This window comes from Rattus norvegicus, chromosome 4, assembly GCF_036323735.1.
Source record: "Rattus norvegicus strain BN/NHsdMcwi chromosome 4, GRCr8, whole genome shotgun sequence".
Classification (NCBI taxonomy): Eukaryota; Metazoa; Chordata; class Mammalia; order Rodentia; family Muridae; genus Rattus; species Rattus norvegicus.
Window position 1 is genome coordinate 183,252,766 of NC_086022.1, and position 121,896 is coordinate 183,374,661.

General features: G+C 42.2%; 2 long non-coding RNA genes and 1 pseudogene across 16 annotated transcripts; 2 read left to right on the plus strand and 1 right to left on the minus strand.

The window, feature by feature from the left end:
• Positions 1-30,790: 30,790 nt before the first annotated feature.
• Sall4-ps1 (spalt-like transcription factor 4, pseudogene 1) lies at positions 30,791-31,889 on the plus strand (annotated as a pseudogene).
• A 43,838-nt stretch (positions 31,890-75,727) lies between these two features.
• LOC120102440 (uncharacterized) lies at positions 75,728-118,969 on the minus strand. 15 transcript variants are annotated; one of them, XR_010066003.1, is made up of 6 exons: positions 106,521-110,168; positions 105,992-106,139; positions 96,927-97,151; positions 82,664-83,864; positions 82,432-82,498; positions 75,728-80,463 (listed from the first exon to the last, which is right to left on the minus strand). It is a non-coding gene; the product is annotated as an uncharacterized LOC120102440 (long non-coding RNA). The 15 variants fall into 15 exon arrangements; XR_005504086.2 differs by adding an exon at positions 81,779-81,872 and having other exon boundaries at positions 82,432-83,864; XR_005504079.2 differs by lacking the exon at positions 75,728-80,463 and having other exon boundaries at positions 81,497-82,498; positions 82,664-82,722; positions 83,761-83,864.
• Positions 106,802-110,457, plus strand: LOC102555276 (uncharacterized). The gene is made up of 5 exons (XR_005504088.2): positions 106,802-106,931; positions 107,041-107,192; positions 107,719-108,026; positions 109,138-109,278; positions 109,898-110,457. It is a non-coding gene; the product is annotated as an uncharacterized LOC102555276 (long non-coding RNA).
• Positions 118,970-121,896: the final 2,927 nt, after the last annotated feature.

Here is a 121,896-nt window from a genome sequence, read left to right on the forward strand (position 1 = left end):
TGGAAGAAGTGGGTCACTGGGGGCGGTCCTTGAGGTTTTATAGTCAACCTTCGCTTTCTGTTAGCCCCTAGCTTCCTGACCGTGGTTGCAATTCGAGGAGCCACCCACACTCCTGCTGCCTTGACTTCCTCCTTGTGATGGGCTGTATCCTTAAACTATGAACCACAATAAGCCCTTTCTCCCTGAAGTGTTCTCGTCAGATGTCTGGTCACAACAGTGAAAACAGTCACTAGTGTGTTACATCTGAGTCAGTAAGCTAAGTGGTACACGATCTACCCCACCAGTGTGAGTGGGCACCATCAACCCATAGAGAGCCTGGGCAGAACAAAAGAGCAGAGGGAGGAAAAGCCACTCGGAGCCTGGATATGAGTCGCATCTTGTACTGCCTCTGCACATCCTTGTTTCTGGTTCACTGAGGGCTTTGAACTCTAGAGCTTACAGCAGCCCTGAGTGCTCTCAGTCCTTAAGGCTAGGGCTGAGTTACAGCCCTGGAGTTCCTGTTCTCTAACTTACAGGCAGCATTTTGAAGGACTTCTCAGCCTCCTGAATTATGTGAGGAAACACCCACAATAAATCTCTTCTATCTCCCTCCCTTCACTTTATCTTTATCTCACTCTTCTCTCTGTCCTCATATACATATACTGCACACACATATTTATACACATGCACTTATATATGCATGCAGACACACATACACACAGAGACAGAGACACAAAGAGACAGACAGACAGACAGACAGACAGACAGACACACACACACACACACACACACACACACACACACTCCCTGCTAATTCTTTGTGCTCTGTAGGGTACTATTGAATGCAGAAGACAATTGGAATCACTCCAGAAAGCTCATTGCATGCTAGAATCTATCTGAGCCGTAATCAGCAACTCAAGTATTTTGTTTTAACCATTGACTATGAATTACATCAAACTAATCATCTTGCTTATTTCTGCTAAAATTTTAGAAATGAGGTGATCAGCTTAAAATTTCTGCCTGGCTAGCATTCTAGCATTTGTCCTCTCTCTCTCTCTCTCTCTCTCTCTCTCTCTCTCTCTCTCTCTCAAAAAAAAAAGAGCAATTATCTAGTATAAATCTTGCTCATGGGAGAAAAGTCATTAAAACATCTTGTCCACAAAACAGACTATACAGCAAAAACAAGCCATAAGTTAAGCTTAAAGATTTTAGTCATGCATTTCCACTGGGTAGCCAAAGAAAAGTGAAGAGACTCATAACAAAGACTCATGAAAAAGAAAGGGAAAATGAGGGTGCAGAGAAGCCAGCATTCATCAACTGGCACTTAATTAAATTGCCTGGCCCTTTAAATTTGAATCATTTTTTAATCAAGAAATTAAAATTTCTTTAAGTTCCAGAATGCATTAAGTTCAAATGGGAAATTGGAGCTCTGTAGTTTTGCCTTTGAGAAAACTTCAGTGAAGAAATAAGAGGAGCCTAAAATGCATCCTTGTCTTAAGAACATGTCTCTGATGAGTGTTCTGAGCACAGAACACACACAGGATACAGGCGGCAGCTGCTGAACATGGGAGAGCGGTGCTGATACTAATCAAAGGCTCTCCCTGATTGTTAGACATTCTGGAGATCTGATGAAGGAAATAGTCTTACATTTAGAACTTGTAATGTATTTTTAAAAAAAGCTCTTTGATTTTATAAAGATGTGGCAAATCAATGTTTCTTCGGATGCCTCTTTGTTGGGAAAAAGCATTTCATATTTTGTCAAGAATCCAAACTCAATATAGGCTTGCTGTCAGACCAGCATATCAGGCTAGGGGGATGGCTCAGGTAAAGTGCTTGCTTTGCAAGTACAAAGACCTAAAGTTTCATCCCCAGAGTCCCGTTTAAAAAAAAAAAAGCTAGTCTGGAGCCTAGAAAGATGGCTCATCAGTTAGAGGCACGGAATGCTTCTCCAAAGGACCTGGTTTTTATTCCCAGAGCTCATATGGCAGCTCACACACCTGTCTGTAACTCCAGTTCCACAGAACCCATAGGCCTCTTTTGGTCTCTGCAGGCATGTGGTGCACAGACTCGCATGTAGGCAAAACAACCATGCACATAAAATAAATTTAAAAAAATAAATTTTAAAAGCCAGGCGTGGTGGCTCTTGTTTTTAATTGAGGCAATGGGAGGGCAGAGTTAGATACAATCTTTGAGACCACTGAACGATGGCTTTTAAGTGGTGATACCTGTGATCTGCCTCTAGCCTCACATGCAGTTGAACATATATTAAACACATACGTACATGTATGGACGCATATACCCCAGCATGTATTTATTGTCTCACACAACCCTGCAGCTTCTGTTCTATTCACGGACGGTGAACAGTCAGGCACACCTATCTAGGCTGCACCTACTTTTGCTCCTATCACTCTAGACTTAGCACAGATGCTTCAAAGAGCCTCCAGCTCTTACCTAGCCTGGGCTACAGCAGGCCAATGAGAGTGTTACCTTACAAACAAACTCAACATGGAGGTCCCATCAGTATTTCTCTTCATAAACAATATCCAGTACAGAAGAAGATTCTGTCCCTGACCTCAAGGCTTAGAATCAGCATGGATGTGCACACACATACACACACACACACACACACACACACACACACACACACACACACGAGAGAGAGAAGAGAGAGACTATGAATGCACACATGCATGCACACAGCATGGTTGAATGGCTTGCGTGTCATCAAATGTCAGTAGAATTCAGGAAAATGGGGGATAATGAGGGCTATGGCAGTGAGTACCGGACACCTACAAGTAAGAAGGAATAACTGGGAAAAACTGGAAGGAGGAGAGGTCCCAACCTGGCAGTGGTCACTGAACTAAAACTATTTTTTAAAGATATTTTTAAAATTTATTATATATAAGTCCACTATAGCTGTCTCCAGACACAGTAGAAGAGGGCATCAGGTCTCAGTACAGATGGTTGTGAGCCACCACGTGGTTGCTGGAATTTGAACTCAGGGACTTGGAAGAGGAGTCAGTGCTCTTAACCACTGAGCCAACTCTCCAGCCCGAATTAAGACTATTAAAAATTGGTATTTTTGAGTTCAATAAAATTACAGCTGATGCAGCGTACTAGAGAAAAGAATTTGGGAGATACAGTTGGAGAGGTGGCCATTTCTAGCAAGCCACGGAGAGCCTTAAATCCCAAGTGGTATAATAAAACCTGTTTCCACAGTTTTCTGTGAATTCTAACAGAAGAGAGGCCTCTGAAAAATAGTCAGTGAGCTATGAATCCTGATGTGGAAATAATGATGATCACCTGGTGCTGGGAGAGACAGTGGCAACAGAAAGAACGGAAACAGGAAAATGACCCCAAAGGCAAAACAAAACCAGCGTTCTGAACTAACAGACAAGGAAAGGACTTGTCAGAAACAACCCTGCCTCTCACGCAGGTGAGACCTGGACAAATAGAGTGCAGGGGAAGGAAATTCAACTTGCTTATTGGCAAGCTGAGTTGGGGGTAATAGAAGGAAACTTCTCTAGACTGTAGGTGATTGGGTGAACCCCAGCATAATGCCATGTGCTTGGCCTTTGGTTAAGTTAGAGAAGTATTTTTCCTGACCATCTTGGGTGTTTGGATCACTTTAGGAGGGAAACAGACCAGGGTCACATTCTAGTTAGGTACATCCTCTGGAGTTTAAGCTCTGGCAGACATGGAATATGGCACCAGTTGGGTAGAACCCTTCTTCAAACAAGAGGATTCAGTCTCACTCTTGACCCTTTAGGGGTTTGTATCTGGTGTCTTTGTGCCAGCTAGCATGACCTCTACCCATGCACCCATGTGCTAGCATGACTTCTATCCATGTACCCATGTGCCACACAGACACCATCATACATAGTGAAGTGACTAACAGCCACCACTTTTGTTCAATTCTACTTTTCAGAAGAAAATAATTCAATATGAAGTAGCGTTTTACATGCACGAGGACATTTATTCTAATGGATTCAACAGACTGATACCTAAAGGCTTCCACTAGGAAATAATGTCGCTCCAATTCAGACCCCTAGTAACTTCCTAAAGGTCTGCAGCTATAGTAAGGACAGCGGGGTCTGCCGACAAAAGTTGATCTAATTCATATGAAGTCACAGAAGATTCCAGCAAGAGTTCAGCAGGCATCAAGACCGTGGATTTGGATCATGGTATTTGGAAAGTACTGGAAGCAATGATAAATCTAGTTAAGGAAAATGGCGCAAACCCATAGTTGAGCCCACTGAGGCCTGCTTGAATCCATGAATAGCAAACCAATCAATAGAACAAAGGATGTTGCTTGTACATAATTTGTCCCCGGAGAGGAACAGAAAAGTCTTAGGAACAGAATAGAAGGTACCAGCAAAAGATGGACCCATGGGCATTTTAGGGTCATCTCTCATGAGGAGCCCAGAGCACATTGCTCCAGTGCCTAGGAAGCCTATGGTCTCTGACACAGAAAGCAATGGAGAGTCATTAAGTCTAGTTTAACCAAAGATTAGGCTGGTTTGAGTACAGAGAAATTTCACAGACAAAAAGGGCATGAAATAGTGGTAAGACCAGGCATCTTAGGAATGTGATTGAGTGGCCACCAGCCACTGGCAATGAGACAGCCTCTGCCTGGGCCTCTTTTCCCCTCTCCTGCTTCACTTGTTCAAACTGAGGCTTGAGCACTGTCTTTCCTTGGCTCTCTATTACATAGGGGTCACTTCACAGCCCGTTGCCTCGTCTTTAGGTCTTCGTCCCCCAAAGCAGCACCTAGCTAACCTCGTCTTCCAGAATCGAATCCTATAGGCCAATGTCCCCAACGCCTCCCGTCCTTCATGTCTGATGTACATGTCGCTTCGCTCTATAGCCCTCCTTTCCTTTGTCCCACGCCCTCCCCAGGCCAAGCTGCAGACCCACAGCACCAAGGTTTTAGTATATTACCCTAAGCCTGCCCAAGAAGAACATATGTGTCCTCTCACTAAAACAGGGAGCTCCCAGAGACAGGGCCCATGTCCCTGTGTAATCATCTCCCTGCGCCCAGCTCTTTAAATAAATGAACTTGAATCCAAGGGGTTTGAATAACCAGCCTTATATTAAACACCTTAAACTGTGGAAATGTTTCACACCTGTGATCCTTGCTTGTTTAAGAGCATCCACCTTTCTGTGCCTGCACTTGCCCATCCTCCCAGTACTTAGCTAAGAACACAATCTTAGGTAATAAAGATCAGCTAGCGAGAATGCAGTCCCCTCTGAAAGCCACAGAAATGCAAATGCATAAAGTTACACCAGATTCCTATTTCACACTGAATATTAATGTGGCTTGGAGGAGATTTTTCTTACCCTGGATAAATATACAGTAAATTTTAAATGCCATTTTGACTCTGAATTTTCTGACACAGTGCCAGTGGTTAGTATCTTAGAATCAGATATAGATTCACAAGATAAAACAGTAAATTTCTAGACATCCAAGCAATCAGAAAACATGGTGAGCACTTGTAAATATCACCCTTGGTTCATTTTTTACTTATAGTCAAGCTCTGCATTGCACCTAGACTTTAAACCAACACTGTTCCTTTCTCTAACCTCTTTCTCTAAGTTCTTATACATGATGACACATTGGTTACATTCTGCTCCAGGTACAGGTTTCCAGACTTCAAAACATGAACTGTACTAATGAGCACGCTAACCATTCCAAAAGTTTCAGGTAAGAATCACCAGGTGCCAACAAATCTCAATTCCATAGGGAGGAGACATCTAGGAGGGCTCTGATTCTCTCACTGTCACTCCTAACACACAGCAGGCACCTGTGAGACAGTGACTTCTGTGTCCCCATCCACTGCCCTCCCCAGTGCCATTACTGTTATATTACCATAAAGAGGCTAAACACAGGAATGTACCAAGTTTGATATAGACTCCAGGAAGTTCCTCTGTAGACTGGGATTTTGGTTTAGCCTAGCAGCTCAGGTGAACTCAGGCTTCCTCATGACTGAATTAAGTTAACAGATGTTTACAGTCTAGGACCCCTTATGTAGCACAGTCATCAGATGATCACACTGCAGAGCACTTGTGTTAGAACCACAGTTGGCAGGGAACAAAAATTTTAAATTAAAGGTTTTGCATGGTGTGCACTACAGCCTGGTATTTTTGTCATTATAAAAAATGATTTTAGTCATTATGTTCCAATTTTTCAAGAGAAGGATTGTTCCCTTAACTTTTATCAGGTTTATAGCAATTGAAGATTTTAATAGAAACATAATATGTGGAATCATGCCATTTTCTTCAAGAGGTAAAAAGCCAATTACATTCTATCAGTATTTTCCAGCTGGGTAAAAGAAGGATGGTAAAGAAGAAACCTGAGATTTAGTGAGGCGAGCACAAACGTTCCAGAGGAAGTGGATTTATAGACATGAATCATTCACTCAATACATTTTATTGTAAGTCTTCCTCTGCTAGGGACACAGAAGAAAGCATGATACGGACGAGATAAACAATGAGACAGAAGTAAAGGCAGGTTTCCAGAGCATCTAATGTATCCAAGATACCAGATGAGAACATTCAGGCTATAAGTCCTAGGAGCAATAGAGAAACATTGTTGCTAAGGAGAAGGTAACATAGAGGAAATGCCTGAAAAGCCTTCAGACCGGTGGAGCTTGGTATGAAAGTGGAGGCACTTAGGATGGACAGTGCCTACTACTAAATTGGAAGAGAAAGGACTGGATCCGTGAGGCTAAGATCACAATGGGGCCTTGCGGAGAGCTGTCACCCAACATTAATGTTAGAACTGCAGGCTTGACTGGGATGGCTGAAGGAGACAATGCAGTCAGCATGACTGCAGAGTAGTTCAGCCTGGACAAGTCATAAACCAATTGTTTTAGTTTGCCTTCTGTTGCTATGATAAAAACCATGTATGACCAAAAGCAACTTGCAGATAAAGGGAGTTATTTCATTTTATACATTGCAGTCAATATTCATCTAGGAGCAAAGTCAAGGCAGGAACTTAGAGTAGAAACCATGGAGAAAACCTGCTTACTGCTCAGGTAGCTTTCTTAGACAACCCGGGTCCACCTGCCTAGGAATGGCACGATCCACAGAGATCGGGACCCTCCTACGTCAACTAACAATGTAACAACAACAATACAAAAAAAGTACCTTTTTGCAAATCTGATTGAGGCAATTTTTCAGTTGAGGCTCCTTCTTCCCAGGTGACTATAGGGTCAAACTGACAGCAGAAAGTAGCTCTGACAGGCATTGAGCCCTGGGGGTGTCTACAGGTGGAAGTCACTGGTGAAGGCTTGTACCTTCAGAGGTTGTCAATTCATAAGCCGCCCTTCCTTTTCACTTTAATAAAAATACAATGACTCCTTTACCCTTTAACTTTTAATTACAGCTCTCCACACAACTTGAAAGCAGGCACATTTACAATTCTATGTCACGCCGTAGGTCCATTGATTAGCACACTCTGTTCATCCCAGGTTGGAGATGTTATCGATCAGCCACAGAAATACTGACTGCTTTAGATAAAATAGAAAAGGTGAGAGAATACATGATTCTGGTCAGCAGCACATCCCCAAATAACTATCCCCAGTTAGTGAAAGCTCCTGCATGGTTTAACGAGACAACCAAAGAAAACTAAGTCAAGCTTTAAAAGTCATCTGAGGCTGGGGGACGTCATTTGGCTGTGCTGTGAACTCTTAGATACATGCCACAGGCTCTTACAAGCCACACCATGGGTGAGGAGTTCAGCATGCCTCAGGAAGCCAAATAGGTGCTGGACTCACAGGTTCAAAGACAGTCTTTTCTTTGAAACCTAAACATGAAACTACCACACAGCCACCTATCCCACTAAGTGTTTATACTCAGAAGCAAGGAAATAAGTAGTCAACAATTAAGACATGACATTAGCCAAGATGATTGTTGAAAGGTTTTGTTTTTGTTTTTGTTTTGTTTTTTAATATATTGGTTGGAGATGGCTTGGCAGTTAAGAGCACTGACTGCTCTTCCAGAGGACCTGGGTTCGATTCCCAGCACCCGTGTGACAGTTAACAACAGTTAGCTAACTCCAGCTCCAAGGAATCTGACATTTTCTGGCCTCTGAGGAGGACACCAGGCATGTACATATATACAGTCAAAACAGCCACATGTAGTGGGTTGGCCTGATATTGCTTGTATTCTAATGCTAATACTGGTTCCTCAAGACCTGGTTGCTCCAGCGCACATAGAGCTAAGTGACACTATGGGACCTAGCTCCCAAGTTATTTCTGATTGGTAAATAAAGATGCCAACAGTCGATAGCTGGGCAGAAGAGACACAGGCAGGCTTCAGAGTTTCCAGGCCTGGGGGTTTGTGGGAGAACCATGAGAGAGAGAAGAAAAAGGAGAGGAAGAGAGATGCCATGGGTTAAGAGTGAAGAAAACACAGCCCTGACAGCTGGCCAATTGGAGTTAAGAGCAGCCCAGATAGTAAGTAATAACTTAGGGTTATCAATAGGAAAGTAGATTCTAATAACATAGGGGGTAGATATCTGCCCAGCTTTTGTGCTGTCTAGGGCTTATTGTAAATAATAAAAGTTGTGTGTCTTTTATCTCTGGAACTAAATAGTTGAAGGTGAGGTAGAAACCCAGGATCAGAATTAAATAAGTTCTATAACACCCATACACACAAGATGAAGTGAAAAAAATTTAGGAGAATTATATATAACTTATATAGCATATAATATTAATATATAAATAATTATGTATTAATTAATATTATTTTCTATTTTATTATATATTAATATTTTCTTGTATATTATATTATTTATATGAATAATTATTAACATGTTAATAATTTATATATAAATTATATATATAGGCAAATACACACACAATATTATTTGTTTGTGAAAGAATGAATTGTTACCATTTGTTGCAACATGGGTGTGGAACTGGAAGACACTGTGTCTGATGAAGAAGTCAGGACAAAAAGACAATTCCATGTGTTCTCACTAGTACACAGCGGGAGGTTGCTCTCTTGGAAATGTAAAGTAGAAGGTTGGGTGCCAGAGTGCAGTTAGTGGGTTTAGAAAGATGCCTAGAAGAAGTAGTAACTTCTGAAGTCTACAGTAGCTATGGCTGACAGCCATTAATTATATATCTAAAAATAGCCAGTAGAGATAATTCTTAGTATTCCAAACACAAAGACATGACTGATGTCTGAGGTGATGGATATGTCAATTACCCAGATCTGATGGCTGCATGGTGTTTACATGCATTAAAATGTCACACGGCACCCATACATATGTGTGACTACACTGTGTCAATGAAAACACAAAACAGAATGGGGCACAGAATTTGTAAGCCCTTAAAAGAACAACTCAAGCAGCAGAGAAACAAAACTGACATCTACAATGATGAGCCCATGTTAGCAAAGCCAAGGAAGACAGAACTAAGGCACAAAGCTGGTGACAAAGAGAAAATCCACTGGAGAGGGGAGATGGGACAGAATAATAGACTAGCATACACCAGAGGACACATAATCAAGCAGACACAACTCCCTACCTAGGGAATAAATTAAAGATAATTTTATGGACTGTCAAGATACCAGATTCTAATACAGACATCTTAAAGGAGCTTGAGAACCACCAGGGAACAATGTGCACAGAGATAAAGCCCAGCTCTTCCATGTCTTAAACGTTTGAAAGAAAAGAGGGGGAAGATGATGAGCTGTGTTCGTGGGAGACTGAGTTTGTGTTGCTTTCTGTAGCATGCACCTGAAGGTGAGAGAAATAACAGAATCTGGTGAAAATGACTTCTCTCTCCAAAGACGGAAAAGTCTGAAACTATATGCATAAAGTCTCACAGCTGAGAATATTCCACAGAGAAAAAATGGTGGTTTAAAATAGGAATAAAATTCAATATGTTTAAAAGAAGAAACAAGAGACAATTCTTCAAGATTGGCGTGTTGAAAATTAACAAGAAAAAGAGTCACAGGTGACAAAACAATTATTTAGAAGACAGAACAAAAAAAGAAAAACAAAAGACGTTTTCTTCTAGTGTTTATTTATCTTATTTATATGAGTGCACTGTTGTTCTCTTCAGGCACACCAGAAGAGGGTATTGAATCCCATTACTGAAGATTGTGAGCCACCATGTGGTTGTTGGGAATTGAACTCAGCACCTCTGGAAGAGCAGTCAGTGCTTTTAATCGCTGAGCCATCTCTCCAGCCCCAAGAAAGATGTTTTCAAAGTTACTGAAGTTATGCTTTGGGAAGCATGAACTATAAGTAATACCGTTTAAAGTGTGTCAAGCTGTGCCAGCTGGGAAAGCCAGCAGAGAATTTGGGTTTTATCACCTGATAGAGTGATCAGACTAATTTATTAAATCAAACCCAATATTAAAAGGAACATTAACAATTATATCAAATGTATCATTATTGATATTACAATACTGGTAGCTAATCTTTTAAATTGGACATATAAAGTGTGAAATCAGCTAAGAGACACCACAGTGAAACAGAATCAAAAAGGCAGGACTATACAGGAAACCTTCCCAGGGAAAGGACACAGGAGAAAGCAATCATTTACAGAACGTGAGAGAGCCAGGTATAGTGTCTCACAGCTGTAATCCCGGCAACTGGGAAGCTGAGGCAGGAAGATTTCTGTGCGTTGGAAGCCTGCCTAGGCTACAGTGTGGGACCCTACCTCACAGTTAATTAACTAACTAATTAATTAATTACCTACAATGATAGATGAAATAAAGTTAAGTAAGTATAGCTAATATAGTTAAATAAAGTCAGAAAATTAGCAAATAATAGGGATTAAAGATCATATGTGGATTACTTAGTCTAATCACCTAGGCGTGGGGGTGCTTCCTCCCATGAGCCTCCAGGTCACCAATGGCTCTGCTGCTCTCCTTTCCTCTCACAGCCAAGTCGAGACAGAGAAGTTGAGTCATTTGTCCAAGGTGTAAGCCACAAGCATGAGATATCAACCACGCAACCCCTGCACATAAACACGTACTCACACAGACATCCATGCAAGCCAATACCCACATGCATAAGATAATGCTTTTAAAAGATTAGAAGGAAAGAACGTCTCAGTCAGGTCTATAGAGGAACACAGGGCAAGCTGACAAACTATTACACTACAGATGCTGTATCTTGTGAATTTATTAGAGTAGTAAATCCTGAAGTTGTGGAAAGCCACATAGGTGTCTTAGGCTATGTTTCTGATAGAGCTCTCTCTCACAATTTAGCAAACAAACTAAAACCTTCCTAAGCCTCATCTGTGGCATGGAAGGCAGCCCACTACGCGCTGTTATAGGATCTAAAACTAGATGAGGTAAATTATTCTTCACATAGGAACTAAAACACACGAAACTCACTACATGCCAGGACTTGCTCCTGACCCCAGCATTGTTGATGACAGGGTGACCCATGGCAACAACACTGGCTAAACTTATTAAGTGCCGAGGGAGTAGAGATTAATCTGATTTCTCTGACTAAATCACTAGTGTGGTATACTGAGAAATTTCTGAACTCAACAGAAAAAGCTTTTATTGTTGTCACCTTGACACCAAATGACCACATGTGACTTTATGCCAGTCAGTTAATACCTCGGGCCTCATTTTGTCACACATAAGGCTAAAAGAGCGCCTGCTTCTGCTAATTATGATGCAGTTGAAGTCTGAATGCCATTCCCTCTGTGACTTTCAAACTGGTTTCCAAAACCTAACTGCTGCTGTTCCCAGGTGCTTAGACATCCCAGCTGGGACAACAGGAGACATTTTCTCCTGCCCAACACTTTCTTTGTAAGTATCATGCTGGGATAAGAGTTGGCTGTGGAGCAAGAGATTGAAGGCTAGTCTGAGCCTTGATGGAGAGACCTCTGCGGTGCTTTCTCGGTTTGGGCAGCTTCCAGCCTTCAGAAGCTTCCTTTGAATATCAAAGAGACACAGCCATCAAGGGCTGTCAGGTTCTTCTGTAGAAGTGAGTTTTCCATTGTGCGTTTCATTCTTCCATCCCGGGAACCCAGAGATCCCAAAACTCTTTGTTCTGATAAACTGTAACTTGTCTCTGCTCCTTCAGTCAGTGGAAGTTTGTTGTTGTTGTATTTTATTTTGTTTTTCCACAAAACAAATAATAGGATTTCAGGATTTGCTTTCTTCAAATAACTCTGAATTCAAATTCCTTTTTTTGTTAGAAGATATGGCTTTTCTCTTTTATTGACTAAAGGAATAAGTACAACTATTTGGTATTATTAGTGCTTTAGGAAAATTTTCATCAAAGTATTGGTTTCCAGAACCAACATTTCGGCACAAATGATCGAGTATTTATTTGTTCAGCGAAGAATCCGAGACTCTAATGGAATGTTTTTGTTCAAAATGCCAAGAATTAAGATGTAGGAAATTGGGCTGGGGCTACACAGTTCGGTGGGAAAGTGCTTGCATGTGTGAGCACCTACCGTTCAACAATGTAGGGAAATCATTCCTTCCACATTGTTCTTCCTGCTCTCTGTTCTCTCTCACTGCAGATATTGAAATTTTTCCTCCTGATTTATTACTGGGTGGTAAGAAAGATGGGAGGACGGAAAAGAGCAGGGTGGAAAGAGAATGTTACATCTCAGGGAGATATAGAGCTCTTACAAGTTCATTTTAGAAAATGCTTCCCTGTTTGTCCTGCTGGGTGTCAGACATAGGCTACTCACCTTCTGAGTCAAATGACTAGAAACACAACTTTTGTCTTCTGGAGGCTCAAGATATCTGAAAGAGATAGATAAATGCATTTTCCAGGGGCAAGTTAAGATCAGAGGCTCTCACCCTACGCTCTGTACTCCCAGTCACCTTGAGCAAGACACACACTGTGGCTAAAAATCCAGTCTCTCTGCTGGAGGTGTGGCTTAGCTGGTAGAGTGTTTGCCCAGCACGATGAAAACCCTGTGCTCTGCCATCACACAAGCTCAGTGAGCTACAACAGCCCATAACCCTGCCACACATCAGGTAAGAAGTAGTCCGAGATCATTCTGGCTACATGAGACCCTGTCTTTAAAAACCAAAAGCAGTGACAAGCAAATGAATAAATGTCCAGTTTTGTACAAACATAAATAATGACGCCTGCCTACAGGAAGTATTGCACGCAGAAAGTTATACTAAGAAGATCCTACAGATATGGATGCAGAGAAAGTCTACCTACATATGCATTCAGAGGCAGAATATCAGATATGCTATGAGAGATCACAGAGGGTTACTGGTGTAAAAGTCTAAGCAAGGGAGAAATTCAGTCCAACTCAGGGGCGATGAGCATTCTGCCAGAGATAGTGAGTTTTTATTTTATGCATGTTTGTCAAATTGCCTTCATGTATGTATATGCACCAAGCACATGCCTGGTGCCTCCAGATGCCAGAACAGGATGTCAGATCCCTTGGAACTGGAGTTACAGATGATTGTGGGCCACCACGTGGGTGCTAGGGCTTGAACCCAGGTCCTCTGGAAAAGTAGCCAGATCTTTTAATGGCAGAGTAATATCTCCTACCCCTTTCTTCCAATCTTAATTACAAATATTAGCTCTTGAACTACACATTACACATCACATAGGCAATACCTGTATGTCTTTATCATCTACACTTGTGTATAGAAGTAGATTGCAGAATGACTGCAGCTAAAGCAGCAAATGGTTTTAAAGGGGCCTGAGAAGCAAGAACTGGGAGTCTGGTAAAAACATAAAAGAGCTGCTAGGAGGAAAATGAAGAGTCAGCTGGAGAGGTTGGCTGGGGAAGCTGCTGGCCATGGCTTCAAGCTTCAGGTCAGAGTTGAGCAGCAGGAACAAGGTAAAGAAAGGAGCAAGCCAGGTGCAGAACAAAGAAGGGGGCAGATAAATAGGTTTCAGACAGGCAGACACTGGAGCTGATGCATAAAGAATGACAAGGAGACACAGGACAAACTGAAAACAACTCAGAAGGAAGAGAGGTTCCAAGGTCCAATGTTGAAGAAGTGAAGCATGAGACGGGAGACCCAGGATGGCACCCACCTGGTGAGATATGTCAGCCTCACACAGCTAGAGTCATCCAAAAGAAGGTAACATCCATTGAGAAAATACCTCCAAAGATCCGATCGTAAGGCATTTTCTTAATTAGTGATTGGTGGGGAGGACCCAGACCCTGGTGGTTGGTGCCATTTCTGGGCTGGTGGTCCTGGGTTCTACAAGAAAGCCAGCTGAGTAAAGCCATGACAGCAAGTCAGTAAGCAACATCTCTCCGTGGTCTCAGGATCAGCTCCTGCCTCCAGGTTCCTGCCCGGCGTCCATTTCTTCCCTCTCTATTTTTGATGAACCGTTCTATGGAACTGTTAGAGAAATAAACCCTTTCCTCGCCAAGTTGCTTTGGCCATGGTGTTTCCTCACAGCAATGGAACCCTAAGACAGGGGGTTGAGAGGCTGACCTTTCTTTGAAGATGGTAGGGAGTCAAGGAAGGGCATTCAGGCAGGTAGACAACAGGGACAGATTCCAGGAAGGCTTCCTCAGCATGTAACAGTCGTAAGGTATCACTCTAGGGCCAGGGCGGGAGCACTCCCACAGCACAGAGTAAGGGATGCAGGGACAACTCCTTCAACGAGACAACGGCCTCGGTTATAGGAGCCAGGATGGATGAAGTGCTTTGGGAAAACAACTGAGTAGCAGACAGGAACTTTTAGAATTACTGAGGAGACCTAGAGGCAAGACGTAAAATCTCCCTGGTGATGGATAAGAATGAGGAGAGCAGAGTGTCAGACACTGGATCAATATGAGTCAGAAGGCAGGCATCCTCTCAATACATTTTAACCCCCAGCGACCGACTGCCGATGTAATACAGTAGGAGTATTATCTAAACATTCGGTTTGCCAGCATGTGACTCACTCGCATACATACATGTATTAAATAGTCAGATATTAATCACTTTGTGCTTGGGGAGATTTTATATTTTCTTCTCTAAGATCCTCATGAAGGTGGGGGGGCCAATGAACCCAGACTCAGGGAAGTGAGGTGGCCAAAGGCAGAAAAGGAGGAACCAGGACTTGAGTGTCCGTGTTGAGTTTGGTGTTCCTTTAGCTGCACGATCACAGATAGCCGTGTTCCTTATGTTTTCTTCTTCCTCTATCTCCATCTTCTAAACTCTAAGAAACCTATGCAAACAGCAGTGCGACTTGAAGCATGTATTTATGCAGGTATAGCTTAAGTAAACTTAGCACCAAGATTAAAAACAGCCAGTGTTATTGTAGCCATGTTTTATGAGATCCTAATTGGGATGAGGATTGAATAAACGATAGTCCAGGAATGCTTTGAAGCATAATATTTTGACATTGAGACTGCCTTGAAAATGGAGGCTATATCACCGTACAATATCGTAGGTAGTTAGTGGGATATTAACAGGCTTGGGGGTCATTAGGGATGGGCCTCTCCCTCATAACCATCAGCTTGTAAGGTCACACAGTGAAAGTTTGGGACTCTAAAGACTAGTCCACAGAACGGAATTGGAGTCTTATCTCTGGCCATGATTAGAGATATGACATCCCTAACATCAGAAGTTCATGAATAGATCAATAGTTAACCTTTAAAGATTATTGTCTAGCTGAAAGCTTTTTCCAAGACTCAATCCCGATGGACCTGTCAATCATGCAGTTAGGCAAATGCCCCTCAGAAAATGTTGCCTGTTACAGAGATTTTAGAAATAACATAAAACCTGTCAAAACTTTATATCAGTACAATAGGCCCTTGGTCATGGTCCACTCTCTGGCCCTTGAGAGCGTTCCACTGCACTCTGTAATAAACTTGACCTATATTCTATACTACACTCAGTGTGTGTTGTGTGAATCATTTCAACAGAGACTTGGGAAATGAGGGGAGTCCAAAGAAATATCCCAGTGACACTGTGACAGTAATAACAAATAACTTAATAAAGGCTGATATTGAACAGGGATATTCCCTAGCAAATATACTTATATTGATACATAAATCCTCAGTATAACTTCATGACACACACGCTATTATCACTGAAACATTATAGAGGGGAAACTCAGGCACTGAACGGTCAGTAACTTGCCCAGGGTCGTACAGCTAGAAGTCGTGTTGGAGAGTCAATTTCAATAGGCCACTCTGAACCTCACTCCAAAATATCAGACTTCACCCTACCAGGAGTAGACCTGAGCTTCAAACTCTTCTCTCAGAAATATGAATCCAATAATAATAATAATAATAATAATAATAATAATAATAATAATAGGAAGAAGAGGAAGAAGAAGAAGGAGAAGGAGAAGGAGGAGGAGGAGAAGGAGAAGGAGAAGGAGGAGAAGAAGAAGAAGAAGAAGAAGAAGAAGAAGAAGAAGAAGAAGAAGAAGAAGAAGAAGAAGAAGAAGAAGAGGAGGAGGAGGAGGAGGAGGAGGAGGAGGAGGAGGAGGAGGAGGAGGAGGAGGAGGAGGAGGAAGAGGAAGAGGAGGAAGAAGAAGAAGCAGCAGCAGCTAGGACCCAACATCAGGGTTCAATTTGAAAGGCAAACACTGGGCAACTACTCTGCACCCAGCCCTACTGCAGACATTAAGAAGACAGGAAAGCAACCTGTGAAACTCTGACTTCAAAAAAAAAAAAACTCCATGAGCACTATAAAAGAAAAATTCAGGCGTACAAAGTCAACCACCTTGCCTAGGTTCATGCATGCAACAAGTAACAGGGCTGAGAGGGAAAACGGATAGTCTGGTCCTGAGAACACTCAGTACTTGCCCTTTTGTTTCTCCCAATTGCATGCTTGTGTTAGGCAAATGGAAAAGCCCTAAGCCAAAACCTATTTCACCAATGATATTGGGGTCCCAAGGCAGAAAAATGCAATGAGATTCTACTCCCGACGACCCCATCCTCCTGAGCCAAGAATGTTACCCAGAATAAGTAGAGGAACAGAGGTAGCTCTTCCTTCTGTGATGTCTCCTCTAGGAGAGGAGGGTGTCTTTAGGAGCAAGCCTCTGTATTAAGGCACCTTCAAATTTTCCTTGTGTTTCAGTGAAAGTTTGGGAGAAAAGAAATTGAAAAGCCTAGATGTGTTCACATGTGTCACCTTAACCTTCCAGACATGTGTTCCTTGACCGTGAGCCAAGCATACTCCAGAAAATACCCACCCTGTGCTTCTTGAGTGTGAGAGGGCATTATCCCACAGGCCTGGATCTGACACTGAATGCAGAGAAAAGAAGCTGAGCATTGACATGTAGCACTCTCTGCTTTCTGACTGTGTAATGTGACCAGCTGCCTTACTACCCTGCTGGCACAAATATGCTTGGGCTCCTTCAAACTGTGAGCCCAAACAACCCTTCCTTAAGTAGCTTTTGTCAGGTACCTTGTCACAACACGAAAAGTAACAAACTCAGCTTTTAACTCAACAATGGGATTTATGGAAGAAAAGAACCATGTTCTAAAGATCTAAAGATCTAATAATAAGGTCTTACTTTTAATTCATTGCTTAAAGATACACGAAGCAGGGCAGGGTAGCATGCACTGTCTTTCCAGTACTAGGGAGGCTGAGGCAGACGGATCACTGTGAGTTCAAGGCTAGTCTGGACTACACACATTCTACCCTGTATATATACATACATATACATATATACACACACAGACACATATATACACTTTGAACTCTGGCCCAAATAAACTCTTCTGAAACATTTCCGTTCCACATTCCAGAACTTTACAGATAATGAGACTATGTCACCATCTTCCAATGAGTCAGTAAATAAGTTGATGAGAACTTAAACAAAGACTCAAAGGAAGAGAGTGCTCCGTCTCACTCTGAACACATCCTGGGACCCATCACTCATCCACTGTATATAAAATGTTTAATCAGAAGCAAGCATTTCTCCCGTGGAAAATAAACATTAACTGGTTTCAGCTCATTCATTCTGAAAATAGAACTAATGTTTTTCTCATTCACCCTTTATAGCTGTCAAACTCTTTCATCAGACTGAAATCAGCCAATATAATATTTTTTACACTTTTATTTTTATTAGCGTTACAAGAAGAAAAAGAAGAGATGTGTTTAATAACTTCTACAGCTGTTCAGAATAAACAAGTGTGTATATTCTAATACGTTTCAAAGATTTTTATTCAGACTGTGCAACACTGTTGTTTTCTGACAGCAGCAGTTCTTTTGAGGGATGAAGTGGATTTCAAGGTTGGGATGTGCTTGGAAAGCTCCACCACAGAGCTACATTGCCAGCCCTGAAGGTTCACTTGGGAACTGAATTCAGCTACAGCTGATAGTGCTGACTAGATTTCCCCCATCACACTATAATTATGTAGGGTACAGAGTTACCTATAAGTATTCATTTTATCTGTTTAAAAAGACAGAACGAAACTGTAATATGTGCATATATAATGATTTTTTTACCCTTGGAATAATTTTTTATGAGTATGAGTATGAGTTACACATAGGAAGATGTATACATTGTAAGTAGGTATTCAGATACAATTTAGCATTCGATGCATTTTCAACCCCCTCTGAAGCTCCCTCGTGCCCTTGTTCAGTTTTCCTCAGACTCCTGGCACAAGCAGGTGCTGAGCCGCTTTAGTCAGTATAGATTATATCTCAGCACCTATTGTTTGGGGCCTGGCTTACTTTGCTCAGCACCATTTTAGGCTCCATCCGTGCTGCTGTGTGTGTGCCATTTGTAGCTTTCTCTTCCTGAGCTTGCCTTCATTGTAAGGCTATGCTGGTTTATTTATATGCTCACCTGTGTGGGGGTAGAGATTTGGGGTGTTCTGCGTTAGATACAATAAATAAATTGTGTGTGTGTGCACCTGTGAATGTGAACACATCTATGTGCAAGTGCGTGCACTAATGTGTCTAGCAATCCTTCTTATCTAAGAATGATCAAGACGTCTCTATCCACTAAGGATTAATTTCTGAATATAGTATGAGGGAATGGATTGAGAATTATTTTTTAAGTGATCTGTTGTCAAATGTACCTTCTTCATCAGATAATTTTGGTATAACAATTATCAAATCACATCTGCTCCTGTGTACTATAGGTCTGCCATGGTCCATAACCACCCTCTTTCAGTTACTGTGTAGCACCTTTGAAATCACACATATCAAGGGCTCCAGCTTTTTCTTCTCTTCATATTTTTTCAACTATTTGTGTCCTCTACAAGAGCAACAAATGCCTTCAACACTGTGTACCATCTCTCAAGGCCTTTTTGTAAACAAGCATTTGCACTACAATGGTGCCTGACCATCAGTCATCAGCTTCTTAAGTTGCGAGTCACAATTCTTTAGCGCTCACATAAAACTGAATGTGGAGGTCACAAGGCTTTGGCAACAATGTATTTCTAGTATGTCCTGCTACCAGTGATTCATTGATGAGCTTTGAACATACCACACACTAAAAATAGACCCTGGTGAAACCAGGAAAATGCTTCCCTTTTAGATTTTTATATTATCTCATTTGGTTAATCCTAACAGCCCCCCTACCCCCAAAGTTACATTTCTACACTGGCATTCTGGACTCAGGACCCTGAAACAAACCTTTGATGTTAACATCATTGAGGCAAAGACACCTTAGTCATCTGAGCCTATACAAATGAGCATTTATGAGCCCTCAGAGTCTGACGATCTGCAAAGCCAAGAAGCTAGGAGAGCAGGAGGTTAAAATCTCAAGTATAAACCAACCCTGCACTCTACAGCCCTGAAGCATTCCTTTCAGAAAAGCCCGGAAGCCTCATTTGGGAAATACATGTCATCAAGTTAATACTTTTCAGAGGCAGGGTTATAGATCTCCCATCAAGCTTGGACTTACGTAGACAAGTGGACTCTTTAACCATGGACCCCACCCCCACCCCCACCCCCAATGCTCAACCTAGAAAGATTCTATTTGTTCCAAGCAAGAGTAGGAGAAAATGGAGGAACTGGGTGTGGACTAAGGAACTGTTTCAATAATTCAAGAGTCAGCTCACAGCTGCAGAGCAAAGTCCGTGAATTTCTCTGTTCACTAATGAACCTTTGCTCACATGAATTCTTCCCTTTATATATCCTTACAAGATTTTATTGCTTTCATTTGAATTCCACGGGTTGCTCTTTCCTCATCTTTTATAATAAAATGGGTATTTCAACTCTTGAGAGAGCACAGAGTAATGATGAAAGCGATTTTTATTGAATTTCCATGAATCTTATTAATAAACAAAATCTTGCATGGAGGAAAAGGCTCTATTAAACCATAAAATGTTTCCAATGAACATCTTCAAATTTCATTTGCAGAGGCCTCGCGTTTAATTGAACAAATTAAACAAATCTAATCTCTAAAAAAAGAAATTTTAATCAAATTCTTATTTTCAAGATTAATTTATTTTCAAGAGCAAACACGCCCTTGGTTGTTTCAGTTCATCGTTAGGGCAAATGACAGGAAAAGAGAGCCTAAACTGGTATCATATTCAACCAGAAATAGCCCCTGCTCTCAATCAGTGGGTTGTCCTTGTCTCAAAGGACTCTGATGTAGTGGCCCTTTTTAATAGGGCACGGTCTCTTACAGTCTTCTTATGTTTTGATTTGCCCTGCCACATTTTGAGACCACAATTGTCTCCAAACATGATTCCAGAAAGATTTTTCAGGACCATAAATCTTTCTCATTAGTCTCTTGGTTAACAATACTCACCCAGAGAATCCATAATAAATATCAAGCACCGTCCATGGCAATCCTTACGATCTGGTTCTAACATGGTTTCTGTCTCCTTACATCTGCAGAAATCAGGACCACCCATGCACAGCACTCCTTAGTGGCATTTTAAAATTCTATTACCTCGAGCTTTCCAACAGCGCACAAAGTTTGCCCATGCATGAATGAACAAGCATATGCCTTCCACTCCTTTGTTGATATCCTCTTGTTAACATGGCATTTACAAGGATGTATGTGCACTTGTGGATGGGAGCCTGGAAAGTCTGGTGAGTGTACACATGCACTCATCATCAATAGCATGCCCTGTGCACAATAATTCCTCAAAAAGCTGCTTGTTGATGGAAACTGGATGACGCTACACATCCATTCCCCCTACGTTTCCTAGAAATCAAACCCATCCATTAAGGCGCACGCGCGCGCGCGCGCGCGTGCGTGCGTGCGTGCGTGCGTGTGTGTGTGTGTGTGTGTGTGTGTGTGTGTGTGTGGCGTTACCGTGGAAAAAAGAATTGCAACTTGAAATATAAAACAGAATTATAATGTCCAAACACCACCAACAGCGGGAGAGCGATGCATCTGGAGGTGGGAAAAGCTACACAGAGGACCTAAAACCTGCCCTTGCACTGTAATAATAGAAAGCAAGGCTTAAGGGAGCGGGGGTGTTAAAAAGTGCAAAAGAAGGGGACACAACATCCTTGCTGTTCCCTTTGCGTGAGGACATCCGTGTAACAGTTCTGCCCAACAACTCCACTTTAATTTCATCTCCATTTAAAACCCACTGAAAGTAGCCGCCTGCTCCCTTCTGAGCCACCACGGTGCTAAGGCTCAGCCTGAAGTAATTACCTCCAGAGGCATTCCAGCTTCTCCGCCGCGATGCGGAAGTGACTGAGATGCCGGGAGTGCTTCGAAGGCTTTAAAGCAGATGGCTCTGCAAACCCCGCACTTTAGAAACACCGTCTCTACCAACTATTATTTCTGTTAGAGACAGTTTCCTAGTTCCCAGAATTGTATTGACACGACTGGAGAGTCTGGGGGGGGATTTTCAACAAACATCAGTACCCCGCTGTGCTTTCTCAAGCTTTAAAGCCCCTCCCGTTTCGTTTCTGTGCCTCCTGTTTTGTCGCTCCTGGCTTTGTTCTTGTTAATGGCTTTGTTCTTGCGGTTTGTAAACTGTGACACTCCTCCCACCCCCTAGAAAAAGAATAAAGTAAGGCATATGGAATCAGCATCAGAAGAAAAAGTGGACTTTGATATTTGTGGAAAGCCTGGAACTGAGATGGTAGAAGGTGCAGGTAACCGTGAGATTAAGGCCTGTGAGGCTTCTGCAGTAGAGACGCTGTGAAAACCAGAGCAAGAATTCCTGCTCGATGCTTCAACACATGCATCAAGTAAGCCTGGGGTGACCGAGAGTACCTTGGAATGTCAGCCATGTGTACACCTCGCCCCAAGCCCAAAGTCCCTTCTGTAGGTAGCTCTGTAAGCTCCTTCCTTGCCCTGCTCTTGCCTGGGCCAACTTTAGTTTCAGAGGCAGTGTTGGCTTTTCTTCTAGGCTCCGCCCCACAGTTACCTGGCAACAACCAGGTATGCCTGACTCACTATAAAAGGGGCTGCTTGCCCACCCTGCTCACCCTCTTGCTCTCTTTCTTCCCTTACCTTCTTCCCCCTCTCTCCCCATTCCCCCCTCCCTCTCTCTCCACATGCTCGTGGGCGAACTCTATTCCTCTACACTGCACTGCCCTCCAACCTCGACCCCTGCCGCCGACTCTGCCTTTCTCTGTTTCTACTCCCTCAACTCCCCTCCCCGTGCCCTAAATAAACTCTATTCTATACTATAAAGTCGTGTGGCTGGTACTCAGGGGTAAGAGATGCCTCAGCATGGGCCCACAGAGACATCCCTTCCCCAGCACCATATCCCTGCCTTCTATCTTTTTATAAAACACAGCAGTGAGACTCCGAGGTATCCTGGCTTCTTCTAGAACAGGGTTTGCTTAGCTACTCTGATGTAATTTGTTAGCAATTCCTTCCCTTGTTGTCCCCACACAAGTCTAGGTCCGCTGCTCTGTAACCCAGCAGCCTGGGCTTTAGAATGGTTTCAGAGTTAGGGCTGCCCTTAGTTTGTTAAAAACGCCTTCCTTGTCACAAATTTCCACCAGCCCTTGACTCCTCCCCTCTAGCCCTAGCCCCAGCCCTTCAACCACTGGCATCAACAAAGCCTGTGATCTTAGCACCCAAGAAAGGGGCCAATACTGGGGTTTGTTTAGTCAAGTCCTTGAAGACCCTCATGCTCTCCCTGGACTGGTCTCCAGCCTGGTCTTGCTCTTCATATGACCTTGAAATGTCCTCTCCGTGTCACTCCCTTCCCACAAAGACCCTTCCAAAAAAAAGGAAAAAACAAAAAACAAAAAACAACAACAAAAAAAAAACCCTTTCCTCCTGCAAGCCAATTTGATCCTCCTTTTTCCTCTGCAGAGCTGGAAGCTTCCTGCGTGTTGGAATGATGTGATGTTTGTGGTCCTTTATCCACCATCTCTCAAGCACTTGAGTCCATGCTGATTACTTACTTAGAAAAGACACCCTGACAGCCTCAAATGGCAAGTACCAAGGGTTTGCACACTGATGTATTCACTCAGCAACATCCTTCTGAGGGGCTGCCAGGACACAAGCAGGATGCTCAACACAGTGGGGATACCAGCCCCCCATGGTTTTCAGTCCAGCCTGAGAGATATTTTCAAAGAGTAATGAAACTTCCACGGAGAGAGGGAGTGTGATGGGCCTCCCTGATAAACAGTCTCCTCACTCCGGAGGCTGGCTCTCCAGTCAGATCCCTGGCACACTCCAAATGGCAGGCTCTCTGAAAATTTTTATTTACCTAGCGTTTTTTTTTTTTTTTTTTTTAAGAAAAGACTTTCCTCGAAAAAGGCAGAACCATAATATTTTTCTCTACTTGTTTTAGAGACAGATGAAACTGAGAAGGGAAGGAAAAGATGCATCTACGATGTCCAGAATGTTCGTGAGCAAAATCAGTATCTTAAGGGCAAAGTCAAAGCACAATGTTATTTTAGCATTCTTATGACTCAAGTGAGCTGTGCCTTCCTGTTAATGGGGAATAAAATACAGTGCTGTCTCTGCCAAGAGTTCATTCTTCCTACTGAGTCCTAGAACAAAGAAGAAAACCAGCAGAAAGGGCGCTGGTTGGACACAGAACTGCAGAGGACGAGAAGCCAGCACTGATGCTTGCTTTTTGCATAACGAAAGCATCAAGTTTTATTAAATCTATTTAAAAAATGCAAGTGTGAAGCTTTATATCCAAGGACCAGGTCAGGGTTAGAAGCTCTGTCATGGAGTAGGCTGGGGACGAAAGACCTTAAAGTAAAACTGCCTGGACATAGGTCCCTGGTCTTCTCTAGCCCAAGCAAGATGAGGTCTCTGCCTTTACTTTTTAGCCCCCTTTCAGTTCTGTGAAATGGGAGTGTTAGTGGTGCCATGGGGTCGTGTGAACATTAAACCAGGTAATCTGTGTAAAACATTTAGAATAATATTTGGCACATTATGAAGAAAGCAATAGAACAGCAAGGTGAGCTGACAAGCAAAGGTGCTTGCAGCTAAGCCTGCTGAACTGAGTTTGCTGCCTGAGTGTGTGTGTGTGTGTGTGTGTGTGTGTGTGTGCGCGCGCACATGTGCATGCATGAGTGTGTGTGTGTGCGTGCATGTGCATGCATGTGTGTGTGTGCGTGCATGTGCATGCATGAGTGTGTGTGTATGTGAGTGCATGTGTGTGTGTGCGCGCACGTGCACATGCATGCATACGTGTGTGTGTGTACTCGACAGAGACAGACAAAACACACACACACATACACACGCATGCATGCATGCATACACTCACAAATAGTTTTAAAAAGAAAAACTTAAGAAATAAGGAGAAAACATGTGCATAGTAAGACAATTTAAATACAAACGGAATCGTGTTTCCGTACATAGTGCTTACCTTTTGAATTAGAAACATATTAGACACAAGTTGTGAAATTGGGAAGGGGGGACTGAACAGATGTCCAAAAGAAAGGCAACATAGAAAAGAAATCAAACCGTTCACACCCTGGGCTGAGGATGTGTGTCCATCTTCTTTTTCAGGCATGAGGGGTGACATCCCTACGTTCTTCTACCTGCTTCCCAAACTTTCCTTTTAAATTTAATACCAAATGCTGTGATCTCAGTCTGTAAAGTGTTGTAAACTTGAGTTCAGCCACCAGAACCCATATTTTTATAAAGCTAGATATGCAATAGTGTATACATGTGTACAATCCCAGCACTGGGGAGGTAGAGGCAGGATGATTCCTAGAGTCCGCTGGCCGGCTCGCTTAGCCCGATTGGTATACACCAGATTCAGTAGAAGACCCTGTCTCAAAAATAAATGGACAGCACCTAAGGGGTGACTTCTGGCCTCCACCTGGACCTGCACCTGCACCTGCACCTGCACCTGCACCTGCACCTGCACCTGCACCTGCACCTGCACCTGCACCTGCACCTGCACCTGCACCTGCACCTGCACCTGCACCTGCACCTGCATGCATACGAACACATAAACAGCCACACACAAATATAACAACTTAATGTTTATTATGTTGACCTATAAGATGGGATCCTAGAATATGTAATATAATATGCATAAAATACAAAGAACTACTAAAATGCTACTTAAATGCCTCAGTCTCCTATGAAAATGTATGCAAAGAAAGCTATTCACAGGAGTATAAGGCACTCCCGGCAGAGGCAAGCTCTCTTGAACAAGTACAAAGTGGCTCATTTGCTCAGAAAAGGACCATCAGCCTGATGGTTGTTCTATTCAAAAGAGATCGTTGTGGCAACGTGGCAGGCGTTACCCTGGTTCCAGTGCAGGAACAAACTGACACACACAGATGTTAGAGTCCATTTCTGTTCTCTTGATTCAACCAGCAACTGTCACAGGGGTAAGGTTCCCAGACCGGCCTCTCCAAACCCAGCCTGCACCACCTTGCTGGGTCTGCAGGCATGGGCACAGTGGGTCCTTGTAAGCCACTTGGCACTTGGAAGCACTCCCCACTGCTTGCCAATTAGTCTGAAGTTGCTCTTTCTCTAAGGCCGAGGCCATGAGAACAGTAGTTGCCAAGTTTCCCAAGACAAAAGGATACCCATCCTAGTGTCTGTCACCAGCCTGGACTTCAAATGTCCTTGGGATATCCCAGCTGAACTCATAAAAGATTATTGTCAGAACAGGAGACGTAAAAGGTAAGTAGTCTGCAAAGAAAGTGTTCGCCTGGGAACTATACTGTAGGTTGCTTTAGGAGATGGCAGAGTAAGAACAGTAAGCAGATTTCAGTTTTCAGTTCAAACTGTGGCCTTCCTAGTTCCTCAAATCCACCAGGGCATTTCTGAGTGTCCTGTGAATTCCAATGCCAGATTTGTAATGCACTGTCCTAGGACATAGTCGCGTGTCTGCTTGGGTTTTTGTCATTGTTTTCTGAACTGAAGATGTAGCCTGTCAATGGCAGTACATTTATCATGGAGTAGGAGTTTAAAAAAAAAAAAACGCTAAAAATGTCACTGGAGCCTATGTGGGAAGCAGTCATGTGGGGTTCAGGGGAGAGGGGTAGGGGACCATCTGCAGCTTGGACTCTGTATGTACTCAGCAAGGTGAAGTTCCAAGGCCACTCTAGAAAATGTGCTATTTACGGGGCTCTTCTGGGATCCTCTGAAATTTGTCACAGCCTTCCGTGAAAATAGAACACAAAACAAGGCAAAAAAAAAAAAAAGGTACACAGGCAAGAATCCTAAAAACAAAGTCATAATTCATTTTACAACACAAGGGAACAGGGGAGAATATCACATCATAGGCGAAGACTCATTTTTATATAGGAATGTTGGACAGGTTGATCTCTAGAGTCAAAACTTAGCCCACAGTTCATGTTCAACCATGATAACATTTGTTCCCAGCCATGTCCGTTCCAGTCCGTTAACAGACTCGCTCTAAGTGGGAACAGGAATAGAGAGCCCAGGGTAGCAGATGCTGGCATGGTGACAAGGACCACAGGGACAGCTCTCTAGAGGATGTCCATGGACTCACTAAGACAGGATGTCAATGGTTGACCAATCTGAGGAAGCCAGCAGTGCATGAACCTTACAGTTTCTTTCTCAGAAACTATTTCTATCATTTTATAGAAGAAAGGTCAATTTTTCCCCTCTTCTAGAATATCACAAAGAACCACCATCTTATAGGACAAAAACCTTCGGAGGTGCCAAGCAGACAGATAATCCATATATCTGTGTGGTTCAAAGGAAAGAGACATCAGGTCTTTGCTGTCAATAGAGTAAGTCAGGTAATCCAGAGAAGGTGTACAAAAATGAATGTGTCAAACTGCAAAGTGATTAACTGGTATGTAAATCAAGGGGTCTTTGGATACATTAACTGGGAAACCCTTACTCCAGCCCCATAATGTATACACACACACAGAGAGAAACACACAAGTGCACATACACTTGTACAGCTTAAGATAGAAAGCTGGGATAACCCCTGTGCTATTTCTAGCAACTGATGATTCCCAACAAAATTGTGCTGTCTGTGTATAAGCACCTACACGAGAATAAGAGCAAACATGGTTGCTATGGGTCTGAACTCCAGTACATATTTTAACTCAGAAAACTCTCTTAAAAGGGATGGAGAAAAGAGGGGGCCCAAGTTCAGTTCCCAGCACCCACATCAAACAGTTCACAACTACCTGGAACCCCAGCTGCAGGAGGACATGATATCTCTGACTTCCTTGGGTCTCACAGTCATGTGCATATACTGAACACAGACAAACATATACACACAGCTGGAGATAAAAATAAATCTTTAAAACAGATGATTCTGTGATCTAGACTGTAAGAGCTAGGACACTATTCTTGGGGCAATGGATACACAGACAGAGGTTAAAGACATTGCTCAAGGTGACACAGTTGAGCAGACCTGGGTTTTGCATCTGGAAAGACTGACCAGAGGCTGTATTTTCAGTCTTATTTCTATGGCATTTATCATACATATTTAGTTGGAGTTTATAACCAAAACCCAAAAATATGTTAACATTACCACCTTGTGATTATAGATTAAAATTTGAACATGTCTGTACACATCTGCCTTGCAAGGAAATGTGACGGTTGTTGTTGTAAAAATATAAAAATAAAAAGTATTGTTGGTCTTTTACCTCGCAAGGTCCTCACCTTGGTGACCCAAGATAATTTGCTAGATATCTTGGCGGAATCACATCCCAACTCCATGGTGGCCCATTGTCTCCTGCTGCCGCACTCTTTCCTACACTCAAACCCTCTCATAAAAGAACACACAATACAATAATCTTTGACCCAACAGGTAAGATATAATTGCCCACTTAAACATACAAAGCCCTGTACTATCCATCCTTTAGGAACATTGATAACAACCTGTAAATACACAGAGCAGAATCTTAACATCACCTGCCATGGCTTCTCACCCTCCCCTCTCCTGTCTCTTCCTGTCTCTCCTCTCTCCTCTAGTCCCCTCCTCTTCCTTCAAACTTCTCTCCTGCCCATCCTTCCTTCTCCTCCAATGACAAGCCTGCTTCTATCCTGTACCTGCCCTTCACCTGTACTTTACAAATTCAATGGGGAGGTGGTTCTGGTGAAGTCACTTGAGTTCTGAGTACAAGACTAGGCAACTGTCCTTGGGGCAGTAGAATTAGTATCAAAATACAGATAACTTCAGGGCAAACCACAACAGACAGTTAATAAAATTTTTCATTCTATTTGGGTGCTGTGGAATGTGTTTCTAATTCCAACTACTGGGAAGGCTGAGTGAGGCAGAAGGACTGGTACTTTTATTAGAAAAGATACGAGAGAGTCAATGTCTTTCTGTCTCTCCCTCTCCTTTCCCGCCTTACGTGTGTGTGTGTGTGTGTGTGTGTGTGTGTGTGTGTGTGTGTGTGTGTGAAAGACACAAGGAGAAGTTAGTCATCTTCAAACCTGAAGGAAAGGCCTAACCAGAATCTGGTCACACTGACATACTACATTTAGACTCCAGAATTGTAAGGAATAGATTTCTGTGGCTCAAGCCACCCACTCCATAGTAATTTGTGATGGCAGCCTGAGGTGACTGCCTAATACAGTCATTGCAAGAACCAAAGTGAGATGCACATGTAAAATGCTAATTGCCTTGGCACTGACTACTCATTGGATGCCAGCTGCCATTGCTAAGCATGAACAATGGTGCTCATATGAACCCGTGGCTAAAAAAACCAAAGAAGAAATGTGTCTCTGTAAAAAGGATGTTCTACTGTTTTATTAGCATTTGCGTTTGGTTAGTCTTGACAAATAGAATTAACTTTGCAGTATTAAGGTTATAGGGCTGGAGAAATAGTTCCATCAGTAAAGTACTTTCTTTTCTAGCATAAGGATTTAATTTGGGTTCCCAGATCCCACATGAAATAAAAAGGTGTTGTGACATGCACCTGAAATCCCAATGCTTGGGGAAGAAACAGATTCCTTAGAGCTTGCTGGTGAGCCAACCTAACCTAATGAGGAAGCTCAGGGTGAATGGGAGACCCTGTCTTGAAAATAAGGTGGTAGCATTCTAGACGAATGACATCCTGTTTGTTCTCTGGCCTCCACATACACTAGCATATACATGTGTACCAATACACACATGGACACAAACATACATATATACCCAAAGTTTTTATTATTTTAAATTTTTAATAAGAAAATAAAAAATTTCACTGTGGAAAATAAATACAGACACAATGGGATATATAAGTCATTCCAAAACAAAATCACTGTGAAGAAACCACATATAAATTCTCAAGATTGGCATATTGAACCATGAGTCAAAACATGCAGAATTCACGAAAGGCAGATCAAAGGTGATCTTGAAACAACTTGTAATATTTCAGAGCATGTCTTTGGGGATTGACTTTGGAGCAAGCAACTAGCCTACTGAGTGGTTAAAATGAGAGGTCCCCCAGGTGCTCATGTTTACTTCAAAAGCCCTAGACATCTATCACAAAAGCATTGGGAACTCTGACAGCTCTGAACCTGAAAAAGATTGAGTCATGTACCTGGCACCACACGTGTGCATAAGCATGTGGGGGCCAGAGGACAACCACACATGTTGTTCCTCAGAAGATGCCCACCTTGATTCTTGAGACATAGTCTCTCATTACTTGAAACTCAACAAGCTGACTAGACTGGCTGGCTAGACTGGCTGGCCAGTGAGCCCCAGAGATCTACCTGTCTCCATCTTCCTACCTCTGGGATTACAACTGTGCACCACCATGCCCACTTGGGTCCCAGGGGTTGAACTCAGTTCCTCATGCTTATAAGACAAGCACTTTGCTGACTCAGACATTCTTCCAAATTCTAGGAATTTGGTAAAATGGCAATTACTTTAGCCTGTTTAAGCTGCCACAACAAAGCACCAATGGGCACAGAAGAGGCAGTTTAAGAGTAGAAAGTCATGTTTCAAAAGTCAGAAGCTTGAAAGCCAAGGTTCTTGCAAAATTAAATTCTTGTGAATGACTCTCCTTGACTTTCTGATGGTCATCTCCCCATGTCCTCATTCCCTGTTTCCAAACTTCCTCTGCTTATAAAGAGGTCAGTCATACTGGGTAAGAACCTGTTCTACTGAGACCAGCCACACTGGATAAGGACTCACTTTACTGAGAACAGTCACATCAGGTAAGGACCACTCTACTGTCTTCATTTTAGTGTCATTTCCTCTTTATAGAGACTGTCTCCTTTTGTACCAGTGATGTAGACTCTAGTAAAGTGCTCAGGATCCTATAAATAACCTCTCACCCATGCTCCTGTAAATGAAGCTCATTAAGGAAGAAAGAGGAAGATGGGAAGAGAGAAGGGAAGGGGAAGAAGAGGAGGAGGAGAAGGAGGCAATGGCAACAAAGTCTAGGGAGAGAAATGGACCAGTTAAAGTATTAACAGGATAGGAAAGGGTAAGAAATCCATTTTATATTACTAACATGTAGCAATAAGTAAAGATATTTAAAAAGTCTGTCTCTAAACATTGGCCCATTCTGAGGTTGTGTTTCAATGTATAAATGTTGACTTAACAGTTATGAGGTCACAATTCAAGCCATAAGAATGACTCACGAGATAAAGACAGAAAAGAGCAAATTACAAGAATGTACATTCCACAAAATAGGGGCAAAGTTTCCCAACAACAGGGATTGGTGGCAGAGAAAGGGCAAGTCACCAGGGCTCTTCACAACACCCTGATGCTCTCTCACCATGTCTAGGCACAAGCAGGCAAAGCCACAGTATATCAGTTTGGGGGAAGGTTGGGTTGAGCAACCACAGAAAACCAGATGCTCAATGAACGACCCAGGGAATGGTAATGAAGTGACAGAGGACACAGCCACAGCAAAGTCGACACCAGGAGACTCACATATGAGAGAAGTGCTGTGTTTAGTCTTCAGTCCCTCTGAGTTCATGGAACACAGCAAAAGTTGCAATGAGCATTCTCCTATCCTCATCATGAATATCAGTGAAAATCCAGAGCCTGAGCCACCAGCCAGCCAGCCAGCTGAAGCAGCAAGGACAGTCATCAGGAGACAGTAGGGACTAAGGGGTCTTGAAGAAAAAGCTGAGCACAGAGTTTATCCTTTGCTTAAAGACAGAGGCTGCCCTGACAGTCACACCTCAGGAAATAAGCTATTTACCCAAAGTCAAAGTAGCCTAAACCAATGTGACCTCTGGAAGTACTCTGTGGCACCAAGGTGGCAGTGAACCAGCGGAGCACAGATGCCCCAGCAACACCTGTGTGTCTGTTCACAGCATCCCATGGGTCTGAAAGCAGATCCTGTGTCTGCAGCAGCAGCAGCTCCAAACGATCCAGTTCATAGAACAAATCCCAGTTGAGGTGCACATGTAGATTACGCATGCACTCTACTCCAGCGTGGTTGGTGAGACTCTCCGATGACCTTAAATAACCATGTGTTCCAGCAGGTGCCTGTATCAGTGGCTCTGCTCAGCTAGAAAGGCTCAAGCCTACACTGTCTCTAGATGCCTTGAAATAAGTCAGGCTATGTCAGCCAGTGTCCCCTTAACAGCCAGCTCACTGTGCTTGGGGCTTACGTCCTTCACCTTGAAGCCTTATGAGATTTGGGTTCTCGCCAGCTTCATGCCTGGTCTCTCAAGCACCCTGTTACCTCAGACCCTGAGCTCTATATTTCTTTGGTCCCCTTGTCTACTGTGGGACTGACCCATCCAAGAAAAGAAAGGGGAAGCCTCAAACATCTCTGCCTCCATGTTGGATGTCAAGGCCAAGGATGGTCTCATCCTCTGCAAGCAAGAGAGTCATACAAATCTCTCCTGAACATTGAACAGCGCTCGCACCACCCATGTCAAAGTTGAACCTTGTGGAACCCACCACCATGCAGCCAGCCACGATACGTTTGATAGAAGTATAGCCATGCCTACATGCCATTGCTGCACAGGGTGTGAAAAGAACTCGTCTGCCAGGGCCATTCAGATCTACATGTAGACACTAGAGAAAAGCCTTTCCTGCAGCATGAAGTGGAGCCCTCACCACTGAATGTGGCCATGGGGCCAATGATAACTCCATGTGCCAGGGCAGGAAGCTGATCATAGAGAACACTATGGTTGTGCTGGGTGCGAAGGGAAAGAGAGTGTGCCTAAGATGCTTCCCAAGGAACTCCTGTCCCCTACGGTTGTCTGGGATTAGCCTCTTGGAACCAGTCCATCAGTGTTCTCAATAGCAATCTGACCAAGGATCTGACCAATCTGTGGTCCAAAGTAGAGTCATCCCCACCCTGCCTGTGTCCCCGAGGGACAGAGCAATGCCACACTTTCCAAGCTAGATGGAAAAGCCTAGTGTTCCCTACGGTGCCGCAGAACAGCGCTCCCTCGCTTCCGGGAAGGAAACAAGATGGCGATCAGCTAAGAAGAGAGATGAATTGGGTTGGGGATTTAGCTCAGTGGTAGAGCGCTTGCCTAGCAACCGCAAGGCCCTGGGTTTGGTCCCCAGCTCCGAAAAAAAAAAGAAAAAAAGAAAAGAAAAAAAAAAGAGAAAGATGAATGAGAACCTCTGTTTTATTTTTTAGTTTTCTAGGTTGTCTTAATCCATCTCCTATTTTTTTTTCTCTTCTTGATATGCAAATGATGTTCCTTGGGACCCCCTACAGTCCAGCTTGTTGCTTCCCAAAAACCAGAAAACAAAAAGGAGGAAAATTGAAGAAAATTTAAAAAGCCAAAACAGAAGAGTTCTTTTGTTTGTTTGTTATACTTTTGAAAAGAAACAGGCTTTGAAAAACAGCTTTGTTACTTGGGACAAGCTATAGCTGTTTCCAAAGACTGTCAGCTGTCTCAGAGTGAAGCAGTTGGACTCTTCGGATCACAGTGGAAGAGGCAAGGACTTACCCCACTGGACGCTGGGTGTGGATGTGCATGTACTTCCATAGTCACTTCATGTGGGTCAATGGACTTCTATAGAGAACCGGTTTGTGGGCTGTATTCATCTTCTGGTTTTCTTTGGTTGGTTGGTTTAGGTTTAATGCACTTTAACATGAAAATTTCTTTAAAAAGAAAGAAAGGGGAACCTCAGAAACTAAGGTGTTAGCCCAGCTTCTTCAACCTTAGAGCCTTTGATGGGATAGCCTCCACAAACTGACCCTGGTCCCCCCGGATCCCATGACTTATCCTGCAGCTTATTTAAACATTTTGGATGCCCAAGAATGCTACCAGCTCCCCACATTTTCCACAAATGGGAAACAGTGGTCAGGCATCAGAGTGGGCACCTCAGGCATCCATTTCATGTAGTTCCTCAGTGCCCGCTGCATGGAAGAACTGCATGTTCCTTCTTAAAGAGAGACTTTCAGAAGAGCCAACTTCCCATCACAGCTCCACATCATCGTTCTGCTGTACTTACTGTTTCAATTTCCTTATCCCAAGTCCTGAAGACTTTCACACACACACACACACACACACACACACACACACACCCAGAACTATTATGAAGGCTATACAGTTAGGACAGGGAAGTCTTGGAAGTGAGGACTTTATCTGACTCATTTCTTTTTAGTTTTGTAGCATGTAGTGAGCCGTATTGGATTTGGGCCTAGCCGCTTTGTGACTGCATAGCTCAAGGTGGCTACTTGACTCTGGGCTGCATGGCCATAGAGGTTTAACCTTGAAATGACTGTCATACGGACATGAGATTGTTGAACTAAAGCCTTTCCCAGGAAGACCCTGGGAGCAATGACAGGATGTTTCAGCCTGAGCAAAACACCAGATGTCTCTGAGCAGATTCCTGAGAAAGGTTCGACCTTTTCAAAGAACATGTCCCCGGAAGACTGTTGCCTCTTTGTTATAGGAGGATATCTTGCAGTGTCGTGATTCACCTTATATCCTTGGGCATTTCCCAAACTCCCCCACCCTAAGCTTCAGTTCCCGCTTCTATTCCTGCCTCAGAGCTTTAAATGCTGTACATTTCTCTCAATAAACGAGACCTTGACAACAGAACTTTTGCTTGGTCTCCTTCTTCTCTTCACCCCCATTTTGGCCCACAGGTAGAAAGCCTCTTCGGGACCCTGAATAACTGGGTCCCCGCTGGCGGGGACAGTAGCAAAAAAGAATAAAGAAAAGAAGAGAAAGAGGTGGGTAGGGGAAGGGAAGGGAAGAAGAGTCTCTATTTTGCTATTTTGTGACCACCAAAGTATTCCCAGGTCTTAAACCTAAGAGTCAACATACTGATGAAAAGAGCTGGATGTTCAAGATGTCCTCGTGGTTAGTTTTATATTTATCATCATTATTATATTTGTGTAAATGTAATAATTTAGACCAGCTTTTGTATCTGCTCTTATGGTTTAAGGAAGAAGAGACTTATTTCTCCTGCTCCTGGGTAGAGAGTTTGGGTTGCTGAAATGTGGATGAAGACTGTGAGTGGAAATCTCACCTCTTGGTTGATGCACCTGATTTTAGAATCCAACGCTTTGATGTTTTGTTTTTTGGCCAGGTCATGTCTTTCCTTCTGAGATTGTTTAAGTGAGCCCTGTGATTAAAGCATTCTCCGACTCACCTGGTCACCTATTTGCCCTGTAAAGTGGATGTTGCTGCAGAGAACATACCAGCTACGGTTTTCACATGCCCTGTGAATGAATGTGTAAATTTTGAGTATTTTTCTGCCCCACCCCCCGAAAGAAAAGAGCAATGCACGAATATACATAGATAAAATATATAGATAAAACTAACCCCAGGGATATTCCTGTAGACACAGATAAAATAGGAAAAATACCAGGGGTAGGAACAGCCCAGGAGAGGCATACATAAATATGAACAACCCACTAACAAGAAAAACAATGAATAAAAGAATTAAAACATGAACTGCAGTGAAGAGACAACCCAAGTGGCTAATAGCATATCATGAAACATCTCTTAGAATTCATAGGAAAACAACCAAACCCACAATGATGTTCCACCACCATTCAGTGCCCCTCTGGTTGGCCAGGATTTTAAGTCTGACAGTACACACATTGGCAAACATCTATGGTTCGGTCGCCGAATAGAATACTGAGCTTAAGTATTGGAATGTACTCAGGATTCAAGGAAATCCAAGTTCGTTTAGCTAATGGTGCCTGTCTTAGCCTGGGCCTTATGCTGTGAACAGAAACCATGAACAAGGCAACTCTTTTAAGAATGACTTTTAATTGGGGCTGGTTTACAGATTTAGAGGTTCAGTCCATTGTCATCAAGGAAGGAACATGGCAACATCCAGGCATACATGGGAGGGGATGACCTAAGAGGTCCATTTCCACCTCTCGTTCCAAAGGCAGCTAGCAGAAAAATGGCTTCCAGGTAGCTAGGACAAAGGTATTAAAGCCCACACCCACAGTGACACACCTACTCCAACAAGGCTATACCTCATAATAGTGCCACTCCCTGGGCCAAGCATATACAAACTGTCACAGTGCCCTTGACCTATGATGCAGATATGTCAGTCTTAGAACTAGTCAGTAACTAGTAAGCCTTGTACCCCTCCATCAATAGGCACAGAGAACTCCACAGCAGGACTACCTGTAACACACCAGTGGAAAACCAGATGTCTACCCCATGGTTATAGTGCAGTGTATATTTAGAGTGTGGTCTTAGAATGAAAATGGCCATTTGGTTATGGGCAAACCAAAGGCCTCAGACAAACATTAGAAACAGAAAGGTAAGTGAAAGGGTAACTCAAAGAGTAACAGAACTGTTCTTCAGTTAATTTAAATTTCAATGCATTCAAAGATCACATACATTCTTAGGGACACAAACATATGTGTTGAAACCATAAATAAATAGGGAAAACTAAATATAAAATGTAAGATAATGGTATTTCTGAGGAAGAAACAGAATTGGGTGGAACACAGGGCAGAGGTATTTGGTGAATCCACTCTAAACCCTGGAAAATTTGTCAACGGTTTTCTCATACATTTAATACTCAAGACAACTAAAATAGACACTGGAACTTGAACGTAGGAGATGCAAATGCTAGGCAAGCCAATTTATTAGAAATGACTCTAAAACTCTACCCAGCTGTAATCTGCCAAGTTCTCACTTAAAAAATGTAAGATCTTTAAACATGAAAAGTTAGTTATTTTATTAAGAACACCACACACGGATAAATGGCAAGATGCTATAAAATGATGACTTTGCTCCTAATCTGAATTATTGAGTACCCCGTGAAAGACGGATGTATATTATTTTATTTCCATGCCAGGTCTCACAACTCAAGGCCTTGTGCACACTAGGCAAGCACCCTACTGCTAAGTCCAAGTTTCATACTTTGTTTAAAAGGTAGTCACTGGGATGAAGAAAGGGCTTGGGGTTTAAGAGCCTATACTGTTCTTGCAGAACACCTTAGTTTGGTTCCCAGCACCTGCTGCAGACAGCTCAGAGTCACCTGTTATCCCCCGCTCTAGCAGATCTGACACCTTGACTTCCATGGACCTTTGCATACACATAATTAAAAATAAGACAAATCCTTTTAAAATGCAATTTTATTTTATAACAAAAAGATCATACAGTAGTATATTTTAAGTTTTCTGAAGCATACCAAGACAGATTTTAGAGGAAACAGGCAAAATATATGGGCCCACGTTTCTAAAATACATTTTCAAGTTCAAAATGCACTCATGTTTTTAAACATATAAATGATATTTCCAAGAGTTATGAATGCAAATACAAGGCTGTCTGTCAGAAAGACACAAGCCCCACTATATCCTACACCATTTATAAGAACCAAGATGTCCCAGCCCAACTCAGAACCCTACAACCTGACCAAGCTGTCAAGTGCTGGTCCAAAGGAAAGAAGAAGCCCAAACACTGTGTTTTGATCTCCTTGACTCTATTACAGAAAAGCACATTTTGTGTATTAGGAAGCATCACTCAAGTCCACCAGCCTGCAGCTGCCAATGCCTGTATGCTTGGGCTGCCAGGAAACACGGGTGGAGCAAAGTAAGGGTGGGCTGAAAAGGGAGAAACAGGCACCCTATCATGTGAAATAACCCCCAGATTTCTCTTCTTGTCTCTGACTGTTCAGTAGATGCTTGGATTAATTCAAAAGCAATTAATCAAAAAGCTTCATCATGGTCATACAGGACATGTAAATAAAATAGTGGCTCTGTGAGTTACAAAAATCCCACCAGCTAAGAAAACCTGAAGACATGCTTCCTGGATTCTTATGGGTCTTAAGGTTACTTAGCCAAGACAGACATGGGGACGGAGAGTCAGACCAACTGTTTCCCACATTTAACCAATTATCCATTTAACTGGTGAGCTTTATAACAATTTTTGGTGCACTGTACCTCAAGTCCTTAACAAAAGGACTTTCATTCCTGGTAAAGTAACCAACACAGAAATCAGGATGAAAGTAGGAGTCATTGTTCCTACTTGGAAAGTAAAAGATTACCATGTCCAAAGATCTTCATGGCTCACAACTAGCCCTGAGTAATGTTAAGAGGTAATGCCATTCATGAACATCGGAGCCACCTTCTCTGTGGTCTTCCAAGAGGTTCTACTGGGCCATCGTGGGCATAACATTGCAATGCTAAGCATTGTCAAATACAATTAAAATTTTGTAAAGGTCAAAATATAGCAAGAAAATCTTGTCACAGGGGTTGGGGATTTAGCTCAGTGGTAGAGCGCTTGCCTAGAAAGCGCAAGGCCCTGGGTTCAGTCCTCAGCTCTGAAAAAAGAAAGAAAAAAAAATCTTGTCACATTGTGCTATGGTAATTGGGCGGCCAAAGGAATGTGTTGTATAGCTTATTTATACCAAGCATGATATGAATGAATGAATGAATGAATGAATGAATGAATGAATGAGAGAGAGTCAGCACAAAGAGACCCATCATTGCCCACCTACACTGATCAGTACATGCAAACCTGTGATTTGCAAAGTTGCAGGGTATTTGATCACACTGTGACCGCCAAGATTGCGTTATTTACTGTTGATTTCCAGTGCCCACTTAAGATAAATCCGAATCACCTGTAATTTCATCTGTGTCTAGTTGTGGTGTGGTTCAGCCCTAGAAAACACCTTTAATCCAAGGTGCTAATTGTGAACAGGATTAAATAAAGTCAACCATAGGTCAAGAGGTGGAGCAAGCAACCAGTTGATGGTAGTAAACATAGAGGGGGGACAAAAACAGAATAAGAGGAAACCAGGAGGATGGATAGAGAGGCACACAGGAAGTAGAAGGGAAGGACATTCAGTTTTCGGGGTTTTTAAGACTCATGGAGAAGGAGAGCTTCCTTTTGGGACATCATCTATGAAGGAAGGTCAGCTGCGTGCTTTCTCTGCCTCTATGAGTTAGCAGGCCTTCCCCCTAGCATCTGGCTTAACCAAACGATTGAGATTTTATTAAAAAAAAACAAAAACAAAACAAAACAGATGCAGACCAGAGGGTTGCAGAAACAGAGCTTTAAATGCTTACCGAAACAGAGAACCATCAGAGTAATGCCTCGGGAGGCTTGGTCATAAGATGATTTATCAGTCTCTACAGAACCTCAAAACTATTAACAGAGTAACTTGAGAATTAAGCATTTTCAGAACTGACCAGCCACATGGCATGGGTTTGTTAGTCTAGTTGTAGGGGCCCTTTAAGAGAAGGGGGTGCTTTGTCAAGATGCTAGAGGAGTCATCATAATAGGATTATAGATTGGGGTTAAAATTCCAAATCATGAAGGAAATGGCAGCACATGTCACCATGAGCATCGAGCTCTGCTTCCAGGCCCGGTGACCTACTCAGCTGTGACAGGGCTTAAGAATCAAGTGGGGAGGGGGGCTGGAGAGATGGCTCAGTGGTTAAGAGCACTGACTGCTCTTCCAGAGGTCCTGAGTTCAATTCCCAGCAACCACATGGTGGCTCACAACCATCTGTAATGATATTTGATGCCCTCTTCTGGTGTGTCTGAAGACAGCTACAGTGTACTTATATATAAGAATCAAGTGGGGAAAGGAACACTGCCAGATGCCAGAAATGCCTGGGACTGGAAAGAACACAGCTGGTAGCATGAGGACCTTGTCAGTCACAGGTTCCAGGGTGTGCATCTGAGCCCAGCATGAGGGAATGAGGAGGCTGAGGGAGGTAACTTTCCTTCCTAGAACCTATTAGATAGATCTGTGCAGGAAAACTGCAGCAGAGACAGTGATAAGGTGAGGATTCAAGGGTACAGTGCTTGCAGATTAGGCTGCATCCTAAGCCCTGTCCACCGCTCGTGACCAACATCCAAGCAGTGTTAGTGCAAACTGGGCACTCTAGGTATGGAGTCTCCTCTTCTGAGCCTGGACTGACCTCCCTGTTATGGCCCTAGAACCTTGCTTCATCCACACAGAGCAGTGCAATCCAGGTGACAGGAAGGCAAACCCTGAGACCATCTCAGAACATTTCTCAAAACTTTGGGGACCCCCAAATTGGGTGTACATGTTACGGGGGGGGGGGCAATTGAGTTGCTTTTGGGGGGTGGGGCTAGTCTCATTTATAAAAGAATTTTAAAACAGACTTAGTAGGACTCTCAAGAACAATTTTGTTAGCGTTTGAGAGAAACACCAGACAGACCAGCTTGTCCATCTTGGCAGTAACCAAGAAAGATACAGAAAAGAGGAAGCCTTTGAAAAGCAGAGTCTGTGATGGGGGAGCAGTAAGCAGTTACAGGGCAGATGAGCAGCTGAGTAGCAGAAGGGAGGGATTTCAGAGAAAAGAAGGAAGTCAAGGGAAGCACGCTCAGCCCTTGTCAGGAAGAAAGGGAGATTAAAAGAGGAAAAGAAAAAGTTATGCTTTTCTGGGTAACTCTGGAAATCAGTCAAGCTGGAGATTTTCAAGATGGAAACTCAGCAAGTAACTGCCCCCAGGGAGGGGTTTCTAGGAAGGATAAGTACATTATCTCATTAAGGAGATAACTATTCTTCCTCTCTCCTTAGCATGGCTTTAAGTAAATCAGCTTCCCTGGGGGATGGACTTCTGGCTAGGTGAATGACAGGCCCCAGCTGGATTAACTCTTACAGGAGGAGATAGATAACAGGATGTAATGTTCTCATCTTTGGAGCAGATAACAATGTCCTGTGTCCACCTAAGGCCAGAAGTAGATTTCATTAGGGAGGGGTCCATCCTCAATGCCCTCTGAGGTTACTAATCTCCATCTAGCTACCTAACAAGGACACGGGAACTGCTGTTGTAAACACCGCGCTTAGAGATGCCCACATACCAGAAGGCTGTAAAGCTCTGCCTCATTCCAGTTCCAACCAAGCAACACCAATTCTCAGGGACACCTCACTATTCTGGGCCTTCCGCTTCCTAGCAGGGTGACCCTAAGAAAATTCTCTAAATTTTCAAATTCTTCTACAGAACCTTTAAAACACCTACCTCACCAGGTCCCAGAGGAATTAAATCATGGATAAAGTGCTTGCCCTGATGTCTTACTTAAAGTGAATTCTCTGTCTGTTTTAGCAATTATCTCAATGTCATATTTTGCTGCGATGACTTACACAGAAGGGGGGTTTTAAAAAGTAAGATACCATAATAAGCTTCTTCACTGATATATGTTTAAATTATTAATTTAATATTTAAACTATGAATTTAATTATGTTCAGCCTTTGGGACTTGGTTAGGTGACTCCCCTGCAACTATAAAAAATAGAGAGAATTTTTGGCTGCCCCCATTCCCCCATTGTGCCCTTGCTTCTTCCTTCAAGACTCATAGTTCACCACAGTACCAACAGGTTGTAAGCTACACCACAGGTCAATTAAGGGTATTTCAGACACACACACACACACACACACACACACACACACACACACACACACTTCTTATGGACTCATATTTACCAAGCCACAATTCCAATCAACCCACAAAAATTAGAAGTACGTATCTATAAACCAGGCTTAATTTTGTGAACAGAAAATCTAGATAAAGCTATTTTAACTTTTACATATGGCTAACTTTTGGGTTATTTCACAATATAATTTTTTTATTTTGTGTTTTCCTTTTCCTTAACTACACAAGCTTGCAAAAGGTAAAGATCATTTTTAATTGCATGCAGGCAATATGTTTGCAATGTTTAGTACGCTTAGCCGTAAATACCAAACTATTTGCAAACACACTCCTTTCTCCTCAGCTGATGGGTTTTACTCACTGCCCTTTCTGCCTCGTGTCCTTTTTTCATTTTTACCCAGTATCCCTATCCAACATCTGAAACCTACCAGGGGCATTTACCACTTGCTACAGGGGAGGGCTCTCACAGGGGAACCCCGGGTGCCTTTGTTCAATTTTAAAAGGTCTGCTCCTTGCTGGAGCTGGCACTGGGTGAAGGGTGGGAAGGAAGGGACTGGGAGATGGTACAGCTTAGCTCTTACAAGTGGAACACAGCTAAATCTGCAACTTTCAAACAAGGAGTTGTTGCTCTTCTTCAATAGGCCGGAAGAACCTTTGTGCGGAAATTATTGTGTCTTCCATGCCCACGTGATGACAGAGTGCTTTGGTTATTTACCTGCTCCATCAGAGCAGAACCCATCAACATTGTCTGAAGCTGCTATTCTGTGAAATTGTTCATAACAAACAGAGCTGTCAGTACCTAATTTTCTCATCAGGAAAACACTTCCTTCAAAATCCAGGAATGCTTCTGATAAATCCCCCTGGCTCTTTTCCCTCTGAGTTGGTGTTTGTCTATCTTCAGACCTGTGTGAAACATCACATGGAGCCTGGAGAGCCCTCTGTTACCCTATCTCCCTGAAAGATGGGACGGACCATGTGTGGGCAGGACACCTGCTCTGGACTTTATGGGTGTCTTATTTGTCTTCCAGGTGTTTTCTCTGCTCCTCTCTGCTTTCTATCCCAAAGCCTATACTCTATAGTACACTAAGTGTAGAGTACTCTAACCTGTAATCTAGAGTCTCTACGGTATACCATGAGATACTCTACCCTAACCACATATATGCCCTTTAGGTAGCAGCTCGGTTTCAATATGGGTCATTGACAAACAGTAGTATATCCCCTGCTTTTCTCATGGCTGTGACCAAATACATACCTGACAAGAAGCAACTTAAAGAGGGAAAGTTTTCTTTTGATTCATGGTTTAAATAAACACAGTCCGTTGTGTCAGGACAAATGTGATGGTTGAATGAGATATGTCCCACAGAGGTTCAGGTATTTAAACACTTGATCTCTACTTTGTGCTGATGTGTCAGGAGGCTATGGGACCTTTATGATAGTAGCCTTGCTAGAAGTACATCACTGAGGCAGGCTTTGAGAGTTTGTAGTGTCACCTCATTCATAGTTCTCACTCTCTGATTTGTGTGTGTAGCTGAGATGTGATCTCTTGGATTCCTGATCCAGATACCTGTCACCAAGCCTCCCCCACCATGATGAACTGTACCACGAAACTTTGAGCCAAGAAAAACTTTTCCTTTAAGATTTTATCTTTACTTACGTGTAAGCGTGTTACATGTATGCGGATACTCACAGAAGCCAGAAGAGGGTGACAGATCTGCTGAAGTTGGAGCAACATTCAGGCGCACGCAGTGATCTAACCTCTAATTTGCATAATAAGTTCCCCAAGAGGCCCAGGTGTTTATAGCTTGGATTCTATGTTGATACTGTTGGAAGGGACAGCCTGGTGGGAGGTCCTAGGTCACTAAGGGTACACTCCTGTAGAGGTCATAGCATCCTAATCTCTTCCTTTCTCTTTTCCATTCCATGAGGAAGATGGTTCCACTCTACACAAGACTTCCACCATGATGGGACTGCCTTCTTGTAGGCTTAAAATGATATGTCAATCAATTATGGAGATACCTCTGAAATAATGAACCCAAATTAATCTTTTCTCTTTAAACTTAACTATCCCAGGTGTTTGTTATAGAAAAGGAAAGTTGGCCAACACATTCATACATGCATGCAAACACACACACACACACAAAGGGCACACACACTCAAACATGATGTTAAACATCAAGGGAAAAACTTAAGTTCTTAAAATAAGAAATTGAAACTAGGCAACCCTTTAAATCTGCAACACTGAATAGAATATTTGTTCCTTGTGTTTCAATTACCCAAAGAAAACACTATGAAACTCTCTAAATCTAATACCAATTTTATGGCTAGATTATTTTCATTTACTTGAATAAAGTCAGATAATAAAATAATATCATGATTTATGGAAGTTTCACTTATTGCAAAGGCTAATAAAAAAGAGAAACAGAATAATGATCAGTGTGTGTGTCATGAATTTTTCTTTTGCCTTAGCTGTGTACAGAGGGGGTTTTAAGCAAGTACACAGCTGACCTATGCTTTCCAAACAAGTATGCTAATCTTCCACATGGCTCAGAAGCATTCCATCCATTGTTTTGTCTTTATAGCTTTTTCCTTGGTCATAAAGCTTGTGTTCATTCGCCTTCTTTCCACTGAAAGTATCTAGAGGATGAACACCTACTACTCTATCAGCCCCAAGCTATGGTTCCTGCTATAACTCCACAATAACCATGAACTTATTTATAAATGTGTTATTTCAGATTTAAGATGATCTTTCTGATGAGTATTTCTTTTATGAAGTTAGTCGACTAATTGGTTTTAAAAATACAAATTACCAGATTATATTGATGAATAAGAAAACTGAACTGATGTGGATTGTCAGGTACATTGCAACAAGTCACGAAGAAACAGTAGCAATGCTGTTTGTGTTGCAGTGAAGTGTTGTGTTGAACAAAATTATGAAGGAGGACGAATAGAGATGGATGGAAACCACACTAACTAGAAATCCCAGGTGCAGTAAGAGAGAGATCCCAGGTGCACTGGGAGGTAACTCGGAGATCTCAGGTGTAGTAAAAAAGAGATCCCAGGTGCACTGACCAGTAACACAGAGATCCCAGGTGCAGTAACAGAGAGATCTCAGGTGCACTGGGCTGTAAAACAGAGATCCCAGGTGCAGGGACCAGTAACAGAGAGATCCCAAGTGCACTGACCAGCAAGAGGGAGGCATGTGGAAACAGACTGCCTTAACAGGCAGTAGCAGGAGATGGGGGGAGACAGTAATCAGAAGCTCACTGTCTATAGCTGCCCAAAAAAGACAGGGAGGAAAACCAGGGAGGAGGGATCAGGTCACAGATGCTGAGCCCAGGCAGCTGTCCTTCCCAGTTCTAGCTCTGCCACCTGCCAGGGTCACTCTCCTCTTCTCTAGAGACGACAGCAGCAACTGCCTCAGAGAATTCTGATATGTCAGGCATGATCAAAAACAGATATTCTCATTTCCAACCCCACAGAGGGGACAGGGCCTTGCTGAAAGGTCTTTGTGTGGAGTGATAAAATGAATCACTCAGCACTCTGGGAAAGCACCCATAATCTTATCAGGGAAGGCCCCCCTTTCCACACCCTAGATGCCCTTCTCAGCAAGAGCACGGTTTGAACTGGCTTCCCGCTCAGCTCCAGCATTACAAGACAGCTGAAGGCCCTGGAACCAACCTTCCCACTTCAGTCCTCAACCAGAGACTCCTAAGGACTCTCCGGTGCCCACCCTTACAAATGCTGGACTTCATGGAGCCATGGACAGAGCATAGGTGGAGAAAGCCATGGATTTGCTATTCTTGATGAATTACATCCTCATACCTTGTTTTTCTTACATGTGTAAAGTGTAAATCATAAATGTGACTTGCTTCAGTTGTGAGGCTTAAGTGAGATGGTGACAACAAAAGCTGACAACCAGAGGAGCTGAGCAGACAGATATGATGGTAAACAACTGTAGCCCCATCACATGAAAGTGTGAAGCAAGAGGGTTGCAAGTTCAAGGTCGAATTGAGATGCATGGTGAGAATCTTTCCACAAGGGAGGGGGGAGGGAAAACTGGACACAGCATCTAGGGAACATGCTATGCTTCAAAGGTCCAGTCCTTGTCAACCAGTGGAATCAAGTTTAGTCATAGTACACACAACATAAAGAGTAACTCAACAGGACATAGTCTGACTACTTTAACCATTGCAGTAATCCACGAGGGAGACCACGTCATTGTTCCCATTATACACATGAGAAAATCAAGATTTAAAAGGGTTCAGTAATTCACCAAGTCACACATGCCAAGAGTGACATGAGTCTACCTGATCCAGTGCACCCCCATATCCTCAGAATCCTGATCGAGTGACCAACCACATAACACAGTGTTGATCCCCAGGTCTGGGGCATTTCTGACCTCAAGCCCTCAGCCATGAGAATACTCAGTGAGAAGCCATATTCAACAGCAAGTATTTACATATTACATTTTATCCACAGGGCACACGCTGCCCACTCTGCTCCTGCTACTTCTTGCTCCAGAAGAGTGAACATTTCAGTGAGAATTCCTGTCTTCTCACACATTCTGCCTCCTCACCCCTAGCTCTAGACAGACTATCATCAGGTTAGTGGTGTGTCCCGCTCTTATGAGTGGCATTGCTCTGTTCAAACCTTCATTACCTCTACTGGTCATTTTCTCAGAGCCTGGGATAATTGTTTTCTTTCTGTCCCCAACACCTCTTATTTCCTTCACCCAGTTCTGCTGTATTGTTCCCCTCATGGGACTTCCCATTTATCCATTCTGAGGACACAAAGCCTACCCCTCTACAGAAGACTCCACAGAGCACCGCTGTGCTTCAGTCCTCACCAACATCTCTTTGAAGACTTCCATGAAGCACTATTGTGGGAAAAATAACTTCTCTCTAAGAATATGACAGGTCTGAAAATATATCCAGGACTATCTCTTTGAAATGTACAGTATGTAGTCAGGGCTAGTTCTTTAAATCCTGATTCGTCTCTGCTGACCTAGAGTAGCACTGGGGCATTTTACTTTTCTGGGTGACTTCCATACTTCAGGAGAGGAAGTGAGAGTCCCACAGTGACAGTGTGTATCTTCTCCAGTGTCAAGCTGAGCCCCCCCCTCTGGTGAGGCTAGATCGGAGGCAGACTTCAAGAGGGACAGGTCTGAATCTCCATGTGATCCTGGCATGTAACATGCAGGCCTGCCCCAGCATGCGATGTTGAGGCCTATCATATGCGTCATGTAGATGAACCCCCTCTGTTGTACTAGGATACCAGGACTTTAAAGTTTTGCTCAGTTTTGAAAACCTTCCATGAGGCTGTGTCAGTCCGCAGAAGTGTGACCTTCATCCATAGTGAGAAAACATAAATTATTTTGATCCCTTTACAAAGTAAGCAAGGTATCTCAAACTATGAGTTAGCTTTCCATCAATAAGACAAAGCATCCAAGACAAATCAAGTCAAAAGAGGAAAAGCATGTTTGTTCATTGTATCAGAGGCCCTGGGTCATAGTGGCATGGCCCTGGTACTCTTGAACTGAGCCTCGCATCGTGTCAGGTGTGAGGGGCAGAGGAAACCTATCTACCTCCTAGCAGCCAGAAATTAGAGACAGAGGAGTAGCCAGATTTCTAATCTCTACTCCAAGGTCACAATCAAATGACCTAACTTCCGACTATCAAGCTCCCGTTCCTGAAGGTTCCACTGCCTCCTGTGTGCCTTTGCAGAGCATTTCAGACCCGACACTCACTAGCTGGATTCAGAAGGAATTGAATAATTAATCTTTTCAACTGTGAAACACGCCTCATGGCGTTCACGATGGACTGCTGCTGTCGGTATTTTTATGATTTTTATTTAAATTTACTCTGCTTTGATTTCAGGAGTGATTTGCATTTCTATTTTCTCTTACTCTGCTGTCTGCCACTGAAACTGTTATAATAGCTATTTCCAGCAACCAGCTCCTTCTGGAGAGAGGCATCTCATGCTTTCATTACAAGTCCTCTAAGCAATGCTGATTATGGGGATTACCTGAGACCTCCAGGCTTCTCAATCCTCGGTTAACACTGTCAGAACATAGTTTGGTGCATCTGTGTGTGTTAGCTTGGTCTCTCAAACATATTTGGTTCATGTCACAGGATTAGCTTATTTAGGGCTAGTTAAAAATGTTCAGCGTTTCAGAGTGTGTACTGTTCTTGAAGAAGACCAGAGTTTGTTTCTAGCACTCATGTCAAGTGGCTTATGACCACCTATAACCCCAACTCCAGGAAGATCTGATGCCTTTGGCTTCCACGGGTAACAGTACTCATCTGCAGGTGCACGGAAGTACACACACACACACACACACACACACACACACACACACACACACACAATTTCAAAATAATTGAAATAGTTTTTAAAAATTAACTTATTGGTACATACTGTGTTTAAGTTTTAAAAGTCACCCCACACACTAATTTAGTGAGTACAAGTTATTGCTTCTCTGGGAGAAAGGAGGCTAAGCTCTTGCAGTTCTCTGATCACAACGCTTTCACCGACTGTCGTATGTTTCTGTCACCTAACAGCATACACTTATTACGAACAATTGGTTGCACGTACTTTGGATGATTTTAAAGCAGGAACTTTAGAGGATATTTTGCTCTGTGGCATCATAACACAAGTCAGTCTCCCATACTCCAGAAAACCACTCCTCCATGAAACCCTTCATCATCACCCTTATCAGGTATTTTCTAAAATTTTCTAGATTTCTGATTTGCAGAATCTTACTTGACTACCAGTGTCACACATATCACCTGGCACAACTAGTGTGAGGTGGGGGTGTGAGTCAGCCAGTGTTGGCCCAGAAGCTAATGAGCATCTGACAGACCCTGGGTCACATGACTGAACTTGGAATTTCTTTGCTTGCATCCTTAAAGTAATGCTACTTGATGCTTTTCTTCACTGTTATCTCGGGCATTTCAAGTTCAGCCACATTTAAAATATTTTCCACAGCCCTATCATAACTTGCAGGTGTCACATTTTTAATTTCCTGGTGGTTTCCTGTATGGAACAGTGAATTTCTTCTTTCTATAGGGAGAGGAGATAAATCATTGACTCATTAATATTCCTAATGATGGCTCTCTAACACATGGATTTTCCCAGAAGACCCAACATAGCCTTAGGTTTAAGAACACTAGAGGGAATTTAGACCAAGGTTTATCATCCACTATAGAGACTGAAATATCAAAAATTCAAACAAAAAACTTTAAAAATGAGAAGACACAATACAACACGAGAGAGAGAGAGACAGAGAGAGACAGAGAGAGAGAGAGAGCGCACAAAAAGAAAAAGGACTAATAAGTGTGAACATTGAAACAAGAAAGCAGAGTGAGCCAGATAGCCATGGTGGCAAGTCTATAATCCCAACAACAAGGAGGTTGAGGCGGGATTACAATAAACTCAAGGCCACCCTAGGCTACACAATAAATCCTGTCTCAAAATAAATAATAATACTAAGGCAGACAACAGCCATGTCCAACTTCCTCTGGAAACATTTGGGTCAACCAGTTCAGGTTTTTCCCTGCTCTACACAAGAGCAACCTAGAAATTCAACATTTACCAAAAAAAATCCATCTGGTGGGCAGTAGACGGATGGCAGTAAGTGGATCACCAAGCATGGAATCCAGGCATCAAGACAATACCCACTCATACATGCAGTATGTGTTCATGACTGTGGAAGATATGGGAGGGTGTGCTTGTGTGTGTTCTACTGCTCCATTATCAGCTAGCAGTTTGTTGATTATTCCTCAAGTACTCTAGGAGGTTTGTTGTTTTTTTATTGAAATTCAGTATTGTATCTAATTAGTAGGTGTTAAATAAATATTTGTGATTCAACTGACAGAAATGTTCAAGTTTCATAAAGCATCCTGGCATAAAATGTGATGCTAGTGAAGGAGAGCTCTGATGGATGGCTTGTATGTATTCCTCACAAAGTGAGCCATGCTGAGGGTTACTACTGACAGAGTGATCCCATGAGAGTATGATCTGAAGAGCAGTGTTCACTCCTTCTGATGCCAAGATAGGAGAGATTGCCCAGCTCATAAATCTGAAGAGAAAACAAAAAACAAAAAACAAACAAACAAAAAAAAACCAACTACTCCATGGGTAGTTTCCTATACAAAGAACAATCAGTACAGTTGATATGCTAAGCTACATGCAAAGGCTAAAGCTAAGGGACCATTTAAAAAGACGGAAATTTTGAGCTGAGGAGGATAGAGGGGTCTTCCAAGGAGCCTGAATCTCAGGGTCACCTTAAAGGAAATGCTTGTGGGAAACACCAATACTTGTTTTAAAGATGTTTAGGAAAGCTCTGGTGGTTTGTTGAGAACACAAACATCTAAAAAAAAAAAAAATGTCTTCACAATATGGACACAGGCTAATAATTAATCCGATGTTAAAAGTGAGAACATACACACACGCACACAAAAAATTAATGAGAACTGGAAATCTCTGAGTAAGTACAAGCAAGTGAGATGCAGTAAATAGCATTATGGTTCATATGTTTCGATTAATGTAAGATCACCTAAAATTATAATTATCTACAGTCAAATGACAATGTTTCTAAATGTAGATGAATTTACCCAAGCAAATTAGTAAGAACTTTACCAAGAAGATTCTCACAAGCTAACATGTTTTAAAAGACGTTGGGTATATTACCTACTTCTCACAGGGCAGTGACAAATGCCTGACAGAAGCTACTTCCGAGAGGGTTTGTTTTGGCCCATGGTGGTGAGTCTATCCTGGTAGGAAAGTCATGACTGTGAGGCAGCCCACAAGACAGCTCCAGGAAGCACAGAGTCAGTGTCAAGCTCACTTCCTCCTTTCCTTTACACTCCATCCAAGACGCCAGTCTATGTGATGGTACCCCACCCCACCTTCAGGGTCGGTCTTTCCTCTTCAGTTAAACATCTCTGGAAACATCCTAGCCAGACCCAGAGGCATGTCTGCCAGGTGATTCCAAATTAAGTTGACCTGACAATGAAGATGAACCATCATATTGTGATATAAATACATTTACTTCACAGAGTAAAAGAAGATGGTGGGAGTGGAGATAAACTTGAGGAACAACATCTTCTATATGACATGTAAAGCAAAAGACTGGCAAAGAGCATCAAGGACAAGTCTGTAGATGTAGTAGAACTGCAAACCCAGCATACAGGTGCCCAGCTGTCTCTGCACTCAGACAGAAGCTGAAACAGGAGATTCCCACAAGTTCAAGGCCAGCCTGGGCTACATTGTGAAATCCTGTTTCAAGATAGCCAACAAGAAAGAGAAGGGCTAGGAGGAAGAGGAAGAGAAAGAGAAAACCTCTAATGACTGTCGGTTCCCTGAGCATGTGCCCGTTTGTAGTTCTGTCCCACGATGAATCAGGGTGAGCATGTGTGACCAGCAGAGCCCATGGTTGTGACTTTCAAGGCTGAACCTAAAGGAAACCACCACCTGCCCATCTATGCCTGCTCCTGGCAGGAGAGCCAGATGCAGTGCTGTATAGTTCACAGAGATAGGAGGTATCCACACTGTTTTCCTGCTGGGGCAGGAAAAAAGAATTATAAGTGTCTAAAGTCATTCTTCCAGAGCAAGAGGCGTACTTATATTATTTATGTTGCTTTTTTCCCTCTTTTATGATGGGATTTGGCCAATGGAGGAATGAGCTTTTTGGAACATAGTGTTCTAAGGTAAAGAATTTAAAAGGAATGTATAAATATAAAAAGTAGGATACGGGGACATTTCATTTCAAGCAGGAGGCATACTAGGCCACATTTACCCTTTTCTCTTACTTGAATTAGCTGCCTTGCTTTGTAAGAAAGCTTATAACACAGCAGTTCACCACCGTAAACCTCCGGAGTAAAACATCACTTTATCTACATTGAATGCTTGTGCAGACATGCATCCACTTTTAAAATCCTGGCCAAAAGCCTGTAAAGTAATTATAACCTTGAAAAAGATCCAGCCCTCACAAATGCTACACATAAATTTTTTTCCAGAGGAACAGAATGATCTAGCAACAACAACAACAAAAAAATCCATAAGCTATCAGGACCCAGCTTTAATTCCATCAGTGAGCTGGCACCTTATAGTCCAAAAAGAAAAAAAATGTATGGGAGGTGGAGTGAGAAGAAGTTCCCATTTGGCTCCTGGGTTTAATGGAGCTTCTGGAAATTGCTAAGCCCAAGGCCCTGCACTGTAACTCTCACTGTTCTCCAGCACAATGATGACGTAGGTAAGGCCACAGCAAATTATCAGCGCCCTGTGTCAGATAAGGACCAAATCCACTCAGGACCCACAGGATATGGAAAACAGACCAAAGTAATGCTCTCCCCTCTGCTTTGATAGGTACTTTCCTTATTGCTGTAACAAAACACTTGACTAATAACACTTATTAATATAAGATCGCCTAAAAATTATAATTGCCTACAGTCAAATGACAATGTTTCTAAATGACGAATTTACCCAAGAAAGTACAATTTTTCTTGGGTAATTTAAATAATACTTTACTAAGGCATTTTTCATCTCAACAGTGATTGAGAGATGGAAAATTAATCCAAAACTGTTAAGAAGCTGAAAGATAACATCACACACTCTCTAGACATGAAGTTTATTGGAGATGTTATCTCCAATTCCATAAAAGCTAGTCAACTCCAAGAAGACTATTGCACAACAACAGTGATTGAAAACTGTAGAAAACCTATTTCTACATTTCATCCCATTGAAAACCTAAATGGCGCTGCCTCGGAAGGCTGTCCCCTAACTTTGGAGTAGCACATCTTATTGATAAAGTCGATGTTTGAGCCACATACTTGCGACTCATCAGCAAGCAATACCAATCTACCATGATGAAAGAAATATAAATGAAGGGAAATTCCTTTCATACACCTGTACAGGCTTCAATAGTTATACAGTTTCCTTATCTGAGAATTATGCCATTTCTCCCCCATACAAGCCTTGATTTGAAAGGACGTGATGCCGTAGACGTTGTCATATCATCTTGAGCAAAGTGAATTCTTGAGACACAATCTGGTGCTACACAACACTTGCCGCATCACCTAAAACAGACACTGAGCTTCAGAACTTTCTCAGGAGCAAGCCAGAAAAGAAAACAACTTCACGTGCATCTTCATATCTTCTTGTCCGGGTAAAACGAGAAATTGCTTAGTCATCACTTGTTCTAGCTCAGAGTCTGCCAGCTGCCAGAATGCAACAGACAGGAGTTAAATCTCAAACCATACAATTAGCCGAGCATTATAGATCAGCCAGCCACACCACAATGATGTAGAGGATGCAGGTGGGATGAACAAATAATCCTTGTTCTTGTCTTTACCAGAAGTGCTACCAAGGAAACACATGGCCTGTTTGCTTCCCCCATTCAAGGGAATTATCAACAGAAATAAGCTGTTATTTCACTCTTAAGATTATCAAGATAAGGAAGGCTGGACTTTGAAAACCAGGCTACGAGTGTTTAATACCTGTATAAGAGCAGGAACCTAAGACCTAATTCCTGTGCAGTCACCTTGCTTCTAATTGCTCCCATGTTTAGGAGCAAATGTCTCTTGGAACAAAGGTCTCAGGTCTCACTGGTCAGTACTCTTCTTCAGCCACATGCATCCAGCTGTAGGTGTTCAGAAATGATTATAAGAAGGTTTCCATTAATCTTCATGTTCTTTGGAAGAAAATTAGTTTTCAAACCTTAAATCAATTACTAGGTATGAGTGATAGCACAATTTCTCCATCCCATGGGATGGAAAATCAATCATACCACAAAGGCTTCTAACACTGTTCCTTAAATATTAAACTTCTTTCAAGATACAAATGGATATAAAGAACTCACTGGAGATCATCAATGGCAAGCCGCTACGAATATGCAGGATTCAAATTGGTTTTTAAAAGTTTCAGAACTCTTGCTCTGTTTTTCTAAAAGGAATTATTAATATCAATATGAAAAGGCTCAGTATCTCCAATCTTTGCATTTAAATATCACGTTTGTTCTGACACATAACTTTTTCTTTTTAAACATAGGGATCTAAGTCAAAGGAAACCACAGCTGTTGCCACAGACAAGAGAGTTCTCTTGACACTGCCTTCAGGTTCCTCCACCATCAGGTTCTGGTCCATCTCCCTGTGATTCAGACTGTCACACTCATTCACCTGGAAGTCATAGATCCTCATGCTAATTACTGTGCTCCTTCTGCCTAGAACCTTCCCTACCTCCCTTTGAGGCCAGTATGGACTACAGAGCAAGTTCCAGGACAGCCAGGACTACACAGAGAAACCTTGTGTCCACAAAACTAACAACAAAAACCTCCATTAGGATCTGCTCCAGCTGAGCTCCCCACTGTGCGAGATCCATTGGCCCATGGCTCACAATGCTGCCCCCCACTTTTATCACTACACTTCATACCACTTTCCCACCATTGTGTAAGCGGTCATCTAGCCCATGCCAGGAAGTCAGTCTCCTGTGTGTGTTCATAACCATGGATGGCAGGAGTTGTCTGTTGTCTTACACAACTAACCTATCTTCACAGCCCAGCTCCTATCCACAAAGCTGGGTTGGATGAGGTCAGAATCTGCACTCACAAAGTAGGAAAAGACAGTCTTTGAAGAAAAGGGAAACGAAGACCATCAGAACAGAAGGCAAAAAAGGATTTTCAGGGGCTAGAAAAGGCACAGAATGAATCAGGTTTTCCACTTACTCTGTCTAGAAGCCAGTACCCCACACACACACTTGGTGATTCCTGTACCCTTCCGTAATCCCCAGTTTTTGCTTATGCAACTTTGAAAGCATTTCAGTTTTTAGTGAGGCACTAATATACATGAAGTGATAACTAGTTGTGTCTCAGCTCAAAGACACTCCCTCTCAGATCCCATCACCAAGAAGAGACTCTAGGTTCTCACCTGCCATGGAGGAAAAAAATTGCTTTTTTTTTCCCCCAAAGAACTGCAGTCTGTAGCTTTATAAATATTTCTAAGAATACCAGAAGGAACTGTGGAGGTAGCTTAAACAGAAATACCACCTCATTGCTGTCGTTTTCAAGATTTAAAAACTGGGAACCAGAGAAACTAAACCTCTAGCCAGAGGTCACACAGGCAGTCACTATCCTGGTCTAACAGATGCTTTTAACTCGGAATGTATGTAAAACATACTTTTAACTCGGAGCAAACAGGGAAGTATCTACACAAGGACACTGGCATGTTGGGGGTTGGTCTAATGCTGCTATGTATTTAAACGTTAAATAGTGGCTCCCAAGATCTGGTTGCCCCTGATGAGCAGATCCTCATGTACACCAAGTGATGCTGTGCAAACTTTTCTCTCCGACTTAAAACTATTGGTTAAATAATGGTGGCTACAGCTATAGAAAGAGTTCCAGTTTCCAGGCTAGGATCACAGGATGGGACCACGAGGAAGGAGGAGCGAGGAGAAGACAGAAAACAGGTGGTCTCTATTAGATGTGATGGCCCAGGAGCACAGGAGTAAAATGCCCCGCCCCTGCTCTCCCCTCCCCAGGACAGACTGCTGGAACAGAAATAACCTGGGCCAGATTCAGACAGCAAGTGTTTGGGGAGCGCAGCTGAGAACTACCAGTCTAGCGATAGAGAAAATTAGATTAGAGGTAATCCCTCAGTAATTGTGCTAGAGCTGATAAAAAAAAAACAAAACATAGGACTCTGCCATGATTATTGGGGGTCTGGCCGGGTCATATTAATAACGGATGGAGTTTATTAAAATCCATTTACACTCGCCTTTAGGAGAGCACAGTATGAGTTGCCCTACATCGTGAAGGACAATGGTAAGGTGGTCCCTAAGGCATTCTACACTCTGGTCTCACCACGTTAACGCCTGTATCTTCTGCCTCAAGAATACTAGGGCCTCTCGGCCTCAGTGTTTCTTTGTTCATTTTTTTAAGTTATAAACTGGGTGACTTAGCAAAGAATTGTTGGAGTGAGGCAAACTGTATTAGAGACAAAGGTCTGCATAAAAATTTTAAAAGTCATATTAACCAAAAATGTACACGATCATAGCCCAGATTGTGATTCTTTTCACATCCCTCTGCAAAAATCACTTAAAAACTAAAGAATATGAAGAAAATCTCTGATAAAAATTAAGGCTACACAAAGCTCTATCAATCAACAGGAAAACATATTGATAATTCATTGGGGCTTAGCTGGGTCCCCACGTCATAACATCAACACATACCAGAGATGGTTGTTGGTTTTTATTTCCTTTTCAAATTATGATAAATTAAGTGTCTCCTTCCCCTAGAAGCCTAGGTTTATATTCTCTCTAAATATCTCACCAATACTTTGGAGGTTAACTCTTTAAACCTCGCAGTAGAAACTGATGCTGAAGGTGACTTCAAAACCTATGTGTGTCTTTCAGCTTAACAAAAACAGCAAAGGCTGTGCCATTGAAAGATATTCTAAAAATCCTATTTCCCAAAACCTTCCTGTATGAACATAAAGTTTGTCTATCTAGAAATTAGTAAAAATATGAAGGCAATGAAATGGCTGAGTGGACAAGGTAATTTGTCATGCAAGTCTGGCAACGCAAGTTCAATTCTCACCACCCACGTAAAGGTGGAAGGAAAGAACTCCACAAAGTTGTCCTCTGACCTCTTGTGGCATGTGAACCACAAACATTACTACTACTACTACTACTACTATTACTACTACTACTACTACTACTACTATTACTACTACTACTAATAATAATAATAATAATAAACAATTTTAAAATTAGTAAAATATATCTATTTTGCTTATCAATAAACAAGGTATCTGTTTATTTAATTAATACTGCTTCATTTCAAAGTGCTGTGATGTGGACCTGGAATGTTCTCCAAAGCCCCATACACTGAAAACTTGGTCCTTGCTTAGTATTTCTGGAACATGGTGGAAACTTTAAGAGGCAAGACCTAGTAGAAGGTCCTTACAGCATTAGGTGTGTGTCCTTGAGGGGACAGAGAGATCCTGGTCTCTTCTTCTCCTTCTTATTCACTTCTCTGCCATGAGGAAAATGGTTTTGCGCCACAAACATCCCCTCCAGAATGTGCCACTGAGGCCCAAGGCAATGGAGCTAGAGTCATGGGTGGAGGGACTGTTACTATGAAGCTTGTGATCAGGTCTTTAAGACGTTGAGCCACAGTAAGCTTTTGTGCATTAGAAGTTGGTCATTCTGGGTATTTGTTATAGTAACAGAAACCCAATTATATAAGCTGAGACTCAAGGAGAGGGAGGGAGAGGGAGAGACAGAGACAAAGACACCAAGAGAAGTATTTTTAAAAGTTTTGGTCACAGGAAACAAATAATCACAGCAAATCTGTTCAGTCAATCCTCGTCGATTAGACACACACCCTTCTGTGAGGAACTTGCACTGATGCAAGCCTCCCATTCTAAACAACGCTGGGCATTACCTTATCCCAGCACATTTTTCTTTTTATTATGTATTTCCTTATACTGCTTTTGTTTCCTCTCAAATGCTCATAGAAAGCAAATAATTTATATCATAAACACATAAAGCTAAGAGTTTACCATTTTCCTACTTAAAGAAACAGGAGATGCTGTAGAAGGAAATACCCCCTAGGAATACTTCTCCAATGCTGTCATAGGATGAAACCCAAACCTGAACCCTTATAGTGACCTCTACACCAAGTTGTCTCCATGACTTTCTTATATTACACACTTCTTCCTCCTCACAGCAGCCCTAAGGTGCAGGTAGTAGTGTGTCAGCCATGCATATGTAAGGAAACTGAGTCACAGAGAGCTTTATCAAGTCACCCATGATCAACCTGGTAAGTGGGATTGCGGGACAAGAACTCGGCCTATTTGACATGAATATGTCCATGCCCTTAGCCACTCTTAATACTGCCTACTACCTAGGGAGTATTTCCTTTTTTATAAGAAAAGGAATTTATATACAAAATGGTTACTATAGTTCTTGACCATAAGAAGCCAGCCTGCGGCGGCTACAAAAATGACCATGCTGGCCATTGGGTTGATGTTCATGAGCAATGATGCTTATTGATGAACTATAAAACAATATTTAGATGTTTTAGGTTATTTTTAATGTCTACTTTCTATGTTCTTTCTACTGGAGAAAAAAACTTGGTTTCTAAGTTCTTTTAGATTGCAAAGATGTACTTCCTGGCTTAAAATTATGTTCTTATGGAGGAGAACTATCTATGTCTCTTCCGTGTTTTCCCAATATAAAAATAAGCAGATTGATACTTTTATAATTGTGATCTTCCACTGAAAACACACACATGTGCCCTACAGCAAAACCAGAAGCACCTACATCCCCATAGGACAGCTTTCAATGCATGTTCCTGGAGATATATTGAAAACAGATGCCCGAATCTGATTAGTTTCAACTGAGAAGGGAAGATTTTTATCTTTCATTGATGGAAATTCACATGGGTGATGAAAAATTGCCAACTCTCATCCAATCTACATGAAGCAAAATGAGCCAAGAAAATAGTAGCTAGAGCCTCTACCAGATGCTGCTCATGAGTTAAAGGAATTTTGTCTTCTTCACATATGATTTATTTGGAAGAGCTTTTAGTGATAATTTTCAAATGAAGCCAAGAAGCAACTTATTGAAATGAGGCGTGTCGGTGCTGAGCTCAGTCTAAGCAGCAGCCCAGCTCCAAACAAGCATTAAATTGAACACATCAGAAGAATCTATGCTTTACTTCACACACTGGGGACTCAATTAGAAGGAATAACTAGTCTTTCATATATACATAGATGATAGGTAGAGACTGAAAATAGATGACTGATAGATAAGATGATTTATTGATAAAGATGATAGATAAATGGATGATAGACATATGATAGATTGACAGATGATAGATAGATAGATAGATAGATAGATAGATAGATAGATAGATAGATAGATAAAGATTAGAGACAACTCAGCCACTATAAAGGAATTTAGGAGACCTGCTTAGGCATTCAACTATCCAAAGAACAATAGAGCAAAATTCTCTGAGACAAGCCTCCCTAAAGACAATCTCCAAAGGAAGGTAGTATAGCCTTAAGAAAATGAGTAATGCCAGTGCTTCCTAAATTCCTTAATGAATCCCATTACTTCCTCTTCTCCTACAATCAAGCAGGTCAACCTTAGATATGCCTCATTAATTATTCTTTCAAGAAACTCAGAGGCCCTTGACACAGCCTACTTTAAACTCAGAAGTCCTCACCATAGCCTCAGCTGCAGCAACCTATTGCTAGAGAGGAATAAGGCCAAGAGAAAGAAACATGCTATTCAGGTCAGCAGACCTGGGATGCTGACAAGACCTCTAGAAGGACCCAGGTCACATGCTAAGTACCAAGCAGCCCAGCTCTCACATGCTAAGTATCAACTGATTGGGGCAACTGATGAGACCCAAAGAAGCAGATTAGCTGCACTTAGCAACCAATGGCCTACCTAGGAGCCCTGTGCACATTTCAACTGTGTATCAGTGAGATAGATGACCATCACCACCTGTTTTTGCAGTAAGTCACACACAGGGAAAACACACAGGACAGGCTTGAAGAGGGAGACCCTTCACTGCTTCAGCCCAGGTCTCTAGAACAACCCCTAAATATTCCAGCACAGCTGAAGCACATTCAAAAGACCTTAAAGTCACCTTTATGAATATGACAGAGGTCCTTAAAGAGGAAATGAGGAGTAAACTCCTTAAAGAAACAGAGGAAAAGACAAACAAATTTTTGAAGAAATGAGTAAAAAAATCCCTTAAAGAAAGCCAAACAGTTGAAGGGCATGAAGGAAATTATTTAAGACCTGGAAATGGAAATAGAAGCAATAAACAAAACACACACTGAGGAAATTCTAGAAATGAAAAACCTAGGTAAGTGAACAGTAAATATAGGGACAAGCTTCACCAACAGACTATAATAGAAGAGAGAATCTCAGGCACTAAATAGTTGCATTGGTCAAAGAAAATATTAAATCTAAAAAACTCCTGACACAAAACATCCAGGAAATCTGGAACACTATAAAAAAACCAAACCTAGGAATAATAATAAAAGACTAATCCCAGCTCAAAGCCCCAGAAAATTAAAAAAAAAACATAAAAGAAAATTTTCCTATTCTAAAGAAGGAGATGCCTATAAAGGTACAAGAAGTTTCCAGAACACCAAATATATTGGACCAGAAAAAAAAGTCCTGTCAACACCCAACAATTGAAACATAAAGCATATAGAACAATGAAAAATATTAGAAGTTGCAAGGGGAAAAGCAAATAACATACAAAGGTAGGTCTATTAGAAAGGGATCTGATGTCTCGATGGGAACTCTAAAAGCCAGGGGGCCTGGACAGATATCCTACAACTCTAAGAGGCCATAGATGCCTTCCCACATTTCTATGTCCAGCAAACTTTCAAATTCCATAGACAGAAAAAATAAGATATTTCATGACAAAGTCAAATTTAAAGAATATCTACCTACAAATATGGCTCTGCAGAAAGTGCTAGAAGAAAAACTCCAACCCAAGGACATTAACTATACCTATAAAATAAATAAGTACAAACAAAATCAAAAGGAGGGAAGCACACCCACCACCAGCAGCAGCAGCAGCAGCAGCAACAACAACAAAACAGGAACTAACAATCATTGGTCATTGATATCTTTCAACATCAATAGACTCAATTCCCCCAATAAAAAGACATAGACTAACAGAATGGATGTAAAACAGGGTCTATCTTTCCGCTGAATATAAGAAACATACTTCAACATCAAAGACAGGTATAACCTCAGAGTATTGGACCTTAGAAGCAAGCTAGTATAGCTATTCCAACATCTAACAAAATAGACTTCAAACTAAATATAATCAAAAGAGACAGATACAAACTCATGAAAGGAAAAATCCACAGAAATGATGTTTCTATTTTTAACATGTATGCTCCAAATGCAAGGGCACCCATGTTTCTAAAAGAAACTTTCCTGAAGCTTAAATCGCACATCAACCATCACACATTAATGGTGAGAGACTTCAATACCCCACTCTTACTATTTAGACAAAACTAAACAGAGAAATATTGGAGCTATCAGACATTACAGATATTTACAGAACATTTCACCCAGACATAAAAGAATATACTTTCTTCTCAGCATCACACAGAACTTACTCCAAAATTGACCATATACTCAGTCACACACACACACACACACACACACACACACACACAAAGGTTTAAATAACCCCCTGCTTCCTAACCCCCTGCTTCCTATCAGACCACCAGGGATTAAAGCTAGGTTTCAACAACAGAAACTTTACAAATTCATGAAAACTGAACAACTCCCTACTGAATGACTTCTGGGGTAAGATAGAAAAGAAAGAAAGAAAGAAAGAAAGAGAGAAAGAAAGAAAGAAAGAAAGAAAGAAAGAAAGAAAGAAAGAAAGAGACAGACAGACAGACAGACAGACAGACGTTAAAGACTGCCTAGAATTCAATGAAAATGCACAATATACCCAAACTTCTGGGACACATTGAAAGTGATGGCAAGTGGAAAGTTCACAACATTAAGTGCCTACATAAAAAAATTGGAGAGGAAACCCCGTGGGAGAGAGACCTCACCGCCTGGTCAGGTGGGCACTCCTGAGGCTGCAGAGCGGAGGAGACCACCAACACTGCCCACCCCTGCCCACATCCCTGGCCCAAGAGGCAACTGTATAAGGCCTCTGGGTTCCCGTGGGGGAGGGCCCAGGAGCGGCAGGACCCCTGCGCCTGAGACACCCGCCGGAACCTGAAGGAAACAGACCGGATAAACAGTTCTCTGCACCCAAATCCCGTGGGAGGGAGAGCTAAACCTTCAGAGAGGCAGACACGCCAGGGAAACCAGAAGAGACTGCACTCTGCACACATCCAGACGCCAGAGGAAAACACCAAACGCCAGCTGGAACCCTGGTGCACAGAGGCTCCCGGAAAGAGCGGCGCAGATCTTCCCGGTTGCTGCCGCCGCGGAGAGGACTTAGGCAGTACCCCACGAGCAAACTTGAGCCTCGGAACCACAGATAGGACCAACTTTTCCGCTGCAAGAAACCTGCCTGGTGAACTCAGAACACACAGAGGCAAAATTCCTCTAGGACCGGGCACATCCTGTGTTTACCGTAAGTCCCACACCCTCGGATCCCGGCCCGCAGCAGCTCTCTGCTCCCAAACCCCGTGGGAGAGAGACCTCACCGCCTGGTCAGGTGGGCACTCCTGAGGCTGCAGAGCGGAGGAGACCACCAACACTGCCCACCCCTGCCTACATCCCTGGCCCAAGAGGAAACTGTTTAAGGCCTCTGGGTTCCCGTAGGGGTGGGCCGAGGAGCGGCAGGACCCCTGCCCCTGAGACACCGCCGGAACCTGAAGGAAACAGACCAGATAAACAGTTCTCTGCACCCAAATCCCGTGGGAGGGAGAGCTAAACCTTCAGGGAGGGAGACACGCCTGGGAAACCAGAAGAGACTACACTCTGCACACACATCTCGGACGCCAGAGGAAAACACAAAACGCCATATGGAACCCTAGTGCACGGAAGCTCCCGGAAAGGGCGGCGCATATCTTCCTGGTTGCTGCCGCCACAGAGAGCTGGTGGGCAGCACCCCGAGAGCAAACTTGAGCCTCGGGACCACAGGTAAGACCAACTTTTCTGCTGCAAGTGACCTGCCTGGTGAACTCAAGACACAGGCCCACAGGAACAGCTGAAGACCTGTAAAGAGGAAAAACTACACGCCCGAAAGCAGAACACTCTGTCCCCATAACTGGCTGAAAGAAAACAGGAAAACAGGTCTACAGCACTCCTGACACACAGGCTTATAGGACAGTCTAGCCAATGTCAAAAATAACAGAACAAAGTAACACTAGAGATAATCTGATGGCGAGAGGCAAGCGCAGGAACCCAAGCAACAGAAAGCAAGACTACATGGCATCATCGGAGCCCAATTCTCCCACCAAAATAAACATGGAATATCCAAACACACCAGAAAAGCAAGATCTAGTTTCAAAATCGTATTTGATCATGATGCTGGAGGACTTCAAGAAAGACGTGGAGAACTCCCTTAGAGAACAAGTAGAAGCCTACAGAGAGGAATCGCAAAAATGCCTGAAAGAATTCCAGGAAAACATAAATAAACAAGTAGAAACCCATAGAGAGGAGACACAAAAATCCCTGAAAGAATTCCAAGAAAACACAATCAAACAGTTGAAGGAATTAAAAATGGAAATAGAAGCAATCAAGAAAGAACACATGGAAACAACCCTGGATATAGAAAACCAAAAGAAGAGACAAGGAGCTGTAGATACAAGCTTCACCAACAGAATACAAGAGATGGAAGAGAGAATCTCGGGAGCAGAAGATTCCATAGAAATCATTGACTCAACAGTCAAAGATAATGTAAAGCAGAAAAAGCTACTGGTCCAAAACATACAGGAAATCCAGGACTCAATGAGAAGATCAAACCTAAGGATAATAGGTATATAAGAAAGTGAAGACTCCCAGCTCAAAGGACCAGTAAATATCTTCAACAAAATCATAGAAGAAAACTTCCCTAACCTAAAAAAAGAGATACCCATAGGCATACAAGAAGCCTACAGAACTCCAAATAGATTGGACCAGAAAAGAAACACCTCCCGTCACATAATAGTCAAAACATCAAACGCACAAAATAAAGAATATTAAAAGCAGTAAGGGAAAAAGGTCAAATAACAGCTAAAGGCAGACAGACCTATCAGAATCACACCAGACTTTTCGCCAGAAACTATGAAGGCCAGAAGATCCTGGACAGATGTCATACAGACCCTAAGAGAACACAAATGCCAGCCCAGGTTACTGTATCCTGCAAAACTCTCAATTAACATAGATGGAGAAACCAAGATATTCCATGACAAAACCAAATTTACACAATATCTTTCTACAAATCCAGCACTACAAAGGATAATAAAGGGTAAAGCCCAACATAAGGAGGCAAGCTATACCCTAGAAGAAGCAAGAAACTAATCGTCTTGGCAACAAAACAAAGAGAAGAAAAGCACACAAACATAACCTCACATCCAAATATGAATATAACAGGAAGCAATAATCACTATTCCTTAATATCTCTCAACATCAATGGCCTCAACTCCCCAATAAAAAGACATAGATTAACAAACTGGATACACAACGAGGACCCTGCATTCTGCTGCCTACAGGAAACACACCTCAGAGACAAAGACAGACACTACCTCAGAGTGAAAGGCTGGAAAACAACTTTCCAAGCAAATGGTCAGAAGAAGCAAGCTGGAGTAGCCATTCTAATATCAAATAAAATCAATTTTCAATTAAAAGTCATCAAAAAAGATAAGGAAGGACACTTCATATTCATCAAAGGAAAAATCCACCAAGATGAACTCTCAATTCTAAATATCTATGCCCCAAATACAAGGGCACCTACATACGTAAAAGAAACCTTAATAAAGCTCAAAACACACATTGCACCTCACACAATAATAGTGGGAGATTTCAACACCCCACTCTCATCAATGGACAGATCATGGAAACAGAAATTAAACAGAGACGTAGACAGACTAAGAGAAGTCATGAGCCAAATGGACTTAACGGATATTTATAGAACATTCTATCCTAAAGCAAAAGGATATACCTTCTTCTCAGCTCCTCATGGTACTTTCTCCAAAATTGACCATATAGTTGGTCAAAAAGCGGGCCTCAACAGGTACAGAAAGATAGAAATAATCCCATGCGTGCTATCAGACCACCACTGCCTAAAACTGGTCTTCAATAACAATAAGGGAAGAATGCCCACATATACGTGGAAATTGAACAATGCTCTACTCAATGATAACCTAGTCAAGGAAGAAATAAAGAAAGAAATTAAAAACTTTTTAGAATTTAATGAAAATGAAGGTACAACATACCCAACCTTATGGGACACAATGAAAGCTGTGCTAAGAGGAAAACTCATAGCACTGAGTGCCTGCAGAAAGAAACAGGAAAGAGCATATGTCAGCAGCTTGACAGCACACCTAAAAGCTCTACAGCAAAAAGAAGCAAATACACCCAGGAGGAGTAGAAGGCAGGAAATAATCAAACTCAGAGCTGAAATCAACCAAGTAGAAACAAAAAGGACCATAGAAAGAATCAACAGAACCAAAAGTTGGTTCTTTGAGAAAATCAACAAGATAGATAAACCCTTAGCCAGACTAACGGGAGGACACAGAGAGTGCGTCCAAATTAGCAAAATCAGAAATGAAAAGGGAGACATAACTACAGATTCAGAGGAAATTCAAAAAATCATCAGATCTTACTATAAAAGCCTATATTCAACAAAACTTGAAAATCTACAGGAAATGAACAATTTCCTAGACAAATACCAGGTACCGAAGTTAAATCAGAAACAGATAAACCAGTTAAACAACCCCATAACTCCTAAGGAAATAGAAGCAGTCATTAAAGGTCTCCCAACAAAAAAGAGCCCAGGTCCAGACGGGTTTAGTGCAGAATTCTATCAAACCTTCATAGAAGACCTCATACCAATATTATCCAAACTATTCCACAAAATTGAAACAGATGGATCACTCCCGAATTCCTTCTATGAAGCCACAATTACTCTTATACCTAAACCACACAAAGACCCAACAAAGAAAGAGAACTTCAGACCAATTTCCCTTATGAATAGCGACACAAAAATACTCAATAAAATTCTGGCAAACCGAATCCAAGAGCACATCAAAACAATCATCCACCATGATCAAGTAGGCTTCATCCCAGGCATGCAGGGATGGTTTAATATACGGAAAACCATCAACGTGATCCATTATATAAACAAACTGAAAGAACAAAACCACATGATCATTTCATTAGATGCTCAGAAAGCATTTGACAAAATTCAACACCCCTTCATGATAAAAGTCCTGGAAAGAATAGGAATTCAAGGCCCATACCTAAACATAGTAAAAGCCATATACAGCAAACTAGTTGCTAATATTAAACTAAATGGAGAGAAACTTGAAGCAATCCCACTAAAATCAGGGACTAGACAAGGCTGCCCACTCTCTCCCTACTTATTCAATATAGTTCTTGAAGTTCTAGCCAGAGCAATCAGACAACAAAAGGAGGTTAAGGGGATACAGATCGGAAAGGAAGAAGTCAAAATATCACTATTTGCAGATGATATGATAGTATATTTAAGTGATCCCAAAAGTTCCACCAGAGAACTACTAAAGCTGATAAACAACTTCAGCAAAGTGGCTGGGTATAAAATTAACTCAAATAAATCAGTTGCCTTCCTCTATACAAAAGAGAAACAAGCCGAGAAAGAAATTAGGGAAACGACACCCTTCATAATAGACCCAAATAATATAAAGTACCTCGGTGTGACTTTAACCAAGCAAGTAAAAGATCTGTACAATAAGAACTTCAAGACACTGAAGAAAGAAATTGAAGAAGACCTCAGAAGATGGAAAGATCTCCCATGCTCATGGATTGGCAGGATTAATATAGTAAAAATGGCCATTTTACCACAAGCGATCTACAGATTCAATGCAATCCCCATCAAAATACCAATCCAATTCTTCAAAGAGTTAGACAGAACAATTTGCAAATTCATCTGGAATAACAAAAAACCCAGGATAGCTAAAACTATCCTCAACAATAAAAGGACTTCAGGGGGAATCACTATCCCTGAACTCAAGCAGTATTACAGAGCAATAGTGATAAAAACTGCATGGTATTGGTACAGAGACAGACAGATAGACCAATGGAATAGAATTAAAGACCCAGAAATGAACCCACACACCTATGGTCACTTGATTTTTGACAAAGGAGCCAAAACCATCCAATGGAAAAAAGATAGCATTTTCAGCAAATGGTGCTGGTTCAACTGGAGGTCAACATGTAGAAGAATGCAGATTGATCCATGCTTATCACCCTGTACAAAGCTTAAGTCCAAGTGGATCAAGGACCTCCACATCAAACCTGATACACTCAAACTAATAGAAGAAAAACTAGGGAAGCATCTAGAACACATGGGCACTGGAAAAAATTTCCTGAACAAAACACCAATGGCTTATGCTCTAAGATCAAGAATCGACAAATGGGATCTCATAAAACTGCAAAGCTTCTGTAAGGCAAAGGACACTGTGGTTAGGACAAATCGGCAACCAACAGATTGGGAAAAGATCTTTACCAATCCTACAACGGATAGAGGCCTTATATCCAAAACATACAAAGAACTCAAAAAGTTAGACCGCAGGGAGACAAATAACCCTATTAAAAATGGGGTTCAGAGCTAAACAAAGAATTCACAGCTGAGGAATGCCGAATGGCTGAGAAACACCTAAAGAAATGTTCAACATCTTTAGTCATAAGGGAAATGCAAATCAAAACAATCCTGAGATTTCACCTCACACCAGTGAGAATGGCTAAGATCAAAAACTCAGGTGACAGCAGATGCTGGCGAGGATGCGGAGAAAGAGGAACACTCCTCCATTGTTGGTGGGATTGCAGACTGGTACAACCATTCTGGAAATCAGTCTGGAGGTTCCTCAGAAAATTGGACATTGAACTGCCTTAGGATCCAGCTATACCTCTCTTGGGCATATACCCAAAAGATGCCCCAACATATAAAAAAGACACGTGCTCCACTATGTTCATCGCAGCCTTATTTATAATAGCCAGAAACTGGAAAGAACCCAGATGCCCTTCAACAGAGGAATGGATACAGAAAATGTGGTACATCTACACAATGGAATATTACTCAGCTATCAAAAACAACGGCTTTATGAAATTCGTAGGCAAATGGTTGGAACTGGAAAATATCATCCTGAGTGAGCTAACCCAATCACAGAAAGACATACATGGTATGCACTCAGTGATAAGTGGCTATTAGCCCAAATGCTTGAATTACCCTAGATGCCTAGAACAAATGAAACTCAAGACGGATGATCAAAATGTGAATGCTTCACTCCTTCTCTAAAAGGGGAACAAGAATACCCTTGGCAGGGAAGAGAGAGGCAAAGATTAAAACAGAGACTGAAGGAACACCCATTCAGAGCCTGCCCCACATGTAGCCCATACATATACAGCCACCCAATTAGACAAGATGGATGAAGCAAAGAAGTGCAGACCGACAGGAGCCGGATGTAGATCGCTCCTGAGAGACACAGCCAGAATACAGCAAATACAGAGGCGAATGCCAGCAGCAAACCACTGAACTGAGAATAGGACCCCCGTTGAAGGAATCAGAGAAAGAACTGGAAGAGCTTGAAGGGGCTCGAGACCCCATATGTACAACAATGCCAAGCAACCAGAGCTTCCAGGGACTAAGCCACTACCTAAAGACTATACATGGACTGACCCTGGACTCTGACCTCATAGGTAGCAATGAATATCCTATTAAGAGCACCAGTGGAAGGGGAAGCCCTGGGTCCTGCTAAGACTGAACCCCCAGTGAACTAGACTGTTGGGGGGAGGGCGGCAATGGGGGGAGGGTTGGGAGGGGAACACCCATAAAGAAGGGGAGGCGGGAGGGGGATGTTTGCCCGGAAACCAAAGAATTATTATTAAGTATTAAATAAATTTAAAAAAAATTGGAGAGGAGAATGAATAAATAATGCACCTGAAAGCTCTAAACCAAAAAGAAACAAGAATACCCCAAAGGAGTAGAAAGCATAATCAAACTGATAGCTGAAATCAATAAAATAGAAAATAATACAATGAATCGATGAAAAACAGATTTTGTTCTTTGAGAAATCAACAATATTGACTAACTGAAAGATGGAGAGATAATATCCAAATTAACAAAATCAGAAATGGAAAGGGGAATACAGCAACAGACACCAAGGAAGTAAAGAGAATCATGAAGATAGATATTTAAAAACCTGTATTAAGCCAATTTAGGAAATCTAAAAGAACTGGATAATATTCTTAATACATAGCATTTACAAAAGTTAAATCAAGATCATAAAACAACTAAAATAGACCTATAATCTCTAGTGAAAAAGAAGCAATCATTAAAATATCTCTCAACCAAAACCAAACAAAAACAAAACAACAAAAGAAGTCAAAAGCCTAGGACCACATAGTTTTAGTACAGAATCCTACCACACTGTCAAAGAAGAGTTGATGCCAATACTCCTCAAATTATTTCACAAAATATAATCAGAAGGAATATTGGAAAATTCATTTTATAAAGCCACAGTTACCCTGATACACAAACCACATAAAGACTCCAACAAAGAAATAATTACAGACCAGTTTCCCTTAGGAATATAGATGTGAAAATACTCAACAAAATACTCACAAACATAATCCAAGGACCCATCAAAAAGATCATCCACCATGACAAAGTAGGCTTTATTCCAGAGATGCAGGTATGGTTAAACATACAAAAACCAGTCAAAGTAGTCCCCCATACGAATAAACTGAAAGACAACCCACATGATCATTTCATTAAATGCCCAAAGAGAGCCTCTGCCAAAATCCAACATCCCCTCAAGAAGAAAGTCTTGGAGAGATACCTTAACATAATAAACATAACATAACATAATAAACATAACATAACATAATAAAGGCAATATACAACAAAGCTATAGCCAGCACCAAATTTAATAGAGAGAAACTCAAAACTATTCAAGTAGAATAATGAACAAGACAAGGCTTTCCATTTTCTCCATGTCTATTCAATATAGTACTTTAAGTTCTAGCTAAAGTAATAAGACAACTGAAGAAAATTAAGGGGATACACATTGGAAATGAAGCAGTCAAAGTATCTTCATTTGCAGATGATATGATAGTATACATAAACAACCCCTAATATTCTACCAGGGAACTCCTACATCTGATAAACACCTTCGCAAAGTGTCTGGATATAAAATTAACTCAAAAGAATTAGTAGACTTCGTATATATAAATGACAAGTGAATGAGAAAACAATGGAGAAACAATGCCCTTTACAATAGCCATAAATTATGTAAAATATCTTGGGGTAACCCTAACCTAGCAAGTTAAAGACCTGTATAACAAAAACTTCAAGTCTTTGAAGAAAGAAAAAGATAGCAGATGGAAAGATTCCCCATGCTCTTAGATTGGTAGAATTAGCATGATAAGAATGGCCATCCCATCAAAAGCAATCTACAGATTCAACGTGCTCTCCAAAAATATTCTAACACAAATCTTTACACACTTTGAAAGGATAATACTCAACTTCACATTGAAAACCAAAAAGTCTAGGATAGCTGAAAAAACAATCTCGAATAATAAAAGAATTTCCTGAGGTATCACCATCCTTGACTTCAAGCTATATTACAGAGCTATATAGTAATGAAAATTGCATAGTATTGGCATAAAAAATGACACATTGATCAATGGAATTGAAATGAAGACCCAGACAGAAATCCATACACCTATGGACACCTGATTTTTTTATAAAGACGCCATAAATACACAATGGATAAAGGAAAGCTTCTTAACAAATGATCCTGGTCTAACTGGATGTCAGTGAGTAGAAGAATTTAAATTCATATCTATCACTCTGCACAAAACTCAAGTCAAAGTGGATCAAATAACTCAACATAAAACCAGATATACTGAATCTGATAGAGGAGAAAATGAGGAATAGCCTTGACCACATGGACACAGGAGACAACTTCCTAAACACCAACAGGGCAAGCACTAAGACAATTAATAACTGGGACCTCAAGAAACTGAAAAGCTTCTGTAAGACAAAGGACACTGTCAATAGGGACAAAATGGCAGCCTACAACATGGGAAAAGATTTTCAACAAATTCACATCTGACAAAGGGCTAATATTGAAAATATATAAAGAACTCAAGAAACTAGACATCAACAAACCAAGTAATCTAATTTTAAAGTGGAGTGCGGTTCTAAACAAAGAATTCTCAATAGAGAAATTTCAAATAGCTAAGAAACACCTACAGAAATGTTCAACATCCTTAGCCATCAGGAAAATGCAAGTTAAAACTACTTTGAGATTCCATCCCATACCTATCAGAATGACTAAGATCAATAAAACAAATGACAGCTCATGCTGGCAAGGATGTGGAGCAAGGGAGCACTCCTCTATCATTAGTGGGAGTGCAAATTTGTACAGCCACTTTAGAAATCAATATGGTAGTTCCTCAGAAAATTTGGAATCAATCAACTTGGGCATATATGCAAAAGACACTCCACCCTACCACAAGGACACTTACCTAACTATGTTCATATCAGCTTTATTCATGATAGCCAGAAACTGGAAATAACTTAAATGTCCCTCAACAGAAGAATGGATAAAGAAAATGTAATACATTTACACAGTGGAGTATTATTTCACTATTTAAAACAATGACATCATGAAATTTGCAGGCAAATGGATGGGATTAGAAAAACATCATCCTGAATGAGGCAATCTAGACCCAGAAAGACAAACATGATGTGTACACACTTATAAGTGGATAAGTGCTAAGTAAAAAATAACCATGTTATGATCCACAGACCCAGAGAGGCTAAGTTACAAGAAGGGCTGTAAGGAAGAAGGCATGGATCTCCCTGAGAAGGGAAATGGATCTTGTGGGTAGACAGGTGGCAAATAGGAATCGGAACAGAAGGACCCGGTAAGTGTAATGGTTTTAATATGTTTGGCCTAAGGAGTAGCCCTATTTGGAGGTGTGACCTTGTTGGAGGAAGTGTGTTACTGTGAGTGTTGGCTTTAATACATTTATCCTAGCTGCCTGGAAGCTAGTCTTCTCCTAGCAGCCTTTGGATGAAGATGTAGAACTCTCAGCAACTCCTGCACCATGCCTGCCTGGATGTACCATGTCCCTGCCTTGATGATAATGGACTGAACCTCTGAACTTGTAAGTCAGCCCCAACTAAATGTTGTCCTTATAAGAGTTGCCTTGGTCATACTGTTTACAGCAGTAAAACCCTAAGACAGTGAGGGAGTGACAGAAGGAGTAAATATGGGGAAACATACCTGAAATTGGGTGGCATTTGGAGGTCAGGGGAGTAGCGATGTGGAAGTAGTTTAAATAACTCAACAACATTTAGACTGTTTTGCCTTCTACGAATCCTGTGAAGTGGGCATTGTTAGGAAAGGTGAAGCACCCTGAAGTGGAGCCATCTTAGAGCCAGGCAGTCGGGAGGTCACATAGTATGGATGCAGGATGCAGCAGAGGGAGAGCTTGAGCCAGATGTGTGGCCTCAGTGCCTTGAATGCCAATCCCTGCTGTCACAGCTGTGGGGACACAGTTGATGTGGATTTGCACCTGAGCCCCTGACTGCAGTCTTTATAAGCTCTCCTCCACCCCACTCTGCCCTGTTGGCTTTCCGGTTCCCCATGCTTTCCTGGCTTTCACAGTGACTGATAGCCATGACGACAGGCCTCCCAGCTTTAGTTCTAAAGAAATGAGTGCTAGGAAAAGTGTTACTTTTCAGATTTTGTTTTAATTTATTTCATAAGTTTTGGCCTTGGGGTGTGAGTGGGGGTCTTCATTTTTGTCTTTTTATTTATTTATTCTTCTCTCATGCAATAAATCCTGACTGCAGTTTTCCCCCCTCCCGTCCTCCCATCACCCCATGCCCCCGTCTCCCCTCTTCTTCAAATCCACTGCTCCTCCATTTCCCTTCAGAAAAGACCAAGCCTCATAGTGATGTCAACCAAACAAGATGCATTAAGGCGAAAACCCTCATGTCAAGGTTGGACGAGGCAACCTAGTAGAAAAGAAAGGGTCCCCTGAGTGAGCAAAAGAGTAAGAAACATCCCCATGTCCTCTGTTAGGAGTCCCACAAAAACACCAGGCTAGACGACGACAGCATGTATACAGAGGACTCATCCAAGCGCTATGTTGTTGTTTCAGTCTTTCTGAGCCCCTATGAACTCTGCTTAGTCTGCATTCTCCTGGTGTCCAAATGTAAGACTCAACCTGAGCCTTAACTACTGGAAGACTCCAGTGAATGAGATGTAAGACCAGAGATCGATGCAAAAGCAAGAGGTTTATTATTCCAGCGAGCTGGGGTCTGCCTATATGAGGAAGAGAGGTGACCCCGAACTATCCGTTAGTACAGTTTTTATACGTTTTATAAAGGGTGGGTTACAGCAATGGTGATTGGGCACACAAGCACTCGTGGCCTCAATTCACCTTTAGGTTGCTGCTGATTTGGTTAGTGTTGGGGTCCTTGATCTACATTTCTGGGGCTGCCATTAGATGAAGTTGGGACAGCCCTGCCTGGGAGGAAAGGGCTGCCTGGCATCTTGGAGACATTCCAGGAACTGTGCCAGAGGAGATTGGGACATTCCTTCCTGGATTGGACTGTTTGGCGCCCTGAGGTTAGTGGAAAATTACTAACCCTTTTCTTTCACCTTCACCCCTCTGGCTCCTATAATCTTTCCTCCCCCTCTTCTGTGGGTTCTCTCAACTCTGCCTGATGTTTGGCTGTGTGTCTCTTGCTCCCATCAACTGCTGGGGGAAACCACTCTGATGACTGGGCTAGGCACCAATCTATGAGTAGAGCAGAATACAATAAAGAATCATTTCCTTTACTTTTGTTTTCTTCTGACCCCACATTGTCCTAGCACATCTTGCTGGCAGGACGAGTTACAGTTTGGAGGTTTTGTGGCTAGGTGGGTGTGCCAGTCCCATCACTAGAAGGCTTGCCTGGCTACAGAAGATGACCAGTTCAGGCTCTATATTCTCCATTACTAGGAGTCCTTGATAGGGTAACCTTTATAGAATCTTGGGAGTTTCTACGGTACTAGGTTACCACATCACCACCACCACCACCACCACCACCACCAAATGGCTGGGGCAGGCACCTGAGTGTCTTTCTTCCAGCAAGGACTCCAATAATACCATTTTTTAAAAACAACACATGCTCCACTATGTTTGTAGAAGCCTTATTTATAATAGCCAGAAGCTGGAAACAACCCAGATGTCCCTCAACAGAAGAATGGATACAGAAAATGTGGTACATTTACACAATGGAGTACTACACAACTATTAAAAACAATGACTTAATGAAATTCACAGGAAAATAAATGGAACTAAAAAATACCATCCTGAATGAGGTAACCCAGACACAAAAGAACACAGATGGTATGTACTCACTGATAAGTGAATTTTAGTTCAAAAGTTCAGAATGCCCATGATACAACCCACAGACATATGAATAACTTAGGACAAAGGAAGCCCAGGGTATGGATGCTTCAGTTCTGCATAGATGGGGTTAACAGGATCATCATGGGAGGTGGAGGGATGGGGGGACCTGGGAGGGAGAGAGGAGGGGGAGGGGAAAAAGGGAGGGCAGGATCAGGTATTGGAGGGGATGGGAGAGAGGTACAGAGGGTCAGGAAATCAAAAAAATACATAGCAGTAGGGGATGAGGAACTAAGGGTAGCCACTGGAGGGTCCCAGACACCAGGGAAGCAAGAGGCACCCAGGACCCAACAGGAATGGTTTAGCCAAAATGCGCATCGCCAGTAGATAGGCACTGCCCTGAGTCCAGGGAAGGGGGTCACCCGCCCACGTCAAAGTTTTAAACCCAGAAATGTTCCTGTCCAAAGGAAAGACAGGGACAAAAAAAATGGAACAGAAGGAGCCATCCAGAGACTGACCCACCTGGGGATCCATCCCATCTGCAGACAGCAAACCCGAACAGTGTGGCTGTTGCCAAGAGGCGCTTGCTGACAGGAACCAAGTGTGGCTGTTCCCTGGGAAGTTCTCCTGGCACCTGACCCCTGGTAGGGGAGCTGGGGTAAGGACTGGAGGAGCAGGGGGGGATTGCAACCCCATAGGAAGAACCACCCAGAGCCCCAGGGACTAGACCACCAACCGTGGAGTGTACAGGGAGGAATCCATGACTCCAGATACATATGTAGCAGAGGATGGCCTTGTCTGACAGCAATGGGAGGGGAGGCCCTTGGTCCTGTGGAGGTTTGATGCCCCAGCATAGGGGGGTGCTGGCGCAATGGGGTGGGAGTGGGTGGGTGGGTGAGGAGCACCCTCATACAGGAAAAGGAGAGGGGGAGAAGGAGGGCACATGGGATGAGAGGTTGTAGAGGGGTAACAGGAAGAGGGACATCATTTGGGATATAAACTAATGGAATGATTAATAAAAATTTTTAAATAAAAAACACCATTTAAGTGCTTACTTTTTTAGTTATTATTATTAATTATTAATTATATTAAATTAAGAGGGTTTAAAACTCAAAGAACTTATGACGATTAAGTAATTCCTTCAGAAAGCCAGTGTACTCTAAGCACTTGGGAACTTGTGACCAGACTATGTGTGTTCAAATCTCAGCTCTGCCATTTAGACACTGTGCAACTACAGACTAACCACTAGACTTTCTATATTTCGCTTTCCCTATTTGTGAAATAAGATCATAAAGACATCTGAAATATTTTATGCTATTAGAACACTGGGGATGATCCTTAGTCAGTGAGCTAAAATAGTTGTTGTTTTATGTTTATGCTGTTACGATGCTCTTGGCACATAAACAAGAGCTTCTTCCTTCTTCTATGCTGAATATTAATGTCGCAGAAGTCCAAGAACTGACCTACGGTTGGTGATGTACTTAGCAGGTGGGGCCATGATTGTCTTTGCTCAGATGTAAAGGAAAAGGTGGTCCCTTTGCTACAGCCCAGAGAGGCCACGTTGACTTATTTTCTGTAGCCTTGTTAACCATATTGACTCCCTCAGGGCCAATGACCATTAAGGGACACCATAACAGCACAAGAAACTACACAAAGCTCTGGGTCACTTGAATTTAGATAGCTGAGAGGCTCAAACAATTACCGAACCACAGTTAAGTGGAGTAGTAAGCCCAGGGCGCTTAGACTAGGGATATTTTCCACCATGCTGGTTTTGTCTCCCTTGAATATTGTGTTAGCTACTTCTCATTTCTGTGACCGAAATACCTGACAAAGAAGAAACCTGGTGATACCATCGTCACACCAGGAAAGGCACGGTGACAGAAGCCCAAGGCAGCAGCTGGTCACATTGCACCAGTGTTCAGGAAGCAGAAGGTGACAAATGCTGGTCACATTATACAAAACTTATTAGGAAAGAGAAATAATTTCACGAAATTTACCATAGTCCCCTCCTCTCTACTAGAGATGCAACTCACGCTCCCAGGGGATGAAACCATAAAGGAGATACCTACTGGGCACAAAGCCCTGAATACACTTTTTACCTGTGATACATACCTATGGTAAACTATGACTTTTTATTTCAACACTTCTTTTTTAAACCAGTAATAATATGGAACAATTGTAACAATTAGCTGTGATAAAAAGCCTAGTCCTGAGAAAGTTGAGACAAGGGTCAGCATTTCCAGAAGGCAGTTGACTGGGGGCAACTGTGGCAGGTAGAGCCCAGGTAAGGATTTCCATGATAAAGGGATCCATTCATCCAGGAAACACAGCAGGCTTGGAGATGTATTGAGTTACAGAGAGCAAATACAGGAATAAGAAGGAAAGCCAGGGTAGTTTTGTCAGTTGGGCTGGTTTGTCCCCCCCTCCCCATGGAACCAAATACAGATGCAAATCAATCTCTCTCTCTGTGTGTCTCTCTGTGTCTCTCTGTGTCTCTCTGTGTCTCTCTCTCTCTCTCTCCCTCTTCCCTCTTCCCTCTTCCCTCTTCCCTCTTCCCTCTTCCCTCTTCCCTCTTCCCTCTTCCCTCTTCCCTCTCCCCCTTCCCTCTCCCTCTCCCTCTTCCCTCTCCCCCTTCCCTCTCCCTCTCCCTCTCCGTCTCCCCCCCCACGTCCATTGCCATTCTTTTCCTGAGTCACCAAGTTGTGACAACAGTGGGCTTTAACATCACTACCGTAAGACCTATGACCAGGCAGGAGAATTTCTACCTCAGAAGGAAATTAAAATACTCAGAGTACATCTTTAAACAAAGGCATTTCACGTGGAAATGGATTTTAAAAATAAAATTGGAAGAAATGACTGTTAGGAACACAGAGAAGACAGGAGGAAGGAGTGGGGCAAAAATCTTTCCAGAAAATCTGTAATTACACCCACTGTCATGACTCCCACAGTCACCACCCTGTCTAGGCAGAGTCTTGACTTGTGAATTGGGTCTGAACTCTCATGGGGAGATGTTAAAGTGGAGGGAGTCACCAGCTGCGTGAAGATAGGTTGGCCAGTAACAATGTATCGTGGTACTGCGATTTCTATGGGGTGTTGCTCAACGACCTAACACCTTGTTCTGGCAGACAGCAGCTAAATGACGGTCCGTAATTGTTCGCATGAGCCCTGTGTACAAGGAAAGTTTTGAAACGGGAAGGAGAAAGGACAAGTGAACCACTCCCCTAACAGAGAATGTTATGCTCTGTGAGTATCTGTGATGTAGCCGGAGCCTCCACTGGCATGTAAATCTCGCAGAATTAGCTCACCAGGTCTCTCTGGTTCCTGTTGGATACTAATATCCATCTGAAGTAATCTTAGCCTCTCGACTTTAGTAGGAAAGAATCTTAATCTGCTTTAAGAGATTAGCTGACCAACATGAGAGTAAATTATACAATGTATTCCTTAGGGGAAACCAGCCAAGCACAAGACCTCTAACAATAAAGCAGGAGCAGACATGAATTAGTTACTTACGCCACAATGCCAGTGAAGACCTTTGTGAGCTTCCTCGTGGCTCTTAATTTTCCAAACTTTATTATTTCACTTCTGTGCCTGAAACCATTCTCAACCCAGCACTGGGCCTACCGGACGTGTACAAGAGGATAAAACAGATTTCCGAGACCCACACGGGCAGACCACAAGTTAAAAACCACCATGTTCATCAATCATCCAAGCTCTATGTATGCAGGTTTTGTCCTATTGACTGCCACATTCTCCCACATAAAGGATGGTACCTGATACATAATTAGGCACCTGGTAAATGCCATTAAAAGAGGAAATCTGAAGGAGCCTGCAAAGCAGAATCCTACAGAAGAGAAAAACAGTAGCCAGGAGTTACCAGCCGAGAGCTGCTTCCCTGAGTCTTATGCTGTGGATCATCATAATGAGAAATACATGCACACATAAGAACAAAGGAAATAATGAGGACATGGGGTACATGCTTACAATCCTACTACTCAAGGGCTAAGGCAGGAGGATTGCTGTAAGTTCAAGGTCAGACAGGGCTATATAGTGAGACTCTCTTTCAAAAACAAAACAGAAAGAAAAAGATAAAGATAACCCTGGGCCAGCAAGATGACTCAGTGTAAACCCACATGATGCCAATCCTTGATGACCTGAATTCAACCTCAGAAATCACACTGGTTCCAGAAAGCTGTCCTATGACCTCCATACAAGCACCATGGTATATAGGCATGAATGTGCAGATGTACACACACACACACACACACACACACACACACACACAATTTCATGAAGTCATACAGAAACCTTATGCTATGCTATGCTATGCTATGCTATGCTATGCTATGCTATGCTATGCTTTGCTATGCTAGACTGGACTAGACTAGACTGGACTAGACTAGACTAGACTAGACTAGACTAGACCAGACCAGACCACACCAGACTAGACTATGCTGTACATACACAAACTTAAGTGGAGTCACCCTGTAACTTGGCAGCATTGCTACCACTAGGCACCATGGTTTGACAAATAAAATACCCAGTACCAGGAATAGGTACCTTTCTTGAAGGCTTTGGCCACAGAGACCCCAGCATTACAGGCTATTGCCAATGCTTTTGGTTACACCCCAGAACTTGATGAAAAAAGTCCTGTTACTAAAGGTTTCTTTTAAAAGTAAAGAATTGGGAATGGAGTTTTGATGCTTCCAGCAGTGCAATTCCTTCCAGTTTTAGAAATTTGTTCAGGTAGAGCTCAGAAATGGAGGCAAAGAAAGAATTATCCAGAGATGAGATGAAAAGCAGAAAAGATGTAGGTAAAAATTACCACAGAGTCTTGAGACACAGAGGACACTAATTCACACAAAAAGCTTAAAAGAGCAGGACTGTACCTGTGAGTCCCAAGATACAGAGGACACTAACTCAAGGGGAAAGTTTGGATGCTCAGAACTGGACCAGCAGAGAACACTCGCTATCATCCATTTGTCAGTGAGAAAAGTAGAGGAAAATTAGGAGATGATTTTGTTAAATTAATGGACTTGATTTTTAAAGACATCTTCAGATGCACAGCTGAGTTTCCATTGGACCCTGCCCTGTTCCCCAAGATGGGGTAGCTTCTGATGACCACTGAGAAAGGGTCTTTACTGGACGGAACAAGGCAGACTAGATTGGGACTAGGTCTCTAATAAAGAAGGTTGACCAGCTGGTTTCTAAATCACTAAATTTACTTATTTCTAAATTTATTCATTCACCATTCATCCCATTGGAGGGAAGAAATAAAGTGTAACCTCTGGTCTGGGGTGCTTGGACTGACAGCGTTTTGGGTGCTGCTTCTTGGTTTGATTGTGAAATCAATGCTAAGCTTGGGCTACAGTGACACTGGAGATCTCAGCCACTCAGGAGGCTCCTGGCAGGGGATTTATAGAGACTGACAGAACAGCGCTGTTAAACCAGCCCCAATTATCAGCTTCACAGGCAAGAGGATGATTAAAATTTAACAACATATCTCAGCTTGTTGCCATTCGATAGAGTTGCTGCCATCCTCCTGTCAAGGGGGATAAAGAAATGGGAGAGTTAAAAGAGGGAATATTTTTAAGGTAAAAGTCTTCCCTTGACAGTGGAGGAGAATAAATCAGCCATGCAAAGAAAAAGATCAGAAGTAATTTTTCCCCGATAATGACTGACTTTCGATTCTGCATGTCAAATCGTTGCTATTTATGGACGTAATGGAGAAAGAAATTCTCAGCTAGTGCTTTAATTTCTAATCTGCTTAGTCATGACATTCTTGCCAGCGTTCCACACACCAAAATGTCTACAGTCTACCTTTTTTTGTCAAATGGGCTACTAGGGCCGTGCCTTGTTTTAATTGCATGTATTAAAATAATGTAACAATTTGAATTTGGGGTTCAAGCAAACCACTGTGGAATTGCAGTGACCAAGCCCCCAGATGGGGAAGCATCCTTCAACACCACTGAGGTACCTACAAAGGTTCCAAGTCAAGGAGTGTCCTTTGATGTGGATCACCCCTCTTGGATATATTAATTGAAATTCAGTTAGCTTTGCAAATGGAGCTCTACACTAGAATGGCATAGAGGGCTCTAAAAAACTCTTGAAAGCAACTTGTGCAGGCTCTAGAGACTCACAGGACTATAGGTCCACAATTACAAGCCAGAAGCTAAGGTTGTGGGTACAGCAACTTTTCGCTGAGACTTAAACTATAAATTACATATGTGTGATCATGAGACGTGACAAACACAGCCGCTTCCCTGTCTCATTAATCATCCCTGTGCAGCACAGACTCAAGTTAGATCTTTTGAGGTCTTCATCCAGTTGTCATAGAAACAGACCGGGGGCAGCATCTCCTGCAGGGAGCTTGTGGTGTAGGCAGCTCTCCTTACTCTATGTGGCCTTAAATCATTCTTCAGTCAGTGGAGTAGTTCTGGTTTCTTCTCTCCCACCCACTATCTCTGTCATAGCTTTGTTTCTATGCTCTGATGAAACATCATGACCAAAAGCTACTTGGAGACAAAAGGGTTTACTTTATGTCTCTCAGCCCATAGTCCATCACTGAGGGAAGCCAGGGCTGGTACTCAACACAGGAACATGAAGTCAGAGACTGAAGCAGAGGCCATGGAGGAATGTTGCTTACTGGCTTGTTCTCTGTGACTTGCTCAGTCCTCCTTCTTATAAGGCCCAGGACCACCTGCCCAGGGGTGGAACCACCAACTGTGAACTGGACCCTCCTACATCAATCATTAATCAAGAAAATACACTACAGGCAATCTGATGGAGACAATTTCTCAAGTGAGATGACTCTAGACTATATCAACTCATCAGAAAAATCAACCAGGACAATTTCTTTCTTATTCTCTTCTCATTCTGTCCCAAAAGACTGTTGGTGACACTGACATACAGCTCCTCATTCACCTAGCCCATGTAGGAGCTGCATTTGAGGAAAAGAATTGCAAGGCTGTTCAGGACAGTGCTGCTAAACCATCACTGTGGTCACTGCTTCACATCATTCCAGATTGCTCATAGCCACTTGACTGGTTGCTTCTATTGTAAGACCAGAGTGCCAATCCCAAGCCAACAGTCAATGGGGTACATAAAGGCTGTCATCTCAAGGGAACGCTTTCAAAAGCACTGAACAGAGAAAAGTCCACTTTGGATATTTCTGTCAAGGATCCAACCCACAAGGCTTAGTAAAATGAGCCATACTAGAAAGCTGCCTGAGATGGAGGTTTCAGCTGGATCTTGATTATCCCTTGTTCCCTAGAACTGATGGCCCTCTAGGTGGTACTCAGTGAAATCCAGAGAGTACCTGGCATAGAATGGCAGCTCAATTTTGAAAGCTTTCTGTGGTGATCAACTAGGATGATACATAGTGGAAGGGCATGCATTTGTGGATGCCTGCAATATACAGAGAAAAGAGAAGTCACTAGGTGTGTAGATACTTGTCTCATTGCTATGAGAAAATATGTAATAAAATCAACCTAAGGCAGGAAGGACTCACTTTGGTTCACTTTGGTATAGACCATCACATGGTAGGGAAATTATAGCAGCAGGAACATGAGACTCAGGGTCACAAGGCATCCATAGTCAGGAAACAGAGAGAGATGAATGCTCATGTCTCCTTTTTATTTAGCCCAGGATCCTAACCCATGGAATTGGGTCACACTCATTCAGAATGGGTCTTCTCTCCTTAACTAACCCTCTCTAGAAATATCCTCACAAGCACAGTCAGAGCATATCTCCTAGATGATTCCAGATTTCATCAAGTTGGCAATGAAGATTAACCATCACACAGGATGATGATATTGGCTTGTTAATACTTTAATAGGCACTGCAGTAGAGGTTAGCCACTCATAGCCAAGATATTTATTACTGAGGCATGAGAGCCAAGGAACACTTGATCCTTACAGAGGCTCTACTCTCTGTAAACAAATGAAAATGAGGACAAGATCCAGTGCTCAACTACCAGAGGGACTGCATTGTAAAGGAAGTCAACTCCCATCCAAGCCAAGTCTACTAGGTCAGGCCCTAGGTAGGGAGAAACATCTAGATGCCCCCCTCCATATTTTGAACCCTTATATCAGAATCCCCAGAATCTACTTCTGTACATGCTACAGAAATGGCCTACTGCTCCTTATCTGGAAGTAAGTCCCCAAAACCCTATGAAGCTTCTCCCTAGATTCATGGTGCTATTTTGGGAAGCTGTTCAATTTGGGAAGGAAGCTTAGCTGGTGGAAAAGAGAGAAGTCTTTAAAATTGTGGGCCCCTGATTCCTGCTGTGCTATTTGCTTCATGGTCAGCCACGATGTGACCAGCTACACTCTGTAGCCACCATGATGTTCTGCTCAAGCTCTTGGGACCAAGAAACCATAGGAACAAACTCTCTGAAACCACAGACCAAAGTAAGCTTTTTTAATTTTTCTTAAATTACTTTTATTGTATTTTGGTCACAGTAATGCATAGCAAGTACCTCACCCTGCAAAGGCACAGCAGATGGATGGACAGAAGAGACCATACTGAGCAACATCCATTTCCTTTTGAAACCGTGTTGGAGGAAGATCGAAACATGTTTTTACATCCTCTAGGCATGGAACTAAGGTGGTATGCATGTAGTCTATGTAGATAGGTGTATTAGTGTTCTCTAGAGTCATGGAATGTCTCTATATATTAAGGGAATTTATTGGAATGACTTACAGTCTCCAATACAACTCACCCAACAATGTGCAGTTGTGAATAGGAAGTCCAAGAATCCGGTAGTTGCTCAGTGCCACACAAGGCTAGGTGCTTCAGCTGGTCTTCTGTATAAGCTGGAAAAAAAGCCTTCCTTCTTCCTATGTTTGTATGTAGCACTCCATCAGAAGGTATGGCCCAGATTAAAGGTGTGTACCACCACACTTAAACCTAAGCTGTTCTTTACTTGGAGCTTGCTATGTTCCAGGCTGGCCTTGTACTCAAAGATCTGGTTGCTTCTGTCTACTGGGATTAAAGGCCTGTATCACCTTGCTTTTCCTGTCCACTATGCTACGAGATCCAGATCAAAAAACTCATGTCTTCCAGTCTCAAGATCTGGATCACAGGTATGCCCTCTATTTCTGGAATTCATTCCAGATACAGTCAAGTTGACAACTGAGATTAGCCATCACAATTGGGTACATATGAGAGCCAGGTAGAAAATGGAAGACTAGGACCACTGTTCAAGGTGGTTCATAAAATCTACAGACCCACCTTCAGAACATTTCCAAAATCTCTTAATATATGACTAGAATAAGTATATTTGGTAGATGGATTAATTACTTCTCCAACTGCTGTGACCAAATATCTCTGACACTACCAACTTAAGGCAGGAAAGATTCGTTACCGACTTACAGTTCAAAGGCATATAGCCCATCGTAGTAAGAGTAGTGTGGTGGCAGAAGGAGACAGCTGGTCACATCTGCAATCAGAAGAACAGACAGGAAGTAGGACTAAACTAGAAAACCTCAGGTGATGATGACACACACAGACACACACACACGCACACACACACACACACACTCACACACACACACACACAACCAGAGAGCACAGCACAAGCACACAAACATGCACAACAACCTACCTTCTCTCATGAGGCTCCACCTCCTAAGGGTCCCATAACTTCCTAAACAGCGTCACCATCTGGGGATCAAGTGCTTAAACACGTAAGTCTATGGGGACATGATACCCTCAAACCATAACAGCATACAATGCTGTAGTTGCTGCTTTATCTGAACAGCAACACCCCCAAAGCCTTCCATTCCTCATGTTATTCTAGTGCTATCTACCTTTTGATACTATTACAATTAGAAATCTGCTATGTGGTTTGAGCTCCAGATTGGGTTTATTTTACTGAAAAGGCAACAGTGTTTGGGGCCTGAATATAAAATGTTATTACACTATCAAAACTGAAACGCTATCTAGCTCCAACCTCTCTCCTCTTCTTGCTACTGTCCTTTATCACATTCCCTGTACATTTCTATAGGAACACCCTTAAGCCATGATCAGGTTGGTTTTTGTGGTCACTGCTAATAGCTAGAGCAAGAGGGAATCATTTACTTCTGCCTCCCTGTGTCTGGAAAAACATTGCAGCTTTGCTCTCTGAATTAACTCATGGTGAGGATATGGGGTCAAAAGTGTGGCCAATGATTTGCAAATGGACAATTGCCCAAATCTGTTGCAGTTGCTCTGGAAGATGACAAGAATAGCTTGCTCTCCAAATACCCAGGGGCCCCATCACCTATAAGGACAGCATCACTCAACCATCTGATTTCACTGTTATTTGCTTAATGCCAGACCCTGAGGTCACAGTCAATTTAAACAGTGCACAACTGAGTGCTCAATTACCCATCTGCTGGGCCACTTGATACTAAAGCCCCCAAGAACACCCTGTCGTCAACACTTTCCTATCCGATGCACTAGGAGAGACAAGGGCATCTGTGGTGACACATTCCGGTCATCACCTCTATCATGAGCACTTGCAAAGGCAGCAGCCTACAGCAGAGAAAGGCTGCAACGAGATCACAGAGCCGTTAGTCCCAGCCCCAGTCCTCGGCAACATGAAATCCAACCTCCACCCCCAGCTTCAATTCCTAGCTGAAATCTCCAACTCTAAATAAAATAGGATTGCTAATTGCATTAAATTCTGAAAGCAAACTGAAATTTTAAACTGGTACTTACTTATCTGCTCTTAAGTGATTAAAATCTGAACATGTCGTAACCAAAACACCTGGGAAGTACCAGCAGGAAGATAAATTTGAATTCTCCTGGGCTACATAGTAAACCTAAGGCCAAACCAGATACAAATAACTTTTAAGTAATGACTTAGGTCAACTGTTTTGTAACTATTTTAGAATCTTGGTGTTCCGGTATTTCCCTCTCCCTCTTCTTCCCCTCCCCTCCCCTCCTTTCCCCCTCCCTCTGTCTCCCTCCCCTCCCCCTTCCCCTTTCCCTGTCTTCTTCCTAATTTTTTTATACTTCGAATTTGCAATTCTCCTACCTCTGCCTCCCAATGCTGGGATTACAGACATGCATCATCCCACCTGGCTCCAAACATTTTTAAGAACTTTTCTTTTTCATCAAGCACCATGGCATAATTCCAGTTTCAAGGGGCTGAGGCAAGAGGATCACTAATTTGAGGCCAAAATGGACTACTAAAAAAAAAGGTAATAATAAAACAACTAAAGCAGTGGTTTGCAACCTTCCTAACGCTGTGACTCTTTAACACAGTTCCTCCTGTTGTGGTGACCTCCAACCATAAAATTATTTTTGTTGCTGCTTCATAAGTAATTCTGCTACTGTTACAAATTGTAAATATATCTGTGGATTTCCAATGGTCTTAGGCAACCCCTGTGATAGGGTTTCAGCACACACACACCCAAAGAGGTTGTGACCCATAGGTTAAGAACCACTAAACTGAAGGAATTTGTATGCTGTTAATCAGAAAAAAAACCCGTTAGGTTTTGTCCAGATAGTCTAAATTTTTATAATTTGTTGTGTAACAGTTTCCTCTGAGACTGAAACATTCCATCTTGAAGGGAAGCTCCTAAAACAGGAAGATAACAGCGCAAAATAGCTTCAACAAGTCCCTGAAACTGACCACATTCACTATGGCATAAACATTATGTACTACTCCTGTAAGGCTTTATCTGGCACAGGAATACACAGTCACACCACACAGCAGACCTCACACAAGAGATTTGTTGGGAAGAAACAGTATGGTTGTTGCGTTTGAGCAGGAAGAGAGACAGCAAAGGGTTAGGACAAGAGGAGGGTTTTCTAGGGTTGTTTGAACACACAAAGTGAGGTAATGGAAAAGTACAATGTAGCCAGAAGTATCGTTTGACCTTTAACGCTTAGTCATGAGGATGGGGATTTCCAAGTGTCAGGAGCTCAGGGTCAGGCTGTTCTTTCCTGGGCCCCTTCTCCCTGCATTACATAATTAGTTTTACAATTCTAGCTTTTCCATATTAGCTCCTATAAAACGGAACAGCTCGGTGGGTATGAGTAAAGTTGAGCAATGTCTTTCCCTACCAAGTGTATCTTCCTAATGTTTCAGAGTGCTAGTTAGCTGTGTGCCAGTGGATATGATTTTATCCTGAATTTCATGGACCTGTGAGCTTCTACTAGATAATGAGCCACCTCCATCGTTGATGGCTCTAAAGATTAAAAAAGATGAAGGATATTCCTAGTACAGCATTGCACAAGTCACCAGCTGTGGCTGAGATCTGCTGGGCAGCTCTTTGTCTCACCCTGGCTCACTGGTGCATCTTTGGACTGCTTCACGATCGACACTGCTGACCTCAGGTAGCCTCTCTTAAAGGTCTGAGCCCTCATGGAGGGTCATCTGTCTTTGCTCCATGTGGCCTCTTATCTTCTCACCTCTTAACGGGAGATCTGGGCTTGTTCATGTGGACGTGTCAGGGATGAAAGAGAAGAGGTAAAGGAGGACTTGCACTCTAGGCTTGTCCATCCTTCCTTTTCTTTTCCCCTCATGGTGCTGAGAAGGGAACTCAGGGTCTTGCAGGTGAGAAGTGAGGACTCTACCACTGAGCTATGCCTCCATTTCCATCTCTACCTCTACTGCATTGTACTGGACTCAGCAGGGCACCAGCTGGCAGAAATGTAGTCTAGGAAAATAAAAACATCATCTTTGTGGTAAGGGAAGAATGTGTGGTTATTTTACAATGGCCTCCTTGTCTTTATTGCCTGTAAATATAAGGAACTGTCGTTAATCATTGTATTAAGTGGAAGCACTTATAAAAATTACAGGGTTTGTTGATGTCTTTCAAACCAGGGATATGGAGCCCAAAGCAATAAATGTCCTTGTGTGGCTTGTCAGTATCACCTGATTAACTTTAGGTTTAAACAAGAACTGTTTGGCGTTTACTCTGATTATCTAATAAATCTGTAGGTAAATACATTACAGTTGACTTAATTATCCCAGCACTCAGGAGGCTAACACAGAAGATTACTGTTCCTTCTATACCAATCTGGCTACAGTACAGGATTGTGTCCCGAAATCCAAAAGTAATAGTTTAATTTCATGCTTCCATTGTTGTCCTGCCTCTAACATGCTACTTTATAGCCGCTTTCTCAGAAACTTGATCAGGGGCTACTCTGATGAACCTCCAGTTTTTCACTTCATGGTGTAATCTGATTTCTCAGACACATTACCTCACCTTTTTCTTCCTTTCCCTCCTTCCTGTAAATATCTCCTTCAACACACTCAGCCAAGCCTGGCTCCACCTCTTACACTACTTTGCCCTTTTGATACATTTCCATGGTATCTTAATTAGGGCTTCTATTGTGGTGAAGAGACACCATGACCATGACAACTCTTATTAAGGAAAACAATCAGTTGGGGCTGGCCTACAGTTTAGTTGTTTATCCTCGAGGGTTGGGGGGGGAGGACATGGTAGCATACAGGCAGACATGTTGCTGGAGAAATAGTTCAGAGTCCTACATCTGGATCCATAGGCAGCAGGAGGAGGGACTGTGAGCCACTAGACCTGACATAAGTTTCTGAGACCTCAAGGCCCACCCCCTAAAGACACACTTCCTCCAACAAATCCACACCTACTCCAACAAGGCCACACCTCCTAATAATGCCCCTCCCTATGGACCTATGGAACCATTTTTATTCAAACCATTGCACACAGATTCTTGCCAGGTAGTGCCCACGTATATTAGAACCTTCTTAAAAGGCTCTTTTAGTAATAGAGCAGTCTCCTTTGCATAACTCATTCTAAATTCTATCAGTTTGTGATCATATTAATGATCATTTGTTTAATGGTTTCCTCTACACAAGCTTTGGCCTAGAAAAGTCATTGTCAAAATAGTTTCTTTCTCCCAGACATCGCTTTCGATCGACATTAGCACAGGTTTTCTTTTTTTTCTTTTAATCCCCACAAAATTTTATTTTGCTAACATTCCATCTAGGGGTAAATGGCACAGGACTGTCGATCTCTGCTGTGGCCACCATTTTCCATACTCTGATTTCCTACTTTTGCTTAGACGCTAAGCATTTTATACTTTCCACACAGTTGGCTTCACTAAGTTCATTTGGAAAACATAAGATCAGAGTTCTAGGGTAAACAGTTTATCTCCCAAAGTACATGTTAAAACTCAAACCCTAAGCACCTCAAACTATTATCTTATTTGAAATTGGGTTCATTAAAGGCTTAATTACATTAAAATAAAGCATCCGAGATGGTTAAATGGAGTCTGGTTTGAAGATTGTGTCTTCACAAAACTTAGATACAGATGTTCACAGGGATAAGATGGCACCCAGAGACGTGGTTGCATAATTGAAGTGTCTCGTCTCAAAGCCAAAGAGTGCTTGCCTGCCTGCCTGTGGCTGAAGGACCAGGCATGACACATTTACCCCTCTGGCACCTTCAGAGGGAATATAATTCCACAAAGAGTGTACTTTTATTCTGGCCTTTAGACCTGTGACTCAGTACATTCTGTAATTTTTTTTGCAACCCTAATAAAATCCATACTGAAGGGATTTCTTTTATTTGCCGTGTACAAATTGTTAGCACAGATTTCCCTTGGTGAGAAAAAGGGAAGATACTACCTACACAAAACTCCACTGGACACCATCAAATTTATAATCACCCCCCCCCTTTGAACTTTTCTCCTCATGTATTTCCTGAAATTTTTTTACTGTGTGCTAGGTTTTACTTTTTAAAGCTTGATACATTAACATTTTCATCATAAGTTCAATTCATTGAAAGGAGACCACTGCAGGGGCTGGCATGACAGCATGAAACAGTGACGTAACTCTTTCCGGGCGAGGCAGCCATAGTGTAGTTTGGCCACCTGGGACTCCATTTGGCTTAACTTTCACAAGTCCTTTCCCAACAATGTGTCTCCCAACATGGAACCCTTACTGCCTTCAGCCACTTTACTGTAACCCTAACCTGCCCACGGGAGTGGGAAGTACAAGCTATTGACTCCTCCTTTGTGGCACCTTAGCAACTCATCTCTTGGGATTGCTTTCCATTCAGAAGTCTGTCCCAACACATCCAAGAACTAGAGGTGAGAGGCCAGTCAAGCCTGAACCAGTTTGGGATACATAAGAGTAACACAAACTGTGGCTACTCAGTGAACTTTCAGGAGAATTCTCCCTTTATCCACCTTATGCCTATGCACGATCAGGCATGCAAATTGTTAAAATAGGGGTCATTGTAACTATGTGCAGGAAAGATTGACATGACCCAAGATCACCGATCCAATCGGGTAACTCTGAATACTCAGCCAATAACTCTTCTTTGAGACCTGACAAGAGAAAGACTTAAACTTAAGAGAGTTAAGACCAGTACTCTTGAGCACACTAACCCATCTTGTACTGTCTCTTTAAATAAAATTCTTGCTGCTTTTCCATTTGTGTGCAGTTTATAATTCTTTGTGTAAGGGTTACTCAAGACTACTACTACTACTACTACTACTACTACTACTACTACTACTACCACCACCAACATGCAAACCCAGTAGTAACTACACAGAACAGCCAAAGCCCTCCCTATTTGTGAGCAACCTCATTTTATAGCCTCTCTTCTGGAACCCACAGGTGCTGGACAGTTTTATGTCAACTTGACATAAGCCAACATCCTCTGAGAGGAGGGAATCTCAATTGAGGAAACACCTCCATAAGATCAGGCTGCAGGCAAGCTTGGAGGGCAATTTCCTAATTAGTGATTGGTGGGAGAGGGCCCAGCCCATTGTGGGTAGTGTCATCCCTGAGCTGGTGGTCCTGGGTTCTATAAGAAAGCAAGCTGAGCAAGCCATGGGGAGCAAGCCAGAAAGCAACACTCCTCCATGGCCTCTGCATTAGCTCCTGCTTCTTCGTTCCTGCCCTGTTTGAGTTTCTGTCCTGACTTCCTTTGGCAATAAACAATACTATGAAAGTGTGAGCCAAATGAACTCTTTCCTTCCCGGGTTGCTTTGGTCATGGAGCTGTAACACATCAATAGTAACCCTAAGACACTGCATAAACAGTATCCCTCTACATTGCTTTATTTTAGTATAACACCTTTCTTTTTTAATTTATTATTTATCTTTATTTCATGTTCATTGGTGCTTTGTGTGAATTTATATCTGTGTAAGGGTGTAGATCCCCCTGGAACTAGAATTACAGACAGTTTCGAACTGCTATGTGGAGGCTGGGAATTGAACTCAGGACCTCTGGAAGAGCAGCCAGTGCCCTTAACCATTGAGCCATTTCTCCAGGCCTAGTATAACACCTTTCTACCTTTCCATGTTTGAAGTTCTTTTATTAACTCATTTCTCTACATGAAAATATACATGCATGCTATTTTCTCTATAGTAAAAGTCGTAAAGTGTTCAAATTTATCGGAGAATATGTTGTCTTTACAATTATAACCGATACATAAATGCAATTTGATTTTGCTAAGTTATACACCTCTTAATATGATGATTGTAGCTTCTTGTCTTTCATCTATTTACATTGCTACGGCAAAATTCTACAGACAGGTAATTTACACATAACAGAGATTTAGAGTCTTAGAAGTCAAGACCCCATCAGATCCAGTGTGCACAGTGGGGTCAGTTTTGACGTGCTCATTTCTCGAGAGTCGTCATTCAGACCATAGCAGGCTGTTCTGAACATTTGAGAGGGTTTTTGCAGGAAGCAGGTATGAGGCACTGATTCTTGTATCCCTGGTTGTTTCTTACTTGTTGCTACCAAGAGAATACATGAAGCGTAGACTCCAATCCTAAGTTTCCTCATAATCTGTCGCTCATGTGAACCAGTGAAATTAAAGGGAAGGACTACATTGAGTCTTTTAAACTCTCTACATCTCATATACCCTGACCCAAACTGATTTATATCCAAGCATCAATTTTGACACATAGGCCAACAACTCAACAATTCTGCATATAGGTAAAATCTACCATGTAGATTGCTAGGCAACCTGCTGCCCTATTCTTAGGGTGAGTTGCCTTCTCCTGGCCTGAGAAGCCCCCTGGGGATTGTTGAGCTATAACAAGACACTGGTGCATATTTCTTTCAGCCTTGTGCTAAAAGCTGCCTACTAGATAGACCACTCAGAGAAGGGAGGTGTTCCTCTAACCTTTCCTAAGGGATGCACTGCCTCTGGTTTCCAAGGATGTTTTCTGTTTAAACCTTTCCTTTGCTCAAAAAAAAAAAAAAAAAAAAAAAAAACCAACCTTGAGCTACACATGACCATGAGATAGTCACAGAAAACTGTCTCCCAGCTTTGACTGTGTTTTCACCGAAGTCTTGGACCTGTGATTTAACTCACTTGATTTATGGGAAGTATCTGCCTTTAACTTAACATTTTAAAGTCCCTAGACTTTATAGAATCGTAACCAAACAAGATTTATTTCTCTTTGAGGGGGTGGGGGAGAACAACGTATGGATGAACTGATGAACAAACAGATAGGCAGGCAGATGAGCAGTCATAGAAGTGTGTGTGTGTGTGTGTGTGTGTGTGTGTGTGTATGTTTCTGGAGACCAAACCAGAACCATGTACATTTTAGGCAAATGCTCTATGACTTAGTTACATCCCAAGCTTTCTCTCTGTATTTCTTATTTTGAGACAGGATCTCACTATGCTGCCCAGGTTGGCTTTGAATTTGCTCTGTGGCCCAAGCTGGCCTTGAACTTGAATTCTTTTTATTCTGTCTTGAACGTAAATGAGATGGGAGGCTTGAGTCATCCTTTTCTAAGAATCCCTTGAACAACTAACCCCCTAATATAGTCCATTATTAACAAAGCTGATATGGGTTGAAAACCCGGATTCTGAGCCTCCCTGTGTAAAAGTAAGCATAGATAGGGTAGCACTGAGCTGTGCTAAGTGACTGCTATCTTGGTGCAAAGAGGTGTCCTAGCTCCTAGATTTTGAAATCATTGCCAGGGTTCTCCGTTGTTCTCATATTTGTAGGAAGAGGGAGGAACATGTGAATTTAGAACAACATGTAGGCAAGAGAAACCTGCCTCAAGATGAGGCTGCTTAAGATGGTGCTGCTTAATTTGACAAAATTCAACACCCCTTCATGATAAAAGTCCTGGAAAGAACAGTAATTCAAGGCCATACCTAAACACAGTAAAAGCAATACACAGCAAACCCATAACCAACACTAAACTAAATGGAGAGAAACTTGAAGCAATCCCACTAAAATCAGAGACCAGACAAGGCTGCTCACTCTCTCCCTACTTATTCAATATAGTTCTCGAAGTCCTAGCCAGAGCAATCAGACAACAAAAGGAGATCAAAGGGATACAGATTGGAAAGGAAGGAGTCAAAATATCACTATTTGCAGATGATATGATAGTATATTTAAGTGATCCCAAAAGTTCCACCAGAAAACTACTAAATCTGATAAACAACTTCAGCAAAGTGACTGGGTATAAAATTAACTCAAATAAATCAGTAGCCTTCCTCTATACAAAAGAAAAACAAGCTGAGAAAGAAATTAGGGAAACAACACCCTTCATAATAGTCCCAAATAATATAAAATACCTCGGTGTGACTTGAACCAAGCAAGTGAAAGATTTGTATGATAAGAACTTCAAGTCTCTGAAGAAAGAAATTGAAGAAGATCTCAGAAGATGGAAAGATCTCCCATGCTCATGGATTGGCAAGAATAATATAGTAAAAATGGCCATTTTACCAAAAGCGATCTACAGATTCAATGCAACTCCCATCAAAATTCCAATCCAATTCTTCAGAAAGTTAGACAGAACAATTTGCAAATTCATCAGGAATAACAAAAAACCCAGGATAGCTAAAACTATCCTCAACAATAAAAGGACTTTTGGGGGAATCACTATTCCCTGAACTCAAGCATTATTACAGAGTAATAGTGATAGAAACTGTATGGTATTGGTACAAAGACAGGCAGATAGACCACTAGAATAGAATTAAAGACCCAGAAATGAACCCACACACCTATGGGCACTTGACTTTTGACAAAGGAGCCAAAACCATCCAATGGAAAAAAAGATAGCATTTTCAGCAAATGGTGCTGGTTCAACTGGAGGTCAGCATGTAGAAGAATGCAGATGGATCCATTCTTATCACCCTGTACAAAGCTTAAGTCCAAGTGGATCAAGGACCACCACATCAAACCAGATACACTCAAACTAATAGAAGAAAAAGTGGGAAAGAATCTCGAACACGTGGGCACTGGAGAAAATTTCCTGAACAAAACACCAACAGCTTATGCTCTAAGATTAAGAATAGACAAATGGGATCTCATAAAACTGCAAAGCTTCTGTAAGGCAAAGGACACTGTGGTTAGGACAAAATGGCAACCAACAGATTGGGAAAAGATCTTTACCAATCCTACAACAGATAGAGGGCTTATATCCAAAATATGCAAAGAACTCACAAAGTTAGACTTCAGGGAGACAAATAACCCTATTAAAAATGGGGTTCAGAACAAAACAAAGAATTCACAGCTGAGGAATATCGAACGGTTGAAAAGCACCTAAAGAAATGTTCAACATCTTTAGTCATAAGGAAAATGCAAATCAAAACAACCCTGAGATTCCACCTCATACCAGTCAGAATGGCTAAGATCAAAAACTCCGGTGACAGCAGATGCTGGCGAGGATGTGGAGAAAGAGGAACATTCCTCCATTGTTGGTGGGATTGCAGACTGGTACAACCATTCTGGAAATCAGTCTGGAGGTTCCTCAGAAAATTGGACATTGAACTACCTGAGGACCCAGCTATACCTCTCTTGGGCATATACCCAAAAGATGCTTCAACATACAACAAAGACACATGCTCCACTATGTTCATAGCAGCCTTATTTATAATAGCCAAGAGCTAGAAAGATCCCAGATGCCCTTCAACAGAGGAATGGATACAGAAAATGTGGTGCATCTACACAATGGAGTACTACTCAGCTATCAAAAACAATGACTTCATAAATTCATAGGCAAATGGATGTAACTAGAAAATATTATCCTGAGTGAGGTAACCCAATCACAGAAAAACACACATGGTATGCACTCATTGATAAGTGGATATTAGCCCAAATGCTCGAATTACCCAAGATGCACAGACCACATGAAACTCAAGAAGGATGACCAAAATGTGAATGCTTCACTCCTTCTTAAAAGGGGAACAAGAATACCCTTAGGAGGGGGATAGGGAGGCAAAGTTTAGAACAGAGACTGACGGAACAGTCATCCAGAGCCTGCCCCACATGTGGCCCATACATATACAGCCACCAAACTAGATAAGATGGATGAAGCAAAGAAGTGCAGGCTGACAGGAACCAGATGTAGATCTCTCCTGAGAGACACAGCCAGAATATGGCAAATACATAGGCAAATGCCAGCAGCAAACCACTGAACTGAGAACGGGACACCCGTTGAAGGAATCAGAGAAAAGACTGAAAGAACTTGAAGGGGCTTGAGACCCCATATGAACAACAATGCCAACCAACCAGAGCTTCCAGGGACTAAGCCACTACCCAAAGACTATACATGGACTGACCCTGGGCTCTGACCTCATAGGTAGCAATGAATAGCCTAGTAGGGACACCAGTGGAAGGGGAAGCCCTTAGTTCTGCCAAGACTGAACCCCCAGTGAACAGGATTCTTGGGGGGAGGGTGGTAATCGGGGGTAGATGGGGAGGGAAACACCCATATAGAAGGGCAGTGGGAGGGGTTGGGGGATGTTTGCCTGGAAACCGGGAAAGGGAATAACATTTGACATGTAAATAAGAAATACCCAATTTAATAAAGATGGGGAAAAAAGGAAAAAATACTGCCTTGTAATGCAAACTGGATGTAATCACTTTTTTAAAGCTATACTATAGCGCATAAATTAAGAAATTGTAAAAAAAAAAAAAAGAAAGAAAGGAAGGAAGGAAGGAAGAAAGGAAGAAAGGAAGGAAGGAAGAAAGAAAGAAAGTGCTGCTTAAACCATCCAGGGTTTTATAATGTTAGAATAAAAGCCACAGTCCTTATTCTTACTTATAAAGATAATAGCAGTTAATTAGAAAAGAGTGGATCTTAGACATATGATAAAGGCAATCTTGAATAATAATAAAGAAAAGTTGCCACACAGATCCAACTAATTATTTACAGAGATTTAAAAAGTATCTCCAGTGGGCAGCAGTGGCGTGGGGCGGGGGTGTTCTCCTGATCATTTAATACAATTTCAATTAAAGTAGAACACTGAATTTTGAAAAAAAAAAACAAAAAGTTAGTTAGTTTTTTTACTTTATGTCTGGTTCGTTATTCCACGTTCTGATCGTATTCATTGCTCTCATATGTGAACAGAGTCTAGTCATAGACAGCACTGAGCCAGCAGTAGGCATAGATCTATTCAAGAGTTACTAGGCCACTTTTGTGTCTCTTTTTCTCTTCAACCTAGATAAGGCACCATCAACAAGCAAATTTCACACAAGCCCAGCTTGATGAATCTAAGTATTTTTTGGGGGTTACTAACAAGAGTATGAGTAATGAAAATCAGCTTCATCCCTAAAAAGCCCACTCCATCATGGGTGACACTTTACTAGCTACTGTTTACTACTTTTGTAACATTGACAGGGTCTTTGTAACCTGTGAGCTCTCACTATACCTAAATCTTGTAAGTTTCATGAGCTTCCTGAGTCTTAGGGGCGGCCTCCTCCTCTCTCCAGCAGGGAATACTTCAATTAGGAGAAAATAGCTCCCTCACAGCATCATATATATGCAGTATTTAGCACACAAAAACAGACCATATGATCGCTGGAGTCAATAGGCTTCTAAAAACACCATGAGCAGAGCAAAGATCTTTGTTTATAAAGACAAACTATTGCAATTAATAATTAGCCATCATCCCAACATCTGTTGCTTGGTGTGTCTGCATAAACAGCCCTTTATCCTGAACCACCTGTGAGCGCTCACAGCAAAGACAGTACGGTGAGTGCTGTCTTGAGAAATGGCTTGCTGTCAACAGCCCTAAGCAGATGCTGGGCCAGCTCCTTCCATTGCAAGTGTTACACAAATCATTTGGGTTGAGAAGCCCGGCAGGTTCTACATTTCTGCCTTCCATCATTTTGCGTATTTTAAGGATTGTTTGCCTGTTGACAGGGTCGCTCTCTAGCTCGGGCTGATCTGGAACTCACTATGAGGATTCACTGGCCAATAACTACTGCCATAGTTCAGGAAGTGTCATTTGAGAAATGGAGTCAGCTCTTGTCCAAGTCCATTGCGCCAGATCAGCAGGATGAGACAGTTGCTCCTAGGCAGTGAGGCAGTTAGAACATGTGTGAACTCAGTGACTCTACTGGACTCCCACTCACCTATCCTCACCCAACGTAACCACAAGTGGACATGCACAGAAGCTCTGGCCTGAGAATTTAGTAAAAGCTAATGTGGTCTACATGCTAAATATTATCTACACTATCTTGCAGCTATCTTAATTTAAGCTGGAAGGAAGAGAAGCTTTTAAGACCCAGTGAGCTTTGAGTCAGACCACCAGGTAAGCCACACACACCTGCAGAGGCAACAAGACAGAATAATAGAATAGTTTAATGACTTTGAGTGTAGGCTACGGCACTGAGAAGACCTGAAAAATGAGGATCCTTGTTCATGCTCCCAGCATACTCTCAGGAAGCCTGTGGGAACTGTGGCATCTGGCTCTACATAAAGCAATGCCAGGCTGAACTATGGAAGCCATGGTGTGACCTTTATCACTCAGGTCTCCCTGGACCACCACAAAGAGTCTGAGCAATGGCACCTACAGACTCTTTACAGCATTCAAGCCCAGGGCCCCTTCTTAATGAATGCTCATGCCAATGATGCCACAATGGGAGTCGGCTGTTCTAGCTCAGGACTCTCCCCATGGTACTCTTTGCCCTGGAGTTCTTCACTGAACTGGTTATGACCTTCTCAGCTCCAGTGTGTCTGAGCCTCTTTTATGGCCACAGCACTTTCTCCTTTCACAGGTGACAGGTATGGCTGTCCCCTGCTTTTTCTGTACTTTCCTCCAAATGCCTTTCTTCCCATAATGAATCTTGTACCCCCCAATTCCATCTAGCATCTACTTCCTACATATCCCCAAATGACTCTTAGAGTCGCTGGTTCATAACAAAGATATAACTATAGCATAGGAGGGGAAAGGCCATATTTAAAATAAATGATCAATGAAACATAGACCCCCAAATTCCACTCTACAAGAAATCAGTTCTGCGTTGATTTTAGACCTAAGATTAGTTTTTTTTAATAAAAAAAGTTATTTTAAAAAGGTCCAGTAAGAAATGAAAAGTCTTGACACACTGGATTTCACTATATAAAGAGTAGCTGCTCATGAAAAGACACCATTAGGCTAAAGGAAAACACTGTTCAAGTTTCTTTTCTGTTGCTGTGATAAAATGCCATGACAGAAAGTGACTTATTTTATCTCACAATTCCAGGTTATAGTCCATCATTGCAGAGAAGTCACAGTGTCAGAAACTTGAGACACCTGGCCATATACCCACAGTCAAGCACAGAGAAAATAAATGCATGGTATCTCTACTCTTATACAGGAACCCTAGGACCGACAGAAGGCAAGGTCTTCACATTAGTTAACTTATTAAGACAATCCGCCACAGATATGCCCACTGAGCAGTCCAAGGTAAACGATCGTTCACTGAGACACTCTTCCCAAGAGATTCTAGGTTGTGTCAGGTTGATAATTAAAGCTAGTCATCACAGATCCTAAAGGAAATAAGGTATATGCAATTTCTCTCTCCTACAGAGACCCTATGTTCAGAAAACATGAAACTACTTTAAACTGAGTAGAGGAAGACAACTTGATTTTAGAGCATATTTAGTTCCTAGAGCTACTGAGACAAACCCCACAAACCTGGAGTCGTGTGGCAGACTTCTTTCTTCTCTCACGCTGGAGGTAAGAAGTCTATAAACATGGCCAAGACTGGAGTTAGGCATTGACACAGAATTGACCCCTCCAGGGACTTCAGTGAGCCATTCTTGGCATGTTTCAGCTTTGAAGATTGGTGGGGTCTTTGATGTGTGGTCATACTGCTCAGTCTCTGCCTCTGTGGACATAGTGTCTTCTTTTCTCCCTTATCTTAAACAAACACATGTGAGGTTCAGAGATGGCTCAGACCATAGAGTACTTACCTTGTAAGTATATGGATCTGTGTTCAATCCCTTCAACCCAAATACAAATTAATCCCTTCAACCCAAGTATAAATTGCCTGAAACACACACACACACACACACACACACACACACACACACACATATATATATATACATACATATAAAAAACATTATACACACTGAGCAGGTTATATTTAGAAACACATGTATATATGCATTTAATCACAATTAATGAAAAAAGAGGCTATGAATTTTAAAGAGAGAAAAGAGGAATATATAGGAAGGTTTGGAGGGAGGAAAGGGGAGGGGAGATTATGTAAATATAATATCAAAAATAAAAGAAATAATTTAAAAAAAGCATTGTAACAGACCAAAAAAGAAAAGGGAGGCAAGAAAGAAAGGAAGAAAAAAGAAAGAAAGAAAGAAAGAAAGAAAGAGAGAAAGAAAGAGAGAAAGAGAGAAAGATAGATTACCTGATATAATTAATCCATGCACGTTTATTCCCAGTGCTAAGGAGATCAGACAGATGCCTGGAGCTTGGTGGTCAACCAGCACAGCTTATTTTGTGAGCTCCAGGACAGAGAGAGAGAGAGAGAGAGAGAGAGAGAGAGAGAGAGAGATCTCAGAGGGCAATAGGGACAGCAAGATGGCTCAACAGGTTAAAAGCACTTGCCACTGAGTCTGACAACCCAAGTTTCAGGCAACATAGCACCCATCTAGGAGGGAAAGAGACAACTCGCAGACACTTTCTTCTGACTTCCATATGCGTATCATAGTGCATGTACCCACATAGACACTTGAATGTACACACACACACACATACCTACACACACACACACACACACACACACACCTACACACACACACACGAATGAATGAATGAATGAATGAATGAATGAATGAATGAATGAAATGTAAAAATATTTAAAGGTAAGCAGGACCTGAGGAATGACATATATAAAGGCTATCCCTAATCTCTACATTCTGGTGCACATGTGTGCATATATATCCACACACATCCAAGCATCTGTAAACACACAAATATTCACACACATACAGACAAAACAGGTGATTACACACAGAGCTCAATCAGATAACTCAGAACCATCTTTCTATCACTGCATCCTTAATTTTTTGCCACCTCAACACTTCCTGTTTCAAATAAGGAAACATTACAGTTCAAAAGTGCTTTCAGCCCACATGACTGGGAAGGATTTGAGTTTCTCTTCACACAGAAGATGTTCAGATGGCAGACTGTCATGCTCTCTGACAGCCCCTCCAACTCTAAACTCTGCCGTTCTATAAAAACACGTAGTTGAAATACATAGTTGTAGCATCACGGACAGTAACCACAATAAGTGGATGGTCTTGATTGCTGTATTGTTTGGGCATAGTTCAGAAAGTTTTAACAGCAAAGTTTACTGTTAAAAATGAGGTGAGGAAGAAGAATGAACTAAAGCCAAACACTAAATGAGAAATGGAATAAGGGAAGTAAAAAAAAAAATACCACAAACATAGGTGTGATGGTTTGTATATGCTTGGCCCAGGGAGTGGCACTATTAGGAGGTGTGACCTTGAGCAGCTCTCTGCTCCCAAACCCCGTGGGAGAGAGACCTCACCGCCTGGTCAGGTGGGCACTCCTGAGGCTGCAGAGCGGAGGAGACCACCAACACTGCCCACCCCTGCCCACATCCCTGGCCCAAGAGGCAACTGTATAAGGCCTCTGGGTTCCCGTAGGGGAGGGCCCAGGAGCGGCAGGACCCCTGCGCCTGAGACACCACCGGAACCTGAGGGAAACAGACCGGATAAACAGTTCTCTGTACCCAAGTCCCGTGGGAGGGAGAGCTGGACCTTCAGAGAGGCAGACACGCCTGGGAGACCAGAGGAGACTGCACTCTGCGCACATCCAGACGCCAGAGGAGAACACCAAACGCCATCTGGAACCCTGGTGCACAGAGGCTCCCGGAAAGAGCGGCGCAGATCTTCCCGGTTGCTGCCACCTCGGAGAGGACTTGGGCAGTACCCCTCGAGCAAACTTGAGCCTTGGAACCACGGGTAGGACCAACTTTTCCCCTGTGAGAAACCTGCCTGGTGAACTCAAGACACAGGCCCACAGGAACAGCTGAAGACCTGTAGAGAGGAAAAACTACACGCCCGAAAGCAGAACACTCTGTCCCCATAACTGGCTGAAAGAAAACAGGAAAACAGGTCTACAGCACTCCTGACACACAGGCTTATAGGACAGTCTAGCCACTGTCAGAAATAGCAGAACAAAGTAACACTAGAGATAATCTGATGGCAAGAGGAAAGCGCAGGAACCCAAGCAACAGAAACCAAGACTACATGGCACCATCGGAGCCCAATTCTCCCACCAAAATAAACATGGAATATCCAAACACACCAGAAAAGCAAGATCTAGTTTCAAAATGGTATTTGATCATGATGCTGGAGGACTTCAAGAAAGACGTGGAGAACTCCCTTAGAGAAGAAGTAGGGGGTTGGGGATTTAGCTCAGTGGTAGAGCGCTTGCCTAGGAAGCGCAAGGCCCTGGGTTCGGTCCCCAGCTCCGAAAAAAAGAACCAAAAAAAAAAAAAAAGAGAAGAAGTAGAAGCCTACAGAGAGGAATCGCAAAAATGCCTGAAAGAATTCCAGGAAAACATAAATAAACAAGTAGAAACCCATAGAGAGGAGACACAAAAATCCCTGAAAGAATTCCAGGAAAACACAATCAAACAGTTGAAGGAATTAAAAATGGAAATAGAAGCAATCAAGAAAGAACACATGGAAACAACCCTGGACATAGAAAATCAAAAGAAAAGACAAGGAGCTGTAGATACAAGCTTCACCAACAGAATACAAGAGATGGAAGAGAGAATCTCGGGAGCAGAAGATTCCATAGAAATCATTGACTCAACAGTCAAAGATAATGTAAAGCAGAAAAAGCTACTGGTCCAAAACATACAGGAAATCCAGGATTCAATGAGAAGATCAAACCTAAGGATAATAGGTATAGAAGAGAGTGAAGACTCCCAGCTCAAAGGACCAGTAAATATCTTCAACAAAATCATAGAAGAAAACTTCCCTAACCTAAAAAAAGAGATACCCATAGGCATACAAGAAGCCTACAGAACTCCAAATAGATTGGACCAGAAAAGAAACACCTCCCGTCACATAATTGTCAAAACACCAAACGCACAAAATAAAGAAAGAATATTAAAAGCAGTAAGGGAAAAAGGTCAAGTAACATATAAAGGCAGACCTATCAGAATCACACCAGACTTTTCGCCAGAAACTATGAAGGCCAGAAGATCCTGGACAGATGTCATACAGACCCTAAGAGAACACAAATGCCAGCCCAGGTTACTGTATCCTGCAAAACTCTCAACTAACATAGATGGAGAAACCAAGATATTCCATGACAAAACCAAATTTACACAATATCTTTCTACAAATCCAGCACTACAAAGGATAATAAAGGGTAAAGCCCAACATAAGGAGGCAAGCTATACCCTAGAAGAAGCAAGAAACTAATCGTCTTGGCAACAAAACAAAGAGAAGAAAAGCACACAAACATAACCTCACATCCAAATATGAATATAACAGGAAGCAATAATCACTATTCCTTAATATCTCTCAACATCAATGGCCTCAACTCCCCAATAAAAAGACATAGATTAACAAACTGGATACGCAATGAGGACCCTGCATTCTGCTGCCAACAGGAAACACACCTCAGAGACAAAGACAGACACTACCTCAGAGTGAAAGGCTGGAAAACAACTTTCCAAGCAAATGGTCAGAAGAAGCAAGCTGGAGTAGCCATTCTAATATCAAATAAAATCAATTTTCAATTAAAAGTCATCAAAAAAGATAAGGAAGGACACTTCATATTCATCAAAGGAAAACTCCACCAAGATGAACTCTCAATCCTCATCTTCGGTTGGTTTATATACAAGTGTGCAATTTCTAGGCTTGAAAGTAAAATGATGCTATCTGGTGCTGGATAGAGGAGCCTTATTTTTTATTATGGCAGCTTGCTATTTTTGTAACATGGTGATTTGGTTGAACACAATAAAGTACAGTAGTAACTGATCTCCCCTTCTTCCTGGATGAGTGAGCAGATGATTAAATGTTGATGTCAGCATCCTTGAGCATATTCAGATGAGCTTCTGCTTCTGTTGAAAATGATGCTGTGTTTGATTGTGGTCCGAAGCTTTGAAGCACTACTTGGCATCTCCTTCCTTGGAGGTCTCACTGTTTAAACATAACAGATTTGATAGCTTGTTGGTAAGGTGAGGTCCAGCTTGTCTCCACTAGGTCATCTTCATGTGAATCCGGTGGTTATACGGTTTTGTTTTAGGGATATTTCATTTTTTTAATAACGGTTTTAGCTGACATTCATGGAGAGAATGAATCCTTAGAACTGTGCCACTAGTGAAAGGAAATCCTGTCTAGAGTATGTTTCTTTACAAAGCTATGTCACACCATCCTTTGGGCCCTCTGCTGGAAAAGTAGAATCAAGTCTCAAATAATGCCTTTTAAATTGTATCCTCTAGTATTATAGATGTAGGACAGTACTGTATCATACCTCTGTGGATGTAAAAATAGCTTGTACCTGCTTTATGATACGTAGTAGTGACCGTGCTTTATCAGAGCTGTTTTTAATGATGTTGCTCAGAATGTTTTCTTCCCAGATGATGATTGAGAAGCTAATTTAAAAAAAATGGTGCCAGGTACCACAAGAGTAACAGAACTGTGCTGTTTTCTCGGGTTTTGTTTTTTTACTTTTTTTTTTTTAATGGAGTGTGCGGGATGTCTCTACAGTTTTGTTCAGATGACTGCAGAACCTGGAAAAGCTGTTGCTGCTGTTGATGCATAACACACTGCTATTATTGGTCTTTTTATATAAATATAAATATATATATACAGATATATAATTTGAATTTTTGGAGACTTTAGCTGTGCTGTCAACTATGGAAAAAAGTATCCCCGTTTACTGTGTTGAGTTGGCACTGTACAGAAATTAACAGCCATATTGGTCTAGAAATGTTGAACTTAAGTTTTTTCCATTTGTACAGGGGTAACGCACTGTATTAAATATGTAAGGTCTTATCTACGTGGGTTTGATTACAAAAACTAATAAAGTATTCTCTAAATAAAAAAAAAAGGAGGTGTGACCTTGTTGGAGTAGGTGTGTCACTGTGGGCTTGGGCTTTAAGACCCTCATCTTAGCTGCCTGGAAACCAGTATTCTGCTAGCAGCCTTCAGATGAAGATGTAGAACTCTCAGCTCCTCCTGCACCATGCCTGCCTGGATGCTGCTATGTTCCTGCCTTGATGATGATGGACTGAACCTCTGAACCTGTAAGCCAGCCCCAACTAAATGATGTCCTTATAAGAGATGCCTTGGTCATGGTTTCTGTTCACAGCAGTAAAACTCTAAGACAATAGGCAATACCTTAACATTTTATGATGAGTCAAGCTCTACAAGCTTCCCAAGAGGCCACTGTGAATGAGTTTATTTCCCTGTTAGAGGTAGCAAGCAGGGCGACTATGAACATCCTCCTGTCCCAGGTATGCCTCTTGGGAGGTGCTCTTAGTTTATATGAAACAAAGGACATATTTTGCACGATTAATTTAAGACCCTAGAGAAATCTCCCTTTCTCCTCCTCCTCTGCCTCTCTCCATTCCTCTCCCTCTTTCACTGTGTCCCTTTATTTTCTTCTCCCAGATTCCCCATATTTTCCTCCCCTCCTTCCAAGTTCTCCTCCCTCTTACTCTGCCCTTCCTCCTCCCTCTTCCTCATCTTCTCTTTAAGATTACACCACTGAGAGAGAGAATCTAAATGGTTAAGACAGGTCCCTCCACTGCCACAGTCACTCACGTATATAATCTCAGCACCAGGAGGCTGAGGTTGGAAGATTGCCACAAGATCAAGACTAGCCTGGGCTATATAATGAGTTATACAGTGTGGAACAGTCTCAAAAAATGAGGAGGAGGAGGAGGAGGAGGAGGGGGAGGAAGAGGAGGAGGAAGAGGAAGAAGAAGGGGAAAAAGAAGCAGAGGAGAAAGGAAGAGGAGGGAAAGAAAAGGAGAGAGATGGGTGTCTCCCAGTAAATGGGAAGCTGTGTCTAATGGGGGCTGTAGGATTATTAATGAGAAAATTCAAGAATTCCCTTTCTGGGCTCAGTAATTGGTAACAGGAAACAATATAATAAATAACAAAATATGGCTCATTTAGGACGCTTTACTCTCTCCCATTAGGTAGTGGGTAGGAGCTGAAAGGCTTTAGCACATAAATCCCCTGAATCTAATCTGTAACACGAAGTATCCATGTGACCTCAGTAGTGGCAGGCACATGGGATGAGGCCTGATGCTGAGCAATGAGCTCCTCAAGAGGACTCTCGCATCCTCAAGTTGATACATAGGGTGAAAAGTCTGTGGTCTAGACCAAAGAGTCGATGCAGATCTTGGAGTTGGGGAATCTAGGTTCCTGTTCTGGAACTACCTGCCTCATCCCAGGCGGACATTTCAACATCCGTGACAGGATAACAGAGCACCAATGAAGAACTCTGCCTCCTCTGAGACTTAATGATTCTGTTCTCTTTTTATTTTGTTTTTTCGTTATTGTTTTCTACAGCCCAACCACAGTTTCCCCTCCCACTTCTTCTACGGGTCTTACCCCTCCCTCCTCCAATTCATTCCTCCTCCACTTACTTCAGAAGAAGACAGGCCATCAGTGGATATCAACCAAACAAGTTGATATCAAGTTGCAGTAAGATTAGGCGCCTCCCCTCATATCAAAGCTGAACAAGGCAACCCACTATGAGGAAAAAGGTCCCAAAAGCTGGAAAAGGAGTCAGAGAGAGCCCCCTATTAGCAGTCCTACAAGAAGACCAAGTTACAATATGGTGGTTTCTCAGAAAATTGGGGATTGCTCTACGTCAAGACCCAAGCATACCACTCCTAGTCACATACCTAAAGGACACTTGCTCAACTATGTTTGTAACAGCTTTATTCGTAATAGCCAGAAACCGGAAACAACCAAGATGTCCCTCAACCAAAGAACGGGTAAAGGAAACGGGGATACATTTACACAATGAAGTATCACTCAGCTGTTATAGGGGTTGACATCATGAAATTCGCAGGCAAATGAATGAAATTGTTCTCTTTTTTATTAAACAAGGTCTTGGTATGCAGCTCAAGCTGGCCTCCAACTTTGGGTGCTTCTGAAGCTCAGCCTCTCAAGGGTTTAGCTTACAGGAATGCAACACCACACCAGACTGATGATTCCAAGTGTGGCCAGGAAAAATGAAGCAGTAACATACAGCTTGTGTTGAGTCCTTAGCATGTATTGAATCAAAATATTTACCAGTACTGAAGCATGTAGAAAGCAGTATGGGCCTAAGGCTCTTACTAGGAAGAGGAAGAATGAAGAAAAAAGAGAGAGATCAAGAATGAAAGCGGAAAGGCCCGCTGGGGTTACTCCTCTAGAGACTCAATTGTCTGGGATTTCAAAGGAATTAGAGATGTAGCAGCATAACTCTGATTTCACTGAGCCCCTCTGTGTCTGTGTGCTTCTAAGTCCCAAATGTGTCACTGCAGCTTCTCCTAGCAACAGGAAGAATGTGTTTCTGTCAAGCTGAGCTCCCTGGTGACAATTACCCCATGATGTTCTGTTACTCTGATGAATCATGCACACCTAGCTCTTCTTGTTACATTTCACATATTCTCAGGGGGTAGAAATGTTGCTTTCATTCAGTCAAAGACCCAATTCCTTAGTAGTCTTTTTTTATAATGGAATACTGTGCCTACATCAAGTGAATGATAATTGTCTTAATTTTCAAAACAATTTCAACGCATAAAGTACATTTTCTCCACTCTGAGCCCATTCATCCTCAGAATAGACTTCTGTTTCCTTCATTGTTGTTTTCTATTCTTGTTCAGAATGGAGGCCAGAAGGACAAACACTACTAGGATCCAGTGATTCACCAGGCAGGTTTTTATGTTTTCCAGTATGAGATATTTTGGTTCACTGAGCTTCATTTTAATTCTTCTTTGGCTGCGTTTGGTTTCACAATGTGATTAACGACTGAACTTGTCTCCCTGCGATTGTCTTAAGAATTTGCAATAGCAGATTTATTCACTTACTATAAATGCAAAACAGAGATGTGATTCTCAATGCAAATGTTACCCTTAAAACACACAGATATTTATCACCAAGTACTTTTGTAATCAACTTCTTGGATTTTGCACACAGTATAGTAACTATTAACTTTTTAAAAATACAATATTGTCTCTGATAATTACCCAACTCATAACATTGCAAATTGAACTCTTTCAAGCTAAGGACAGCATCACAGTGAAATAATCCACGCTGTGCACACCTCAGAATTCTGCCTAATAAGGGCTATGTACCTGACTGACAACCAATCTCCCCTAGGGGATGATGTTAACTAGAATTCTAATAATAAATGGATTTATAAAGTGACTGTCACAAATAAATTGATCATGTGTTGACCTAAATTGATCATCTGGATGGAAGACCTAATAAAAAACCAGACATCACCCCTCAGGATTCTCTCAGTGAGCCACTGGAACGTTGCTCTCTGAGTCAACACAGACCCTGACTTTCCCAAGTGAACAGTATTAAAAACCCATCTTACTGTCAAAATTGCAAGCCTCCTCAGTGGCTCTGAGCCTGGGTCGGACTTACACTGGCTAAGTGTCCCCAACTCTGGATTTCAAACACACAGATATATTTATCACTTGATCTCTTAATCATTGTTCATCAGTGTGACAGTACCTGTGTAAAGCATCTTACGAGAGGCAGCATCAGGGTTCCGAGGTTTCAGTCTATAGGCAACCATTTCCCTTGCTTTGGGACCAAGGCAAGGCAGAACAGCAAAGAGAATTCATTATGGAGAGTTGTGTCCCTCTGGCCAGTCAGGAAGCTGAGAGAGGGCGAGGAGAAGCAAGGAGGAATCAAGGGAGGGAGGAAAGGAAGGAGAGAAGAAAGGAGGGAAGGACAGAAGGAGAGAGAGAGAGAGAGAGAGAGAGAGAGAGAGAGAGAGAGAAATGAACAGGGGACAAGATACAGTTTCCACCAGTCTACCATTAGTGTCATCAGATTACAAACCCTCAATAAATTGATGGGGTGATAAGTCAAAACCCTCATGACCCAACCATTTCCTCAAAGCTTATTAGCTCACAATTAAACCAAGCCCCTATTATATGCCTGTCTTAATTAGGGTTTTACGTCTGTGAACAGACACTATGACCAAGGCATCTCTTATAAGGACAACATTTGATAGATTTGATAGGGGCTGGCTTACAGGTTCAGAGGTTCAGTCCATTATCATCAAGGTGGGAACATGGCAGCATCCAGGCAGGCATGGTGCAGGAGGAGCTGAGAGTTCTACATCTTCATCTGAAGGCTGCTAGCAGAATACTGGTTTCCAGGCAGCTAGGATGAGGGTCTTAAGCCCACGCCCACAGTGGCACACCTACTCCCACAAGGTCACACCTCCTAATAGTGCCACTCCCTGGGACAAGCATATGCACACCATCACAATGCCCCTCAGGGACATTTCAAATCAAAACCAGGAGACTTGGGCATAGTACACTGCCTGTCTCCCCTTTCCTTCCCACAGTTCATTTGGTAGAGGGATTTAGAACACAGCACTCTAGTCAGACACTAAAGAAGTCTCAATCCTCAAGCCAGAGAGCACACATTCTCCAGCATGGTAATACGTAGGTCTGATAGCTTGCTAATGCTATTTCAAATCCACTTACCTGTTCTTTTCTTTTTTCATACCTCTTTTGAACTCAAGAAAGCTGATCTATATTTAACAGTGTACCTGAAGCTACAGAAAATTGCTCAAGCTAAGAGAAAATGCCTCCACAACACCTAAGCTGCCAGTGTGTCTGGTGTTAGACAGTGGACCTATTCTTGTTTTCACGGGAGCCATGCTCGTCTTAATTTGAGTAAAAGCTTGTTTTTCAAGGTAATGAATCCTATAGGCCTTTAGTGATAGACTGGGACTAGATATAGCCTAGAATATCCTCTTTATAGCCCCAGACTAGAGTATCCAGCCTCATTGACTACCCAATTAGAACTCCACTTAAGCTTAGTCTTTAAAAGTATAGTATTCATCTTTGTTAATGCTGTGACAGAAAGCAGTCTAAGGAAGGTTGGCTTATAGTCTGAGGCCATTTTGGCAGCAGGAGCATGAAGCAGTCGGCCATGTTGCTTCTGCTGTAGAGAAGCAGAGATAAACGCTAGTGCTCTAACCCTGCCCCATAGCACATGGCCTCCTCCATCCCCTCTGGGAGAACGAACTAATCATCCTCTGGGTAAGGCATAAGTTTAACTGTCACAATGCCCCATCAATCACCCCATAGAGACTTTCTTCACTAAGCCATCAGCCACGTGGCCATATATATCGTTACCCAAGTTTAGGGCTTACAGTTTTGAAACCCTTAAAGAGGTGGATGTGAGATTTACTCTACTCTTTCTTTTTTTTAATAAAGATTTCATTATGATGCTTTATGAAGCTGTCTTCAGACACACCAGAAGAGATCATCGGATACCACTAGAGATAGTCATAAGCCACCATGTTGTTGCTGGGATTTGAACTCAGGACCTCTGGAACAGCAGTCAGTGATCTTAACCTCTGAGCCATCTCTCCAGACCCTACTCTACTCTTTAAACTGAAACATCTTTCAAATACATGGCTTCCCTGCTGCCTTCAGACATCCACAGAGCACAAGGGTATGGCAGGATGGACTAGGAAGTGAACTGTTACACAACTGCTGTGAGCCAAAAAGAAACAGCACGGGTGAGTATCAGTAGCAGTTCTATGCATGTTAAGTGAGACAGTGTCCAGCACACCATGGATGGGATGAGCTAGGCTGAGGTTCACCAATGACTGTTCCACACCAAGCCAGAAAGCCAAGATAATACTGAAGGCCTTCATATCCTCTAAATCCAGGCCTCTTTCCTTCAAGCTCTCTGGAGACCTTGGGTCCAGGACATACAACCTTCCTGCTCTGTGAGGCAGAAAGAGCACCTCTCCGAGATTTGTGCTATGCTGTAAAGGGTCTGGGCCACTCTTAGGAACTCACTGAGGTGCTGGCTCTCCTGGTTCAGTCCGGCTAGAAGCAGTGTCCCTTGTCCAATATCAGAAGATTTGTGTCCACCAATGCAGCCGCCAGCAGATGCTGAGGTCACTTTTCATGTCACCCTTAATTAACCTGACAGGATACAGCCCCACCTCTGTCTGAGACTAAGAGGAGAGGAGAGACTTGCCGGGAGGCTAACAGAATGGGCTTTTATGTTCTTGGCTCTTCTGCGAGCAAATGTCTTGGAAAATTGCACTTTTATTGTTTCCAAGACCTGAGCCCACATCTCAGCAGCTCAGGCTTGGAAGGTCCTGTCAACTCACCCATCAGCTTTCACAAGGACGGGAACCCCTGCAAGATTGGGACCATTTAGCGCAATGCAGATACTAATGACAGGGTCCCAGCAAACACCAGTCCTCCATCTTGGAAGTGGTAGCCTTCCTTTTCACCCCTGCACCAGCCAAAATGATAAGAACACCATTTTAAGGGGAACTTTCTAGAAAGCGTGTGTGTGTGTGTGTGTGTGCGTGCGCGCGCGCGCGCGCACGCGCATGCATGCACACACATGCATTCATGAGCTCAAAGGGGAGGATCAAGGCACAGCACTAGGACAAGCAGATGAAGCTTTATATGTGCTATTTTCTCTGTGAAGATTGAATGCTATAAACCCAGGAGCACTGCAGTGACAGGCTGTCACATGGTCCTGTCTATTCATGATAGAATGCTTGCCTAGCACACATAAATCCCTTCGTTTGTTCTCCCGCACCATAAAAACAATAAGAAAACACATAAATAAATCAATCATCTGTTTACCCCCCCCTCCCCCAGCACACTGATTCTCAACTAACATCTGAACTGCATGTGCTGTCCAGAAGAAAACACTGACAACTTTACTGAAAAATGAACAAACAAACAAAAAAGCCCAGGGCTGTCCCAGAGTCTTAGCCAGACTGGCTCCTTTAAGCTCAGGTATGTTGAATATTTTCACAAATGCTTATCAGGTAACGGACTGTTGTTTTTCTGAGTTCGATTTCCCGTACAAAGCAGAGAGAATAACTTCAACTGGATTGTTTCAGGTATCTTTTACACGGCGACTATAAATGCCCGTGAAATCTCTAAATCAGACGTTAAAAAAATAAACTCTTCAAGGCTAGAGAGTTGGCTCAGTTGGTAAAGAGCTTGCTGTGCAAATGTGAGGACCTGAGTTCAGAACCCCAGCACCCATGTACAGAGCGGGATGTGGGGGATGTGTCTGTCATCCCAGTGCCTGGGAGGCAATGAGTTTGGGAGCTTGCTGGGTGCTCAGCCTTGCCAAATCTGTGAGAGATCCTATCTCAAAGAACCAAGTGGGAGGAAGACCCAACATTGATTGACCTCTGTCCGTCTCATGCACACAGGCATTTGTGCACCTGCTGTACACACACACACACACACACACACACACACACACACACACACACAGAGAGAGAGGGGGGGGTTAAACTGTTCTTTGGAAAGTGACCCAACACTTAAGATTTCATCAAAGAACGTAACAGGAAAATACTAAAAGCAAAAGCCTAAACTAACTACATAAAATTTGGTCTTTCAGGTTGTTGAAGCTACTTTTTCTGCTTCCCTGCCAATAAATGTAAACTTTCTTCTAATTCTGTAATGATGTGCCTACATATATTCTATTCCTGTAAGGCACCGAGTGCAGATGGAAAACACCAGAAACAAGAATTTCATGCCTGCATGTGGAATTCACTCCCGCCATTATAATTCTGACTAAGCATTAGTTGCTGTTTTACATGGATTATTAGCTAAACTATGTAAGTAACAGACTGCTTAGTACATTGTTCTTAAAGGGCAGCATGGGGACTGGAAAGATGGCTGAGCAGCACTTGCTGCTTTTGCAGAGAACCCAAGTTTGATTCCCAACATCCACATGGTAACTTCTGATCCAGGGAATCTGATGCCCTGTTCTGGCCTCACCAAATGTGTGCACCCCAACACATGCACATGTGCGTGCACACACACAAACACACACACACACGCTGCTGAGAAGTTTTGAGTTCATCATCTACACACTTAAAGATTTCCACATTTTATTTTCACTCAGAAAGTGTTTTTAGACTTATAACGATTATTAATAAAACCAAACTTTCCAAAGTTTCTGAGAATGTTTTAGTCGTTGTGGGATCTACATGATCAGAATCACAGTCTACCAGATGAGCGAAATGGAACCTTTACTACAGAAATGGTTTTCTTAGAGGGTAGAAGGGTTGGTTTGTGTATTTATTGAGGCTGGGTTTCACGTAGCCCAGGTTGACCTCAAATTCACTATGTAACCAAGGCTGGTTGGAATTTCCGATCCTCCTGCTTCCAACTCCCAAGTGCTGGGATACAGGTGTGCATCTCTGCACCTAGCTTCAAAACGTTTTAAGACTTCTTTTTAAATTAGAGATGAGTAAGGCAGAGAGGTCTATGAATAAGGAGTGAATATTCTTGCTATGTGAAAATATTCTTCTCATTGAGATGCTAACTTATTGAAAATACTGATAGACAGTCTTTTCCAGAAATAAACCGAGGTAACATAGATCATGCCTGCTACGTTGCTGTTGTGAACACTGGGACTCTGATATTTTTATAGGTCAAGACTGGGCAAACCAGGGAGGAAAAGTACTCTGAAAGTTGAAGTGATAGTAGCTACCACAGTTGACAGAAAAATTCAACCTACCATTTCCTAAAAGCCAGGTTAAAAGTTATCTAGCTCTTAGCCAAGACCTACACTGATAACCACTAAAGAAAGTCATATTTTTTTTCTAGATGGTGAAAAATGTACTATTCTGGTCAATTTTTGTCAAAGTGACACAAGCCTAAACACGTCTGGGAAAACTGAGTCTCAGTTAAGGAACTGCCCCTATCAGATTGGCTTGTGGGCATGTCTGAAGAACTCTTTCTTGAATTGCTAATTGACATAGTAAGGCCCAGCCTACTGTGAGCAGTGCTATCCTTAGGCAGCGGGGCATGGACAGTACACAGTCTAAGGAAGGTAGCCAGACAGTAAGCAGCATTCTTCCACGGTCTCTGCTTCAGTTCCTACCTTGAGTTCCTGCTTTGAGCTCATGCTGTGACTTTCTGTCATGATGGATTTGAACCTGTGAGCCAATTTTTATTTTTTGTCTCCCAGGTTGCTTTTGGTCACTGTGTTTATTAAAGCAATGGAAAATCAAATTAGTGTAAGTATGTAAAGCAGTCTTCATATAGGAAATTTCTAAAATTAATACCTAATATGTGCGAAGCGATTTGTAATCCGTACATCTTCCTAACATGGACGAAGCTGTAAGAACGTGAGAGAGGAAGCTGGAGAAACCCAGAGCCCCCATCACTTCCATTCTGCGTAGAAAGGGAGGGAGCTCTACTCTGATCTCTGTTCACACATTCGCCATGCCAGATTCTCTTCTAACATATGTTTCCACGTTGGAAAGTCATTTTATCTTGTGGGCTATTAAATTTAATTTCTGATAGACAGTAAATTAACAGCCAATTCCATCAGGAGTCCCTTCCCTAGTGGATCTGGCCAATGAAACATAAACTTTCCAGATCTGTTGAGTCAGAAGAGGCCACTTGGGGACATTATTAGAAAGATGGCTTTTCTCTAGACCTCCCTAACCCCATTACGAATTCCCTAGGTCACATTCATAATTCTTACGTCATAACCCCTTTAGTTTACACACTCAGTGACACTGGCCTGTTGTATTTGTTTGCTTGCTTGCTCTTGTTTTTTTGAGACGAAGTCTCACTTCGTTGTAATTTTAATTTTTTTCAAATCCTGCTTTTCATGATGGTTCTTAAACACTTTAACCTTCCTTGTAACCCACCACCCACCAGAGATAGTGGAAAAGAAAGGATATGGGTGGTGAGGGGGAGGGAGTGGACCTGCTTAGAAAGATTATTTGGAGCAACTCCCATCTGTGCTATCTGGAAATCAGCAGTTCAATTCACAGGTTAGCAGGCAGCGGCAGTTCAATACACTCAGAAAGACCTCACAGATTCACCAGCAGTCCAGTTCGGCACAGTCAAGTTAGCAACCACAGTGACACCACCTAGGAGAGACAGCCAGGTCTCAGCCTTGGCTAGAGTCAGCAGGAGGGACCAAGAGGAACACCAGGAGAAGTTCTCCGCTGTCCCTTTATCAGGGAAACAAAGATCAGTGAGGACCAGAGGCCCACAAGTGTCGCACAGCTAGCTGTACCAGCAAGCCCAGCTCCGTCTCCATCACTCCATCAAGTCCTATTTGTACCCTCCAAACATCACGTGTCCTTCACGTGCCCTGCCTCAGCGTGGGTCTTCCCTTCACACGTGCTTCCAATCAGCCAGCGTCCTTGGAATCCGCAACAAAACGCAGCAAGCCACCAGAAGTTTTTTGGTGCGTTTCTCTCTGTGGCATCCTGACAAACGTAGCTCAACTACACAGTGTAAGGCAGACAAACACATACGTGTTATTAGCAAAGAATCTTTCATCACGTGTCCTTTCACGTGCTTGCATTAGCAGAACATCCTCTCTCAATTCCCTTCCATTCTGCTTCAGCAAAACATTCTTTCACTAGTCTTCTGACTTTCCAAAGAACCCTTAAGTTTCCACTTCTCTCTGTGGCCCTAGATGACCTAGAACTCACTCTGTAGCACAAGCTGGCCTCAGAGTCAGGGCAATCCTCCTCCCACAACTTCTAAGTACTGGGATAACAAGTGTCCACCACCGCGTTTAATTAACTCTATCCTTTTTGATGCTTAGATGGGAAATGTTGATAGTCAAGCATTGACGAAATGATTCATTGATAGCTGACTTCCCTTTGAATCAACAAAGGGACTTTAACAATGGTGTTCCAACACAATGAGTCTTAAGTGTTCACAGCCACCAAAGTCTTCATGCTTAAACACTAGATCCAGCTTTCCAACCACACTCAACAGATTAGTCACACATACAAGCCCTCCCTCTCCCTCTCCCTCTTCCTCTCTCTCTCCCTCTTCCTCACTCTTTCTCTCTCTCACACACACATACACAGACAGACATACACACACAGCAGGGGTGGAGATTGGCCCTAAGGCCTTATTTATACTAGGCAAATGCATTACCACTGAGTTATTATCTTCCTTGCTCAAAATATTCTAAGGGTAATTGATGAGAATCCACGTTTTTATTTCCCCAGCCAACAAATTATTCAAGGGAGAATCTGAACACAGACACCCTCATTTAAAAGTGATGGTGAATGCTAAAATGAATACACAAATCTCTGTATCACAAAGAACGGTAATAACTCCTACAAGACAAAATTCATTTTATCTCTGTGGATGAGAATTACCTACACAACTACCAGCTTTTTGTAAATTGTGAAATCGCAACATAGCTGAAAGTCAGTGAGAGATAACAAACCCTTGAAAAATCAGACAACAGCACCCAGAGGCTGCACATAACACCAGGGCCCCAGTGCAAAGAAGCCCAAGTTGTTTGCCCTTTTTTAAACATTTTACTTTTTTCCTGAGAATTTTAATTCCCAAATTAAAAGATTTTTCAGATACACATCGATGGGATATAACCCCCCACCCAAAATGATAATAACAGAAACATTCCTACCTTCACGATTTCTTTCCCCACTGCCATTATTATACTTAAGCTAAGTATGAAAGTTCTGCTCATTAAAATGTTAAATTTGCATAACTTGAGAATCAGTATCACCCTTCAAAAAGAAAATCTTATTTGCATGTGTCATCACCAGACACAATTTCTAATTATCCTGTTGATAGCCTGAGTTCAGAAGCAAATCTGTGCCTCCTTCCACCAGAGCTTTAATAAGCAGGCTAGAGTGGAAACTGAATCATTTTCCACTAATTTGCTATTATGGTCTTTATCCTTTTCTCAGGTCCTAGGTCAAAGGGCAGTTCACAAGGCCGAGCACGGAGGACTTAACTCCAGCCATCCTAATAATATTGGTACAATTTTCCTTCCTAAGGAATCTGGCACTTCATAAGGTTCCCCAAATCTTGTCTAATTTAAGCATAAAATACAAGCATGTCTGTGTCAAAATTAGCTCAAATCTCATTATGAAAGGAAGAACCCTCAGGGAGTTTAAAGATCACTTAACCTGATAGTTCTATGAGCAAACACACCGGGTGACTGAGTGGGCAACAAAGGAGTCAGAGATTTCGTGGAGATGACTACCTACGAGCTCCTTGTTGGATTGATGGGGAAGGGTGGGTATGATGATAGTTTACTGCCAACGTGTAGCTCCTGTGTCCATAAAACAAAACAAAACAAACAAACAAAAACCTATGAGGTGTAGAGGTCTTCTGGCTGTTTCCAGAACATCAAATTTTCTTCGACTACAATTGTGCTACTGTATTTGCAGTGATCTCATCAAAATTTAGGAATAAGTAAAAATCATAGCCACTCGAATTGCAGGCTGACTGGATGTTGGAGATCACTTTTTCCTAATTAATTGAGTAACTAATCTATAACTGATGGATTTTTTTTCACGGCTTCCCTCGTGATATGCTAATGGTATTTATAATCCTTCTATACGTAGTGCAGACTCAATTATTTTGACAGATTTTTTTATGAAAACTAAGTGAGTTTTTTTTTTGACAAACACAAATCACCCCCAGTTCTACAGTCAATATGATTTGTGAACTCATGCAAACTGTGATGAAGCTGTCCTTAGGAATCAGGAGCTTGGTGTTTTGTTTTTCAGTTTCTTTCTTGGTTTTGTGGTATGGTGTTGAGGGTAATGATACAGGGTCTCATGTAGCATAGGCTGGCCTCAAACTCCTGATATAGTGAGCTGGCCTAGAACTCCTGATCACCCCAACTCTACCTCGTGAGTACTGGGATTCCAGAAGCTCACTACCATGACTGGCTTGAAAATAATGTTGTTCTGTGCTGGGTTGTTTTGTTTTTGTTCTATGCATCCGGTTCCCACCAAGGAATCCAGAAATAAGCACGAATTAAGTCGATTTTTTCCCCTCTCTGTTTCTTTGAATCCAAACAACAGCTGGAGATCAAGAATTAAAAAGCCACAAAAAATATTTTGTTTATCTTTTATAAATAATAAATCATGTGCTTGCTTGACACTTTCCCTCGGTGACCTAATAGGTGCTGCCATTGAGCACTCAGGGTGAACAGGTCCTTGAAGCTACTGAACATCATTGTCATCGGAACAATGGATAAGGAGCTATAGTCTCCACGGCAGAAAGCTGATGCCCCAAGATGCTCAAAGCGGCAAGCACACACGAGCACCTATATGCGTCAATGTGTTATTCCCGCTGCAAATTAATATCTTACCTTTTCCCATCCTGCTTTTTATTCATAGTCTTTATGATGTAGACCTGCACAGATGAAGTGCTATTTAAAAAAAAAAGAAGAAGGAAAGAAAAGTTAGCCTGGTGTTCTTCACATTAGGCTGAGCGGCAAGGTGACCCGCAAAGTCTACTCTACATTATTGCCTATGAAGCCCAGTTAATCTATGGAAAGAAAAATACTAGTGTTATCTTCTGGTGCAGATGTTTTCTGGTTCTTCAGCCCCCTTCTGGTGATGGGCTGAACAGAACTGTGCTGTCAGTAACTGTAGGCAACCCCACCCAAGTAGCTGGAGTGGAAGCCCTCATCCCTCAGGATGGACAAAGACTCCCCAAGGAGCACATGGCACAAATGTGATTTTAAAAGGAGGGGGGCACTTATAAGGGGGCACTTAAAAGGAATTCAGTTCCCTTGTGTTTAATTCACACCTGCCCTCCTTTCTAAAATAATCTGTTGGAAAACACACCCATGGCACGTAGCTAACCCTTATATCTGTCCAGCTTTTCTTCTTTAGGATTTTTTAACGAACATAAATCATAATCCAAATCCAGAATCTTATTGATGTACTCCTCTGACTGAAAATCCATGCAGATGGTGACTTGAAGTAGAGAAGTCACCAAAACCTTATTAAATGTTGGCTCAAAATTCAAGGAAACACCCTGTCTTTGCCCCGATCTCGTTTTCCAACAGGGAAAGCACAACATCCAAGGATGTTTTTTTAACAGTGGATGGTGTGATCTCTGTAATCCCAGTACTTGGGAGGTTGAGGCAGGAAGATCAGGATTTCAAGGCTATCCTCAATAACAGAGCAAGTTTGAGACAAGTCTGGGCTATAAGAAAACAAGTCTCAAAGAACAGGCAATAAATAAATAAAATATTTACGGGCTGGGAAGATGGTTCAGTGGTTAAAGTGTTTACCCCACAAATGTGAGGATTCCTAGAACCCACATAAATGCATAGTGATCTATCTGAAATCCCAGTTCCAGAAGGCAGAGACATAATTCCTAGAGCAGCAAGCTGCCTAGAAAGGTTAGCCATATGGATGAGCTCTGGGTTTGATTGAGAGACCCTGTCTCAGTGAATAACATGGAAAGCCACCAAAGATGATTCTCACCATCAGTCTTGATGCACAGGCACACAGGAGAAACTGCCTCACGTGGGCATGCATGCTCGTGCACCTACACACACACACACACACACACACACACACACACACACACACACACACACACACACGGAAAAGGAAATAGGGCATCTGGAATTTTGTCTGGGTTCTGATTGCCCTGAATCCAGGAATGAGTTCTCAGAACATATTTCATCGCCTCATTTGAATTAAAAACATGAAATCACATCAAGTAAGTCTAATTTGTTATAAAAATTGATTTGGGTCAAATAAGTCAAAGAGTAGACACCATTCATAAAATGAATAAGGTAAACCTGCACTTCTTTATTTTTTTATTAGATATATTTCTTTACTTACATTTTAAATGTTATTCCCTTTCCCAGTTTCCTGTCCATAAGACCCCCCCATCCCCTCCCCCTCCCCCATACGAGAATTCCCCCATCCATCCCCCTTACTGCCCCTCCATATTCCCCTGCACTGGGGGTCCAGCCTTGGCAGGACCAAGGGCTTCCCCTTCCACTGGTGCTCCAACATGGCTATTCTCTGCTACTTATGCAGTTGGAGCCCAGGGTCAGTCCATGTACAGTCTTTCAGTAGTGGTTTAGTCTCTGGAAGCTCTGGTTGGTTGGCATTGTTGTTCTTATGGGGTTGCAAACTCCTTCAGCTCTTTCAATATTTCCTCTAATTCCCCCCAAGGGTGTCCTTTTCTCAGTTCAGTGGTCTCACATGTAGCATATATATATACCACCAAAACTAGATAAGATTGATGAAGCTAAAAAGTGCATGCTAAAAGGGACCAGATATAGATCTCTCCTGAGAGACACATCCAGGGCATGTCCAATACAGAGGTCAATGCTAGCAGCAAACCTGCACTTCTTAATAAAAATACTTAAAACAAATATTCACATTATAGGCAAATATATAGCATAACCATTTTATTTTAAGGTATTTTTTAATTTTAATTTTTTATGTATATGAGTAGTACACTGTGAAGACAGCAACATTCAAGGAAACACCCTGTCTTTGCCCCGATCTCGTTTTCCAACAGGGAAAGCACAACATCCAAGGATGTTTTTTTAACAGTGGATGGTGTGATCTCTGTAATCCCAGTACTTGGGAGGTTGAGGCAGGAAGATCAGGATTTCAAGGCTATCCTCAATAACAGAGCAAGTTTGAGACAAGTCTGGGCTATAAGAAAACAAGTCTCAAAGAACAGGCAATAAATAAATAAAATATTTACGGGCTGTCTTCAGACACACCAGAAGAGGGCATCAGATCCCATTACAGATGGTTGTGAGCCACCATGTGGTTACTGGGATTTGAACTCAGGACCTCAGGAAGAGCAGTTGGAGCTCTTAACCACTGAGCTACCTCTCCAGCCCTATTTTAACGTATTTTATGTACCTTAAAGTACTGTTCACAAATAAACTATGGTACTCCCATTAGTAACTGAGTCTACTTCTTGCCTCGGGCAAGCAACCTTTAAGGGAATAACGGCTGCTGCAAGAACTCCTTAAATGAAGGAAAGCCTGTCGATACGTTTTCTGAAATCTTGGAAAGGAGATAACACTGGGACAACATATTATTTTCTGTCATGATGATGGACGATCCAGGAAAAGCAACAAAAGGAGGAAAGACTTACTTTGGCTCCCAGTTTCAGAGGTATCAGCCACGTCAGCTGGCTTCACTGATGGAGGGTTGCATGTGGTTAGAAAGAACATCACAGAACAAGTGGGGGGGGGGGGCAAAGCTACCTCCCTAACGAGAAAGAGAAGGCGGGTTCTAGAGTCCAACCGCCCCTCCAAGGGACGCCCCAATGGCATACCCTTCCACGGGGTCCCATCACTTAAAGGCTCTACCACCTCCTAGCACCACCCCCCTGGAGACCAAACCTCAGCACATCTGGGGTCATCTAAGATAAAATCTGTGGGCTAGAGAGATGGCTTAGCATTTAAGGGTGCCCTCCGAAAGAATGAGCATTCCGTGCCAGCACTGTGTCGGCTGGCTCCTGCCTGTAATTCCAGACCCAATGGGTCTGATGCTCTCTTCTAGCCTCTTCCCTCAGACACAGACACACACGTGCGCACACACGCACACACGTGCGCACACACACACACATGTGCACACACACACATGTGCACACACACGCACACATGTGCACACACACACGCACACATGTGCGCACACACACATGTGCACACACACATGTGCACACACACACATATGCACACACACGCACACATGTGCACACACACACATGTGCACACACACACATGTGCACACACACACATGTGCACACACACACACACACAAATATAAATCTTTTTTAAAAAAGAAGGAAGCAAGGAAGAAGGAAAGAAGGAAGGAAGGAAGGAAGAAGGAAGGAAGGAAGGAAGGAAGGAAGGAAGGAAGAAAGAAAGAAAGAAAGAAAGAAAGAAAGAAAGAAAGAAAGAAAGAAAGAACCCAATCCATAACTCAGGGAGATAAATCATTGTGTGTCAGGTGAGTTCCAGCTGTTAGCTTTCAACAAGTAATTGAGTGGTCAGGGATATGACACTGAAAATAATTTCTGATGATAAATCGCTGTGGGTTCTGGCATACCAAAAGGAGTCTTTTCTATGTCATAATTCTTCCCTTTTGAGTGTGAAAATCTATGAAGAAGAAACATAATGCCACCTGCAACAGGTAATAGCTACCCAGACATTAGCAGCAACCTCCAAGGTGCATGTCTGCATTTAATATCTAATTATCAGCTCTGCTTAGTGTGTGTGCATGTATGTGTATGAGTGGTTTGATGAACTCTTTGCTAATAGTACAGGAAGTGATAATCTTAATTAAATTTTCTGACATTTAAAGCCTTACAGCTATGAGAAATTAGAATTCTCAAATTTATATACATATTTATGATGTTGGGAAACAGACATTAATAAGAGAGTTTTTAAGTGCTATTCACAGTGAGCTAAAATGCTGTGAGGGAAACTGAACAGAAATACTTGTTTCAGGAAAAAAGAAAGAATGTAAAATATCCTAGGTATTGAAAAAAATAGCTTCTGGGGCTAGCAAGATGGCTCATTAGCTGGGGAGATAGTTCAACCAGTGCAAGCAAGAGGCCTGAGTTCAGATTCCCCAGCACCCACATAAAAGCCTGGACTATATGTGCCTGTCACGCCTGCACTGGGGTTTGAGGGATAAAAACAGGAAGATCTCTGGGGCTTTCTAGGGGAAAAAAACCTACAAGCTCATTTCATGTCTCAAAAAATAAGACAAAAATAGAGAATATACACTGTGTTCCTGTAGCCTCCTCACCTGCATGCATGTATACATACATGCACACTTGCACACACATGTACACATGCACACACCTGCACATGCATGTATACACTCATGCACACACCTACACACAAATGCACACATGCATACACATGCACATACTCATACACGTATGCATGGGAACACAGACAGGCAAACACATGTATACACATAAGCACATATATGCACATGCACACATCCATACACACATGCACTCATGCATGGCAACACACACAGGCAAACACATGCATACACAGGCACACTTTTTTTTTAAAGAGAGAGGCCTGAAGATATGACTGAATAGTTAAGAACACTTACCTATTCTTGCAGGGGACTTTAATTTGGTTACCAGGACCTACATCATGTGTCTTACAACAGCCGGTCACTACAGCTCTAAAAGATCCAATGCCTTCTTCTGGCCTCCTTGGACAATTGCAGTCACATGCACAGACCTACATACATACATGGAATGAAATAATCTTTCAGAAGAACATGTAAGCTTCTTTATGTCTATATAAATGGGGATGAAGAGGTTGAAGACAGTGGAGTTTCGTATCTTGGTGGATTTAGATTCCACTGGGTACATTTAAAACAGAGATAGTGAAATTTTACTTTAAGATATCAGTATATATTGTGAAGTAAAAACATTTCAATTTAAAATTATGTTGCAAATTTAAGTGCTGATCTAAAAGACAAAGAGGACACATACATTGAATAAATTCTTTTAGAAAAACAGTGTAATGCTTCTACAGAACACTCAGATTTTACAGCACAACCCATTTCTACTTTAAAGTCAGTATTAAACCCTGACAAATGATGTTTTCTTTTTTTACTCCAGGTGGAAAGTCATGCTCACAGCAGCTTGGAAACAATTGTTACACACACACACACACACACACACACACACACACACACACACACACGGACACCAATAGATTTCTTACCTTAGTACCCTGAGAGGGAACATGGGAGCCACAGGCAGCCTGGGGCAGAGTGATCACAGATGACAAGGTTCAGGTTGGATCCTACCAGGAAAAAAAAAAAAGGTTCATTTGTAACATGGCCAGAAAACTTCCCATTAGGCACTGCTGTTGGTTAATAGAAACTCAAGGCAACAAAATAACAGTAGCAAAGGATTCTACCATTAAATGCTTTCTTAGGCAAGATGTGAGAGAAGTCATTTGTAGCCATACAAAGCCGGGAAGGGTAGAAAAGAATCAAGGTAACACTGACTACATTTTGAAATGAAAGGGTGAGAGGCCTCTGGCTCTATCCAAATACTGTATGCACAAAGGAAGAAAAGATAAGTTGAAAGACACACACTTATTTTAAAAATTTGGCCTAGTGGCCATCAAGATGGTTCATCAGACTAAAGTTGTACAAGTCTCATGGCCAGAATTCACATAAAAAACCTGTATGTTCTGGCATGCATCTGTAATTCCAGCACTCATATGAGTTAGCCTGGAGCATGCGGTATGGACACATGGAGAGACCCATGGTTCCATCTGCATATGTAGCAGAGGATGGCCTTGTCCGGCATCAATGGGAGGAGAGGCCCTTGGTCTTGTGAAGGTTTCATGCTCCAGTGTAGGAGAATGCTAAGGCGGGAAGTGGGAGGGAAGGAGTGGATGGGTCGGGGAGCACCCTCATGGAAGCAGGGGGAGGGGTATGATAGGGGGTTTCTGGAGGGGAACTGGGAAAGGATATAACATTTGAAATGTAAATAAAGATCGGCCAATCGGTCAGACCTCAGTTCAGGTTTCTCATCTGGAAAGGAAAATGATGTACTTTGTGGGAATCACGGTAGTAAGTTATACTTGTG